This window comes from Lygodium microphyllum, chromosome 12 (genome assembly GCF_053477565.2).
Source record: "Lygodium microphyllum isolate KBCC chromosome 12, Lygodium_microphyllum_v1.1.10, whole genome shotgun sequence".
Classification (NCBI taxonomy): domain Eukaryota; kingdom Viridiplantae; phylum Streptophyta; class Polypodiopsida; order Schizaeales; family Lygodiaceae; genus Lygodium; species Lygodium microphyllum.
This window is the reverse complement of record NC_141146.1, coordinates 5,335,729-5,458,572: the sequence shown is the minus strand read 5'-3', so window position 1 is coordinate 5,458,572 and position 122,844 is coordinate 5,335,729. Positions and strand designations below refer to the sequence as shown.

Genomic DNA, 122,844 nt, shown 5'->3' with positions numbered 1-122,844 from the left:
ACTCTCATTTCCTGGTCCTAGTCTTGGCCATTGGATCCATGGTCTGTGGGGCTAAATATTTTATCTTTTATTTGTTCTTTAGTTATTTTTCTTCCTATCTAGTATAATTTTATGTTTTGTGTTGTGTTGGCAGGTTTGGTTCATGGATTCGACAAGTTGGGTCATCCAATCTCGTGGTCACCAATGAGAGATGGATTTCAAGGGGCGCATTGTGATATTTTAGAGCATTTGAAAATGGATCCACTAGGCATTTTTAGTGAAAATTAAAGATTTAAAGCTTCAAAGTGGCCATTTGTGCAAAGTGTTTGAGGTGCATGATGTGGGTCATTTTAAATCTAGAGGCAAAGCAGAGCGCAAAGTCGAGTCTATAAACAAGGAAAAAGTGTCCAGCTATCATTTCGACATTAATTTCGTATATTTGAGGTGGAATTTCATGCCAAGAGACCTTCATTTACGAAGGAGTGGGGTTTGGATAGCCAAGGAGGCCAGAAAAGGGCCAATATTTGAAGAGGTGGACCAAAATTTGAGTGGGCATGGGCCAAAGGCTGAAGGGACATTAACTAAACATGAGAAAAAAGAAATCATGGAGAGAGAGAGAGAGAGAGAGAGAGAGAGAGAGAGAGAGAGAGAGGAGAGGAGAAGATATAGGAAAACATGACACAAATATTTCACGCTTTTCTTCAATCCCTATGTGCGATGTATGTACTGTTTGTCGTGCGGAATATGAGAAATGGATCTTATTGTTCATCCTCTTTGCCATGATACTAATCTTGTAAGTCGAATCGAAGAAACAAGAATGTTGGTTTTGAGTTTGTGTAGCAACGTCTCATATCGCTAGAGCATATTTATGAGAAAATATTAAAGACTATTTGTTGCATACACACAACGGTTTCCACACTAATAATGTGTGTGCACGTTTCATTCACTTTATGCATGCAAGCATTAGTTTGCACACACCGACGCAAAGCACTTGTTTTCATATTAACCCAATGTGTGAGGAAACTTAAGCTGTCTAGATACAAGGTTGACAAGGGTTAAGTGGTGAGAAAGAGTAGAGTTAGTGTATCGATATCTGATTTAAGATGAGGATGGGCGGGCCAATCCCTAATTGGGTCAATACAATTGTGATTAGAGGCCACGACAATCAGCCGAGGAGGAGCTTATGTTACGTTTATGTAATGTGCTAGACACCTTATGTTGGGTACTCCTACTCTGGAGTTTGGGATAAGCAGTTAGTTGATTGGACTATAATGTAGTATATTAGTGTTTAAAGAGAGTTCTTCTAGCTAGAGCCAATTGCTCATGGCTGTAGGGTTGTGGGGGTTGGTTGTGTGAGGTCTGCTAGTGAGCTTAGAGTGTGGGAGAGCCACTATTGGGCCCATTTTAGGTCCTGACATGCATGTTAGCAAATGGTAATAAAATGCATGTAGAATCTATATCTATGGAGAGATTTTTGACCATTGACTTCCATGACATCCCCATTAATATGTTGCCTCCATCTTGGGGATGTTCTTTTTATCCCATATGCTTTGATGCATTTAGGGCTAACTTTTCTTTCTTAATATGAGTAGTCCCAAATATTAAAATTTAAAATTTTATCCAAAGAAATAAGTAATATGTAACACCCTTACTTTCTACGTAGTGATGAGGAATCTCCAAATGCAACTTAGTTAATAATGGGCCGAGAGCATGGCAAAATTTAAAGATTTGTGTATCTTTTAGAGAGAGAGAGAGAGAGAGAGAGAGAGAGAGAGAGAGAGAGAGAGAGAGAGAGAGAGAGAGAGAGAGAGAGAGAGAGAGAGAGAGAGAGAGAGAGAGAGAGAGAGAGAGAGAGAGAGAGAGAGAGAGAGAGAGAGAGAGAGCTTACCATATGTGTATTTGTTATTATATATGTCCTTCATGTACATGAGGGCTAGAGAGAATAAACACCTTGAAAGTGTCTTAGAAGTGCAATATATCCATGATCTATTCCTTTTGCAATTAGGATAATTTACTAAGGGCGAATACGCAAGAAAGTAGCTTGGTGGTTGACATTCGAATCATAAATTTCATCACCTTAGATTTACATTATTTATGCAATTGATTCCTCTTGAGATTGCTTATTAAAATAACTATCTAAACCTATGCCACTTAGTATTGATTATAGTTTTGAGGCACAAGTAAGATATAGCCTATTCTAAACCCTTTCCACCAAATAAATTCAAAAAATAAAACTAAAACCCATGGTTATGTGCTCAAGTTTGACATTACCGTTGATAAATGTACTTTAAAGCTAACATCTGTATAGAGATGCATAGTAAGTATGTGTGTTCAAGATCTTTTATGGGTGCACCTACATCTTTATGCACACATAGATATATCAATAAAAAACTTAATCTTAACCTAAGTTGCTAAATATCTATACATCTGGCCTAAGCATGTATGCAAAGCAAGATGTCAAGCGCACCCCACTTCATGTTGTGCCATCAAAGGAAAGAATCTTTGTTACCCAAATAAGTGAAGCTATTGTGGCATAACTAGCTTGGTAAAGACACATTACTGCATAGAGTTTAATTGACAATGAGGGAAAAATAGAGTGATAAGAAAGGATGCATTCCTTGGAGGTTTTATAAAATTGAAGGTGCAAAAGTTATAGTATTTGGAGTCACACAAACTTACATTTAACATTTGGAAGTTTATATTGTAACTTCAAGACCTACATTAAATATCTAGAAGTTTTTATTGTAACTTTAAGTAATTACATTCCTGACATTTCACACATTAAGCGCGAAGCGCCTTGTGTTTTGTGTGCGAAGCACGCGATTTCTTCTTTTGCGAGTAAAGAGAAGCGGTTTTCATTTGCTCACAAAAGTGCACTTTGCTGGAAACTGCGTGTCTTATGTGAATTAAAATATGTTAGAGGATCAAATACATGTATTGTTATTTTTATAACTGATTTTTTAAAATATTAATTTTGAACAACGCCGTTCAGGCAGCAGGAGAGAGGAGAGTGGCAATGATAATCGGCAAACAGCAGCTCATTTTGGCAGTAGCACTCGCAGGGCCAGCAGCGTTTCTGCCATCGCGTCATCTTGGAAGGATAGGCTGGAGAGCGAGGGCAGCGTCGGCCATGGCGCAGCAGCCCCACCCATCACAGCCCCGCTGCGCCATCATCACCGGAGTCGCCCGACATTCGGGCATCGGTCGCTGCCTCGTTCACACCTTTCTGCGGCACGTATGCATCCAACAGCTCATATCTCATTCTCTCGACTGTAATTTTCGTTGTCGCTTAGAGATTTTGAGGCTAGCAAATTTCATTTTTAAAAAAATCTATCTTGCAGCTCTGAATTCCTCATACAAAAAGTCAGCTGGCACAAGACATAAAAACCAACAGCTTATCGAATTCAGAGTTCTGCATATGTGCATTGTAGATATGAAGGTTAGCAAACACGCGTTTGGTTGAGTATTGATGCCCTTATCCCCGGGTTCAGGGAGGTGCTACAAATGGGTGGCTGGAGGCATATGGGCTCTATATGGCACCATGAACAAGCATATTTGGAAGTGGGTAGCTATATAGAAGAGGTTGAACAATGTAGAAAGGGTGGTGCAAAAGAGGATCTTCTTCAAGCGTTTCAGGGTAACCGTTTCCAATGAGATGAGATGCTCTTAGCAGAGGCTAGGATGTTGCAAGTAGAGGTTGGCTCTATGTGTCATACTTTTGATTACCTTACATAGATTTGATTATCTTACATGGAGTGTTGTGATGAAGGTTTGGTTTATACAGAAGCGGTTATGGTACATGGTTTGTGAAGCTATTGAACGTCCTCAGGTTTTCTCTTGTTCCAATTGATTTTGATGAAGACAACCATGAGGAAGCGGTGCTTACATGGGATTCGAACGATGCACATGCTTACTCAGCCTTGCTTCGGTGTATTTCCAAAGAAGTCCTACCGGCGGTTATCTCTTGCAGGACATCTTTTGAAGTATGGACGAAGTTGCAGCTGTTGTATGCAGCACCTTCCATCATGAGGGCAATTACTCTTAATGGACAGCTCCAACAAATTTCTTTTGAGACCAAAGATACTATTCAGTCTTTTTACTTCGTGTGATTCAAATCCAAGACTAGCTTCAGCAAATGCAGTCTGTCCTTCCAAAGGCTCATCTTATTGGACTCGTAATCTTGAAACTCCCTCCGGTGTTCGATGGAGTGGGGAATGCTTTGAGGGCGCAGACATCATCAACTCCTGTTAGTTTTACCACATGACCTCCATGTTGCTTGAGCATGAGGCATCATTGTGGTTACAGGGGAGGCTTTTATCAGGTTCTAGTGAGGCTCTTGCAGCTTCAGAGAGGGGTTCGAAGAAGAAGTCGAAGACCCAGTGTTACCACTATGGGAAGAAAGGTCATTTACGGAAGAACTGCAAAGAGTTAGCGGCTTCTAAAAAAAAGGAGGAGAAGAAGATGAAGCGGGATGTGGACTCCGATGATGCGTCATCATTTGCCTCAGACTGAGATTCCGATCCTTCGACCAAGGTGAAGTCCAAGGCGTGGAAGAGATCCTCTTCTTTAGATCGTGGGAAGGGCTTGGTGGCCCCTTCCTCAGTTGCTTTCTAGTGGTGGTGATGAGGTCATCCCTCATGACTTTCTAGTGCCAGAGAGGGAGTGTGAGAGGGTGGTGGGATGGGGCAGCCGTGGCTCATCTATATTTCTATACAGATTCACAAGATCTAGAGAAGGACTTCCCTGATGCATCGATTGAAGTCTGATAGGTTTAAATCCTGGAGTTGGGATTGACATCCAGGTTCATGATGGGCTGGTTCTTTGACAAAGAGGGGGTGGCTTTTGTCTGGAGCTCACATGAGGGGAGACTTTGGCGGTCTGGCCAAAGGTGAGGGATCCATGGTCATTTATGCGCTGTGGCATTGGTGACAGGATGGTCGCGTGTGCTACATCAGAGGCATTGTTGACAGACATTGAGAGCTACTATGATCTTCTCTATCATCAGGAGTTGGTACGATCGACATCGACATCAAGTTCTCTTCGAGGTACCTTGGCGGTGGCTTGATCACCCACTACTTGGGTATCCATGGTTCTACTTGGTGGTTCTTTGTTGTATGGACTATGATGAGTCATTTATCATTGTATCATTGTATTGTATCAGATCACCCATGATTTGAGAGAGCGTGTTAGCATATTATGTCAGCTCATGTGTGAGTTTGAGCATGTATTGTGGGCTGGGCACATTATGTAGATATTTTAGGCATTTTTATTGTGTAGCATTTTATGCTTTATAGCATTTATTGTTGTCAGTCGGCCAGCATTAATGCTGGCTGACTTGACATATTCTATGGCATTATTCATGCCTATATATTCTGGGCTCCTCCTCCTCAGTTAGTGATTAGTTTGAGATGCCAGCCACCCATGACATTGGCAATCTATTTGAGGGTCTTTTGCCACTTTGTTTGGAGTCCATGCTTGCTGTAAATGGCCAGACAGACATAATACAACAAGTTGTTGTTGCACCACATGCTCCCGAACAGCAGGTTTATGATGATGGTTTGCCTCATGCAATGGAAGATGCAGTATAATATGAAAGAGCTGTTGTAAATGCAGCAAAAGTCTATGCACAGAAGAAGGGCATAGATTATGAGGAACCCTTTTGCATCTCATATGAGTACACTGTTTGCATCTCATATGAGTACACTGAGATGTGTGATTGCTATGGTTGCAAATTATGGCTGGGAAGTACATTAGTTGGACATTAAGATTGCACTTTTAAATGGCGATCTACATGAAGATATTTATGTGTCACAACTTCCAGGGTTTGTGATTAAGGGAAAAGAGCATGTGGTTTGCAAGTTGCATAAGACTCTTTATGGTCTCAAACAAGCTCCTAGTACATGGTACTCTAAAATTGATGCTTATTTGGCCAAAACAGGGTTCAATAATAATGAAATTACTCCCACTCTATACATTAAGAATGAAGGGGGAGCTTGTTGATTATCATTCTTCATGTGGATGACATGTTGCTCACTGGGCCTAAAGAGGATAAAATTGTAGGTTTCAGGGCTGAATTGAAACATGCGTTTGCTATGTTAGATATGGGCTGTCTACACTACTATTTGGGGGTTGAGTTCAGCCAAAATCAGCATGGAATCATCATGTCACAATCATAGTATATAGACAAGCTTTTACATAGGTTCAACATGTAAGATTGCAAACCTATGTGCATTTCCATGGAGCCAGGCTCAAAGCTGTCTATGCATGATGGTGAAGAGATGTCTGATGTTGCAATTTACATCCAAGCTGTTGGCTGCCTTATTTATCTTTGCAACACATGCCTTGATATTCGGTATGTAGTATCTCAAGTGAACATGTATATGCACAACACACAGACTATACATTGGAAAGCTATTAAGCGGATCTTCAAATATTTGCAAGGTACTTAGTCATGCATTATTATTTCCTAGGGGAGGAGACTTGCATCTTGTCCAAAGATGATGTACCAGCGAGACAGTAGGGTTTGTGGGGAGAAACACGGAGTGAACTCGGCAAACATGGAGAAGAGAAGAAAAGAGAGAAGAAACTCTGATGAATGGAATGATGAAGTTCTGAATCATGGAGTGAATGTGATACAAGGGAACAAGGGTGGCGTAGAACAAGGAAGATGATGAAGACAGCCACGAACCTCGAACCACAATGTTCTCTTCAAGGGGTGTGAGGGCAGTGGAGAGGTTGGAGAGAAGAGGTGACAAATTGAATGAATCAACTGTAAAGAATGAGTGAGAGTGGCCTATAAATAGGCATTGTTAGTCTAGGGTGGCGCCCCTATTTGGGGCTGCAAACCCTAAACGCAAAATGTAGAAACGGAAAAACGCAAATTGCGGGTGAAGGGTTTTTCAACACCCCTCTTAGGCCCAAAAAGGGGAAGAAGAGAAGAGTGAGGTGGAGATGGAATGCTATATGTTGAAGAATGCTCATGCAGTAGGTGCCCACTTGGACAGTGTCCCTCCTGGGAAAATTGTTTACTAGCCCAAGCACCCTATATTGGAGCTCAGTTGGAGGGGTGAGCAGTAGTTCAAGGAGTGAGAGTGACGGAGAGAGAGAGAGAGTATATTAACGTCTCTAAAAGGCCAATGTGGCCTATGAGACTAAAGCAGTACATACAATGATGGTGTGTTTCTCATCTGGAACGAGAAAAAGATGAAAAACATGCCTATAAGACTGAAAAAGAATGAGATAGTGTCCTATAAAAGGGAAACATGTCAGTGATCTAAAAGTGAGAGTAGAGAAAGGAAAACTCTCCATCAATGATATGTCTGTTCTCTAGGGAGGTGTATCTCTGCATGGCTGAGGCGTCTCGGCATCTGTCTCTTGTGGCGCTCAATGATGGCTTTAATTTGTACGTGGTGTGGATGTCTAGGCCTTCGTCCGGGTGGACGTGGGCGCCTAGACTGGCTAAGTGTCACAGCTCTATCCAAAGGGACACCTACAGAAGATGAGGTCCAATGATGATGTATCCCTGTAGGCTGTGTGGCAGTAGTAGAGGTATCTGCTATACTCTGTCGTGTATCAGTGAAAAAGTCCGTGATTGCTCTTTGTCTATGTGAGCTGAGTTGTGGGGGCCTTCTGTTGAGAATCAGCAATCACACTCAAACAGCCTCTTTGTATGGAGTCTCAGGGTCAAGGACATGCAGGCTAACTTATCCCATATGCACAGTGGTGCCTACTGCAGTTTCCTACTTTCCTATAAAGCATTGTACTTGCTTTCTTTCTTAATGCAATGATAGTACTCTTTTCATTTCAGTAAAGTGTCAATGTCATTGTCCACATACACAAGATTGTGTTTATGAGTCCAAGTCTCAATCTTGGAACCTAATTCACTTGTGTAACAAACAGTGTCCATTCCATCATGAGTCTACACTTCTCCTTCCATCCTTCATAGCTTCCGGTTATGTCATGCTCTAGATCTCGCATTTCTAACATGGTATCAGAGCCCAGTTGGGCATGGCATTGCTTGTCTAGCCTCTCTTGATTCTTCTGAACCTCCATCCAGCTCAATGTCAGCTCATGACTTCATCTCCCAACTCTACTCTCACTGAAGCTTCCATGGCAGCCATAGCCAGCAGCACCTTGTCAGATTGAACTGCTTATATCTCACTCCACAGGTCAAATCTCTTGGAGCTTCCTTCTGGAAAAGTATTCCTCAACTCATAAAGCTTCCCTGTATCACATCAATCCAGGACATTGGACCATCTGGAGCTCAGCATTGTGAAAATCCCCAATCTCTGTTCTGTGTCTGCCATAGCCAGACAGGACCTACCTTGCTTGGAGCTTCCATAACTCTTCAACCAGGCAAAATTTCAACACGATTTCTTCTGGAGAAATGTTCCTTGGCTCAGGGCGCAGCTCCCTGTCACTTTAAACACCAACATTGATGATCTACAGCTCCAGCATTGCTCAAATTCGACCTCGCTGTCCAGATCTGCGCCGATTCTGTTCGCGGCACCTGCGCGCTGCATACTGACCACGATGTTGACAATCTCCATGGGGCTTTGGTAGCCCATGACATAAGCTTCCTAGATATGTAAAAAGTTTTGAAAATGATGCACTGTAGCTCCTGCAATCAGCAAAAAACCAGGCCCCTGTCTCAGAAACCCTAATTCCACCATAGCCAAAAGTTTCAAAATCTTGACATTTTTCACTGTTTCTCTCACTGAAGTTATCAACAGTGATTTTAATCACTGAGCAATACTCTCTGAAGTTCGTTAAAGTACTGTCACTCAGATCTGAAGGCATCAGCATCAAATCAAGAAGGGGAAGATCACTTGGAGTAAAAGACTTTTGCAGATTTGGTATTCATTGACACTCAGTTAGTGCTTTTTAGCACTTGTGTCTCTCAATCAATTCTTCTGTTGCTCAAATCTAATAAAGTCTGAAGTTGATTTGCTACTGTTCCCGTAAATCTAACATGGGCAAAGACTCGCCAAATGCTCGATTCAAAGGAGTCGGATTCCACACTTGGCAAACCCGCATCAAGCTCATCCTGATGAAGAAGGGTCTCTGGGCCATCACAAATGGCAAAGAGAAGAAACCTCGGGACGCGGACCTTGCAACTACTTGGCAAAAGAACGATGACAGAGCCCAGGCCATTATCAAATTGGAGCTAGACGACAGTTATATCCATCATGTGGATAACTGTGAGACCTCACAGGATACATGGAAAAGACTTGACACCCTGTTCGGTGCACAATCTAAATCATCAAAGTATGGTCTCCTGATTGAATTCTTCAGGCTTGAAATGAAGTCCAGCACATCACTTGCCACACATCTCAATTACATGGAAGGACTCCTAACCCAACTTGCAGGAATAAACATTAAAATGGATGAAGATGTTTGCATCGGTGTTCTACTTAAGAGCTTGCCTCCTGAATATAATAACGTATCAACAACTTTAATCAACATGCCAAATCCTGAACTTGTTGATATCCAGGCATCACTGTTAGAAGAAGAAAAGAAGCTAAAAACTAAAGAAGAACCAAGTACCTCTAGAGATGAGCATGCATTATATGTTGGCAACAGGTACAAAGGCAAGAAAGATCAGCTCTTTTGTGACTTCTGCAAAAGGACCGGACACACCGAGAAGTTCTGCCACGCAAGAAAGAGATCCCAAAAGGCCTATCTAGTCGCAGTCAAAGAAGAAGAAGAAAATGAAGCAAAGGAAGAAGAAGATGAAGATCACCAGGATCGGAAGGACAAGACTCATCAGTCCTTGTACTCTCATAATTCTGATAGACTGTTTTAATAGCCTTGTATTTTTTTCCTTGCCCTAATGCTTCCTGCCATAAGCTATGTAAACTCCTTATGTAACTTGGCATTACAGTCCCTGTACACTTTGTGAGGCCCCTGTTACAGCCTCTGGATGTCCACCATGTTTATGGTACCCACACTTAGCTTTTTTTGCAACAGCCTCTGGTGTTTTGCCATGTCTGTGGTATGCCCACACTTTGCAGGTGGTTCTCATTACAGCCTCTACACACTTTGTGCCTTTCCTAGTTGTGATTGAGGAGGGGTGTTGAGAATCAGCAATCACACTCAAACAGCCTCTTTGTATGGAGTCTCAGGGTCAAGGACATGCAGGCTAACTTATCCCATATGCACAGTGGTGCCTACTGCAGTTTCCTACTTTCCTATAAAGCATTGTACTTGCTTTCTTTCTTAATGCAATGATAGTGCTCTTTTCATTTCAGTAAAGTGTCAATGTCATTGTCCACATACACAAGATTGTGTTTATGAGTCCAAGTCTCAATCTTGGAACCTAATTCACTTGTGTAACAAACAGTGTCCATTCCATCATGAGTCTACACTTCTCCTTCCATCCTCCATAGCTTCCGGTTATGTCATGCTCTAGATCCCGCATTTCTAACACCTTCTACTCCGTAGAATTGTTGCTCTGTGCCTCTGGAGCTCCAAGAGGAAAAATCCCAAGCATCTTTGATCCTCAAACTGTACGATCCGTCTCAGGGGTCCAAAACCCTCTCGAAACAGACAGTGGTATCTACCTCGTATGTCATAATATATAGTGCATCGGCAGATGTAGTGTTCCTCCGTCTCTGGCTCTCTGTCGCATAGTGGGCATATGCGTTCTTCTGTCTGTATAACCTCCCATCTGCCTGTCTCAATCCTCAGGTTGTGGGATGAGGTGCGGATCTGACCAATAACTGTGCGTAGTCCATGAGGCAGCTGTGTGTCCATGTAATTGGGTCGGGTGATAAAACCATCCTCAGATACCTGAAGGAAGTGGGTCTGGTAGTGTGCCATCCTCGTGCCATGGGGGGAGGGGGGTCGGATCCAGGTCTTCTCCGTATCTAACTTCAGTATGTTTGCTCTGATCACATGGTTTAGCTATGATCGGCTTAGGTCAAGTGTAAGGCAATCCAGGCTATAGTCAAAGGGGGGTAGTCTGTCAATCTGCAGCCCATGTAGACTCATCCATGTACTCATCTGAGTATACCAACAGTGTCTGTCACCGTCTGCTGCTAGTTGTCTAGAAGAGGCCAGGGCTAGCCATGGGTATCTATCTTGGGGGAGCTCCCATAGTCTATGTATGAAAGTCACTGCCTGGACCAAGGCCTCAGCCACCATGGGAGAGAGAGAGATAGAGAGTGAAAGTACGATTAGATTTAAGTGTACTAACAATGTATTGGTACACAAAGAATAAAATGTATTTATACTTAGGGCATATAAGGGTGCATTCACATGTATAATTGACTAATGTGCGTGTACTATACACGGAGGTGAAAAAGGGCCTTTATCCCAACAACCTCCCGCTTAAAGGTCTGAAGCAAACCTCTAACCAACCCCCACTAGTCGTATGCAATGCTCATGCTGAGCTTTGCTTAGACTTTTAGTGAGAACATGTGCAGGGTTGTCTTGTGTTTTGACTTTGGTCAATGTGATTAGATCATATTCTAGAATCTGTCTAATAAAGTGATATTGCACATCTATATGCTTTGTGTGTGAATGATACATGGCATTCTTAGCAAGATACAAAGCACTCAGGCTATCACATCCCAATACTACAAGACCCATAGGTCTACCAAGACTATAGAGGCGATTGTTATTTTACCAAGGAAGCCCAAGTGATCACCCCAGAGAGGCTAGGGCATCGGACCAAGGGTGCTCGGCGGCTGCCCAAGGGCCTACCAAGTCCTACAAAGGCAGATGGAATCAAAGGCCAATTATGTGACAGATAGGAAAAGATAAAGAGAGTTTTAAACCCAAGTCAAGCACAAAACTAGCAAGCCAATCCCTTGCATTGACTAGGATAAGTGCCTAAGGATGATAAAAGTGAGTGTATGTGCCAATCATATTGTGAATATGTGGAAAGGCAAAAAAGAGGATGGTGGGCTTAGCAAGACAAGCAAAACAAGCAGGCAAGCAAGGGTAGGGAAACTGCCGTTAGGAGAACTGCCATGTGTTATGCTACGAATATGGTGGATCCTAGAGTCGACCACTCCAAAAGACCGAAAAGGGATAAATGTTCACTGATGCATGTTTACATGAATAGAATGCCAATGCATGGGGTAATGCAAAGGGAGATGCAAGATGTCATGCTCATGCAATATGTTATGCAATGGTGCCACTAGGATAGTGCCCTCGCAGGGGAATTGTTCACTTGTCCAAGTGCCCTTTTACAATCAGGTCATCCTGACAGTGCGGATAAAGTTACAAATACCCATAATGCAATACAAAAGAATGAGTGAATGTAACGTCTAAAAACTGTAAGCATCATCATTGTCACGATCAAGAGTAGAAACTGCCCCCTCTCAAACTAGAAGGGAAAGCAAGAGAGAAACACCCTCTCCCCGTCAAGCTGAAGAAGTAGGGGAGGGTGTATCCAAGCCGATCTTGGGTAGCAGGTACTGAAGAACCGACCGGTTGACTGCTTTGGTTAAGATATCTACAAAATTATCTGATGAAGGCACAAACTCTAGGCGAATAGTGCCTAGCTCAACTTGCTCTCTGGAAAAGTGGAAGTGGACTCCCACATGCCGTGTTCGTAGTGTGATGATCGGATTGCCCACAAGGGCAATGGCACTTTGGTTGTCATTATAGACAACTGTGGAAGAGTCATATGGAAAATGAAGCGCCGCCAGTAAACTCCTCAGATAGATGGCCTTGGTGGTGCCATCGAAGAGAGCCCGGTACTCAGCCCCGGCCATGGAAGCCGCCACCGTCTCTTGCTTACGGCTGGACCAAGAAATGGGAGCCGTGCCCAAGGTAAAGAGGTAGCTGCCATGGGAACGTCGGGTGTCATGATTTCCTTCCCAATTAGAATCAGTGTACCCCTGCAAACATAAACTAGAACCATATGTCAAGCCATAAGAAAAAGTACACCGCAAATAACGCAACACACGAAGACATGCAATTCAATGTGACATCCTAAGTGATGTGAAATACTGATTGAGTATGCTAACTGAGTAAGCTAAATCTGGCCTAGTGTGAATTAACCAAAGAAGTTTTCCTACAACAGAATGATAGGTGTGTGCATCGAAGGGCTGTCCTAGGGTTATTTTTCGACAAGTAGACAGTAGGATCAAGAGGTGTGGCCACTGGCCGTGTTTGATCCGAAGTGTACTGTTCCACAAGCTGAAGTGCGTACTTTTGCTGTGACACACAAATACATCCTCCAGAACGAACTACCTCCATTCCCAAAAAATGGGACAGCAAACCAAGGTCTGTTATTTCAAATGTAGCTTTAAGCTTAGCCTTAATTTCTGCTATGGCAGCAGAATCTGAACCCGTGATGAGTAAGTCATCAACGTATAGCAGGATATAGCTAACCCCCTCTGGTGTGGATCAAACATATAAGTTCGGGTCATAAGGGGTAGAATGAAATCCATGAGTCTGTAAGAACTCATCCATTCTATGGAACCAAGACCGTGGCGCTTGCTTCAGCCCATAAAGAGCTTTCTGCAAGTGGAATACCTTATCCCTAGGGTTCCCTGAAGGAAAGCCCGGTGGTTGCTTCACATATACTTCTTCCTCCAAGTATCCGTTCAGGAAGGCACTCTTGACATCCATCTGATGTATCGGCCAGCCGTGGTGAGCGGCGAGCGCAAGTAGCAATGGAAAGAAAGTCAACCGTGCAGCAGGGGCAAAGGTCTCTTCATAATCAATGCCGTGCTTTTGTCGAAACCCTTGCACTACAAGGCGAGCCTTGTACTTGTCTAAAGTCCCATCAACTTTTAGCTTTGTCCTAAAAATCCACTTTGTCCCGATGAATTTCTTGTGGCTCGGACGATCTACCAATGTCCAAGTCTTATTTCGGTCAATACTCTCTAGCTTCTTTTTCATGGCCTCTCGCCATTGAAGATGCTAAAGAGCCTCCTGCCATGTATCCGGCTTAGAATGCGCTATGTAATCGGCTATAAACAGCGTTGCAAATGATGCCTGAGGAGCAAGCCGCGTAGATTTTCTAGGTCCCTCCGGAGAGGAATTCGGGTGGTAGAATCCTCGAATCTCGCATGGTCTACTGGTACCAGTGAGGTAATGGGTTTCGCGAAGGGGGCCTGGGAGCTGAAGAAATTGCAGGAATATCAGGAGCGGGAAGTAGACCAGGCTCAGTAGGCATGATCTCGGATGATGTGGAAGAAGGAAACGGATTAGAATCCGGTGCAGAAAACTTCATAATATCCCTCTCGTAAAAAACATCCCGTGTAACGATCACCTTGTTTGTTCGAGGATTGAACAAACGATAGGCTTTCGCTTTAGAGAAATATCCCACGAAAATAAGGAGATCAGCTCAGGGAGTAAGCTTACCTATCTTGTTATCAGGCGTGTGTGTGTACGCATGACACTCCAAGACTCTGAAATGGGAAATAACAGGCCGAGAGCTAAAAAATGCCTCATATGGGGTCTTTTGAGGAAGAGCCGCAGTCGGGCACCGGTTGAGGATGTACACCGAAGTGTTAATAGCCTCGACCAAAGGCGCTCAAGAAGCTCTGCTGCGAACAGCATAGAGCATGCCATTTCTATGACTGTGCGGTTCCTACGCTCTACAACTCCATTCTGAGAGGGGGAGTTGGTAGAGGTGAGCTGCGAGAAATGCCATGCTTCTGTATAAACTCAAAAAACTCGTGGGAGATAAACTCACCACCGCTATCACTCCTCATGCACCCGACATGACGACTAGTCTGGTTATGAACCAGCAGCACCCAAGCAGAAAAATATGTGAAAGCTGAAGGAATCGATCAGGCATGGAGATAGAGGTAGATAGACCTTATGCTCTGAGAGAGAGAGACAGAGAGAGTGCGAGTAAGCAGAGTAGAGAGTGAACACGTTTTTGGGTACAATGAAGAGTGTACCACTTTAGGTTTTAGATAGATATATGTATGAAATTACAATGTGCTAAGGGTTTGTTCACACCCGTGCACATATAAAAGGCACGATGGCCCTTTATTCCCAACAACCTCCCATCTAAAGGCAATGTGCCTTAAGAGAAGAAAAGAATCAGCTAAGTCTAAGTATGTACAAAGCTGAAATAAATATATCTATCCAACTCCCATCATCTGTTGGCAAACCGCTCTGCTGGAAGACCCTTCGTGAGAAGGTCTGCAGGATTATCATTTGTCGGCAATGAGCAAACCGCTCTGCTGGAAGACCCTTCGTGAGAAGGTCTGCAGGATTATCATCTGTATGCACTTTGACAAGCTCAATGCTCTTGCTGTTAAGTACATCTCTAATGAAGTGATATTTCACCTGTATGTGCTTTGTCTTTGCATGAAAGACAGGATTCCGTGCTAGTATGATAGCACTCTGACTATCACAATGGAGAATAGGTAATTCTGTGATGCCAAGCTCTCCCACCAGACATGAAAGCCATAAAGCCTCCTTGCATGCCTCAGTGGCAGCTACATACTTTGCCTCTGTAGTAGACAATGCAACACACTTTTGTAGCCTGGAGATCCAAGAGACCGCTCCTCCTGTGAAAGTAAACATATACCCAGTGGACTTCTTGCAGTCCGCATGACCAGCATAGTCTGCATCCGTAAAGCCAACAACAGATGCCTTATGCTTTCCAAAGCAGATGCATAACTTCTTTGTGCCTTTGAGGTATCTCATAATACCTTTCACTGCATCCCAATGCTTCTTGCCAGGGGTTGCCATGTATCTGCTAACCACTCCCTCTGCAAAAGCAATGTCAGGACACGTGTAGCAACCATAGCATACATCAAACTGCCAAGAGCTGAAGCATATGGTATCTTGGCCATTTCAGCCTTCTCATCATCAGATGTAGGGCTGTCCTCTGCACTGAGTTTCATATATGGAGGCAATGGAACCCCAATTGTTTCCCCCCCTCCATTTGAAACGCAGCAAAACTTTGGAGATATACTCCTGCTGAGATAGATAGAGTAAACCTTTAGATCTATCTTTGAGTATTCGCATGCTAAGAATGTGATTTGCATCACCCAGATCCTTCATGTCAAAGCTGCCATGAAGACTTTGCTTCAATGAATCCAAGGCATGAGTATCCCTGCTAGCAATCAGCATGTCATCAACATACAAAACCAAGATAATCAGGTTGCCATCTGCTGCCTTCTTGGTGTACAGACAGTGATCCACTTGACTTCTATGAAAGCCTTGGGACTGCATGAATGTATCAAGCTTATGATACCATTCTCTTGGTGCTTGTTTCAACCCATACAAACTCCTTTTGAGTTTGTATCCCAACTCTCTGGTAGAGTGCAAAGCAAGAAAGTAGCCTTAAATTCCTCATCAATCATGAACTTCAAGGCAACCAGCTGGCTGAAAATGGAGTTACACTCACTCAAGTGAGTAGACATTGCTGTACCTTCTTTCATACTGAATCCATAAGCTTTTTCAGCCAATACACTTTACTTGCAGCGCTCTTCTGTGCATACAGTTCTTCTAGTCTAGTCCATATAGCATATGCAGAATCCAAACCTTCAATGTTGAAGAGCAAGGCATCAGAAATCGATAGCTTTATGGTTGAGCGTGCAAGCTCATTCAACTCATCCCAATCGTCCTGATCCATGTCCACTGGCTTTGCCTGCTTCCTGTGTAACAGGATATTGTAGCATTGTTTTTGCCACACTGCAAAATTATGTGGGCCTTCAAGCTTCTTTATATGCATCAAATTACTGCTTTCATTGCTGCCAGCCATGGTTTTCAGCTCAAAAGTGACCAGAAAACTAGTAAATGCAGGCCCAAATTGTAACCTAGGTGACCAAAGTATAAACAAGTAACAATCAGCCATAAATGACCACGCAGAAGTACAGATTTCAGATCTGTAATTCAGTTTTCAGAAGCACCAAACCAAGTGCTACAGCATTATCCAATTGATTACAGCTGTTCCAAAGGGCACCCCAAAATTTCAGCTGCAATTTCTGTTGTACGTGTACCCACGGGCATAAAATTTGACACGAACGGTCAAAAGCCCCAAAATTTTGTGCTCAAAAGCGTCAAACACACATCTGCATTTCCTCTGTCATGCATAGGGCTCTCCAATTTTGCCAAAATGAAGCAATTTCAGCAAAACCCCCAAATTTCACCAAGTGTTGATGTCCAAATTGTGCGGAATTCAACTTGCATGTACATAAAATGACCAAATGCTGCACAAATTTTGCCCAAATTGCAAAAGCCCCAAATTACACGGGGTCCAATGTGCCTCAATGTCGAGAAATTGGGTTAATTTCGGCCCAATTTGTGCATGTACATGAAAAGCTCCAAATGTTGGGGACAAAATGTCACAAATTCCTGCAATTTCTGAGACAAATTTGCTTGTCATGCATCAAATTTTTCAAATCTGGGAAAAGCCCCAAATTTTTGGGCTACATGATGAGAAATTTCACTCAGATGAGCAAAATTTCAGCAATTTTGGCGAAATCCCCAATTTAAATGCGCAGAATGTCTTCAATTCCGACGCAGATGCCTCAATTTTTCACGAACAATGCTCAGTCTGGCAAAGCCCTAGATTTATGGGCCAAAATTGCACAAAGTTGATGTTTTGTGCTTACACGCGTGAACCCCAGTTAGGGGAAGGAGTTTGAGAAAAAGATTTTTTTGAAAAAAAAAGTTTCGAATGATGGGTCTGTTGACCTGTCAGGCCTCCCCATCGCACGCTCGCCCGCTGGTTCCGTCACACGTTGCGCGCTCCGTCAGGTCTTCTTGCCCACTGGCTCCGTTACGCATTGCCTGCTGCCCACTATCGCCCGTCAGTTGCAATCGCCTTGGTCCACGCTGAACCCCGACTAGTCGCAGCCTGTCATGCTACTGCCCATTCTGTCCAACTATTGCCCGCTAGCAACCTGCCAGCTATTCCTGCTCGCACTGCCTCTTGCCGGCTCCTCAACAGTCCACAAGACTGTTACACGAGACTCTGCGTGTCGCTTGTACCTCTCAACAGCTTGAGTGAGTCATTGGCTCTGATACCAGTTTGAAGGAATCGATCAGGCACGGAGATAGAGGTAGACAGACCTTACGTTTTGAGAGAGTGCGAGTAAGCAGAGTAGAGAGTGAACACGTTTTTCGGTACAATGAAGAGTGTACCACTTTGGGTTTTAGATAGATATATGTATGAAATTACAATGTGCTAAGGGTGTGTTCACACTCGTGTACATATAAAAGGCATGATGGCCCTTTATTCCCAACAAAAGCATCTGATTTATGCTTGAGGAAGTATACCCATATGTATCGAGAATGATCATCCACTATAAAAAAGAAGTACAATGCGCCGTTCAAAGCGGCAGTGGATGCCGGCCCGCAAAGATCAACTTGAATCAATCAGCTCGAGCTAGCTTCAGGCGTGGAAGGCCCTCAACCAGCTCACGGTGTGACAACTCATAAAGTGAGTCATAACCAAGATGCCCTAAGCGAAAATGCCAAAGACGCTCATTGTGCATAGGCTCCCGAGATGTAGCTAAGGCCTGGAAGCTATGGAACACGGAGCCCTCGGCAGTCGGCTTGGTGAGAAAATGAATCATGTGGTATAGGCCATTAGGCTGTGCCTCACTGCGAGCAATCATTAAACCAGTCTGAGAGTCAAGGACCTCGACTGTGGTCGATGTAAAGAAAACTGCTCGCCCCAACCGGCAAAGTTGCTGAACAGATAACAAGTTCACCCCAAGCTAAGGGACATGATATACATTGTTTAGCGAAGCCAGATCTGGACCCTTGTTAGTGGCAAGACTGATGCAACCTTGAGCGTGAATCTTGACTGAGGAGTTGTTTCCTACACGGACACGCCCGGTTGTAGGGGCTCGGGTACAGAAAATGTCCTCTATAGGAGTCATGTGATGTGTAGCTCCACTGTCCACAATCCAAATTGGAGCTGAAGTGCTCGACTGTGATGAGTGGGCCTCTGCAGTAACCTCGTCAGGAGGCAACTCACAGATGGAACGAGACTTGCATCGGATGTCTCTACGGAGACGATGTGGGCCTCTGCAGACCAGTCAGACAAGCCCTCTGGAGTTGAGAATGTTGTCGACTGAGATGGCTGTGCGGTGGCAGTGTGAGTCTAACCTTTAAACTGCCCCTTGCCATCACCTTGCCTCCCCTGTTGGGGGTTGCCCGACTGAGGGGCGGGGTTTTGAGACTTAGGTTTTCGTGGTGTGGCTCGTGCCTTTGATCAACATTTGTTGTCAAAATGGCCAGCCTTTTGACAATGTTGACAATACCTATTCTTTTTAGGTACATTATGCCACCCTTGCTTAAGTTGTGACTGGGAGTTTTCTTGAGAATCCCCAGATTGATTTAGCTTTTGAGTTTGATTTTGATTTTGAGTGGAGGTTTGGTTTGGTTTGCCCTTTCCTTGTTGCCCTTTCTGAGAATGAGCAAGAAGAGCTCCCTTTGAAGAGGAATTCATATGAAATTGATCAAATAACTGTGCGTAATGCAACAACTGACACTCAAATTCATAGAACGTAGGCATGGTAGAATTCCTTTCACAAAACGGAAGTATTTCTTTGGGGAGTTTACTTAGGAACAATGTGACCTAATCGTCAGAGGACTTGGGAGTCCCCGTAGTGGAGAATTTAGCGAGAAGACACCGATACTCAGCCAACTTGACTTTCAAGTCATCCCGATCAGTGATTTTGAAAAGCTGAAGCTCATAGTCAAGATTAATACGACGGGTCCTATCCCGAGCCGCATAGCGGTCAGTCAAGTGTGCCCATTGCTCTGATGCTAAGTCAAAATGCTGAAGCTGAGAATGAAACTCAGGAAATAAGCCCAGCATCAGCTCAACAATAGCGGAGGCATTCCTAGCCTTCCATGAGCAGATGACCTCGTATGGAACAAATGCAGGAACGGGTTGGGGTTCCAACTCCTACACAAGATCCCATAGGTTCTGTGAGTCAAGGATATGCCTCATCAAATTCAACCAAGTAGTAAAGTTTGACCTGTTAAAACGAGTATTGTCATTAAATACATTCTTGGCAGAAGATGAGCTAGAACCATGAGCTGTCGGGTAGGTGGTGTAAGATGATGGTGGGAAAGATGATGGAGGTGGGTGTGTTTGATAAGAGAAAGAGGGAGGGGGAAGAGGTGGGTAGACAGAAGGAGGCTGTGAGTGTCCACCAATGAGTGCCGATTTATACGGAGGCACTAGAACATGAATGTTTCCATAAGATGCCGGTGTAGGTGGAGACACTAGGACATAGTAGCCTTGTCCAAAGTGAGGCTAGGACACAGTAGGATGACCAAAAGGTCCACAAGGCAATGCCATGGAGGCAAACTGTGGAGGCAACTGATCCACACTTGGGAGAGACTGAGTGGGATACCCAGGCTGCAATGATCCCAAAAGTGTGTATGAGGTAGGTGCAATACCACCCGGCTGAGGGAAGGATGGTCCTAAAGGATGTGCCTATGTTTCCATAACCCCCCGGTGTGATGTGCGGTGCGACATGAGGTGTCTAAAATGGAAATGTAAATGGTGTAAATAGAAGTGGTGAAGTAGCGAAAGAATGTGGTGGGATGGGTGGGTTTTGAAAGTGAGATGTATGAGGTGCAGATTCTTTTTGTTCATTTTTATCATTTAAAGATTGAAAATGAAACTATGAAGATGATGATGCACCATGTAATGAAGTGAAAGGAACACCAAATTCATTCTGATTATGTGAAGTAGACGGAAAAGAAGGAAGGACAGAAGAAGAGGTACCTGGCTTTTTCTTATAATCCTTGCGATGTGTGTTAACATACAAGAATTGGTCCTCAAGAGGATCTTTTCCGTAGTCAACAGACTGGACTCTTTCTTCCACATGATCTCTACTAGTATATTGCAAAACAGAAGAGGCGAAAGAATAAGGCACAAAAGACGAACAAAGTACATTGCACCGGAGAGGACGGAAAAGTCTCAAAAAATGGAAAATACTCCGGATTTTACTCTCCAAGAGAGGGCCCCATCCCTGATGGAGGTCTCGACAGCCATGCAACATCATCAGACTTATGCGCAACATCTGAAGAGTGAAAATCATGCATACCTTCATTCAGAAGCTTGTCTTGAAGGGGAATCCTTCGGTCGAGCTCCTCAATCTTCTTTCGTCGATAGGCTATGATCGATTTATATTCTTTAGAGGTCAACTTGTCTATCTTTTCTTCCATGTACTCAGATGTGTCTTCCACCATGTTGGAACTTTGTGGAGCAAGCTGATCGGCCCACTCTTGCTCGGTTCTCGGCATAGGTTGTTCTGGAGACAAAATCGGTGTTGATGTGTTCGAAGTCACTTGAACCTATTGTTGTTCTTGCTTCTTGCGAAGAGCTCTCAGATCAAAGGCCTAGGTTTCTCAGAGAGTAATAGGCTCTGATACCATGTAAAGAAAGTATCCTAACACAGAAGCATAAACAAAAACCGTACGACAAAGCACAGATTGATAAAAGAACATAGTTAGGGTTAGGGTTAGGGTAACTCAGAGACAATGAATACAGTTAATAAATGAAATGATATGACTACTAATAATACGATGCTCATGCAACAAACACACTATGCAATGAATGAATACTGAACCTCGAACTTCTGTATCTGAAGAATCAGGGCAGGGGTAATGAGCAGGAGAGTGTATCGTATTCTGAACGGATTCTGAATCGCAGCAAGGCAGCCTCCGGATGTCGAACACTAGCAAACACAGTAGTGAGAAGTTGGATCTGATGCAGACAGCATTGAGGAGAGAGAAATACTAAAAACGTAGGCAACAGGTGAGAGAAAGACTAAAAACGTATGTAGGACAGCCTGTAGGACAGAGAAAGACTAAAAACGCAAGCAGCAGGTGAGAGACTAAAAACGCAGGCAGGACAGCTTGCAGGAGAGAGAAAGACTAAAAACATAGGCAAGATAGCCTGCAGGAGAGAGAAAAACGGCAGTGACTGCAGTAGGAGAGAGAAAACTGTCAAGGCGACAGCTAGGGCCTGCAAACACAGCAGTTTGCTAACTTGGCAGGCTGTACGACAGCAGTGCAAATGATCAGCAGTTAGTCGCCAGGCAGAAACAACAACAATCAGCGTGTGGAGGGCTGGAAATAGGCGCCAGACTGTAGGGAACAGTGATGGACGTCAAGGGCTGAGATGTCCTCCGCGAACGGGGTGTGGGCAACAAGCTGATAACACTTGAAACCTGCAAAAATGAGATTAGGGGAAGAGTGGAGGGCTGGCTGTCAATTTATAGAAAATTAGGGTTCTAGATCCTCTCCTACTTAACTCTCTCGATCCGCTCCCCGGTTTAGGGCTTTGGCTAAAATAAGCCTAAAATAAGCATGTTTTGGGGTTGTTTAAGTGGCTAAGAGCAATTCTTAGCACAACACAAATGACTTCGAACACATCAATACCAATTCAGTCTCTAGAATAACCTATGTTGAGAACCGAGCGAGAGTGGGTAGAACAGCTTGCTCCATAAAGTTCTGACATGGTGGAAGATACTTCTGACAACACGGAAGAAAGGCTATACAAGCTTCCCACTGAAGAATATCATGTGATCATGGACTTTAGACGAAAGAAGATTGAGGAGCTTGATCGAAGGATTGCCCTTTAAGAGAAGCTACTCAATGAAGGTATGCATGAATTTCTCTCTTCAGATGTTGCGCATAAATCTGATGATATTGCAGGACTGTCGAGACCTCCCTTAGGGATGGGCCCCCCTATTGGAGAAAGAGATCCGGAGTATGTTCCATTCTTTCATCCTCTTCCGTCCACTCCGGTGCAAGGTACTTTAGATTCGTCTTTTGTTCCTTCGTCTTTTATCTCTTCTGTTTTGCAATATACTGGTAGAAATCATGAGGAAGATAGAGTACAATCAGTTGACTACGGAAAAGATTCTCTTGAGGACCAATTCTTGTATGTTAACACATATCGTAGGGAATATAATAAAGAATTAGGTACCTCTTTTTCTACCCTTCTTTTTTAGTTTACTTCTCAAAATTAGAATAAATTTGGTGTTTTTATTTCTACAGTGCACAGCGCATCATCATCATCATCATTTCATTTTCAATCATTAAATGATAAAAATGAACAAAATGCATCTGCACCTTTCACACCACAAATTCAAAACCCACCCATCCCACCACATTCTTCTGTTGCTTCTCCACTTCTCTTCACATCATTTTACATTCCCCTATCAAACACCTCATGTTGCACATCACACCGCACTGCAGGGTTATGGAAATATAGGCACTGTCTTTAGGACCTCATCCTTTTCTCCATCTCGTGGTGTTCCACCTACTTCTCACACACTTTCGGGATCATTGCATCTTGGGTATCCCCCCCAGTCTCTCGAGTGTGGATCAGTTGGTATCACAGCTTGCCTCTATAGCATTACCTAGTGGACCTCGTGATCATTTTGCTGTGCCCCAACCAAGCTTTGGACAGGGCTTTCGTGTCCCAGTGCCTCCACCTCCATCGGCACCTTATGGAAACATTCACGTTTCAATGCCTCCGCATCAATCAGTACTCATTGGACACTCCTAGCCTATTTCTACCTACCTACCTTCTTCCCCTCATTCTTCCTATCAGACACCCACCACCACCATCTTATCCTCCACCTCCATCTTATCCCACTTTCCCGACACCTCATGGTTTCGGCTCATCTTTGCCAAGCATGCTTTCAATGATAAGATTCGTTTTAACGGGTCAAACTTTACTACTTGGTCAAACTTGAAGAGACATGTCCTTGACTCCCAGAATCTATGGGATCTTGTGCAGGGGTTGGAACCCCAATCCGATCTCGTACTTGTTCCATACGAGGTTATCCATTCATGAAAGGCTAGGAATGCCTCCGTTATTGTCGAGCTGATGCAGGGCCTATTACTTGAGTTTCATTCTCAGCTTCAACATTTTGACTTAGCATTAGAACGATGGGCATACTTGATTGACTGCAATGCGGCTGGGGATAGGACCCGTTGTATAAATCTTGACCGTAAGCTCCAACTCTTTAAAATCACTGACGAGGATGACTTGAAAGTCAAGTTGGTTGAGTATCGGCGACTTCTTGCCAAATTCTCCACTACAGGGACTCCCAAGTCCTCTGACGATCAAGTCACATTGTTTCTGAACAAACTCCCTCGGAAATACTTCAATTTTGTGAAAGGTATAGTTTCAAAGCCTACCATGCCTACTTTCTATGAATTTGAGTGTCAAATGTTGCGTTACGTACGGTTGTTTGATCAATTTCATATGAACTCCTCCTCAGAGGGGGTTCTTGTTGCTCATTCTCAGAAGGGGCAACAAGGCAAGGACAAACAAAATCAAACCTCCACTCAAAAACAAAATCAATCCGGGGAATCACAAGAAAACTCCCAGTCACAACTCAAACAAGGGTGGTAGAATGTATCTAAAAAGAATATGTATTGTCAACATTGTCAAAAGGCTGGTCATTTTGACGACGAGTGTCGCTCAAAGGCCAGAGGTACAACACCAAATCTAAGTCTCAGACCTCCGCCCCTCAATCGAGCAATCCCTAGCAGGGGAGGTAGGGTGATGGCAAGGGGCAGTTTAAAGGTCGGACTCATACTGCCACTGCTTAGCCATCTCAGTCGACAACGTTCTCAACTTCAGAGGGCTTGTCTGATTGGGGTGCAGAGGCCTATCTCGTCTCCATAGAGACAACAGATGCAAGTCTTGTCCACATCTGTGAGTTGCCTCCCGACGAGGTTACCGAGAGGCCCACTCATCACAGCCGAGAACTTTAGCTATTGCTTGGATAGCCAATAGCTGAGGGCTCTGTGTTCCACAGCTTCCAGGCATTAGCCACATCTTGAGAGCCTACGAACAATGAGCGTCTTTGACACTTTCGCTTAGGGCATGTTGGTTTTGACTCTCTTTATGAGTTATTCCGCCGTGAGTTGTTGAGGGCCTTGCCCGTCTAAAACCAGCTCGCGATGTTTGTAAAGCTTGTTAGCTCGGAAAGCAACACTGTATCCCATTCCCTCAGCAGTCCACACATCGTGCTGAGGAGCCTCTTAAATTGATTCATGTTGATCTTTGTGGGCCGACATCCAGTGCCGCCTTGAATGGCGTGCTGTATTTCCTTCTAATAGTGGATGATCATTCTAGATACATGTGGATGTACTTCCTTAAGTATAAGTCTGATGCTTTTATACATTTTTCTACTTGGGTGCTGCTGGTTCATAACTAGATTGGATGTCGTGTTGGTTGCATGAGGAGTGATAGCGGTGGTGAGTTTATCTCCCATGAGTTTTCCGAGTTTCTACTGAAGCATGGCATCTCTTACCAACTCACCTCTACTAACTCTCTCTCTCAAAATGGAGTCATAGAGCGTAGGAACCGGATAGTCATGGAAATGGCACGCTCTATGCTGTTTGTAGCAGAGCTTCTTGAGCGCTTTGGGTCGAGGTTGTTAACACTTCGGTGTACATCCTCAACCGGTGCCCGACTGCGGCTCTTCTTGAGAAGACCCCGTATGAGGCATTTTTTGGCTCTCGGCCTGTCATATCTCACTTCAGAGTCTTTGGGTGTCGTGTCCACACACACAGACGCCTGATGATAAGATAGAAAAGCTCACTCCCCGAGCTGATCTCCTTATTTTTGTCGGATATTCCTCTGAAGCGAAAGCCTATCGTTTGTTCGATTCTTGGACAAACAAGGTTATCGTTAGGAGGGACGTCGTTTTTTACGAGAGGGATATCGTGCAGTTCTCTGCACTGGATTTAGGTTCTATTCCTCCTTCCACATCATCAAAGATCGTGCCTCTTGAGCCTGGGCTACTTCTCGCTTTTGACATTCGTGTAGATTCTTAATCTTCTAGGCCCCCTTCGTGAGACCTGTTACCTCGTTGGTACCAGCAGACCATGCGGGATTCGGGGATCCTACCACCGGATTTCACTCCAGAGGGACCTAGAAGATCTGTCCGGTTTGCTCCTCAGGCTTAATTTGCATTGCTGTTTACAACCGATTACATAGCGCATTCTGAGCCGGATACATGGTAGGAGGGTCTTCAGCACCCTCAATGGCGAGAGGCCATGGAGAAGGAGCTAGAGAGTATTGATCGAAATGAGACTTGGACATTGGTGGATCATCCAAGCCACAAGAAAGTCATCGGGACAAAGGATTTTCAGGACTAAGCTAAAAGTTGATGGAACTTTAGATAAGTACAAGGCTCACCTTGTCGTGCATCGGAGTCTATGTGGAGCAGCCACTAGGCTTTCCTTCAGGGAAATTTGAGGGATAAGGTATTCCGCTTATAGAAAGCTCTTTATGGGTTGAAGCAAGCACCGCGATCTTGGTTCCATAGAATGGATGAGTTTTTACGGACTCATGGATACCATTCTACCCCTTATGACTTGAACTTATATGTTCGATCTTCTACAGAGGGGGTCAGCTATATCCTGCTATATGTTGACGACTTACTCATCACAGGCTCAGATTCTGTTGCCATAGTAGACATCAAGGCAAAGCTTAGTGCTACTTTTGAGATGACAGACCTTGGTTTGTTGCCTTATTTTTTGGGGATAGAGGTTGTTCGTTTTGAGGGATGTATTTTTGTGTCATAGCAGAAGTATGCATGTCAGCTAGTGGAATAACACACTTCGAATCAGACACGGCTAGTGGCCACGTCTCTTGATCCTAATGTCCACTTGTCGAAGGATACTCTAGGACAGCCCTTCGATGCACATACCTATCGCTCTGTTGTATGAAAACTTCTTTGGTCAATTCACACTAGACCAAATTTAGCTTACTCAGTCAGCATACTTAGTCAGTATTTCACAGCACCTAGAATGTCACATTGGATTGCATGTCTTCATGTGTTGCATTATTTACAGTGCACTTATTCTTATGGCCTGACATATGGTTCTGGTTTATATTTGCAAGGGTACACTGGTTCTAATTGGGTAGGAGATCTCGATACTCGTCGTTCTCATGGCGGCTACCTCTTTACCTTGGGCGCGGCTCCCATTTCTTAGTCAAGCCATAAGTAGGAGACAACGGTGGCTTCCACGGCCGAGGTTGAGTACCGGGCTCTCTTCAATGGCACCACTGAGGCCATCTACCTAAGGAGTTTACTAGTGACACTTCATTTCCCATGCGACTCTCCCACCGTTGTCTACTGTGACAACTAGAGTGCCATTGCCCTTGTGGGCAATCCGATCATTACACCACGGATGTGATATGTGGGAGTCCACTTTCATTTTTCCATAGAGCAGGTTGAGCTAGGCACTATCCATCTAGAGTTTGTGTCTATATCCGACAATTTTGCAGATATTTTGACCAAAGTGGTCAACCGGCCAGTTCTTCAGTACCTGTTACCCAGGATCGGTTTGGGTACAACGTCCCCTACTTTTTCAATTTGACGGGGAGAGGGTGTTTCCCTCTTGCTTTCCCTTCCAATTTGAGAGGGGGCGGCTTCTACTCTTGATAGTGATAGTGATGATGCTTATAGTTTTTGGATATTCATTCATTTATTTTTCTGTATTGTATTATAGACATTTGTAACTTCATCCGTACTGTTAGGATGATATGATTGTAAAAGGGCACTTGGACAAGTGAACAATTCCCCTTTTGAGGGCACTATCCAAGTGGCACGGTTGCATTGTATCTTGCGTAAGCATGAAATCTTGCATTGCCCTTTGCATTACCCCATGCATTGGCATTCTGTTCATGTAAACATGCATCTGTGCGCATTTATCCCTTTTTGGTCTTTTGGAGTAGTTGACTCCGGATCCACCATATTCGTAGCATTTTCCATGGCAGTCTCCAAGGCAGTTTTTTTTCCTTAGCTTGCTTGCTTGCTTTGCTTGTCTTGCTTGCTTCACATATTTGCTATATCCACAACCATTTTTTTTCTTCATCGACACCCAGTAATGGTAGGGATAGTATGCTTATTTTGGGAAGGTCTTGGGTGTGGCCATGACAAGACCATCATCCAAGACCTGTCGAATAAAGTGATACCGAACATCTATGTGTTTGGTACGTGCATGAAACATGGCATTCTTAGCCAGACATACTGCACTGTGGCTATCACAACCAAGCATTGGAGTACGTGAAGAAAGACCAAAATCCTTGATCAGACGGCTAAGCCAAATAGCTTCCTTAGAAGCTTCTGTGGTTGAAATATATTCAGCCTCTGTAGTACTCAATGCCACAATTTTCTGCAATCTTGAACACCAAGAGATAGCCCCACTAGCCAAAGTAAAAACATACCCATTGGTAGATTTCCTAGTGTCAAGATCTCCTGCCATGTCTGAATCACAAAGTCCCTGCAACTCTAGTGTACCCTTTCCATAGCACATACACTTTTCTTGTGTACCTTTCAAGTATTTGAAGATACATTTTACTGCTTCCCAATGTGGCTTGCCAGGGTTAGACATAAATCTGCTAACAACTCCCACTTCATGAGCAATGTCAGGGCGAGTTGCAACCATGGCATACATCAAAGGTCCACAAGCTAGCATAAGGTATACCCATAATGGCACTAACAGTTGCATCATCCTTAGGGCAATCAGCTTTGCTAAGCTTTGTATGTGGTGGTAAAGGCACATGTTAGAGGCTCACCCTCATCAGTCAACAAAATGCAATCCAAAGATGGCTGAAACCTCTATGGCTGCCTTCTGACACGTGTAGACCGTCTTACCCAATGATCTGTATTATGAGGCAGTGGGCCTACATCCTGAGGAATGTGCATACCATCACTAGGTGGCTGATTTTCAGCGTTTTCTTGCTGCTGTAATCTGTTTTCAACATGTTCTTCTTGTTGTCCTATTTCATACTGTGCATCTATTTTCTGTCCATGATCTTCTGGCTGTAGCACAATAGGTTGCTGCTTATTTTCAGCATCAAAAGGGATAGAATTTTCAGCTAATGGCTGCTGCATGGCTGGCTGTTCATGCTGAAATTTGACCTTCTTTTTATCAAGATCACCATGTGTAGCATTTTTCAACAACTTTGCCTCATTAAATACTACATCTTGGTTGCGTATTATCTTCCTGCCTTGAAGAAGCCAAACTCTATAACCCATCTCTCCCTCATCTCGATATCGAATGTTGATGTCGCCTGCGACTATTTTCCCTTGCTTGCGACTGCTTCCTCTCTTCTGTAGCTGTAGCTATCACCTACACTTGCTTGCACTTGTCTTGTCTACGAGCTTGGATTGCCGCGCTCTGATACCAGTTTGAAGGGGTGAGTGCGTAATGGCGTGCAAGGTCAAAGCGTTAGCTGAAGAGCAGAGATGAGCTGAGAGTTAGAGAGAGTGAACTCAGAGATAGGTGTACCGATGTGACGGTACACAAAGAATAAAAAGAATGTATTTATATGTTAGGGTACATTAAGGGTGTGTTCACACCCATAAGTCTATTTACACGGAGATGAAGGGACTTTACACCCAACAAAACAACCCCAAAACTTGCTTAATTAATGAAGAAACCTTGTTTATTTAAAAGATACGCGATCCTAGAGAGTTTCTGTGTCCCATAAGCACAAACCTACTTGGGAGGGCCCAAACTTTCTATAAATACGTATGTTGCCCTCTATTCAATCCTCAATCTTGTATTTTGCAGATTTTAGGTGTTTCAGCTTGCTCCCCACACCCTGTTCACGGAGGGCATCTCAGCCGAAGCTGTCCATTGTTGTCTACATCAGTTGGTGCTTGATTTCCAGCCCTCTTCTCACAGTTTGGAGCTGATCCCAGACAGGCAACTATTGTTTCTGCACAAGCTGCTGCCGTACTGCTTGCCATGTCATCTACAGCTTGCGTTTGGCAGTTTTCTCTCTCCTCTAGTTGTCGCCCAGCTTTACAGGCTGTCACCAGGCTGTATAGCTTGTGTTTGGCAGTTTTCTCTCTCCTGCAAAGTGTCTTGCCTGCTTTTTTAGTTTTTCTCTCTCCTGTAGGCTGTCTTGCCTGTGTTTTTAGTCTCTTTCTCCTCACTGTTGTTTACATCAGATCTAGCTTCTCACTGCAGCATTTGCTGGTGTTCGACATCCGGAGGCTGTCTTGCTGCGATTCGGGATCTGTTCAGAGTACGACACACTCTCCAGCTCATTACCCCTGCCCTAATCCTTGAGATACAAGAGTTCGAGGTTCAGTATTCATTTACTGCATAGTGTGTTTGCTACATGAGCATTGTAAATTCAGCAATTATATCACTTTAGTTATTTTCTGTGTTCATTGTCTCTGAGTTACCCTAACCCTAATTGAGTTCTTTTATCAGTTTGTGCTTTGTTGTACGATTGTTATTTGTGTTTCTATGTCAGAGTATTTCTTTACAACATATTCTCATGCATTTGCTTGAGATTGTGAATACCTATGTTGTTTCTTGGGAATATCTTTGATAGTCTTTCAAGACAAAGTACTTTGTTTTATGTGTGCTTTCTTGTCTTTAGCAATGACGAGTAGTGTAATCCAATAGGTCAACATCTGTGATGTAGGGCTACAAAGTTGTTGGCACAGACATCAAGGATTTAGAGCTTCAACAACGTTCAAATCAAACAATGGATATTGCTGAGCTTCCTACAGATTCCTTTCATTTTGTTCAAGGTGATATTGGTGACATCAATCAAGCAAAGGTCATTATGGAGCAAGCTGTACAATGGCTTGGCAACAAAATCCATGTGCTCATTAACAATGCCGGTATGAACTTCTAAGTATTTGATAGTCCTGAAATGTGTGAAGCTTATAGTGTTCACTATTATTCTTCATGACCTTTTGTTCCACGTTGTAAAAAATAATTAATCACTTTTTTCAACTTTCTCTTAGCAGGTTAGCCATCTCTTGGTTTTGAGATCTACATTTGATTCAGTGGGGAAGTTCCCAGGTTTGTCTATTTAGGCCATAGTTTTGGGCATTGCCCATGTTTTGGTTAGATTGCAACTACTTTTGTCTTTACCACCAGTCCAAAGTCGTTTTTGACTATATATGGCAGCTTGCCTTATGGCAACATCACCTCATACTTAAGTTAGCCATCCTTTGAGTCTTCAACCTAACCCTCATTACTAGTGCACGTGGCACCTCGTGGAGGCAGAGGGGCTGCCATATCAGTTAGGCAGCTGTATTGTTTGAGGTGTTGCCATCGTAGTCAGGCAGTTTTATTGTCGCAATCATCTTTGCGTGTTCTTTTCAACATTCTTTTCACTTCACCTAACTTCCACATGCACTTTTACATGGTATCTTGGCCAATCTATACATAAAGATCTGCACTACCACCACGAACCTTGGAGGTGGATCAATTCTCCACCAAAGTCTTCTCCAATTTGAGCTTGAGGAATCAAGCCCAGACATACCTCGAGAAATCATCCACAGTTCAATGTCAAATAGAGAGCCTTGCCCATGGAATTGGTCTGCATGGTGCCACAAAAATCTCAAGGAAACAAGGGTGCAACAATCAGCCCCCCAAAAAACACAGCTCCAAGCGTCAGTGTGGGCGCCAGACAAAGGCAGGAGGATGAGACTGAACAATGAGGAGGGCTGGATGAATGATTAGGTGATGTATTGGAGTGAGAGCTAATATAGGTCTGACTAGTCAAAAGTGATATGAGGGCCAGAATATGGCTGTCTAGGTCAGCCTGCCTAGTGCCCACACTCTATGTGTCTGCCATGCCAGAAAAGGAAATGCAAGTGTAGGACCTCCACTTAAAGTGTCTAGAGTAGAAGAAATGATGGACAAATACAATGTCAGAGCTCCTAATGTCCTTGTCTAACTCAGCCTAAGGCTCATAGGCAAGAAATGACTGTACATGGCACACATCACTGCTAACAAAATCTTCCTCTAAGGCTTTGGGCAGCATGAATCACAAAAGGGAGAGGTGACACATCCTCAAAATGCTCTTAATACTATGAATGAACAAATGCAGATGCTGCCATTGGGCAAAGTCAATAGTCGCATGGTTATCTTGGAAATGCTAAAATTATGCCTTGTGGATAGCAAGGCGTGTATTTGAATGTTGGGGATTGGGGGTACTTTGAAGGCAATTTAGTGTCCCATGCAATGGCTGGTCATGGTATTGTATCATTTGGTATGCATGGTCCAAATGCTTTTGGTATATGGCAAGGTATGCATGGAATGCATGGTTGAATGTATCTAGGGATAATTGGTGGAATGCAAAATGTGATGTGCGGCCATATTGGTATGATACCTAGTGCATGAATGGGCATGTTTGGCAATGATTTGCTACTTTTGGCATGTTTGGGTACATGGCGTTGGTGTTGGTCTAGTGAATGTGATGTTTAATGCTGATCACAATGGAAAGACAGCAAATGCACCCTTTTTGCAGCCACCCATTTATGACAATATGACACCTAAAGGCAAGGCAAAGGGCTTCAATGAAGGTGGCAAGGCTGTGAAGTTGATACTTTCAGTGTTGCACAAGATAAATTGAAAGCTTCGACTGTTATTCATGAGGTAATTTTATGGAATCTTCAAAAGTGCTAAGGCTAGTGTCTTTCTAAAAGGCAATGATTTGCAGTGGTGGCCTTCTCTTTTAATGCAAGCTAGAGTGTCACCTACTTGGGTACAATTTAAGCAAGTGTTTACTTCAGCATGGTTGACAAGTACATTTGAAGTGGATGTAATGATTGGATGGCATAAGTTGGATGCTTCTATTTGGAACTATACAATAAAAAGTTTTGGGAAGCATTGTTGCCTATCACTTCATATCATGCAAATCAAAGCAAATAGAGAAGTATTGTTGTGGGCTGCCAAAGGAAATACAAGATTTTTACATTAAGACAATAGTGACCAGCATGTCTCAACTGATTGAGAGGGAACATACAACTGATGCATTGCTGCTTGAAAGTCTTTTGACTTCAAAAGTGACGAGATCAAGTTAAAAAGGAGAGCAACAGACGCTAAGAAGTGTGTAAAGTCTTCTTCTAATGTAAGAAGAAGCAAAGACAACAAAATAGTACTAAAAAATGTGGGGACAAACATAGAGAGTTGTATGCTGCCAACAAATGCTATTTATGTGAATAGGAGGGACACATTGCTAAGAATTGTTTGAATAGGCAGCAAGCTCGTAATGCTAAAAGTAAGGGTGATCCAAAGGGTAAAATGCCCAAGGCTACTGCTGGTTTGGTCCTTCATGTCCTCAGTGAGCAGCTGAATGATGATGCTACAAAGTTATGTAGAGCATGGGGCAAAGTTAGGGATCAACATGTTTTGATATTCTTTGATCTGAGTGCTCGTGCCAACTTTATCTCCATAGATATGTTTTCTAGGCTTGGAATTAGAGAGGATGAGATGAGACTAATGGGAAAAGTTGGAATGGCACGTCATGGTCACATTGAGCTGGTCGCACCCATCGTTGGGAAACTTTGCATACATATTCAGAGTTATGCAGACAACAAAGAGTTTTTCATTGTACTATTGGAAGGATGGAAGGTATTGCTTGGTATACGATAGTGTCATTGAGTGCATGCATTGATTGACATTCATGCAAAGAAAGTCACCCTCCATCATAAAGGCAAGGTCCATACTTTGGTTGTAAAATTGAAAGGGGAATCTTTCCTTGTAACGGATTCGGCCATTTTCAAAGTAATGAAACATCACCTTTAGCTTGTTTAGTGTTCACTAAAAGTCACGATGATAATGAATTACAGGGTAATTTGTCTAAATTGGGTAAAGAGCACATAGTATTTTTGAAACAATATGAATATTGTTTCTCACAATCTTTGACTAGAAGCTACCACTTGAAAGGCCAAAGGATCATGCCATAGGTCTAATACCTAGTAGTTGTCCAGTGAATAAGACACCATATAGAGTAAATACAACCTAATAAGAGGAGATTATTAGTTAGGTACAAAAGCTGCTAGAAAAGGGGCTGAGGCAGCCCAATTCATCTCCATACTACTTCCTTGTGTTGTTGGTGTAGAAAGAGAATGGGTCATGGCACATGTGCATTGAATGCCACACATTAAATAAATGGGTCATGGCACATGTGCATTGAATGCCACTCTCTAAATAAGATCATGATCAAGAATCACTTCTAGATTCCTTGGATTGATGATGTGATGGATTGATTTGCAAGGTCTACCAGTGTCAACTATATTGATTTGAAGAGTGGGTATCATCAATTCACATAAGGGTTGAGAATGTGCATAAGATAGGCTTCATTACTTCATTTGGGTTGTATGAGTTCTTGGTAATGCCATTTGGCCTTACTAATGCTCTAGCCATGTTTAAGCAAATGATGGATAGAATTTCTTGGTCACATAGGGTATTTGTGGACATATTCATTGATGACATGATTATGCATTCAAAGAATGAAGAGGAGCATTGTAAGAACTTGGCCTATTCTGCTTAATGAACTCAAGAAACATTAGCTTGTCGTAAAGGATAAGCATAGTGAAATCTTCTTGCGTGAGGTTCGATTTTTTGGGGCATTTAGTTTAAGATGAGGCTGTTGGTATGGACCCTACAAAGGTTGATCCTATTTGTACATGGCTGCATTTGAGATTGGACACGAGGTTTGCAAGTTGTTGAGGCTATGTTCATATTATCGTCAGTTTATTTGACATTTGACTGAAATTGCATCTCCGTTACATGCTTTGTAGAAAAAGGATATACCTTTTTTGGTGGGCTAAGGTGGAATGTTGAAACTTCAGCATTTGAAGAGCTGAAAGAAAAGTTGACTTCAGATCCTTTGCTTATATTACTAGATCTTAGAAAGTCATTCATGGTATAGTGTCATGCTTGTGGTGATTGTTGGGAAAATGCATTACATGCTGGTTAACCTCCTAAACAACCCCAAAACATGCTCAATTAATTAAATTACCGAAGCTTTCATTAAAAGAAACATGATCTTAGAGAGTGTATGTGTCCCATAAGCCAAACTCTAATTTAAAAGAAACACGATCCTAGAGAGTGTATGCGTCCCATAAGCCAAACTGTAATTTGGGAAGGCCCAGCCCCCTAGAAATAGACAAGCTACCCACCACTCAGCCTTAATCTTGTTTTCCTGGCTTGTAGGTGCCTTCTTTATGCTGTCCACACCCTGTTTACGGAGGATATCTCAGCTGGAGTTGCTGCCCATTGCTATCTACTTTTTAGCACCTGCTAATCAGCCTTTTGCAATTGTCCATCATCCCTACCAGCTAGTGACTGCTGTTTGAGGCTGGAATAGCATGCACTACTGCTTCTACACCTCTTGGAGCTGTGGTACAGCCTGTCAGCCTGCCACCTTGCTGTCCACATCAGTAGCACTGCTGCATTTACATGTTTTCTGCACTGGCTGCTTGCCACTCCAGCAACAGTGCTGCACTCTATAGTCTGCAGGTTGCATACAGCTGCCATCTTATCACTGCTGCCTGCGTTTGCAGATTTCTAGCATCTGAATATCAATCTGAGAGTGATCTGGCTTCACACAGCTGCGTTTGCTACCCCTAGACACCTTGGGATCCGTCGGAGTACAATACTCTCTTCCGCTCATACTCTTTGCCCCGGTCCTTGAGACGAGTTCATGTGAGAGTGCACAATGGAAGAAGAAGCACGAACACACACACACACAGAGCAGAGCAGAAAATGAAGGAAGAAATACTACAAGAAGAATGCTGAATACAATGATGAGGACTGATCAGTCCCTGCACACACAACCCCGGAGAGTCATTGAGGGCACTGGATCAGGCTGAGATGACGACGGTAGCACCACCCAATGTTGGAGAGTGTTAGAGAGGAGAGTGCTGAAGATAATCTGAAGAAGTGAATATGAGCCATTAGTGAGGTGGCTATAAATAGCCAACACCCTTCAAATCTGGCTGACTGCTGGGCAGGAGGCCCTAAATCTGGCGGACTTAAATGCACAAAGATGGCTGCAATAAATGCAGTCCGATTGTTGAAAAGAATGGAGAAAATGATGATAAAAATATCTAGCAGTCGTGGAGCAATTTGGCATTGACCAAAGGGCAAAATCTACTGACAAACTAGGGAAATACACAAGAAATCCTAAAATGGGAGAATCGCACACTAAACTGTTGCAGCTCCCATGTCCTTGTTAGACTCTGATAGGAGCTCACGAGTCACAACTAGGAGATGACAGATTGACATGACTAAATTAGGTAGACTAACACCCACTCTTAGATCCTGGGAGTGTTTGAAGACCCAATAACCTTATGTGATGAAGCATAGAAGCTTGAGACAAAGGCTTTGTGAAGAGATCCATGGCATTGTCTGCTGTGGGACAGTAGGTCCCCTCCAACTTGAAATCCACGATCCACTCTCAAACATATTGATATTGAACCTCAATGTGCTTCGTGTGAGCATGAAACACTGGGTTCTTTGCCAAAGCAAGGGCACTTTGGTTGTCCACATGCAGCTCCATGGGTCTTGTTGGGTCTTGTTTGAGGAAAGCCAATCTCTGCCAACAGATGATGGAGCCAAACTACCTCCATGGCTGTAGAACAAAGGACATGGTGCTCAGCCTCTGTAGAAGAAAGAGCCATGGTAGGCTGCTTCTTACTGCTCCAAGAGATAGCTCTCGATCGAAGGGAGAAAGTGTAACTTGTAGTGGGCCATCTCCAATCCATATCACTTGCCCAATTAGAGTCACTCCATCCAGAAAGAGTAACCTCCTCTCTATACATAATCTCGTAGGACCAAGTCTCTTGTAAATATCAAAGAACGTGCCAGACTGCTCTCAAGTGATCATGTGTAGGAATCTTCATAAAAGAAGATAGCAAAGCCACCATAAAAGAGATGTTTAGCTGAGTATGAATAAGCCAGATCAAAGAGCCAACGAGGCATCTGTAACGGGTAACATCTTTAAGGGGATCTCCTACTGCCATAAGCTTGGACTCAGGGTCTATGGGACACGAAATAGGCTGACACTTGGCCATATCAGACTCCGAAAGAAGCTCAGAGATGTACTTGTGTTGGGACATAAAAATGCCTTATGCCATCTGATAGATCTCCAGTCTAAGGAAGAAGTGAAGGATCCCAAGATCTGTCATGTGAAACTCTTGTCTCAAAATCTACTGAGTTTGATCAACCTCCTGTGTAGAGCTCTAAGTGATGATAAGATCATCCATATACAAAATAATCAGAACACAGATGTCACCTGCAACCTTGTAGTAAAGGTTGGGTCATGTATTGATCGATGGAAGTCACTCCGTAAGAAGAATCGATCAATCCTCTGGTACCAAGCCCTGGTAGCTTGCTTCATGCCATAAAGGGCCTTCTACAACTTGTAGACATGGTCCTCCTTCCCTTGCACAGGAAAATTTGGAGGCTGGGAAACATAAATGTCTTCCTCTAGGATGCCATTCAAGAAAGTAGACTTGACGTCCGATGCAAGCTTGCTCCACAACTTTTGCCGCAGTCTTCAACTTGTAAACATGTACGAGAACAGATTCTTGTAAACTCATAAAGAGAAAAGATATGGCTCGAGAGTTGAGCCGATCTCATAAGGAAGCACAGTCTATAGAGGACCCATTAGCTGGATCCTCTTGGGGATGGGGAATAGGTGAAGAAACGAGCTCCCAAAGATCAAGGGTGTCGAGTATACACTCCACCTTGGAGGACCTCAAGGAGTAGTTGGAACCATCCAATTTGTCTTCTTTGGGCATAGAAGGGAGAACAAGCACTTGAATAGAGGGTATCAAGGGAGACATCTTCACTTAAGATGGGGCCTTCACTTCAGATGGGGTCCGCTTTGATAGATGAGTAGAAGAAGGATGGGTTTGAAGAGAACCCTCCCGTTGTTGGTAATCACGAAACTCCCAATAATCATGTCTCCGCTCTCAGATGAATGGTGTGAGATAAGCTCCTTGTTTGAGTCATCAAAGCTTTGAAATTGGTAAGACATCTTCCAAATCTGTAATCACTCGGAAAGCTGCAACACAAGATAGGAATCAAGTAACAGAATGTGCTTCTTTTGTTGCTTGCATCAAAAGATGCTGTCACCTGAGGAAGAGAGAGAGAAAAAAGTTGACTCCTAGGGAAGAAAAGCTGCTGCCACCCCACCAGATGATGCTGCCTCCTCCTGAGATGATGTTGCCTCCTCTTGGATGGTTGCATTTGCAGCAAAACGTAGATTGTACTGCCAAAAAGTTGATGCCTCCTTTACAAAATGCTGTGTTTGCAGCAAACGCAAGGGCTGAAAGCTGCATTTGATGGTTTGGGCTCCTTTGCAAGAGATCTCACCTCTGTGCTCTCAGTTAGGTTCTAATAACATGTGAGAATGCGCGAAGGAAGAAGAAACATGAACATATATATATATATATATATATATATATATATATATATATATATATATATATATATATATAGAGAGAGAGAGAGAGAGAGAGAGAGAGAGAGAGAGAGAGAGAGAGAGAGAGAGAGAGAGAGAGAGAGAGAGAGAGAGAGAGAGAGAGAGAGAGAGAGAGAGAGATGGCGCCGCCTGCTCATACCGCCCTGCCGACAGTCGTCTGACCTGTCGGCCCTGCCCGTCACTCTTGGTCGTTTCGCACTCCGACTCTTCCTGCGCCCGTCTGGCCCGTCGGGCGACTTGTCGTCAGTCGTCTGACCCGTTCCACTGTCGCCCGCTTCAATTGCGGGCTCTGCGCCTGGTTCGCGCCCGTCCGCCCTGTGCGTCAGGGTTTCGGCCCACGCCTAATACCTGCCCTGGGCCGCCGCCGACTCTCCAGTCCTGCCGTCGGACCTGGGCCCTGTTGAACGTCGCCTCCCCTGCCTTGGTTCGTCGACTGTCCAGCCCTGCCGTCCTCTGCCCCCCCTGTGGTTCGCCCTCTTGCACGTGCACTGTCAGGGTTGTGCCCTGTCACTCGCGTGATTGGGACAGGCTACGACTGAAGCCGCTTGTCCAGTGCATGTCCTGTTTTCCCTGAGAGAGAGAGAGAGAGAGAGAGAGAGAGAGAGAGAGAGAGAGAGAGAGACGCTGCCCTCGCCAGTCAGCCACCGTGGTCGGCGCCCCAGACTTTTAACGCCTGCAACCTGTTCGTGTGATGTCCTGAGGGTCGTCCTCCGCCGTGTGCGAAACCAGCTTACAGGGGTGCAGATTTCTAACTCAGCCGACAGTGATCTGCACTGTGCGTCAGTCCTCCTTCGAGATCAGCTCGTCATACAAGATGGCTGGTTTGGATCTGGATTTCATAGACCAAACGGTGGCAGCACTTGGCCCGGATTCTGATGCTGAGGAACCGGAGGATATGGTTCCGTGCACTGACGAGATGCCCCCGGTTCCTGACATCCAGCCTGCGGGTAAACGTACCAAGCATACCTCGGAAGAGATAGGTGTTATTCAGGATCGTTCCATGCGCAGGTTGCTTCGGATTCTGTGGACTCTCAGGAGGTGGACTGGGAGCATCTGCTGGAATTTGCCAACACTCTGCTTGGCGAATATGTTCAACATAATCAGGAAGCCTTCTCTGACTCTGCACCTGACGATGTTCTGGAAGCTACCGTTGACCCAAAAACTGTCCTACGCTCCTTTTCGGTGTTTTATGATCGCGCTGTGATACTCTTCTTCACTGGTCGAATCCCGCTGCTTTCCCGTATTCGCCAATGGCTGCAGAGTCTGCTACAAGGGGAATGTGTTGAAGAGATTTTTGTTGGGTCCCGAGGTTTTTTTGAGGTCCTCTTGAAAACTGAGACGCACCGTGCTGCTCTCCTGTCTAAACTGCCTTTGTTTTTTGATCGTCGGTTGGTTCATGTGGTTCCATGGCGCCCGATGGAAGATTTTCAGCGCCTCCTGCAACGTGAATGCCCTGTGTGGGTAGAAGTGGAAAATTGTCCGGCTGTTTATTGGCCGCTATTGAAGGATGCTATGGCCGCTGTGGGCACGGTTCTGGTCCCTCCTAGTCTCAGGGCTGTGAATCGCAACCGCTTGTGCATGTTATGGGATACTGCAAGGAAAAGGCCTGCTTGGTTACGTCTCAATTGCTCTGGCATGCATCCCTTACACTTTCGTTTGAAATGGGGCAATTTTGCAGGCCATTGCTTTTCCTGTGGACAGTTGGGGCACTTTATGGCCGAATGCCCAGAGCAGCAACACATTTCAGATGCGGGCCATGTTGCTCCACCCATGGAAGATATGGTGTGTGATGCTCCGTCGCTGGATACTATCCACCCGCCCCAAGTTCTGGCCAAAGGTAAACAACAGGTTTCGGATTTGGATTCCCGTGCCACTGATTGGGTTGAAGTACGTGCAAAAAAAGACAACAGGATTGTTGCTGGCATGGAGAGTACTGTGCCTACTACCTCACAAGATTCCATGCGTACATATATGCGCAGGAAGGAAATGTTGTCTTCCGAGCGCTCTGCTCCTGCTATGGTTTCCTCAACCCCCCGCCGTCCTCAGCCCGCCAGGAAAATGTATTCGGATCGTCTAAAGGGTCCACCTGCAAAGCTGGCTTTTGATACCAGAGGCAACGTCATTACCCCGTGGGACCGTCGTTATCCACGTTCCAACCCCAAGCAAGCAGATATGCCGTCTACTTCCAAATCTGGTCCTCAGAACTCTTTTGCGGTGTTGGCGGATTTCTTGGATGAGGGAGTCCTGGACATTCTCGCCGACAAAGTCAAATCGAGGCAAGCTGTGCCTCGTACCTGATTGTGTTTTGCATACACATGAAAATAGCCACGTGGAATGTGCGAGGAATTTGTTCTCGACACAAGCAACATGCCATGTGGACTGCATTGTATGAGAATCAGTGGGATGTCCTGTGCGCTGTTGAGCACAAGAGTCACGGTGACGCCGGAAAAGTTGTGGATTGCCATGGCTTTCGTTTGTTCTATGCAGGAACACAGGCCATGCATTATTCGGGTGTGCTCATGATTGTACATGCCAAATATCAGCCTGTTCTTATTAAAAATGATGTTCATGGCCGCTTTTTGGTGGTTGAAATTTTATTCGAAGGGAAAATCTTATGGTTACTTGGTCTCTATGCTCCGAATGATTCGTTATCTCGCCGGGAGCTTTGCCAGACTTTGCAGACTTCCTTGTCACTTGGCAGACGGGGCTTCTTCATGGGGGATTTCAATATGTGTGTTGATTCTTCCCAGTCCACATCGGAGCACTCGGTAATGGATGCGCCGGAAAGTCGTATGTGGCATGAGTTGGCTCTTGCTGTCCTTAAGCAAGATCTCTGGTCCTGGCTACACCCGTCTTCTACAGGATTTACTTTCCATTCGGCCCAGTATGCAACAACATGGTCGCGGTTGGACCGTATATATATCATGCAGAATGATGATTTTCTGCCTGAGATGCTCGAAATAAAAGTGTTGCAGCAATATGCCTTGTCGGACCATTTCTCTCTGCAGTTCGAGTTGCTTGCACAACCCATTGCACCTTTCAAGCAATTTCTGGAGAGACTCCCTTTGCGTTTCAATTCGTCCTACTTGAAGCATGCAATTTTTTAGGGCTATATGCAGCAATTGCTTGACAGATTCTTCTTGGACTTTTCCTCTCAGGGCACTGCGTCATTTGAAAGATTGCTCTCTAATGTGCAGCGGGTTGCTCGGCAGTATGGGATCTATCATGCCTCTCTTTGTCGGCGCCGTCGACAGGCAGCGGAGGACCTGTTGGTTTTGGTTCGCTCCCTGCTGGTGGACACTCCGGATGATGCATTTCTGCTTGCACTGGCCATGTGGGTGGCCGATCTTATTAAAGAATTCCAGTTAAAATCGTATCAGCAGGCCAAATTGCAATATCTGACAGAGACTTTGCAAGATAGTGCATGTCAGACCCATAAGTTCTTTCGAGCTCTCCATGCCTCTCCTGCTTGAGAGAATATGACCAGACTCGAGGATGCAGAAGGCCACCTTATCCTGGATCCACAGACTATTGTGCATATGTGCAGGAATTATTTCCGTGACCTTCTCGGTTCCGCTTCTCCACCTTCAGCCCAAATTACTCAGGCCCGTTCGGTTTTTTATGACCTGGTCCGCAATGAGCTTCCGCAGGACATGCAAGCTACTATGGAGTCAGATATTGGTGAGGCAGAGGTTATGGACGTCTTGTTACACTTGCCCAAAGATAAAAGTTTGGGTTGGGATGGTCTCACCAATGAGTTCTTTGAAGCTTTCGCTACCCAACTGGCGAAACCATTGCAGGCTTTGTTTCAGCAGGTGTGGGAAACGGGGATCATGCCTCCCTCATGGAAACAAGGACTTATTAAACTGCTTCCAAAAGTTCCTTCGCCATCTAAGTTGATATAGTGGCGCCCAATTTCTTTGATGGGTTCAATGTACAAAATCTTTTCCAAAGTAATGGCGAATCGGCTCCATAACCATCTCCCTGCCCTTGTGCACCCTCTCCAGTATGGTTTCATTAAGGGCCGAAATATTCTACACAATGTTTTGAATGCCCAATTGGCCATTGATTATGCCAGGCATTCTAATCAGGAGGTAGTACTGATTCAACTGGACCTGGAAAAGGCTTTTGACTATCTGGACTGGTCTTTCGTTGCTGAACTTATGTCTGCTATGGGCTTTGGTGCTCAGATGTCTCGTCTAATCTACACCATTAGTGCTGCGGCGTCTTCGCGAGTCATGCTAAACGGAGGTGTTACTGAGCCATTTGTCCTTGCCCGTTCTGTCAGACAGGGGTGCCCTTTGAGCCCTTTATTCTTTGCCCTTGCGACACATCCAGTTCTTTCCATGTTATCACATATGGCCGCCTCTTCTCAGTTGGCCGGACTGTCGCTTCCTACAGGACAGCACTTCATTAGCCAATCCCTGGCGGATGATACCTTTATGATTTTGCGTGCGGACAAGGATAACCTTCGAAAAGCATTGGATGTTTGGGGTCTCTTTGGTCAGGCGTCAGGCCTTCGTATCAATGCGCTCAAATCAACCATTCTAAGCTGCACGGAGTCGGATTTGCAGTCCTTGGACTGTCAGGGTCTGGTTGTTCCTCGTGGCTCCATTGTCAGGCATCTTGGATACCCTTTGGGTGTTGATGTTCCCCCAAAGCAGCTTCTGCAGTGGATTTCTCAGAAAATGGTGGCTAAGTTTATGTATTGGAAGTCTCAGGCCTGGCCCTTCCATGTTCGCCTCAAAGTAGCCCAGATAATTATGTTGCCAATGCTCACATATTTCTTGCCATTGTTGCCCTGGACTACTACGACTCTGAATGCTCTTACTCAGTCTATTCGCTTCATGCTATGGAAGAAGGACTCATTGCATGCAGGTATTTCCTAGATCTCGTGGTCGCATGCGTGCACCCCCAAACGCATGGGTGGCGGAGCTATTTTAGATGCCCAAACTCACATGCAGGCACTTCGTTGGTCTCTTTTCCGCGCCATGTGCTCGGATCATCATCCGTGGGTCGCTATAGCCCGTTATTTCCTTGAGGGCCATGGGCTTCTGCATGGCAATACCCAAATCCGGAGTTCTTGGTGGCATGTTCTTAATGCTGATTCGTGGTTCTCCAGTTCTTCTTCATCGCTGCTTACTCATTTGGTATGTTCCTGGAAACACGTCCTTCAAAAGGCTCAGTGGCATCCAACGGAGGATCGCTTGGCTACTAACTCTTTTCAATTGGAATTACTGGCAGTCTCGCGTTTACTTTCGTGGGAAGGTAAACATGAGCTTAGACCACAATTCAACCGGATGGCACGTTTGGGCTTGTCTTCGGTTGCGGATGCCACCCTTGCCAGTCGCAATGTGCTTATATCGTTTCGTACAGCTAGGAGGCTTTTCAGGATCCCTCGTGGATATAGGCCTTTATGGGAACAGCTTTTGACGGTGCTCCAGAGCAGACAACCCTTTCCTGCTCTTGCATCGGATCATCCCTGGCAGGATTGGGACCTACAAGGCCGGCTGAATTTGAGCAAAGCTTCTGCTAACCAAGTGTATCATCTTCTGATTAAAGATCATCAATGGCTAGTTACTAAAGCGAATGCTTTATGGGGATTGCGTAAATCCCGGTCATGGTGGAGGGCAACTGTGATGGAGGGCTGGTTGAACAAGACACCCTTTAAATATAAAGTCTTTCTTTGGAGAGTGATGATTGGGGGTCTTCCGCTTGCTTCGGCTCTTTCCAAGCGACGAATCTCCAATGGCACCTGTTTCTTTTGCACCACTACTATGGAATCCGCCCGCCACTGATTTATTTCTTGCCCCGTCGCTAAGAAAGTCTGGTTATTTTTGTCGGCTGTTTGGCGAGGGGTGGTTGGTATCACCCTGTGCCCCTTTGATTGGGTTTTTGGCCAGCCCAAATACTCTACTCCTGCACAGCCACATATGAAGCTCATGTATCACTTTCTTCGATACTGGGGCTGTTGGCATAACTGGACCATTCGGAATGCTTTTCTGTTTGACTCCGCCTATAATGTTCAGCGGCATATTGTGAGGCTTAAGGGCCTCTTGTATTGGCAGTTAGCTCTTCTCCATCGTTCTGATTTGCTCTCTACGGAGGACTTCCGTCCCTGGCATATGGCAATTTCCTCCGCATCCTTGCCATGACATTGTAACTTGTAGTACTTAGAACCTCTTCACATGATGGCTTGGATTGTCGTCATGTATCTTGTAATCAAGTAATCTTGTATTTTTTTCGTAATTAATACAATTACCTTTTACGAAAAAAAAGAGAGAGAGAGAGAGAGAGAGAGCACTAGATCAGGCTGAGATGATGAAGGCAGCACCCAATGTTGGAGAGTGTTGGAGAGGAGTGTGTTGAAGATAACCTGCAGAAGTGAACATGAGCCATCAATGAGGTGCTATAAATAGCCAGCACCCTCCAAATCTGGTTGACTGCTGCTGCAAGAGGCCCTAAATCTGGCCGACTGCAGCAAATGCACAAAAATGGCTGCAATAAATGTAGTCCGATTACTGAAAAAAATGGAAAAAATTATGACAAAAATATCCAGCAGCCGTGGAGCAATTTGGCATTGACTAGAGGGGAAAGCCTCATGATAGACTAGGGAAATACACAAGAAATGTACCTAAAATGGGAGAAATGCACATTAAACTGCCAGAGCTGCCATGTCTCCATCAAACTCTGATAGGAGCTCACAACCAAGAGATGACAATGACATGACTAAATCAGGTAGACTAACAATTCAAGGGCTAGTCTTCACCTTTCATAGTGTGTCCGCTGCATTGAGCATTGTTTCTATTCATTTGTTATTCATCTTTGTAGTCATTGTTTTTGTCTTAACAGTAACCCTAACGAGGTTTCTTTATCACTTTGTGCGTTTGTTATACGATTACGTTTGTATTTTGTAGATGAGCATTTCTTGACATGATATTAGGGCTAGGTGCTTACCGAAGAGACCTAGGTCCTTGATTTGAAAACTGTGTCTTTAGAAACAAGAACTATAGAGGGAGGATGGCATCAAACACTTCTGCAATGGCTTAGTCTCCAAAGTAGCCATTGCTGAGAATTGAGCAGGAGTGGGCTCCACATCCTACTTTATAAGGTTCCAAGACAAGTGGAGATACTTCGGGTTATCTTGAAGCTATCAAGGAGCTGTAGCTGATCATGGCTCACAGAACCAAGAAGATCAAAGAGCTTGATGAAAGAGTAGCCTTTTGACAATATATACTCAATGAAGGTATAATTAATTCTTTCTTGTCAAATATTACACATAAATTTGATGATGCTACAGGGCTGTTGAGACCTTCGTTAGGGATTCTCTTCTCTTGGAGAAAGAGATTCAGAGTATGTCTATCACTTTCAGATTATTCCTACTACTCCGATCCAAGGCATACAAGTTTCCACTTTTGTTCCTTCCTCCTCTTTTACTTCACTGCCTTTATAGCATTTTGGTAAAAATAAAGCTGAAGCTAGAGTGCCATATACTGATCATGGTAAAAGTCCTCTTGAAGATCCATTTTTGTGTGTTAATACACAAAGAGTTGATTATAAGAATAAGATTGGTAACTCTTCTTCTCCTTCCTCCCCTTCGAATTATGCTTTTGAAAGTTAGAATGAGTATGGTGTTTCATCTTCTATGCATTCCACATCATCATCTTTATTTCAATTTCCTTTATTAAATCAACAAAATCAAATTAATGCATTTTGATAATCATTTATACCATAGTTTCAAAACGCACCCATCCCATCCATTTCTATCATTGCATCGCCTTTACCATTCATACCATTTACATTTCCATTTTAGACTCTGCATGCCATTGCACACACAACACCGGAGGTTTCTTCAAACATAGGCACAACCTTTAGGACATCTACATTTTCAATTCTTGGTGGTGCTCATACACCTTTGGGGGAGGCTTAGCCTCTACCTTACACACCTTTGGGATACTCATAGCATGGTTACCTTCTACTGCTTATCCAATTGTGGACCAGTTGATACGACAGTTTGCTACCATGGCAATTCCTAGTGGACCATCTAGTTATGCTACTGTGCCTTAGTTGACAGTTGGGCAAGGTTTGAGAGTCCCCGTGCTTGCTCCACAAGTAATTGTGGGTTCCTCTTCACCTATTCTTGTCTATCCACAATATCCCCCTCCCTACCCTTACTATCCACCTTACCCTCAAACACCTCATAGTTCTTCATCCTTATTAGACATGTATGCTTTCATTGACAAGACTTGCTCTAATGGGTCTAACTATACCACTTGGTCCAAATCTAATGAGATATGTTCTTCACTCTTAGAACTTGTGGGACCTTGTCCAAGGTTTGAAACCCCAACTAGACCCATGCCTTGTTTCACCAAAGCTTGTTTGCTCATGGAAGGTTAGAAATGCCTCCGCTATCATCGAGTTGATGCAAAGTCTCTTAGTTAAATTCCAATCATAGATACCACACTTTGACCTAGCTTCAAAGTGGTGGAAACACTTGACTGATGGCTATGTGGCTCGTGATAGAACTTGTTGTATAAACCTCGACCATGAGCTCAAAAAATTCAAAATCATTGATTGGGATGACCTTACGGTCAAGTTGGTTGAGTATTGATGACTTCTTGCTGAATTCTCCACTGTAGGGGCTCCTAAGTCCCTTGATGATGAGGTTGCTTTGTTCCTAAACAAGCTGCCTAAAAAATACTTACATTTTGTGTAGCAAGTGATCTCATAGCCTACTACACCTATGTTCTATGAACTTGAATGTTAGCTATTGAATTATGCTTGGTTGTTTGACTAGTTTCATAGTACTTCCTTTGTAGAGGGGGTTCTTGTTGTCTCTTCTCAGAAGGGACACACACATGTAGAGCATACATATAGCTAAGAAGACACAAGGACAACATTCAATGTTTGTGTGAGATGTTAATTTCTTGACTTGGGTATAAAATTTATAATGATATATTTGTAGGTGTAGAGATAAAAAGGAAAGGGACACAGGAACCAATAATGTTAATTCCTTGACTTGGGTATACAATTTATAATGATATATTTGTAGGTGTAGAGATAAAAAAGAAAGAGACAGAAGAACCAATAATGATCCACAAAAAAGTGGCTGACCAAATAGATAAGCATCTATTATTTTGTAAGTCTTGTGGGAACAATTGTCATGGCACCATCACCATTTTTTCCATTACAAACAGTAATGTCAAATTTGTTTGCACCATACCCTACTGTCAATAATGTGGAGATGGCACACTCCGAGGTCTGTATGTCCCCTTGTCCAGCAATTACAAGGATGGAATGGTGCACTATCCTCTATAGCCCATTTGAAGCAAGGACTACATTTAAGACATATCAATGTAGTGCATCCTTCTCTTAATTGCTAGAGGTACACTATAGCAAAATGTTGTAGGTTGATAAAGAGAGCACATATGTGGAATATGATGTCTTGATGGTTTAGTTACCTAGCACCAATGCAATACTTGGGTTTCATCCTATATTCTCTTGTAGAGTAGTCACATAGATGGAAACTCTTCCAATGTAATATACCTTGCAGATCGCCTGCTTAGGTGAGGGAAATATTACCTACAGCTTTGCCTCCATATCATCCATGGCAGAGCTCATTGAGTAGGCTGTGGAGGATAGTAGTGTGCTCAAGGCTGAAAGGTTGGAGTTTGTGTGTGACACAAGTAGTACAATAGCAAGACAGCAATGTGTGTTCTCAAAGACAAAGAGCTAGGGTAAATATGACTAATTTCTACATATAATTATAAGAAACTGAAAGTAATAGCTATGCTCTTACCATTTATTTGTTAGTTATGCTTAAAAGCCTTAAGCCAGGAAAAGTCAAACAACTGCAAGGGTCAGCTGGTAGATCACTCAAAAATATGTAAGTGTGTCATGTGGAAGGGATCTTTAAATCTTATCCAAGAATAAGTAAACCAAGGCTCCCTCCAAGGCATCTCCCTTTCCAATGAGTCATTGATTCTCAACCGATATACAAATCACTTGCTTAAGGAGAACTTCAAATTACACCCTTGGTTTTGGGCCTTGGCCTTGGGTCCCTTACAACAAGGTAGGGATCGAAGGCCTAATTGATCAGGAAGTTTTGAGATGGCTGCTAGATCAAGGCTATAAAGTGATCCCCAAAGGATATATATTCTAGCTATTAGGAATTCCTATGGTATTAAATGTCACCGTCAATAAAAGATGGACAATCAATAAAGTTGTGTCAAAATATGGATATGATAAATGGGCTTCGACTTAATATGTTTGGTAGAGTTGTAGTAATAAAATATTTAACGGTCCCCTATGCAGTTCACTTACTGTCCATGGGAATGGCGTGTTTAACCAATTGGTAGTTATATTCAAATGGAATTTCTGCTTGGAAAGCGAAAGATCCAAAGAGACAAAATCATGAAAGAAAAGTTGTCATAATTTCTTACGTGTTTATAGTTGTAAATAAGCAATTGTGAAGTTGTTAGCTAACAAGATTTACCTGTTTCAGCAAGAACTGCACCAAAAGATGGAGATCGGTTGGTGAATTTTGCAAATACTATTGCAACAAATCTGAATGGCGCATTTTACATGTCCGAATATGCCCTTCCTTATTTGGTACCTGGTGAATCAAGTATCATCCATATTTCTAGCACTCGTGCTTTGCAAAGCGAACCTGGTACAGCTGCATATAGTGCCTCTAAGGCCGGTCTATGTGGATTAACGCATTCACAGGTACATAGCTTATATGGAGTGTGGTTGTAGTTAAATTTAAAATAATTTATTTGCAGTTCCATAGTTTTGGGGTTAGCAGTAAGAGGTAGAATATTTATGTGTCAACAACAGTTCTGGTGGTCAAACATAGTTATATACAATCTGACATGATGTTTCAAACTGCTGTTTAATTTTGTAACTTATATGATGCATATACACCAAGCATGTCAAAGACCACCGCAGAGGCCACCCAACTGTTAGTACTGTGTAATAGTTGCCTGCCTACTGCAGCTCGATCAATGAGTAATATCTTCCCCAAATCAGTCAGATGATTATCTGCATTAGCTAGTTGATCAGTCTTAGTCTGCAAACTACATTAGTAGGGATACAAAATAACAACAGATTACAGCCCCAATAGCCCATGTAGAGGTGGATAATTTGTCGGCAATGACCTTCCAGGTAGTATTAAAGAGTAAGAAGGCTGGGTATAACTGAATTGGGACTACTTGAAAAGGGTGTTTCCTAACTCTTCCATTATCCTCCTCTCACCAGCAGTCTTGCCCTCCCCCTCCCCACACAGCCACCAGCTCATCTGTCCCTACAGCCCGTCACACTTTCCCGAGACAGGCACAGCTATTACCACAGGAGTTCTTCCACGGTGGCCCGTGGTCCTACCTGAGAGTTGCGGAGCGCAGAGAGTTCCCACTACCTTTGGAGGTGGGGATCTTCGTGGTACGCAAGTCAAGGAGTGGCAAGGTCCATCTACTAGCACCTCTGGATGGACCAAACTACGTCTTCTTCCTTCAGTCCTCTCACTCAGGGGAACGGACGACGACACAGATAGAGGAGGAGGTGAAGAGTCAGGTGGTGGACCACATCTCCCAGTGGATGGGAGAAGGAGGACTAGCACTGTTTGCACAGCAATGGCCAGGTTGCATGATGGACATTAACTGGTGGGCTGGTGCCGAGGTCCCACACTTGAGCATTATCTTTCGAGCCCCTCCATAGTGGAGAGCTCCGATGGATGTGATTGAGTGGCCTCTAGCACAGGCGGCCCGTTTTTACCAGTGTACAGAGTCACGACTCTTAGCTTGGCTGATAGATGCATTGGTGGTACCACCTAGAGTATCTATCACCACCATGGTCCGCACCATGGGGGACTGGAGTTCGCCGTCGAGGCGTGCGGCAAAGCATATTCGCATGTCCCATAGTTCTTCCTCTTCATCAGTAGTTTCTACACCGAATAGATGCCTATTCGGTCAGTGACAGGTTTCCCCATGAGCTTACACCTTGCATCCTGGAATGTGAATAGTCTCCACTACAGTGGGGCACGTGGTTCCAGGGAAGTTGATTTTTCGGCAAGAGTTGTAGTCGGCCCTTGCTAGATGGATAGATATCCTACTTTTGTAGGAGCACAAGCTCACCCCCGCCCAGGCCCATCGGGTAGGGAAGGTTCTCCCAGGAAGGTCACACACTTACTGGGAGTATGCCATTGGTGCCCATGGCAGAAGTGGAGGCGTATACACCTCTATTGGCTCGAGCCTTACCGCCTGTGTACGAGATTATGGAGCGATTGTGGCAGGGAGGGTTCTATGGATTAGGTTGGATATTGGGGACTCGTGCCTCGAAGTCCTCAGTGTCTATGTCTCTACGGAGGTTAGGGCACGCAATAGGTTCTGGGTGGAGATCGTAGCAAGGCTCCCAAAGGTGGACTCTTGGATTGTTGGAGGAGACTTCAACAACCTGGAGACCCTAGAGGACCACTAGGGCAGAGACAGAAACTACCAAGGTATGGTAGGGGAGGAGGCATGGGAGGTCTTCATCCTCGCAGTAGGAGCACGCGATACTTGGAGGGATCCAGCTTTCCACAGGAGGGAGAGGTCGCAGGATTTCTCTTGGGGATACAGGCGGTTGGGCGGAGTTTTGTTGAAGTGGTGGACAGGTTCTATATGGGAGAGTGGGGGTGTTCTCGCGGAGGCCAGGTAGGGCAGTTAGTCGGTACCACTCTGTTTGATCACTGCCCGGTTCTCTTGGCACTTGACCGCTCAATGTCAGCCTTGGGTATACGATCTTGTCGGATATCTGACTCAATTTACAGGAGGGAGGAGGTGAAGAGGCAGATTGAGCAGCTTTGATCTAGGGAGTAGGGCAGAAGGGACAGGATCACAGAGGATGTAATGTGCCCGCTCCTCAAATCGCGGGACACGTCTTAGCAGTCCATCGAGAGATATATCTAGAAGACGCCGCCCGGCACTCCCAAGGAATGACACGGGGTTTACCAGCTAGGGTCTCTCGAGTCTGCCCCGCAACGGAACTTATCCGGCCGTTCCCACTAGGATCGACCTAAAGTCCAGGTTCCTAGTCAACATTATCTAAGGTCATAGACTGATTTTTTTCTAACCTTTCTCGTTAACATTTCCTTTGAGGAAAGCTCTCAGCTAACCGAGACCACCCTTCCGTAGGGTAGACCCATCGGTCCATCCACCACGCTTCCCTCGGGGGTTGTTTTAGTTATCTAATTACCTACCACATTATGTTTGACATATAAAGGCAGCTTCCTTAATTAATCCGTTAATCACAGGTTCCTTTACGTTATTTAGGCCACAGACACGAAGACAAGATAAAACAAGATCAAGCACTTCCTTAACTTATCTTCAGATTAATGTGTGTCTCCTGCCCATACAGGAGAATTAAGTGATTCTTTCTGCCTCCACAGAAAAATCCTTCCGTCTCTCGGCAACAACCCCGAGGGTTTACCTACCAAGATTCCGCCTTGTAACTAGTATCAAGGCCTTGAGATCCCATCTCGAGTCACGTAGAACACTTGTGTAGGGCCCGGAGGTATTGGGATTTACGGCCAAAGCTCCCACTGGCACCCAAGCGTCCTCCTACGTCAAGTAATTTCCACGGAGAGACCTCTCGCGACGGGTTCGGTCCACATTCCCGGCGCGGATTCACAACCCCCTTGATTAGGGTTTGGCGGTTCGCGGGGGGTAGCTAGCGCCATCCTCCCTTAATTATCCCTTTAGGAAATCAACCACAGCTGAAGCAACCAACTTAATAACAATTACTAGGAAAAACATCCCTTTTATTTCCACGGCAATCAGTCATCTCAGACCCGGCCATTCAATCATCAATCACAAACAACTTGGATTAGCACAAAACCACATCAACAAACAGTTGAATGCACAACCTCTTACTTCAAGGCGTCGCAATCCCATTGTATGCACAACCAGAATTTTAACTTGGATGTAACAAAACACTTGCTTAAGGGATTTACAACCTTGGGTCAACCGTCCATTTAGGGTTAGGTCATCAGCTTCAATTAAACTAGGAGCATATCCATTTGTGATAGTCCACAGCAAGATCGATAAAACAATTCGCAGGCAATTATACTTATTCCTAATGCACCGGATCCCGTGAAGATCTAGGTTTCTATCCATTGGAAACTATCATTTCATGTGTTTCATCTAGTCATGATCGCGAAACGTGAATTCTAAATGACTATTCATGCACTGAACTGGTTAAAAAAGCTATCATTTTATGTGAAATAAGGCGATAATCTTATCATTTTATGTGTGTAAAAGCTATCATTTCATGCATAAAATCTTGTGCGAATTCCAAACTCTACCGTTTCGCGCATGCAACTTAGTACTTAGAGTAAACAGAACCCTAAGACTCGTTCTTGTTCCTTGTACGTCCCCAATCCTTTCATCTCTAATACCTAATTAAAATCTGGGTTTGATTCGTGTTTGTTGCGTTGGTTGCTCCACTCGCCTCTCCAGCATTACCGGTGGCTTTGGCTCCTACGCTTACCGCGACCTTCTTCTTGGGACCCATTTGCCTCGCGGAGATTTGACAGTCCGGACCTTAACGGTTTTCGGGTCGACAGGTTCGGGTAGGAAAGACCACTGGATGGGGTCCTTCGCCGAGAGGGTGGTTTGGGTGTGGCTCCTTGCAACTTCTCACCAAATCTCACTCCCTCTCTCTCTCTCTCTCTCTCTCTCTCTCTCTCCCTCTTCTTTTCTCTTATTCCCCTACTCTTTCTCTCTCCTCCACTTCTTCTTTTCTCTTATTCCCCTACTCTTTCTCTCTCCTCCACTTCTTCTTTTCTCTTATTCTCCTACTCTCTCTCTCTCTCTCCTTCTCTTCTTTTTCTCTCCTTCCCTTCTTCTCTCCCTCTCCTCTTTCTCTCTTCTTCTTCTCCTTCTCCTTCTCTCTCTCCCTCTTCTTCTCCTTCTACTTCTCTTCTCTCTCCTTCCCTTCTTCTCTCCCTCTTCTCTTTCTCTCTTCCTATTCTTCTTCTTCTTCTCCTTCTCCTCTCTCTCCCTCTTCTTCTCCTTCTACTTCTCTTTTCTCTCCTTCCCTTACTTCTCTTCTCTCTCCTTCCCTTCTTTTCTCCCTCTCCTTTTTCTCTCTTCCTATTATTCTTCTTCTTCTCCTTCTCCTTCTCTCTCTCCCTCTTCTTCTCCTTCTACTTCTCTTTTCTCTCCTTCCCTTCTTCTCTCTCTCCTCTTTCTCTCTTCCTATTCTTCTTCTTCTTCCCCTTCTCCTTCTCTCTCTCCCTCTTCTTCTCCTTCTACTTCTCCTCTCTCCTTCCCTTCTCTCCCTCTCCTCTTTCTCTCTCTTCTTTTTCTTCTTCTCTCCTTTTTCTCCTTCTCCTCTTCTTCTTCTTCTTCTTCTTCTCCTTCTCTTCTTCTCTCCCTCTCCTCCTTCTACCTCTTCTTCTTCTTTTCCTTCCTACTCTCCCTCTTTTACAACGATCGTTGGAGGGGGCTGCTGGACAGGGTGACGTGCAGGGGGGTGGCATCTGTAGCAACCGGGGGAGGGGGGAGAGAGGGGAACCTGTATCTGACGAGCGGGAGGGGGGAGAGGGGAACGTGTATCTGACGAGCGGGAGGGGGGGTGGTCTTTATAGAGGGGGGGCGTAGTGGTCCGCCGCCACTTGGGCTGCATGCCCCTCCCCTTCTCCCACTTCACTCCCTCTCTCTCTCTCCCCGACGTACTGTCGGGGGGGAGGGAGAGGGAAAAAAATTTGAAAAAAAAAAGAAAAAGGGGGGGGGGGTGTTTTCCTATGGGGCACGGGGATATTACATCCTCTCCCCCTTAGAGGAATTGAGATGTCCTCATCTCGAATGCACTTAGGATTTATTGATAACTAGTTATCATTGGGTTTTAAAACTTGTGGGTTAGGACCCATCACGCTTCCGCTGTGCAACTCTGATTACTCAAATTCTCATCTTAAATAAACAACTTGCCATAACTCATAGGGTTCAATAGGATTTATTCCAAGTACAAGACTTATTACCTCAAGAGAATCTTTCTAGGATATCTAGTCATCCTCAAAGGTTACAACAAGCTCCAGGCCTTCATCATCATATGGTTCATGATATGAGCCAAAAGTAGAGTTTAGACGGCTTCGTTTGACCGCACGTTCCTGATTCTCAGGGTCCAACTCAGGACAATCTGTTTGGATGTGTCCTAGTTCATTGTAGTGGAAACATCGGTGGTTGGGGCATCTCTTACGGATGTGTCCTATCTCTCCGCACTTGTGACACCTCTTGTTTTGATCCCGTGAGTCATCTTCATCATAGTTGCCTGATTTAAGTTCTTGGATGATTGGATTTGCTCGGAGTAATGTGTCTTGCAAGTCCGTTGGGCACATTGATTCCAATCGAGTATTATGGGTGGATTCAACCCAGCACAGAACTTTGACACCTATTGTGTCATATCCATTGGGAGTGCATACTTTAGGAGTGAAACGAACTTTGAATAATATGCTTCAAGGGATAATCCTAGCTGCTTCAAGTCATAAAATTCATTCATCTTTTGTGTGCGGTAGGCAGGTGGCAGATACCTCCCTCGCATAGCTTCCTTAAGCTTATCCCAAGTGACTGTCCTCTCCGAGATCACTTGGTCTCTACACTACTGTTTCCACCAAAGTATTGCTTTGCCTGTAAGCTTAAGTTTGGCGAGCGTGGCTTGGTTAGCAGGTGTAGTTCCTGCTGCCTGAAAATAGTCCTCCATGGACTCAATCCAGATCTCGGCGTCAGCTTGAACAGTCCTTCCCTTGCCATAAAACTCGGGTGGCTTAATTTGCTTGAGAAGGAACTTCTTCTCTTGCATGTCAGCATTCGTGGGTGCAGAAGGTGCCTGACAATCAAGCCATACCACTTAGGTTATTTCTGTTTAGGATATGTCTATGAACCAAACATTAATCAATCATGTATCATTATGAGCTTTTGCTCTGATACCAACTGTAACGTGCCAGCTCCTAAAATCGCGGGACACGTCTTAGCAGTCCATCGAGAGATATATCTAGAAGACGCCGCCCGGCACTCCCAAGGAATGACACGGGGTTTACCAGCTAGGGTCTCTCGAGTTTGCCCCGTAACGGAACTTATCCAGCCGTCCCACTAGGATCGACCTAAAGTCCGGGTTCCTAGTCAACATTGTCTAAGGTCATAGACTGACTTTTTCCTAATATTTCTCGTTAACATTTCCTTTGAGGAAAGCTCTCGGCTAACCGAGACCACCCTTCCGTAGGGTAGACCCATCGGTCCATCCACCATACTTCCCTCGGGGGTTGTTTTAGTTATTTAATTATCTACCACATTATGTTTGACATATAAAGGCAGCTTCCTTAATTAACCCGTTAATCACAGGTCCCTTTACGTAATTTAGGCCACAGACACGAAGATAAGATAAAACAAGATCAAGCACTTCCTTAACTTATCTTCAGATTAATGTGTGTCTCCTGCCCATATAGGAGAATTAAGTGCTTCTTTCTGCCTCCGCAGAAAAATCATTCCGTCTTCCGGCAACAACCCCGAGGGTTTATCCTACCAAGATTCCGCCTTGTAACTAGTATCAAGGCCTCGAGATCCCATCTCGAGTCACGTAGAATACTTGTGTAGGGACCGGAGGCACTGGGATTTACAGCCAGAGCCCCCATTGGCACCCAAGCGTCCTCCTACGTCAAGTAATTTCCACGGAGAGACCTCTCGTGACGGTTCGGTCCACATTCCCGGTGCGGATTCACAACCCCCTTGATTAGGGTTTGGCGGTTCGCGGGGGGTAGCTAGCTCCATCCTCCCTTAATTATCCCTTTAGGAAATCAATCACAGCTGAAGCAACCAGCTTAATAACAAGTACTAGGGAAAACATCCCTTTTATTTCCATGGCAATCAGTCATCTTAGACCCGGCCATGCAATCATCAATCACAAATAACTTGGATTAGCATCCAAAACCACATCAACAAACAGTTGAATGCACAACCTCTTACTTCAAGGCGTCGCAATCCCATTGCATGCACAACCAGAATTTTAACTTGGATGTAACAAAACACTTGCTTAAGGGATTTACAACCTTGGGTCAACCGTCCATTTAGGGTTAGGTCATCAGCTTCAATTAAACTAGGAGCATATCCATTTGTGATAGTCCACAGCAAGATCGATAAAGCAATTCGCAGGCAATTATACTTATTCCTAATGCACTGGATCCCATGAAGATCTAGGTTTCTATCCATCGAAAACTATCATTTCATGTGTTTCATCTAGTCATGATCGCGAAACGTGAATTTTAAATGACTATTCATGCACTGAACTGGTTAAAAAAGCTATCATTTTATGTGAAGTAAGGTTATAACCTTATCATTTTATGTGTGTAAAAGCTATCATTTCATGCATAAAATCTTGTGCTAATTCCAAACTCTACCATTTCGCGCATGCAACTTAGTACTTAGAGTAAACAGAACCCTAAGACTCGTTCTTGTTCCATGCACGTCCCCAATCCTTTCATCTCTAATACCTAATTAATTTTAAAGCTTAAAACCTGGGTTTGATTCGTGTTTGTTGCATTGGTCGCTCCACTCGCCTCTCCAGCATTACCCCTGGTTTTGGCTCCTACACTTACCGCAATCTTCTTCTTGGGACCCATTTGCCTCGCGGAGATTTGATAGTCCGGACCTTAACGGTTTTCGGGTCGACAGGTTCGGGTAGGAAAGACCGCTGGATGGGGTCCTTCATCGAGAGGGTGGTTTGGGTGTGGCTCCTTGCAGCTTCTCACCAAATCTCACTCCCTCTCCTTCTTTCTCTCTCTCTCTCTCTCTTCCTCTTCTTTTCTCTTATCCCCCAACTCTTTCTCTCTCTCCTCCACTTCTTCTTCTTTTCTCTTATTCTCCTACTCTCTCTCGCTCTCTCTCTCTCTCTCTCTCTCTCTCCTTCTCTTCTTTTCCTCTCCTTCCCTTCTTCTCTCCCTCTCCTCTTTCTCTCTTCCTACTCTTCTTCTTCTCCTTCTCCTTCTCTCTCTCCCTCTTCTTCTCCTTCTACTTCTCTTCTCTCTCCTTCCCTTCTTCTCTCCCTCTCCTCTTTCTCTCTTCCTATTCTTCTTCTTCTTCTCCTTCTCCTCTCTCTCCCTCTTCTTCTCCTTCTACTTCTCTTTTCTCTCCTTCCCTTACTTCTCTTCTCTCTCCTTCCCTTCTTCTCTCCCTCTCCTCTTTCTCTCTTCCTATTCTTCTTCTTCTTCTCCTTCTGCTTCTCTCTCTCCCTCTTCTTCTCCTTCTACTTCTCTTTTCTCTCCTTCCCTTCTTCTCTCTCTCCTCTTTCTCTCTTCCTATTCTTCTTCTTCTTCCCCTTCTCCTTCTCTCTCTCCCTCTTCTTCTCCTTCTCTTCTCTCTCCTTCCCTTCTCTCCCTCTCCTCTTTCTCTCTCTTCTTTTTCTCCTTCTCTCCTTTTTCTCCTTCTCCTCCTCTTCTTCTTCTTCTCCTTCTCTTCTTCTCTCACTCTCCTCCCTCTACCTCTTCTTCTTCTTTTCCTTTTCACTCTCTCTCTTTCACAACGATCGTTGGAGGGGGGCTGCTGGACAGGGTGACGCGCAGGGGGTGGCGTCTGTAGCAACCGGGGGGGGGGGGGGAAACCTATGTCTGACGAGTGGGAGGGGGGGTGGTCTTTATAGAGGGGGGGCACAGTGGTTCGCCGCCACCTGGGCTGCATGCCCCTCCCCTTCTCCCACTTCACTCCCTCTCTCTCTCTCCCTGACGTATTGTCGGTGGGGGAGGGAGAGGGAAAAAAAATTGAAAAAAAAAAAGAAAAAGGGGGGATGGGGTTCCTATGGGGCACGGGGATATTACAGAGGAGGTTGCAGAGGTCCTAGCAGAGTCGAGCAAGATTTGCCAGGAGGTAGCTCTACAGGCCAGCCAACAGAGCTGGGAGGAGGAGAGAGCACTCCGATGAGACCTAGCAGCCATGTAGAGACTTCTTTAGGAGGCATCAAGGGACTCCACTCTCCACGCACAAGAGGTGCGCGCACGGATTGCTCTCACTTGCATCAAGGACAGGCACTCGGAGTTCTCTTTCCTCAACAACTTTTTGGACAGGGAAGGAGGACACGATGTGCATGGAGTTTTTCCAGGTGCATCAGCCTCGCATTTCAGGAGATTAGATTCACAACCTCCGGGATCAGTATGAGAGGATTCGCTCTAGTCCAGATGAGGTGATGGAGATTGCCATAGACTACTACAGATACCTTTTTCAGTAGGAGGCAATCTCAGTCAGAGGACATGGTTGTAGACAGCATGTTTGGAACCACATCCTGTCCCTCGTCAGAGAGGAGATGGGTCGTTTCGTCCTAGACCCCTTCACAGAGAAGGAATTAGGGGAGGCTTTCCATGCAGAGGACGGGCAGAAATGCGCAGGAGAGGATGGTCTTTCTAAGGCCTTCTTCACTACCTACTGGGAGGTGGTGAAGAACCCCCTACTGCTGGCCTTTCAGGAGATTTTCAGCTCAGGACGGATGCCAGGGAGTCTATCGGCAAGTCTTATTAGTCTCCTCCCCAAAGGGGGAAACCGGTTGGAGCTATCCTAGTGGAGATTGATCACCCTGTTGTCAGTAGCCTATAAGGCACTAGCTAAGATGATCGGTAGGTGACTCTGCCTCGTGTTTCTAGACATCATTCATGATACACAAACAGGTTTTGTCTGGGATAGGAGCATCCTTGACAATGTCTTCACCTTCTTCGAGGTGACTGAGTGGGCCCAGCACAGTGGTTAGGGGTTGGCCATACTTCTCCTGAACTTCGAGAAAGCCTATGATCGGGCGGACTGGGACTTCTTAGAGGGCCCCATGGTGAGGTTGGACTTCCACTAGGCATGGATCCGAGGGGTCTCTGCATTTTATAGCTTAGCTACCAGCAGGGTTCTCATAGGTGGCAGGAGGAGGCAGGAGTTTAGGTTGGAGAGATCGGTCTGGCAAGGTTGTTCTCTAGCCCCGTATCTGTACCTATTCTTTGTAGAGGCGATGTCTAACTTTCTCCGGTCACATGTGAGTGGGCTACGCGGCCTTCGACTTTTGATGAGGGAGGAGATGGAACTATTAGATTTAGAGTATGCAGATGATACCGCACTATATATAGAGGATGATGAGCTGATGCTGGAGAGAGTGAGACTAGCTCTGGAGGTGTTTTGTGCTGCAGCGGGAGCGAAAATCAAGTGGCAAAAGTCGGTTGGTTTTCTTACGGACCCGGACTCTGGTATGGAGTGGGGCGTCCACTTGGGATTTAGGTGGGTGTGCTGAGGGCAGATCGTCCGATATCTGGGGTTTTAAGTGGGAATCGACATCACCCCCGCTAAACAGTTCTTGTACTCGGGCGGAAGCTGACATATTGGAGTACCGCCCGCCTTTCCTTAGCAGGTCGAGCCTTGGTGGTCAACCAGGTCATCCTAGTGACGGCATGGTATATCGCCTTGTGTTGGTGTTTTTCCTCGTCTTGTGTAGCACAACTCCGCCGCCTAGTGCGGAATTTTCTCTGGGACGGTTCAGACGGTTCTAGGGATTCTAGGGCCAAGGTGGCATGGGTGACCGTCATTCGGCATCGGTTTGAGGGAGGGCTTGGGATCATAGACCCAGAGTTTCAGAGCTTGGCTCTGTTGGGCAAGCTAGTAATTTGCGGGTTTACGCTAGGAGGGTAGACCTGGAAGGTCCTATTGCAGGAGGGTCTCCAGGAGTGCAGGCCGAGGCTTGGTGGTGATTGGAGGCCATCCTTGAGATGGATCTTCACGGAGGCCCAAATCACGCCTCCCAGATCCTCTTTCCTCCGCAGCCTACTTCGTGTGTGGAAGGGCCTCCGTAAGGCCCTAATTCAGAGCCCTCCAAGGTGCCAGGAGGAGATAGACCGCCAGCTGGTGGTTTGGAACTTCTAGATCAGAGATAGGGATGGGATACAGATTGGCGAATGCCCCCACATCTAGTGGGCTGGTTGGGAGGCTGGCCCCGCTCGCACTATCAGGACATGGCGGGAGGTATACAGGATGGTGGACCAGGAGGTACTGCAGCAGGCATTAGGGTGTTAGACAGGAGCGAGGTTGAGGAGAAGGGAGATTGATGCAGCGATACCATAGGAGTGGCTTGACCCCCCAATCTGAGAGCCGGTAGAGCCTGGCAAGGTATGGGCCGCTAGATTTTCATCGGCAGGTATCCCCCTACAGGTGATGGGCAGAGTAGGTGGAGCCCCCTATGGGATTCTCTTCACTGTGCACGAGGAGGGGCGTTTGGTCCTAGACAGAGGGGAGCAGGATGAGGAGAGCACTGTCCTTCCATGGAGGAGGATTCGTGTAGTTGGTCTTCAAGGGAAGACTTGGCGTCTGGACCCTTATGTGTTTTGGGAGGAGTTCCGGGAGTGGCGCCTCTGGATATAGGGAGCAGGCCACTTGATGACCTAGAATGGGACCCTGGAGAGTGGCTATGGCCGGCCACTGCGGTTGCCAAGAAGCCACTGAGGTTCTTGGAGTACACAACCAGGATTGCCAGACATGTACTGATGTAGGAGGACTTGGATTGGGCGCCTTTGCGTAGCTGATATTGGGCAGAGCACAGCATCATGGATGCCTTCCACCAGATTTTCTGGCGCCGTCTATGGGACAACTGGAGGCTAAGGAGGGTATCGTATTTCCTATGGCTTTTGGCACACGGAGGACTAGCGGTGGGGAGTTGGCTTGCCCAGATGCAGCAGGATGGAGGGTGTAAACGATGCCCACAGCAGCTTTTGGAAACTCCAAAGCACTGCCTTTGCTCATGCGAGGCGGCATAGCTCGTGTAGAGAGGAGCATGCTGCATTCCCCGCCGTCTGGCACCTAGCCTTGGATGCATCTCGTGGGGAGCTTTTTGTTGGCAGGCAGTCAGCCAGGGCCGTCACCTTCTGTATGAGGCCGGGATGCAGGATACAATCTTCATCATTGAGGCTGGGTCTTGTGCAGTGGTTGGCCTAGAAGCTTTACCTAGCGGCAAGGTACTGGAGTCCATAGTAGACCCCTGGCAGTCAGCCCTGGCCGTCACCTTCTGTATGAGGCCCTGGCAGTCAGCCAGGGCCGTCACCTTCTGTATGAGGCCGGGATGCAGGATACAATCTGTATGAGGCCGGGATGCCAGGGCCGTCACCTTCTGTATGAGGCCGGGATACAGAAGGTGACGGCCCTGGCAGTCAGCCAGGGCCGTCACCTTCTGTATGAGGCCGGGATGCAGGATACAATCTTCATCATTGAGGCTGGGTCTTGTGCAGTGGTTGGCCTAGAAGCTTTACCTAGCGGCAAGGTACTGGAGTCCATAGTAGACCCCTTTGAGGTATGGGAGATCGTAGGGAGTCTTACTGGATGGCACATTTGGAAGGCACGTTGTCGGGAGGTTTTCGGTAGGGAGAACCTTTCAGCATAGGCAACTTTGGCTGAGCTCTGGACCTCCATCCACTCCCTTTGTGGCCAGTGGGAACAAGTGCAAGGCGAGTCTCGAGCTCGTTAGGAGCTCCGTTTTTCATTTCTTGCGTACCGGGGGCAGCTAGGACCTGTTCTTCATGATGCAGGCAGGCAGCCCCAGATGACGATACATCCCCCCTCCATGGCTTCTTGCTCCCATCCCCCCTAGACTGCCTTGAGAGGCTTGTACACTTGATATATTTGTGACTCTGCATCAGCTCCAGCTAGTTTGTTGAGCATGAGCACTTCTTTGTATTCAGGTTTTTTCTGAAGTAATATAATTAGCCACACTTTATTTGCAAAAAAAAAACTCTTCCATTATGCATTGTGTGGGCTGTTCCTTCATAGAAGAGTTGACTCGGGCCTGATTGTGCAAATAAAGTGTGTGGTTGTGCTAATACTATGATTGTTAGCTGGGTGGATACTGGTGGATACTGAGCACTTAGAAGGGGTTTCTGAAATACAGGAATTGACAGAGGAAGTTATCAGTTGTTCATCAAAATACTTGCTCGTATACTGGGCCTTTCATTAATAGGGGACTACTGTGTCTTGAGAACAAATCCCAATAATAAAAATAGATGCAAATATGCCTCTGATCATGGAAAAACATACAAAAGAAACTGTTATAATGCAGCGAGTGCATGAGGAAAACCTTATGCCATATGTAAGGCTCAAATGTGCAAGTAGTAGGTTTTGTCCCGAAACTACTTCTCAGTGTACTGGTTGTACCAAGACAATTGATATTTTGGGTTAAGGTCTTAACTTCGGAAAATTCATGTCCTGTGCTATAAACCATTGTCGTGCTATTCCCACCTTTGTCTTGGAAATACATTATGAATTAATATTGCTAGTCTTTACACAACATAACTGCTTCACGTTGTAAAGAGATGGCTTCCAGAATATGTAGTAATTCATTTTTCTTTCTTCAAAATAGGCATAGAGTAAATGAATTATTTACAATTATGCAGGGATTCTTCATGGTTCTTGCAAATTTCTCCAGGCTATGGACACAGCAGCATTAAAATTTTTCTATGGCTCAAAGATATTGTTGTGCCACTGAATTAGTGAGGCTTGGTGATATGATAATAGTTAGATTGGAATACCGGAAGCTCCACTATGTGTAGTAGCAAATTCAAAAAAGGATAGAAGAACTATGTTACCTTTAACGATAATGGAAGTTTTTTGCAATTATGTGGAAAAGTGACCCGGCTTGGGCACTGATCATGCTGCTTGATCTTACTGGAAGCTCACTACATATAGTGGCAAATTCAAAAAAGGATAGAAGAACTATTTTACCTTTAAACGATAATGGAAGCTGTTTGAAATTATGTGGAAAATTGACCCGGCCTGGGCACTGATCATGCTGCTTGATCTTACAATTCACAATCATTGGGAGTAGGAAGGGGATGGTGGTGACGAGCTTCCCAAGGTCAGAGGTGTTGAATATAGCCTGAGCCTTCAGGTTCCAAATCGAGTAGTCTGAATCATCCAGCTCCTAACATCAAGTAGGTTGGGTATAATAGTCGCTCAAAAGTAGGAGAAGGCAACCACTTGGTAGGCTGGCTAGGTTGTATTGATTATCAGCAATCTAGCCTGCCAAGCAGTAGATCATTGGCCTATGATGTCATTTGCAATATAATTGACAGCTCATCCCTGTGTGTGGTGACCTGTTGCTATCTGCTGAGCTCGATTCAACTCCATCCGACCATGTTCAACTACTCCATGATCCTTTATGGATACCCAACCACTTGTGGATGCTGGTAGAACCTTATCACAATGCTACCATCTCTCTGTCTACATACCTTGTGTCTAGGTGGGTTACACCATCTCTCTGTGTCTACATACCTTGTGTCTAGGTGGGTTACACCCTCCTCCATTATTAGATTTCAATATCTCAGTTGCACTCCTCTTGCTTGAACTCACAAACATGAAATGAGGTTCTTGGTTACTCACAAAATTGTATATTTTCTTATGCATGCTACAATCTACTCCACCAATGCGAACTTGTGCACTACTACATAAAACCTTGGTTGCTGAATATTAAACTAATTGTGTTTATAACTCAAAAGCTGTGTTTTGGCAGGCAATTAGTCTAGCAGGAAAAGCACGGGTGAATGCAGTCCTTCCTGGCTGGATAAATACTGATCCCAGGGGGGAAGAAGTTTTGAGACCTGAAGACCATAAATGGCATCCTGTGGGAAGAGTGGGAATTCCTAAAGATGTTGCAGAGATGTGTTTGTTTCTGTGTGACGACGAGCGTGCAGGTTTCATTACTGGGCAACAGTTTGTGGTGGATGGTGGAGTTACTAAGAAAATGGTCTATCCAGAAGACTGATTTAGCTAAGGGCTTAACAAATGAACCCTTGCAACATAGATTCATGTTATCTTCTATGAAAAGTTGAAATTGGAATGTAATAACAATATTACATAAAATTTCTGCTCACAATCATTTTACCTGCAGTTGGCTTTGTTCTCTTATGGCAGTTTAAAGCTGCATTTTGTAGCTAAAGATCTCTCAGAAAATGCTCCATTTAGGGGTCAATTCATTTTGACAGCAACTCATGTGTCTAGAATGTTCGCTGAGGAAGATGTAGTAGTCTATGTCTGCAACATGCATTATCACGAGCTAAAAGCTTATTTTCTTTGCTTATGAGAAAATAAACAGTTATATACTTTGTTGGATGACTTTTTCGGAACTCATGGATAGATGCATCCAAGATGTGCTTTCAGTACAAATGGTGTGTCAATTATGGTGGGAAGGGAAGATGGCCTAGCAGCTCTCACGAATAAAAGTAGCTTACTACTCACCTAGATTTATTGTGTGGCCCATTACATTAATGGAGATTTGGCGTAGAATTGTGAGTGTAACTGTACATTGAATGTCATGGGCTCATCTCTTAAAGCTAGTCCTCCAATTGAAGTTGCAAAATTTTCCTGCTTACACTCAAAGAGTGTAACTGTACATTGATGAAGATTTGGCATAGAATTGTGAGTGTAACTGTACATTGAATGTCTCGAACCGGCTAAGGCACCTCTAGTGGATTTATAATCTGTTCCTCAGTCTTGAACGTGTTCAACGTGCATTTATAACCATCTAATAGCCAAAGCTTTTCCTTTAGTAGGTACGACTTCACAGGATTCCAATAAGTCAGTCCACCACTACACCTTTGGATTCCGTTACAACATGGGAGTCACCTCACATCTCATGGAGTACTCAGTAGACAGTGGATTTCTGTCTCTCTCACCTAACTTACCTCAAGAATTGTATGCTCACCATGAATTCCTCAAGATAGAAACTACAGTCCTTTTAGAAGGATGTGCACCATTGAGGTCAACTAAAGCTTGCATTATCTTTTATGAACTATCAGAGCGAACAACATTAAGCAGCAAAGATCTACAGTTGTGATTGTAGCTGTTTCTCATCGAAACCCACCTTTGGTATCATGGAGATGGCCATACACCGAAATGCGTATTCTGGGTCTGTCATGATCTTTGAAAATGTCACCAAATAGCCTCACGAAGTTAATGGTGATGGGAATGACAAACTTCCAAGTTAGGGACTTGGATGATGGTATTACGTACCTACGTACGACCATGAAAATACGTGAGTAAGCTATCACGCTGTCAGGCATTGAAAGGTCTTATAATTACAACGCTGTGGACACTATTTGTTCTTTGTACCTATCTTATACAAAGTGATGCTCTCTCGGATGTTTGTTGCTATAGCCAAAAAGTATTTTCTGATTATGATATTGCTTCTGCTTTCTAGTTACATTTGCATGTATATAAATGTACATATAAAAAAATAAATAGGCACGTGTGTGTAGAGAGAGAGAGAGAGAGAGAGAGAGAGAGAGAGAGAGAGAGTGTGTGAAATAATGTATTTACGAATCCAAGAGGCCAAAATGACCTATGAGACCAAGTGTTTACAATAAGATAAGTCTAAATCTAAATGCTAATGATAGAAAAACCTAGTGGGTGGTGTTGTGAGTGATAAAGTGGACCTAGGTGGGCCATGAAGGTACACCATTTCAAGTAATGCATCATTGGTTCATTGACACAACCTTAATCTCTTCCTATGCAGATAACTTCGGTAGTCTAGCTCTAGCCCGAGCAATGATATGTTGTATTGTCTTGTGCATTGTTGTCAACAAATCTATCGGGCTTTAGAATGCTTAGATCGACCAAGTTGAATTGCTCAATCAATCAATACGGTTGGGTAGATGTAACCTGAGGCTCCATAAGTATTGTGGGGTGTAGATTTAGTCTAGTTTGAGGTTGTTTAAGAAAGATAGAGGCAGGAATAAAATGAAATGAAATGGTTTGTTAATATGTATAGAGGCCAAAATGACCTATTAGACCATAAGCGAACAATTATGTAAAATGATATAATTGTGTAGAAAATATGTACTAAAGAAAACGAAACCTAAATCTAAATGTTGATAATAAAAACCTAGTATCGTAAGTGATGAAGTGGATCCAACAGGGCCACAAGGCTAAATATCATCTAAGGAATTCCTCATGGATTGTTGATACTAGCCTTAATCTCAACTCATGTAGAAAAGATCATAGGGGCTTGGCTCTAGCTCGAGCCATGATACAATGTATCCTCTTGTGCATGTGTTGTCAATGTTTTCGTTGGGATCTAGGACACCTCGATCTACCAAGCTAGATCGCTCAACCAATTATGTTTGGGACCCCTCAATACTCTTCAGATGTAGCTTGAGACTTGTTTTAGGTTGTCTTTCGGGGCTCTCCACAAAGAAGGTTGCGAGTTACGGGCTCTTGACAAATTGGTCCTCTGAGGATTGTCTCTCTCAATCCATGTATCTCTAGGAGAAAAGGAATAAGGCATCTTTGATCAATGAAGTCCATGACTCTCAAGAGTGCCCAAAACCATCCCTCAAGAGACAATGAAGCACCCTTGGATCTCCTAGCAAGCTAAGAAATGGCAATTATAATGCTCCTCTATCTCTAGCTTTCACTAGCAAATCTAACATATATGTTCCTCCAGAGGTGTGGATGTATGTCTACTAATGTCAATCTCTAGTTGGTGTGAAGAGGTGCATGTTTGACAAATAAAAATTCTAATCCCTTGTGATAAAATGGGTATCCATGTATCATGGGTATACAATGAATCCATTTTCAATGGTGCTCAAGGAGGGCAAAAAGCCATCTTCATCCCTATCTAATGTACTGGTGCTAACAATACCTTCTTAGTTTCTAGTTGAATAAGGTCTTGATTGACACTCCTCGATCTTGATAAATCATAGTAAGAGACGATGTTTCAAGGGAGAACTAAAAGGGAGGTAGCTTGTCCATGCTAAAACCATGTAACTCAAACCATGATGTATCTAGGCCTAATATGAAGTATCACCCTTTGTAGCAAGCTATCATAAGGACTCAATGGCTAGTCGCAGATACTTGCATTTGGGGATCTCCCATAGGTTGGTATGAATGATATCAATCTAGTAAGAGCCTCCACAACAATTGGAGTTGCCCCCAACTTAGCTCTAACAATCTCATGTAGGAACCAAGCCTTACATTTGATTATCATGGAAATCATGGATACAAATGTCCTTTCCATTTGCCTCCCCTGTACTGTATCTATTGTAGTGATCAAGGCTAGGGCCCCATATTTGTACTCCACATAGAGTATTGTGGTTGTTACCAAAGTGTTAAATAGTCATAGCTTAGTATGTTGCTCTGGAACTGTATATGTGAGCAAATCCTCTCCAACCCTCCCAATGTTGTATACCCTGTGTTATTCTAGTCTTTGTTGCCTCTCATAGAGAAAGTGCACCCTATAAATAAGACACCCAAATATCCATAAGAATATGTATACTCATCGTCTTGCTACCTATCTAGCTTAGTGTTAATCTCCTAACCCATTGTGATGGGTATTAAAGACCATAACCTTGATTTTACCAAGGTTAAGTGAGAGTCCCATTGTCATGTGCATAAGAGTAGTGTGCATCCAAATGCCTCTATATTCATGTGGGGAATCAACTATCAACATAATATAATCTACATATAGCTAGAGAAGTATCCAAGTAGTTGCCAATGGGACCACTCTATCTCCTCCCTTGGAGATATTTGAGATCTCGTCAATGTATGGTCCAAAAAGTATTGGTGAGAGGACATCCTTGCTTCACTCCAATGGTGGAGTGAATGAGTTGAAAGACCCTCATGTATCTATACTTTGCCAACCATCGAGAAATGAAAGACCTTGAAGTGTTTCTACTCTGCCAGCCACCTACTCATACAATGCTAAAATACCATAGGGAAGCTCTCTAGCTACTCCCATAGTATATCACATTTGCATCAGTTAGGCCCTTGGCACTATGTTAAAAGCTTTGCTAGAATCCACAAAACAACTATAGATCTGTCTTCCATGGGCTCTACCCTCCTTAATGGCTTTGCATGCGAAGACATGAATGGTGCAACATATACAAGTCTCTCATGAATCGAGCCTTTGGCCATGTGCTCTAACATCCACTCTCTTTGCCCATTGAATCAACTCTTGCTTAGGATGGAGGCATATAACTTGGCCAATGTGTGGTCAAACCTGATGGCCTAATAATTACAAGGAAATGTGGGATACCTGTAATGAGAATGGGCATTATCCTAATATCTCTAGCATATTTTAGGTGCTTAGCTACTAGGACATCTTTAAGCTATGGTTTATTTGTGCAAAGCCAGTTAATGGCCTCTAGCTTCATGCTCTATGTGAAGAAAGTAAGTGTCTATAAATAGGGTGTCGGTGGATTAGGAAGAGAGTGATTGTGGGAGCTCTCGCTCGACCGCCAAGACCCATGGAGGACTACTTATTGCTTCAAGCATTTCAAGCTGAATACTATGGCTACCTCTTACATAGCCGTACGCACTCTCAACCCTATGAGTAGTGAGCTTACCTTGATGCACGATTGAGTAGCCTCCTCCCTGAGCTCCACAATCCGAGATGTGAGCTCAAGCAAGCTCAATCCTCTACCTGCAAGCTCCATCCTCCATAGCCATGTTCGCAAAAAGAGAAGAGAAGAGAAGAAGAGAGGAGAAGATGGAGAGCTTCTCCACTACGGTCCCTCACCCTCATACACTCACTCCCTCACACTCTCACACTCCCTCTCTCAAACACAAGCACAAGCACAAGCAAGGAGAAGAGAAGAAGAGAGCCACTTTAGTCACATATCAAGAATGAGCTTCTCTATTCACTTTTTGACTTTTATACGTGCCCTCATCCCTTTGGGCATCCATCCCCTTTTTTACATGACCATTAGTTTTAGCCAAGGTTTTCTTTCCTCATGTCATAGTTCTTTTGCTCTTGCCCTTGCACGTTTACAATTTTCACAGGAGGGAGTCTGGCGCTCTTTTATAAAATGAATTACATTGCGCCCTGCGCTTTCCTTGCTAGAATGTTTGATGCACTCCTACATTTTTTCTGAGCTTGCCTTCTTTTTTGCTTCTCTCGCCTTTGGGCTGTCTTCCATTTTTGACTTGGGCTTCCTTGATCTTCTCTGCTTCTTTTTGGGTTGTATGGTTTGTAACAGGGATGGTCTAATCTTGTGTAGAGGATGGCTCCAGATTATCCCCATGTGTTAGGAGATGTGACGAACATGGCCAAGCAATGATCTATGGAAAGTCTCCAAGGATCTCTAGAATTGTTGGTAGAAGGGTAATTGGTATATGTCTCCAAATGAGCTAGGAACTATGTTGCATCTATATGCCCATATTCATTAGAAATACGTTTTCTATGTTCAATATGGTCATATAATCTATGTAATACCTTAATTAACACATAATTGCTAATATTTCCCAGGAAAGAATTATTTTGTATGACACAATATTTTGTATGAAATAATAGTATTTTGTACGTTACACTATTTAGTACGAATTTTGTTCTTTATATTGGTGCCCTTAGCTCTAGTTTTGTTTGTAGTGGCACTCCCCACCTCAACCTTTCCTGGTTTTCCTAGCCATGCATCGTGTGTGATAGATTGCATATGCTTCTTATATGGTGACTATGAATCCTCTAGGAATACCATTCTATGTATATCAATGGTCTTTATGGGTTGGTTATGCATCTTCTCCTAATTGAAGATTATGTCGTGATTGTGCACTATCTTTTTAGCCTTAGGATCCCATAATTAGTGCCCCATCTCTTATAGGTCTCCATATCCGAGAAAAATGCATTTCCTTGACCCAGGATCAAGCTTTTACTCTACTAGTTCTTTGAAATATGCATATAAGCTTCATGGTCAAACACACTTATGTGGTCATAAGAGGATTTTTTGCAAAGCACACCTCTTTAGGAAATTTTACATCCAATGTCTTGGTAGGTGATTCATTGATCAAATGAACATATGTCTTACTAGCTTTAACCCAAAATCCATAAATAAGACCTACATTTGATATCATAATCCGAATGCTTTCTTGTATGCTCCTATTCATGTTTTTTGTGACCCCATTTTGAGTCGGGGCTTTTGAGGAGTCAAGTCTCTTTTGATACCATGCATCTCACAAAAATTTTGGAATACACGTGAGGTATTCTCCCCACCATTATGAGTCCTCAAGCATTAGCCTTCTTTCTTGACTAATTCTCTACATAAGTCAATAACTTTTGGAATACAAGAAATGTACCACCCTTTTTGCAAATAGGATAAGCCCATGAATGTAAGAAAATAAGATGATCTTCCTAATAACAATGTAGGACTACACACATCACTATGCACTGATTCTAGTGGTGTAGATTTCCTTGTACACCAAGACTCTTCTTATGTGACGTTTGGTTTGTTTCCCATACAACTAGAGCTCACACATCTTGAATTTTGAAAAATTGAGAGAAGAAAGTTATTGCAAGTGGAAAGAACTTTCATTCTAGTTACTAACGCATGACCCAAACAATCATGCCAAAAAGATAGAGATGGTTACTCAGTCATAGCTACAATGTGATTCTTTACACTTGACGCACACAAAGTCTATAAAGTACTACACTTTGTTTCTCTAGCAACAACAAGTGACCCTTTGTATATCTTCCAAGAGTGACTAATGAGACAGCATGGTAACCACAATGATCTAACTATCTAGTACTGATCAATAATTTCTTTAAATCTAGTACATGATAGAAAATTTTGAGCAGAAAAGAGGAACCATTGGTAAGTGATAAATATCCATCTCCCACTCCAACAATGCTACATGCAAAGTCATTGCCTACATGAGCACATTCATTTCTACAAGTTGCATCATAAGTAGCAAACCACTCCCTATCAGGCGTAACAGGAAAGGATGCCCTTGAATCAAGGATCGAGTCATGTGACATGCCATCGTCCATAGCAACATGCAATGCATCACCAAGGGTAGATATATACAATACATCACCATCACTATTGCTATATATGGTATTTACTTTATAAATTCCTTCAAAATTTCCTCCCTTTTGCTATCTTCATCACTTTGATTCTTATCTTTTTCTTGGTCTTTCACTTAAAGTGGTCCTTTTAAAGTGACCCTTTTTGTTGCAATAAAGAAACCACATCTTTCCTTTGGATGATACTTTCTTCTAGAGTTCCCTTTATCATGGTAATTACCCCCTTGACGTTTGACCTCTCTCTCTTCATAAGTGCACTAAATCTCTTGGAACTTGCATTATTCTTTCTATTGAACTCTTCTATAAGTAAAAATTTCTCAACATTAGAATTATTTAATCCACCAATAGGTGTTGAATTACTAATTGTAGTCCTAAAATAAGATTAGTGGGGTTTAGCTTGGACAACTTGGCATCTACTTCCTCCTCCGAGACTCTCTATGCGGAGCAACCATCCTTTGCTCCTCGATACCATGGTGTTTTGTGAGAAGCCAAGGCAGCCCATCGGCTCTATGTATCCTATGCAAGCCAAGAGAATCCAAGAGATTGAGACAAGGCATGGAGCTAGGGAGAGGAGTCGTGAGAGTCGGGATGGTCCATAATGCTTCATGCTCTAAGTAGATGATGTGTGCCAATGAGCATGGCATGGTGAACTATAGAATGATGAGGTATCTTGAGGTGACAAGGAAACATTCTGTTATGAGGAAACCTTAGGGAGTCATGTGCCAAGAGTAAGCTATGATGTGGGGTTGATACTTGGGTCCAAGGGACCATGACGTATTAAGGCATGCTATGTGTAAGGCTATGTGTTGAGGTGGAAGGCATTGTTCATGTGAGAGGTCACCCCATGAAGGATGAAGCTCGAGAGACTAGACCCATGAGGTCAAGTGTTAGGATATAGGGAGAAACCCTGCTCAACATACCTTGAGACCATGAAGCTTCTATTGTGCAACCAAGGTATGTGGATGTACCAAGGCTTGAGAGAGGAACCGATGTGACCTCTTGATATGATGCACGACCTTTAAGATCATATGTAACTACCAGTGTACTTGAACCCTTGTAGGTTTGTCACACTTATTCCAACTTTCAAACATTATCATAACCAAAATTAGCTTCGACTCAATCTTGAAAAGTGATATTTTGAGTAGAAAATGGCAAAAAATAGTGTTTAAACCATTCATGTGGTTGGACATGGATGTCCTCTCTTCCATATAGAGGTCTATGAGATTCTTTACCCTATGATGCAATAATTTGATTTTTTAGAGGTTGCATAACTTCTTTCAAACTTCCATATGCACTACCATCCAGTCCAATGGCATTGGAAAAAGTTCTTGGAAGTTGTGTGGAATAGTGGTTGGAAGGGTAGGAGGTCACACAATGCCGAGGGAAGGGTGGTGATTGATGGTACTTCTCAATACTTCAAGGTACATGTAAGGAAATAGTGCATGCTATGTGTGGAAAGCGTGAGCAGGTGATTTATGCAATTCAGAGATGGGCCTACATTAAGAGAGACAAGACTCCATAGGACTATGCCACACTTGAGGGCCCTATATTGGGGTTATTGGTGTAGTGAGGTGGTTTTCAAAGAGATAGGTTTGCCAATTTCTTGGGATATCCTGCTATTGAGGACCCTAATAATTTGTGGGGAAAGGGGCTAGGGGGTTGAGAATAGAGCCAACTGATTGAAGTCATTGGATACCCTCAACTTGAGGACCCCTAAGTGTATGTGTGCATGCTTTTTTTCATTTTTTTGTGTGGGTGTGATATAAGCACTATTTCTTCTCCTTTCCCTTGTCTTGAGGTGTTGGAAGTAAGGGCTTTAGTGAATGCTCAAGACAAGCCTTGCTCATTAGGTATCCCTTTGATGGAGATATGAGTGCTCATTGGGGTAGATGGCAAGAAGGGGTGATCAGAATTGGTAAAGCGACATTCATTCATAACTTCCAAGGACTTGAGATAGAATGTTGGCAACATGGTAGCTCGAAGGATCAATTTGGCCATGGACATACTTGTCAATTCTTGTGTTAATATTTAAAAACAAGAGATGTATCCTTTCTACCACCTTTGTTTGTTTGTTTGTTTGTTTTTTTTTTTGGTTTAGTAGAACCATGAGCAACTTAAGATAATTGCATGTAGTTCCAAAGGCTAGGTTAGGACAATTCTGAAACGTGCCCACAAACTTGTAGAAGGAAGGGACTAGATCCTACCTTTGGAACCTCAAGCTATCTTCAAGATTGTTGGTGTTAATGTTGAGGATGAGAGGATAGTCATATCTGCCATGGAGATCAGGGTTGAAGTCAACCCCAAGCCTCCATGGATAGGGTAGGTAGGTGGGGTTTTCTCTCTGTGTAGAAATAGCTCTATAGAATGGTCATCCATGAAGCTAGTTGTGGCTAAACCCTTGCGCCTTCCTAGGTGTTCCTAGTGGCTTCCTCCAAGCTAGTTGTGCCTCAAACCCTTGCACCTTCCTAAGTGTTCCCAGTGTCTTCCTCCAAGCTAGTTGACCCTCAATTCCTTGCACCTTCCTAGATGATCGCAATGTCTTGTTTTCCTAGGGGCCTTCCTACTCCTGTTGCTGCTATAAGTTGGGGTTTTGGATTTTATGCTCAATCCATTACTTCCTCAATGCCTTAGCCACTTCAATCACTTGGTTTGTAATGCTAGCTAGAAGCAGTAACTTTATCTTTTCTATCATGGTGAAGGTGAAGGTCATTGGTACATCCATTGGATCTCTTCTCTCTAGTTTTCTAATCTCCTCTTCCCATTGAATGGTGAGAACCTTTGGTTCTTTCAATGATGGTACATCTAGTACTTGTTGAAGTGTTGTCTTAAATTTAAGCCCAACTTCATCCAATTGCTTCTTCCACTATTGTTTTGGATCCTTAGGTGCATTCGAAGAAGTAGATTGATTAGGAGACTACTCAATGTTTGTTTGCTTAAGATGGAATCTTAGATCCTCTGCCACATCCCAATCTCGTGTCAATTGGGGGTGGTGATAGTGCAAGCTCCTTTTCAATAATGAAGCATAGTCTTGTCAGTTGCTCCTCAGTAAGCTCTTTTTACTTCAGTTTGGTGTGCCACTTCATCTCTTGTGGGCTCATACTCGGGTGGTTGGGGTAGCTTTAAGCCCTTTCATTGTGTCCTCCTCAATTAGCTTAGTGATTTCGATTAGCTTTGGTGAAGCTCATTTGTTGAACCCTCATTATGTTCTTTGCCATTTCATCCCTATCCTTGGCCACTTCCTTGTCATGCCTTGCTTTTGCGAGACTAAAAGAAAGCTCTCCTGTATAGGTCTTGTGCTTCTCCCTTCTATCTACTCAGCATTTTTCTTGCTTCCTCTAGTCCCCTGTTCTACCAGGTTAAATATATTGTATGGTAGTTTGCTCCTGTTTGCTTTGCTAAAGATCTTCCTTTTTCTTTGGTTAACTTCTCCACTTTTTTCTCAAGGAATTCTTAGTTCTTAGGGACTTCTTTCTATTGCTCTACCAATGTGAGCAACCTGTCCTTCATATCTACACTATTTCCTCTTCATCGTGTTGCAATTGGTTGATTTTGTCTATCTATTGTTTTAGCTTGCCTTCTAATTGGGCTATGATGGTTGTGTCTTCCTTATGGCACACCTCCCATTTTCCTTGTTCTCATTTTCCTACTCATGTTGGCAAATCACTTCCTAATACTTTTTGTTTTCCACCCCTTTCCTTTCCAAGGTTTCCATTTCCATCTTAATGGCATAGATGTCTCTTGTATACTGCCCTTGAAGGGTGAGATAGGCTTCTTTTCCTTCTCCAATGCAAGAACTACTTGCTTTCTTTCTCCCTCCTTGTGGTATCTTTGTTCTTCCTAGGTCTTGAGGAGGTCATCAAAATCCTGTCTAGGCCCTTGGTGATGAGGGGCATATGTGAGGATGTTCTTTCTATTCTTGTTACCTTTTCTCCCCACCATTCTAATTTTGCCTCTTCCACATCCAATCTTTTTGATCTTGTGACAATTGGTCACTCTAACTTGCTTTTGGAGACCAGTGAGTAGATGGCATCTAACCATTGCAACTATATTGCCAAGGTCACATGGCTACCTCCTTCACTTTTGCAAGGGGTGGTGCGCTTGATGGTAAGGTGGCTTTTTCTACTAGTTGGCCTAGTTGGGGTAGTAGTGGTAAAGGTTGTACTAGTTCCTTTTCCTTACCTTCTATTGTCTTAGGCTTCTCCCCACTTGTGGTGCTCCCCACTTTCCCTATACTTTTTCTTGAACCTATTCCAAGTTTGAATTGGTTACGTGGAATTTGAGTATTTGTACATCTTTCCCTTCCAGTCTCTTCTACTGAATTCCTTATAACATGATGATAATCTTCCCTCTCCTTCCATTTTCAACTCCTCTGTCTTCCTCTGAAGTTTAGCATGGCACTTTGTCTTTGTCCTTCACGACTCCTCTAGGGCTATCCTTCATGAGTCCTCTAGGGTCGTCTCTTTTCCTTGGTGGAACCTTTGTGCTTGCTCTTCTCATGGTCATCCTTCTATGTATTGTCTCCTACTTTTTGTTTTTTGTTTTTTGGTTTTGAATGGTCTCTAAGTTGGCCTCATGTGCTTCTTCAATCCTTTTTCTTCTCTCCTCTTTAGTCTTCCTTTCCTTTTGATATTGCAACCTTTTATTGGTTTGTGATGTCTAAGAGCCCTCTACTTCTTGTGTCTGTCTTTGTTTTCTATATATTGGACCTTGTCTTGCTAGTCTACCTTTCTTTTGAAGTTACCTTTTGCAGTAAAGATGTTGTAGTGTCTTCTTGGGTATTACCAACTCCCTAGTTATGTCGGGGTCATTCAATGCTTCCTTGATTATGGCAATTAGTATACCTCCAAAGCCAACCATGGTTGACTTACTTATAGCCTTTTCCCTTGTAGGTTTCCTACTTCCCATTGTGACCTCCTCAGACTCAATAATATCATTGAGAACTTTGGCCACCACATGGATTGTGCTTCTTGTATAAACATGAAGATCCATCTTTCTTAGGTATCCTATAACCAAATCTTCAAACATGCCTAAGTGGATTGTGTTCATTATTGAGTTGTGGTGAGTGCTAGAGAACACTGTGTGTATCAATTTGGCTTGCAATTTCAAGTTTGGGTTGGGGATTGCCTAAAGCTTCAATCCTACTGTTACCCATTTCCCACTTTTGTGAAACTAAAATTTTCCATAACGTTAGTTTTCTCTTGAGTTTCTCTCTACGAGTGCTTTTGTATGTCAAGAGCATAGTGCACCAGCTGTATGGAAAAGGGAATCTCCACTCTCTGTATGCCTTCTCCTATTTTCATAGTGATTGTCTCGGTCCTCTTGTCAGGATTGTAGTTAGTCAAGATTTCTATATACTTGGGATGGTTTACTCTGACTCTAAACTTTTCCACCTATTTTTCCATGGAGCACATTTCCACTAGTTTTTAGTTTTTTTGCTCTCCATCTACAACGTATCTAAGGTTTTGGATTTGCCTATACCTTAGATTTCCATTCCTTAGAATGTCTATGTTCATATTGTACTTTGCTAGGTCTTCTTCTATGAATGGAATATGAGGCTTCACTTGCCTTTCACAGAGATGACCTTCTCATCGACTCTTCCAATTTCCCAATGTATTTAGAAGAAAAAAGAAGTCATGTGATGAGAGAGTAAGTTCAGAGTACATAAGATAGCATATTTTATTTGTTAAAAATTTATTCATGAACTAATTTTGACAATACTTCTTAGCTTGTAGGAGAGGTGAATTGTGGAGGTGTGATTTTTCATGGCTCAAGAACGCTTATTAAATAATGAAAAAATGAAAAAAAAGGAAATGAATGAAGTGCGTTTACAATGTGAATACAATATATGTACAAGTAAATTTAGACAAATGGATGATATAGGACATTGCTGTAGAAGCCAATCATAAAAGTTACTATTGTATTCCAAGGTAGCATAATGGCCCATATCACTTGACTTGATGCCCACATGGGTGATGTATGTGAGGACATCTGTGAGGAAATCCCTTGTGCCCATACAATTGGCAATATGAAGTTTCTCCTCACCGAGTATTCAATCCAAGTATGGATGTAGTAGAACATGGTCCTTTAATGGTTGCTTCAGTGTGATGGCTAACACATGGAATACCGTTGGCAGCATAAGTGGGGTCATACTTAGTTGTTTTGATGATGTGATGTTGTTTAGATTTTGTCATTATCTGACAACCGAGTCATTTCTACAATGCATAGAGAGTGAACCACTTTTGTAGAAATGGGTATTCAAATTTGGCCAAGTTTTATAAGTCTGTTATTTCTTCCCTTATGGTTTATATGTGGCTATGCTTAAAGGCTATAATCAAGTGGCCATTGATAGCTTGTTCTCTACTTGTGTGGAAATTGGCGCTTTGACTACAGAAGCATGCTTGGTGAAGATGAATTTGAATTCTTCCTAAGAACAAGAAAGGCTTCTAACTACCATTGCTTTGTCTTTATCTAACAAACCTAGGTCAAGGGGGTCATAGTTGCTATGAATAAACAAGGTGAAAGTATTATCAAGATGGAAAATCCTATTGACTATACTATCACTCATGTTGATAGCCATGTTTTTAAGCGAGTTCTACTATTGGAGGGTTTAAAGTATATGGACAGTAATTTCCAATGTGGTTTTGGCTTAGTGTGACATATTTGTCATAACCTTGCTAAAGGATTTGCTTGGTTGTTACTCAATGTTACAACAATAGGCTCTATGTGTGGGCATGATGGTAGCATTGGGTGGGGATTGATGGGAACAAATTCAAATTGTGTTGAGATAGTAAGTTCAATATGTGAGGACATTGTTGATAGATTGCTTGATTAGATTGGTCCACACGTCTACACTTAGTATGTCGATGGTCATTATGAGCCTCACATGGAAATTGACTTATCACTTATTATATTTAGTTTGTTGTACCTACCTACAGCTAGTATAGTTATAGCACTAGTTGATTATTATAGTTAGTTATGTACTATTTGAGTTAGTAGGCCACTTTTATTTATGTTAAATCATATCTATACTTTTTGTGTACAATGTATTATGTGTGAAAGAAGAAAAAATTAGCAAGAAAATGTTTTGGTCTCCATCTTTTTTCTTGTGTCCTTGAGTGAGCTTACTCTTGTTCGTATGGTGTGCGATTGGCGTAGTAGCTCAAGCAAGTCTCCCCACCACACGAGCAAGAAAGAAACGTGTAATAATCTCTCCCATTCTTCTACTCTTTCTCTTGGATAGAGTCTGTGGAGGCACTAGAAGCAGGGTATGTAAAAATCTCAGATTGTTGTGAGATTTGGTATGCGAGTAGAGTACTGCTTTCTTAGACATTTGAGGTCATTTTGGGCCCTTTTTAGACTCGCAAGGTTGGGAACAACAATGTCAAGGTATACTACAAATTTGGCTGTGTTAAGTGAAAGTGGGTGCATAGGTTATATATTTCAAACCTGTAAGTTTTGAGGTGTTTGCTAGGAGGTCAACACAAGTTTTATATGCAAACATGTTGTAGACTACATGTATTATTGATCAATTAGAGAAAAAGGCTATTTGGTGTGTTGCTATACACTTGTTGTAAAAGATTACAAAAGACTTGCTTGTTGTTTTGTACCAATTTTGTGGAAATGATAGAGAATAGTAAAAACCCCATCATTGAGGATCTAGATAAGAATAATTATCCATCATGGAAGTTTTGTATGATGAACTTTCTTATTAGAAAAGGCCTTTATGAGTTGTGGGACTTATTAGCTAGTTTATGTAGAAACCATGCAAGTCACATTTGGATGTAGTGAGGATGGTATCTAAAGTACCAAGTCTATCTCTCTATCCATATTCTTCTCTTTGATGAATTGATATTACACTTAAATATGCTTCGTCCTTACATGATAGACTTTGTTCTTTGCCAACATATTGTTGGCTATGTTATTAGAATTCATGATAACTCCACCATCTTTCTCTATTCCTATATTATATAATAGTAATCTCGGCCATGTCTCCTCACATGCTGTCAATGTAGTACCTATATACTCTGTTTCTTTACTAGATAAAGTAACTCTAGGTTACTTCTTGCTGTTCCAACTCACCATGTTTGAACCAAATGAAAATGCATAGCCATTGGTAGATCTCATATCCATGATACTTTGTGCCTAGTTTGCATCTGTGTACCCAAATAATGTAGGCTTAATCTCTTTCTCATAGAATAAGCCAAAGCTAACTATCTTCTTCACATATATCAAGATCCTCCTCACTGCATCCAAATATAACTTGCATGGTTTCTACATGAACTAGCTAATAAGTCCTACCGAGTAACACGAGTCAGGCTTTACAATGGTTAGATAGATTAGGCTACCAACCATCTTTTTGAACATGGTAATATCCTCTACATAATATTAATTGTCCATCTTAATGTTTTAATCCAATGGTGTATCTAGTGGCTTACATGTTGTCATTCCATGCTTCTCTAACATCTCCATAGAATCTTACCTCAACATAACCCGTTTCTATTCAATCTGTAAATAACCCCTTTGTATTACGCCCTTCTGTATGTAAAAAATGTATACAAATTATATTGAACCCACGTGATGCACACATATATTCATGAGTAACCTATCCGAGATGCCAAGAAAGTATCTCAATAAACCAAGTTCCTTGATGTTAAACTCCTTATGCAACCCATGCTTTACTTCAATAATCCCTCTCTCTAGAGTATTTGTAAAGATGAGATCATCAACATAGATAACCACAACAACCATTCCATCTTTTGTATATTTGACATAAAGTGAATAATCAGCCATGCTTTGCTAAAATACCATGTTACATAAGAACTTACTAATCCTCTCACATGAAGCACTTGGTGCTTACTTCAATCCATACAATGCCTGTAGTGCATATATTTATGCAGTACATACCCTTCTGGCTGATCCATGTATACTTCCTCTTCGAATATACCATTCAAGAAGGAATTCTTCACATCCATTTGGTATAATGTCTAGCCATAGATAGAAGCTAATGCAACGACCAATCTCAGTGTAGTCATCCTAGCTATTGGACTAAATGTCTCTTCATAATCCAAACCATAATTTTGAGTATAAATTTTGCAACTAACCTTGCCTTGTATCCTTTCAGTGAGCCATCTAATTTGCACGTGACTTTATATACCCACTTGTAGCCAATTGCCTTCTTTCTCATAAGGCAACTCAACTAGATCCCATGTCTTGTTCTTTTTTAGTGCGTCCATTTCTCATCCATAGCATTCTTCCAATCTTTGTTTTCAACTACCTTTTCAAAACAAGTGGGCTCTACATGATGAAGATACAATACCATGTATGCATAATGCATCTTTATGAAGCCATTATATAGTAATCTATCTATTGGATGCCTCACTCTATCTAATCTCCTAAATTGAGATACACTAGATAGTGTCTCAAACATAGGCTTACATGTGGTGGAACATATTTTCTTGCACTTTTTATCCCTAGAGTTCTTACATATGGTATGCCAAACTCATAATCCATAGACTCATCCTTAGAGATTTCACTCATAGTCTTCTTTCCTTATCTAATTTTGCTCTTTTGTGTGCACTCCTCAATCTACACTCCATGGACTACAGTTGCCACTACTTTCTTCATGGACCTGAGGTCCATATATATCCTTAACATGCTAATTTATTCGACCATTATTTGCTATAATTTTCTTTACATACCCATCACCATAGTTGCTTTCATAGATATCCATCTCAACTATAGGTTTTGGTCGATACCAAGACTTATACTCATTGAATCTCATATCCCTACTTATGTGAATCTCTTCGATAAAATCGTAACATTTGTAGCCCTTCTTCTCATCTAGATACCCAAGAAAAATGCATTTAATATCTTTTGGTTTCATCATTTTTCTCAAATCATCAAGGATATATGCACAACATATATATCCAAAAACCCTAAGGTATGCAAGTATAGGTGTCCTTCCATGCATATTCTCAATGGAGACATGTGATGCATCAAAGCTATAGGTGTCGTGTTCATGATATGGACTGCACTGTGTACTACCTCAGTCTAATTAGTCAAGGGCTTGTGCATCTTATTCATCATTACCCTTGCTACTTCTACAATAATCATATTCTTCCTTTCTACCACACCATTTTGTTGTGGCATATACCTACAAGTAACTTGTCATTTAATCCCATGGTCTCTCAAATAGTAAGAGAATTCGTTTGATATATATTCTCCACCATTATCCAATCTCAAGCATTTATGTAGCCCTTGAATGGCTTTTTTCCCATGGCCTTAAACTCCGAAAACTTTTCAAATGCTTCACTTTTATGTTGCAAAAAGTACACCCAAGTCATCCTACTAAAATCATCCATAGAAGTGATATAGAATTTGCATTTTGCACTCAAAGAGACATTCTGACATGGACCCCAAATATTGAAATGTACCATTTCTAAAGGATAGCTACTCCCTCTCCCCCTTTGGAAATGGAAGTCTAGATTGCTTGCCAAATTGACAAGCCTCACATACATTACTATAATTTACATATCCAAACTATGGAAGCCCACAAACCACTTGTCTAGACTACATCTATTTAAGTCTTTGCAAATTCACTGACTAATTCTTTTATGCCAGATTTCTATATCTTTGTATTATCCATACCTTGTCTCACCATAGATAGAGCTCTAAATGATGGGAGTTCCTACATCCAAAGCAAATAACTTTCTTTTGACCAGAAGTGATAAGCCTATCACGTCTTCCATTCTTGAACTCCTCAATGAAAAAAACATACTTGTTGAACCTCACTTGCAATGCTTGGTTAGCTGCTTTACCAATAGAAGCTCAATTTTTAGTGATAGTAGGCACATATAAGACATCCCTAAGCTCATTTCATGCTCCATCTCTAGTACCCAAAAAAGGCTCACCTTCAATATAAGTTATCTTATGCAATGCGTCATCTCTTGTAGCCACATACTCTTCAGTTTGCATTTGTTGTTTTCTATCATACCATTTTGCATGGTGAGTCATATAGTTTGTAGCACCTGAATCCAAGAACCAACCATCCTCTCTAGGAGGGTGCGACATACAGCCAAGTATATACTCCATGGTGAAGAGATGACCTCTAGGTGATAAACTAGCTCTAGAACCATAGCCACCACCAATGTATCTACCTGCATAGTGCCAAAAATTGGGTCCTTTCTTGAGCCTCAAACATAGCATTTTTCTTATGAAAGTGCTCTCTCTCTCAAAGTGACGAAACTTCCCATAATAATGACATGCATCATCCTCAAGGAGGTCAGTCACATAAATATGTGTATATATCACATGGATTCAATGTAAGGGATTTTTAAAATATCATTTTTATACATTTTTTAAACATGCAAAAGGATCCCATATAAGAGGGTTACCTATAGATTGAATAAAAAAGGGTTATGTTTTATTAAGGAAAAATTTACAGATAAGGATATTTATAAATAGGCCTTGAACGCATGTGATATAGAGGGTATATATATAGTGAATTACATGGGGCACCATCTCTTTGTGGATAGAGCATCCTCTATCTCTAGAGTAGAATCTTCCCCTACCTCTAGGCATAATATTACCATGTCCAAATGTACTACAACCTTGTGCAAAAGTTTCTCCACGGTCATAAGATATTCTTCTAGCTCTAGATGAGCTACCACGACTTTGCTAGTGATAAAAAAAATTATGCTGATTTTCATTCTTTCTACTACTAGATGCATTGAGGCCCAACTTAATCTCTTTTATAAACAACAAAGCAATTGAATCTTCAAAATTAGGCTTATAGCCTCCTCTAATATAAATGGCGGTATTAAGGAACATGTATCTAGGCCCAAGTCCATTTAGAGTGATTCATACCAAATCATCATCATCAACTAGTTCATTTATTGAAGCAAGATCTTCTACATCAACCTATTTTATTTTTACCACATAGTCATTAATTCTTCTATTTCCTTGCCATGCACCATGCAATCTCTTCTTTTTCTATATCTTCCTAGTCTCTATACAAGTGTCATACATCTTCTCAATGATTTTCCAAGCATCTTTGCATGTATTTTCCTTTTTAATGTACAAAATCATTGTCTATGAGATACATATAGATATCTAATGCAATAATTTTCTATTTTTTCCAGTCCAACATCTTTTTTTGATCTTCAATGGTCTCATCAAGTAGTTTTGGGCATGCATCTTTACCTGTAATGAGGTCCCATAGACCTCTTGTCATCAAGAAATTCTCCATATGGTAGGACCATATACCATAATTGTGCTTAGCCAATTTGTCATCCACAATTTGCATAATTTGTGTGGTTTTGACATTATGATGAATGAAAATTCAACAAAACCACCTATATGTAATGTGCCAAATCAATATCCAAGCATGTGAACAAGTATGAGCATCAATAGCTCAACATTGAGATCATAAAGAATTCAAAATACCCAAGAAAATGCATGTAAATTGAGTTTCACTACAATGAGTGCAATACATGTGTCCAATCGTTTCACTACAATGGTTGCAATACATGTGTCCAATCACTATCACATGTATCTATATATTATTTCCATATGTCAAACCTTGGCTATTCAACATGAAATAGTGAAAATGGGACTCCAATATACCTATATGACCCAAAAAGCATCAAAACACGTGTAAAATTGACCAATTTCCATGTTGCCAACAAGAATGAAGTCCCAAACAAGATCAATCCATAATAATTTTCTGGAAATTTTTAATACTTTTTCCCTTTCGAATCGGCACCCAAAAATGACATAAGAATGGCCTTTAAGCCTTGAACCAAGGTAGTTCAACTTTTGCAATGTGAACAATCCAACAGTGAACCCGTTTGCAAAATAACTAATTCAAAATCTTGCAGCATGAACACAGATCTTCAAAATAACTAGTTCACCTCTTCTCTCTATGTGAACTTAGAGATTGGAACTAGTTTACAGCCTTATAGTGTGAAAAGTAATAATGGGGGGGTTAAATTAAAATTAGGATAAGCTTTAAAAAAAAAACTTAGAACCAATGGCATTTGGAAAATTATGCTATTTCTAGCTAGCACTGAAACGATTGAGCCTTTTACTGCACTGATCAAAACCGATCTGGTGCCAACATACTAGTGTACCACTTGATGAGATATGGAGCTTCAAGCTCTTTATTGAGCTATCGTTGATCGCCTCTTTTTCTTCTCTATCACTATTCATAAACCCTCTACTTACAAAGCATGCCCTTTTTCTACTTCTCAATGATGTTATGGTGGTATACTTGCACAACAAGCTCATGCAACCTCACACAATGAGTTTTTTCTCTTCATGGTTAGTGACCAAGTAACATGTTTTTTTTAATAATCTTGTATGACATGCTGAGAGGGGGCTTAGGGATGCTAAGCTTGCATGATGTGGTAGTCTTGAAGTGAGATGATGGTTATCATTCACAGATGGGCTCCATCTCATAGTAGCAAGAGGATGGACCCCTAAATTGGGGTTACCCTAGGCTAATTGGAAATAGAGATGTGATCAAGGGTCTAGAGCCATGGATGCAAAAAGAAGAGCTCAAACTAGTGTGGTAGGTGGTAAAATCTGGAATCAACTTAGTAGTATTGAAACAGCGATATCGAAATAGATAATGGCAACAAAGTAGGTGAAGAGCTTGAAAGAAAAGACAAGTTCAACAATTTCATTAGAATGGATATTGGAGGAAGTTGGAAATGCATGAGCAAAAGGGGGCAAAAGTTATACATGTAGAGTTTGAGGTCATTGTTGGATGCAATAAAGAGGTTAACTTATAACCAATCATCTAGAATTTTAAATTTAATACCATACATGTACACTTTTTTGTTAACAAATCTACTTTTGCAAAATTAAGTTCAAATATTTGACAACATGTGGGCCTATGGACAACATCTCTACATGAAAATGATAGATTATCTTTGCATTAATGAAGATTATTGTATTGTTGCATCATTTTAATAACTCTCTTCTGCAAGAACTCATGACATAAATGTAGTTGATGAACTATATGGGAAACTAATGAGCATCTAGGAAGTGAGCTACCACATTATGAAATAGGTTATTAAGTTTTACTTCAAAATAGTAGTTCTTGATCAGATTAAATAGCATTTCTAACTCAACACCCATAGATTGTAACATGGGTCTATCCCTCTCATGGTCTATTTTATTAATTAAGTCGATTTCCTTATTAGACAATTATGCATGAATTTAACCATAAATTTGAGTGAAACCTTATCTATGTTGGGGGTAAAGGCACATCCGCCTAGTTGCCCGTGTATTACTACACTGATAGTGCCTGCACCGCTTGCACTTTTTTGCAAGCGGTGGGTGCCCATCACTATTACTTCATTCTTTATTCTTTCAATGACATTTGAATAAAGGGAAGGCTAGTCACACATTGTGACTGTTGGAGTTTCCACATTTGGAGTTTCTCTCTCTCTTGCTCCTGCTTCTTCCACCATAGCTCTTGCTCCCGCTCATGCTTCCACTTTAGGACTCACCTCCCTTCAACTGGTATCAGAACCTTCTTCTTTGTGAACTTCAGCTTAGTTCAGCACACTCTCAACTTCCATTCAAATGCCTACAGCAATCATCTCTTTGTTGGTAGCCATAGCCACTCAGTGCGAGCTTCCTATCGGTTGCATTCTTCTTGGGCACTCTTTGAGCCTTCTCAAGCAAGTCTTGGAGTAGTCCCCCATAGTACTCACCCTACTAATGTAGCATCATGTTGCATGGAACACACCCCTTTTTTTAGCAGCAGCTCACGTTTTTCATCTTCTACAATATATCTTCTTCATTGGGCAGTTATACAAGCACTTATACACTTGGTTTTGATGCTTGGCATTGATCCTTCCACTCTTGGCATTTGATTCGAGAATTAAGTTTAAGTTTTGGATTGTTATAATAGTCCATAGACTATCATGAAATAGGGCAGCACCTTATTTGATGCTTCTATTGTTAGCTTTGTTGGTCTTATGATGCCCGATTATGCTTGAGTGATGTCTAAATGTACGGGAATGCTATGCCAGTGTTATGGGTTAGATTTGGAGCTAATTTTGGTATTGAAATAGTTTGGTTTGATAGTGTTTACTATTGTAATAACTAGGGCTACAACCTATTTGGTCAATGTATGCTCTACTTGTTTCTTAGAAGTGCTTCCCGGGTGATTCATTTGACCATATGGATGTATATGGAGGTTGAAAAATGCTTTGTTTGGTTTCAAAATACTTTTGAGTAGTGATTAAGCTTTATTTTGGTCTACACTAACTGGCATTGGACTACAGTTGGCATTCTTTGTGACAGTTTATACCTATTGTCTATGCTTGACATCTAGGCTTTATGCTTTGATGCTTATGTCAAAAATGAGTGCTACTTGGAATGCCTATGCCTGACTAATATTTGCAACTTCATTTTTGATTGCATTTTAGCATTTTGGAGAACTTGGATAGTCTTTTTAGTTGCCAACTACTTGCCTTTAGAAGCTTCAGTGCTTTATGCTTTACGGGCTTGAGCTACTTTGGGATTTATGCTTCAGATGTATCCTACTTGGATGTTAGATGTTAGATGATATGTACTTGATGTATTTGAGCAGTGCTTGCTCCGTTTGCATCTGACTTTCCTTCCAGTGGGAGTTTTTGGCCTATTTGGATGTACATAGAGCTTTGACTTTGTAGTTGAGCTTGAGATCATGGGACATTGACATGTATTTGCTCTCTCTATGCTTCATGTATGTAGTTCATGCTTAGTGGGCTGATCTGACCCTGCTCTTGCGACCTATATTTTTCATGGTGTTGTCAATTATGTATGCATCTTGAATGGCCATGTATTGAGCTTTACTAATACTACTCTATCAATTGTGCCTATGCTTGGTCTCTTTTGTTACCCCGAGACTTGTTACACGCATGATTTTTATGTCTATGAGATGTATCTTGTCTGACACCCTGCTTGGTTGACAGTTCTTGGTGCCCATTTCTCTTTTTCACTCACTATTGGATGTATTTGCTTCCTAGCAGTTGCAGTTGGTCGTGTATCAGTGATAGCTCCACTTTTGGCTTCTTTTACCTACTGTTGTGATTTATTACAACAAGATATAAATTGCAGACCGTGGTCATTTATTGAGGAAAATCATTACTTTTTGACACCCTTTTGGTCATATGTGCTAGACAGCTGGTCATTTTAGTAGTTTTTGTTATTTTTAGCTTGTTTTGGCAGTTGATTTGGCTTGTTTCATGCTAATTATAACATCCTATTTTTTGCATCATCTGCCTCTGTTTGACTAATTATGGCTAGTCATCTCAAAGATACGACTTTTTTAAACATTGCCAAGTTGGATGGCACCAACTGTGGCTTTTGGAACTCTCAAATATGCAAGGTTTTGGCGCAAAGATTGTAGATTAAGCCACCAAGAAACAAGGGTATTAAACCCGAGAACACAGACGATGATGATTGGGCTGATTTAGGTACACTATGCAAGTCCGCTATAATTTTATCACTCTCTAAAGAGGTCCACAATAATGTTGTTGAAGATAAAGATCACCAGAGTGCATGGAATCTATGGGAAAAGATTCATGAAATTTATGCAAAGCAAATCCCTACTTTGTAGATGTATTGGCTTAAATAGTTGATGGATCTCCACATGAAGGAGGGGATCCCATTGTCTATTCACTTTAGCCACTTTCATTCTATCATGAAGAATCTACTTCAATAGGGTATTGAGTTTCACGATAATTTATATCCTTTGTTTCTACTTGGCACTTTACCTAAGTCTTGGGATGTATTTTGCACTGCGATCTATGTACCAACAAACTTGATGGGCTGAAATTAAAAGATGTAGAGAGTGCTCTTTTGACCAAAGAAATTAATAGGAAAAACAATGATGCTTCCCAGAGTTCACATGATTTATTCATTAGAGGTGGAAAAAGTGGCAAGATAGATAATGATTGTCATGGGAAGGACTCTCAGAAGTCTCGGTCTAAGTCACGTGGATGTAGCAAGTCCCATGGATATAAGTTTGATCTTACATGCCATTATTGTGGGAAAGTAGGACACATATGGCTGCAATGCCATAAGATGTGCAATGACAAGCACAAAGAAAAAGGAAAAGAGAAAGTGTAAGAGAAATCTAATGATCATAGTAGTATACCTGCAAAATTCTGTGTAAACATTGAGGAGATAAATGTCATACAGTCTAAGGAGTACGATGGTGACTACATATTAACAACCTCTTCATGTGATGCCTCTCACCTAACCGAGGCTCAGTCTGTGCATGCACAGTGTTGGCTCTTGGATTTAGGTGTGTTTTTTCATGTGACACCCTACCATGAGTGGTTTTATACCTATCGTAGTGTATCCAGTTTTGCACACTTGGGTGATGATTGATCTCTTGCTATTGTTGGTATTGGTGATGTCACTCTATAGTTTTCCTCTAGTAGCACTTTTGTTATGCATAATGTATGTCATGTACCTGCACTAACTAAAAGCCTTATATTTTTTGGTGGGTAGCTTGATGATGTAAATTATCATATATGCTTTGGTGATTCTCCATGGAAGATAACTCGTGGTAGGCTTATTCTTGCAAAAGATGCCAAGTCTGGCAACCTCTACCCCTTGGTTGTATCTAGTACTATTGACCATGTTTTATTAGTGGGTTCTATCCCACATGTTTCTCTTTGGCATGCTCATCTTGGGCATATGTCACTTAAGGAAATTAGTATGCTTGGTGCTTTGCAGTATCTTCCACCTTTTGACTATTTGCATTTTGAGTCGTGTTATCATAATTTATATGGTAGCCAGACTAGGAATTTGCATAAAAATTCTAGTATTCTACGCATGGGTGAGCCTTTGTCTCTTTGTGCATTTAGATGTCTATGGACCCATTCCCGGTTAGTCATTAGGGGGTGCGAAGTACTTTGTCACATCTATTGATTATTATTCATGTAAGGTTTGGGCTTATCCCATAATGTAGAAATCTAATGTCTTAGTTGTCTTTCAGCATTGGCTTGCTCTCACAGAGAATCAGTCTGGCATAGGTTGAAATGCCTAAGGACAAATAATGGGGGTGAATACGTCTCATGTGCCTTTGAGCAGTTTTGTGAGATAAGGAGGGTATCAAGCATCAATTGATCGCCCCTTACACCCCTCCCTAGAATGATATGGTTGAGCACATGAGTAGGACTATCTAGGAGAGGGTTTGTAGTATGCTTAGCCAAGTAGGCTAACCATAACATTTTTGGGCTAAGAGAGTCTCTACTTCCATGCATCTCATTAATAGGTCACCTTGTAGTGGTCTCGCGGAAGTTACTATATGTATATCCTCTACATCATGCGTGTTCAAGATTTATTTATAAATATCCTTATTTGTAAATTTTTCTTGAATAAAACATAACCCTTTTCTATTCAATATATAAATAATCCTTTTATATTATACCCTTCTTGTGTAAAAAATGTATAAAAATGGTATTTAAAAAATACCTTATTTTGAACCCATGTGATGCACACATATATTCATGAGTAACTTACCCAAGGTAGTGGTATTGATTTCCAAGTTGTAGAGGAGGTATAGATAGAAAAGCCTCTCTCATATGCTCATTTGCGTGTCTTTGGATGTGAGGCCTTCTATACCATGTGCACAAGGACCAACGCAATAAGTTAGATTTGAAAAGTATAAAATGTATTTTCCTTGGCTATGGAGATGTAGGTGAGATGGGGTACTATTTTTGGGATATGCAGATGCAAAAAGTCATCTCTCTGCAGCCATGATGTAGTCTTCCATGAAGACAAGATACATAGGCAGTCTAAAAAAGTGGTTGAGATATGCATGGTTATATTTCAGGATGATCATGGCCAGGATGTTAGATAGGATGTTGGACATGTAGCATAGCCTACCTTGAGTTGTTCTACTAGAGATAGATGACCTCCTGACCGTTATATGCCCTCCACAGATTATGTCTTGGTTACAGATGCAAGTGAGCCTCTCACCTATGATGAGGCAATGTGCAGGGGTGACTGTTACTCTTGGGAGAGGGCTATGCAGTCTAAGATTGACTCATTGTATAAGAATCATACGTGGGACCTAGTTTCCTTTCCTACTAGTGGCAAAAAGGTTTTGCCTTGTAAGTGGGTGTACAAGTTGAAAAGTATCCCTGGCCACCCCAAGCCGGCATACAAGGCCACATTGGTTGCTAAGGGCTTTAAGCAGGAACATGGTGTTGACTTTGATGAAGTATTTTCTCCTATGGTCAAGATGACTACCATGTGCTTAATTGTGGCTTTGATTGCCCAACTTGACTTGGATCTTTATCAATTGGATGTCAAGATGGCTTTCTTACATGGGGACTTGCATGATGAGTTATACATGGAGCAGCCTAAGGATTTTGTAGAGCTTGGTAAGGAACACCTAGTGTGCAGATTGAGAAAGAGTATTTATGGTCTAAAGCAGGCACCTAGGGAATGGTACTGCAAGTTTAATGTGTTTATGCAATCACAAGGCTACAGTCATAGTGCTATGGATTCATGCTTATACATGAAGAAAGCCTATGATGGTTCATTATTGATTTTGGTATTCTATGTGGATGACATGCTTTTGGCAAGAAAATCTCATGATGAGCTAGATGCTCTTAAGACTCAGCTCAAAAATATATTTGAGATGAAAGATCTAGGACAAGCCTCTCATATACTTGGTATGCACATTACACGTGATAGGTCTAACTGACTACTCTATCTATCACAAAAGGAGTATATCCATAAAGTCCTTGACCGCTTCCGTATGCGTGATGTGAAGCCTATTAGCAGTCCATTGCCTTATCATCTAAAGGTGTCACATGTTGATTTTCCACAAACAAATGAGAAAAAGGTCGAGATGTCCAAGATTACATATGCATCCGCAATGGGCAGTCTTATGTATGCCATGATAGCCACCTATCCAAATATTGCTTTTGCAGCTAGTGTTGTCGTGCTACACCTAGAAAGAGGCATTGGGATACCATGAAAGGTATTATGAGGTACCTGAAGGGCACTACTGATATGCGCATTTTTTATGGCAGCCAGGATACAGAAGTCATGAGGTACACTAACTCTAACTATGTAGGATATGCAGACAGTAGGAAGTCCACTTCTGGCTATGTGTTCACTTTTGCTGGAGGTGCTATTTCATGGATTTCTAGGGTTCGAAAATGCATGGCGCTCTCCATTAAGGCTTGCAAGGAGGTCATTTGGTTAGGCCGTTTGGTTATTGGCCTTAGTATGACAGATGCTATCCCTACACTGCATTCAGATTCTATGAGTGCTATCCAATTAGCCAAGAATTTGGTCTTCCATGTGAAAATAAAACACTTTAGGTGAGATATCACTTCATTCATGAGGTCATTGAGGAACAACTGACCAAAATCCTGTAGAATTGCTCACAAAAAGTCTCTTAGTAGAGTGTTTTTGCTCCTTGGGAAGATGATGGGCGAAGGATGAGATGACATTTTTTCTCATCTTGTTGTACCTATACACACTTGTACTTTTTTCTTTTTTCCCTCCTCATTGAGGTAGATTCACCTTTAAGTGGGAGGTTGTTAGGGGTAAAGGTGCCTTTGCCTAGCTACCCGTGTATTACTACACTGATGATACCCGCGCTTGCGCATTGCAAGTGGTGGGTGCCCATCACTATTATTTCATTCTTTGTTCTTTCAATGACATTTGAATAAAGGCCCAGACCCATCACACATTATGACTATTTGAGTTTCCACATTTGGACTCTCTCTCTCTCTTTCTCTCTCTCTCTCTCTCTCTCTCTCTCTCTCGCTCCTGCTCCTGCCTTGCTCCTACTCCTGCTCCTACTCCTTCCACCATAGCTCTTGTTCCCGCTTATACTTCCACTTTTAGGGCTCACCTTTCTTCAATCTCTACAAGGGCTTGAATATGGCTTCCCTTAGCTTGCTCATGGCAACTCTTCCCCTCCTATGGTGATTTCTTCTCCTCACTCTCACTGGCTCCTCTTTCTTCTCAGTTGCTCCTCCTCGAATGAGTTCTTTAACTTAAGATAGCTAGGAATGAGCCCGAAGACATATTACTCAAAGTTTATCTCACTGCTTAAATATGAACCTTCCATGACTATTGCTCAGCAAGTGTCTAAGTTTTGTCAAGGATTGAATGCTCCTCTAAACACACACCTTGAATCTATGCGCCCAACTGATCTGCAAGATGCTTTGATTTGCACAGCACCACTTGTTCAAGAGATTCGGTCAAAGCCAAGGGATAATAGGCTTTGGAATCAAAATAAAGGGACTTCATGGGGCTATGTTAGGCGAGCCCAAGATCAGTGTCTGCTTGGTCAAGGAAAGAGGGCAAAAAAAAAATGTAGTAAAAAACTTCATACCTACAAGAAGTAGTTCAGGAGTACCTAGGTGTTTCCACTGTAATGAGCCAGGCCAGTTTAAAAGACAGTGCCCAAAGCTTGGCAAAATTCCTGGCTAAGGATAGTACAGAGGTCAGAACAACAGCAACAAGTGTTTTTAGCATAAGAAGTGGCCCCACCCAAATCTAGGGTTTCTCTTTTAAGGTCCCACCTTATTCTTAGGGTTTTGCTTCCTACTTATAATTCTCTTTTGGGATCCGCAAGTTATTTCGCAAATCTGAAGTCTATTTTATCCTTGTGATAAATTTGGTATTTTTGCCCTAAAAGATAATATCAGCATTTATATCTATAGCAGGCAATTCATATGCTACCCTACCCTAATCCGTACTTAGCAGGATTTCAAATGCTTTTCCAAGTCTATTTAGACTTTATAATTTGTATCAACAAATTCTTATCAATGTCTAATACGTCCTACAGACTTTAGATATTTATTTAATTTTTTGATATTGATAGTTTCAAGGTTGTCCGATATTTCATAATTGTTTTTGCTTTAATATTCTCGATATTTTAGGTTAGGTTTTCTCGCTGATTCGTATGTGGGTCAACTCATGATATTGATGCTCTCGCTAATATAATAATTAATATTAGCATTTCATGTATTTTTAGCAAGAAAATAATATTTATTTTATTCTACTCATATTCTATGGTTTAATCAACGATGTTTGACTATTTGCCGAACTTTCAACGTTATCTAGAAAGAGCAAATTTCATTTAGCTATGTCTTAAGTGTAATGCTTATTGTTTTTCTGAAAACTTTATTCTAGGCAATGAAAAAATCATAAGCGTAATTTTTATTTTATCTTTGAGACATCGAATTGTATTACTATGCACCTAATTCATGTGCATCTAGTATATACTTTCCTATATAATTTTTTGTTGATTTAATGTATTCATTATTTCATGATATTATCCAAATTCTTTTCTATAAAGTATTATAAAATGAATATGGGTCTATTTATCATTAGCAAAATGAAATAGAAATAGTCACTTTTAGAAAAAAAATTATAAAATATTCCCTTCCTTAACACTGTCTATCTTTTTTCTGTTATTATGATCATATGTGTCATTAATGAAACAACAATAAATATCACGAAATAAACCATAATTGCAAATTTTTTTAATGAAAGGTACAAAATCTTTTTTCAAGTGAAAGAAAATTTTATCTGAATAGTTAATTATAATATTACTTAGATTATTTTTCTAAGTGGCGGCAGTTCATATGCATTTTCTTTAGAATGCGTTTATAATCATTTAAAGCCAAATATAGCGATAAGCTTATAAAATATTAATTTTTGCCAAACCGACGAGATGCTATCTCTATTAGGTTTGCAGTAACGGGGGTTTTGCCAATTCCTACCACGTCATTTTCTCCATGAGTCGCATTCCTTGCTTCCCTTGTTTCAAATGGGCTTTTTGAATTTTTGGGAGTATGCGGAGCCATGGATGTCAGGTGAAATTGACATGGTAGTAACAAGGGGTGGAGAAAATGAAAATGAGGTAGAAGAGGGGTATTTTCCTCTTTCAGGCTCAAAACTTCAATGGATAAGAGAAGTAGAGAAATTTTTCCATCATTAGGAGGTCTTCATTCTTTCTTTCTTTGTGAATGAGAGGGTGTATTTATAGGCATAAGGGGGAGCATGCAGTGAACTCATTCTTTTAACTACTTGTCAAGAGCCAAGTGAGCTCTATTAAAAGTATATTTTTATTTCCTACCTGTTAGATGGTGGCATGGGGATGATTATTCTATGCTTTCTCTCCCTCCAAGAGTCAAAAAGGTCATAAATTTTGGCCTATTTTTTCAAATACGTCTTTTTCTCTTCAAAACGACTTCATCTGGTGGTTTTTGGCCAAGTTACCTCATAACTTATCTAGTTAATAAAGTCATGCCATACTCTTTGATACTTAACTCACTCAACATCATGCTCGTTCTTGTGCATTCTTCGTTTATCGATTAAGGCTTTTGAGATTTGTCTTGCAATTATGAAATCAATGCGATCTTTGATGCATTAAATGGAATCGAGAATGTTAAATCAAATATAATGTGGAAAAAATTATGATCAAGCTGTCGTAATATTATTTACAAGGCATCTTTTCTTTTTGTTGGCTGGGAATATTAAGGTGTCTTCTCGTGTCAGATTGCGGAATTGATTTGATGTAAGACTTTATATTTAGAAAATTACGTGCCATGACTTATGTGATAGCTTGACGAGTAATTTTTTAAAATGCATCAAGCCTGAATTCGTTTCTTGATATGAAGTGCTATGGTGGAAATATTACATCCTCTCCTCCTTAGAGGAATCAAGATGTCCTCATCTCAAAAAAGAACTAGGAAAACTGTTTTTCTAGAGCTATCTCTTCTATCCAGGTGGCATCCTTCTCAGGATAGTCTTTCCACTAGATAAGATACTCTCTAATGGTTCTGTTTCTCTGAGGTTTCTCTTTTACATCTAGAATCTTATTAGGCTGGAGTCCAAGGGCTCCTTGACTAGGCATTACAATTTGCTAATAATCAAGACTTAATGCATCAGCAATCACATTCTCTTTTCTAGGTCTGAACTTGATTTCAAAATCAAATTCTTGCAAGACTTCAATCCATCGATGTTGCCTCATATTGAGGTCTAGTTGAGAAAAGATCCATTTGAAACTTTTGTGGTCAGTGACCAAAGTAAACTTGCTTCCAAGCAGATAGTGTCACCACAATTTGAGAGCATGGATCATAGCTAACAACTTGAGATCATGGGTGGCATAATTTCTCTCATAGATTTTTAGTTTCCTTAAGGAGTAGGATATCAGATGACCTTGCTGCATAAGCACACATCCCAGTCTAAGAGAACTTGCATCTGTTACGACCTCAAACTCTTGACTTAGGTCAGGTAGCTTTAAAATGGGTGTTGTTACCAAACTTTTCTTTAGTTACTCAAAACTGACTTGCTCAATGGGTGTCCACACAATAGCAGTTTTCTTTTTTAGCAAATTAGTGAGAGGTGTAGCTATTAGGGCATAAGTTTTTATGAAATTTCTATACCATCTAGTCATCCCTAAAAAACTTCTCACTTTCTTAACTATTGTTGGAGGTTGCTACCCTTGAACATCTCTGCTAGATCTATAGAGATTCCTTCAATAGATACTATGAATCCGAGATATTCCATCTTTCTTTTGAGAAAGGCACACTTCTTTTTCTTTGCATAGAGCTTGTGCATCCTCATTGTGTCTAGCACAATACGCAATTGCAGCTCACGGTCTTCGTCTCTCTTGGAGTAGGTTAGGATGTCATCGAAGAAGACTAGGATAAACTCATCAAGATAAGGTCAAAAAATATCCTGCATTAATCCCTTAAATGTAGCAGGGGCATTACTTAGACTGAAAGACATTAGAAGGAATTCAAAATGACCATATCTAAGTATTGAAGGCAGTTTTGGGGATAACTTCTTTGTTGATCCTTATTTGGTAATAACTTGATCGAAGATCAATCTCTTGGAAAAGATTTTGGCCCCTTGCAGCTTATCAAGTAGCTCATCTATTCTTGGGGTCGGATACTTATTCTTGATTGTTACTTGGTTTAGACCTCGGTAATGAATGCAAAGGCGGAGAGTTCCGTCCTTTTTCTTTTGAAATAATACTGGGGCTCCCCATAGCGAATTACTGGGTCTGATATATCCGTGATCCAGTAACTGCTTGAGTTTCTCTTTCATCTCAATTGCTTCAGAGATAGACATTCTATATGGACTCTTAGCGATTGGAGTAGCTCTTGGTTCAAGTCTGATCTCATGATTGACTTCTCTTTGAGGTGGTAATTCAGTTAGCTCTTTTGGGAAGATGTCATCATATTCCTTCAACCAACAGCCTTTCGTAGAGAGTTTTCCCCTGAGAGGGTGGACAGTATTGGTTGCATGTCTTGAATGTAACATGCCAGGAGCCAAATGAGAATGCCCAGGACTATGCTAAGAAACTAAAGCAAGTTCTTCTCAAACTTGATACTTATATTCCCATTCCACCGGTTGCACAATTGCAATATTTCGTACATGGATTAGATTTCAACATCTAGGTGTAGCTTAGTAGTGTTGCTTTGACTAACATTGACACTACTATTACCCAAGCAGAAGGAGTAGAGTCGCGCTTGCAAGCGGCTTATGCAGCAAGGGTAAATTGAAATGGCAATAATTTGGCACTAACCAACGGGAGTCAAGGGGATCCCATGTCAAATGAGAATGGAAGAGGGAGTATTATGCCAAATTTGCCTATGTTACCAGCTCCTCCCAGTGTGACTATGCCTATGGCTAGTCAGATGGCCCCACTGAATGGTGGATGCCAAACAAAAAACTTGAATGTTGTCCCAGTAAGTCAACAGCTGGTTGATTCCCAATCAAGTGATTAGGTCAATGGGACGACAGATGGACGATTGTGACCATGAGTCAAGTGCCTCAAATGTCCTTGGTAAAGTTAAGGATATTATGAAGCACTACACTGACATGATTACCAAGCAGTATAAACAAATAGATGTTGATATCAGTTTCCTTAAGAAGCAGTAGAATTTGATAGGGAGTCAATGCCTTGAAGAGGATGCCCCCTCAAGATTCAGCTATAAGTGGTGTGGTGGTCAACATTTCCCTAGGAATTATCCAAATGTCAAATGCGATATTTGCAGAAAGTTTCGCCATTTAGCTGCTACCTGTTGGAGTAAGATTAGTTATCTCCAACAAGGAAGTAAACATCCAGGTCCAATCAATCATCGCACACAAGGGAATAATCTCTAGCAAGATGATGGACCAAGACAAATACTGCAAAGAGGAAAGGTTACCATAGAGGAGTTGCCTCATGGCAGTGGAGTGAGTCTTATTGAGGTTGTACATGTCAATGACGTTGAAACTTCTAATCTACGAGCCGTAACAAGAGGTCAAAAGATAAGAGAGGGTGACAAAGGAAATGTAAAACTTGTCGAGGGATACCCTAAGTAAGATGCTAGGGGAAAGTAAGTCCTGAATACTAATATGGAAGGTTGACCTCTAAGGCCTATTGATAGTAAAGTTGATCTCGAGAAGAATCAAGGATTCCAAGAAAGAAGTCAAAAGTTTAAAAAGAGGCACCAAAGTCGGTCCAGATACCAAAGGAGAGACTGGTTTGGCAAGAGAAGAGAACTTTGGCTAACTACCACGACTTTGATTTAGCAAGTTCTCTTTGCTAAGTTAAACCAGATGTGAATCTCCTGCAATTGATTAAACTGTCTCCAGGAGTACACAAGAAATTCAAGAAAATCTTTCGTATTGGGTATATTGTAGAACCTTTGGGCATCGCATGAGTAGGAGAAGATTGGTTTGATTATGCTGAAAAGTATTTTCCTATGTGGATGGAATACTAGTGGAGCATACCATCGTGGATACTGGATCTTCCGTAAATATCATGAGTTTAGACTTGATGGAGAGGCTAGGTCTAGAAATCCAAAAAGACATCTCCACACTTCTTAGGATGGCTCATGACAGTCTAAGGCAACCAGAAGGTTGCATCACTAAAGTCCACATTACCGTTGCAAGTGTGGAATGTTATATAGACTTTAGGGTAATAAGGTTTGTAGGATGTCCTAGCTATCGAGTTTTGCTAGGCATGCCATGGATTTTACAAACAGACTATTAAGTTGATATACCTGCTGGTCGAGTGACTCTAGGTAGAGGTGCCAATCGTGTAATAGTGGATGCTTACCTTGAGTCTCCTCAGAAGTGAGAGAGCTCCTTTATCCTCTACTGAACTAGAAACAGTAGATGATCCATCTTGTAGTGAGACGTCATCGAGCGATGGATCCAAAGAAGGATCCACTACAGAGGACATTTATCAGATAACTTTGAATGAGCCAATAAAGCCATAGGATAGGATAAGAGACACGGATGTAATTGAGTTGGACCTTGGTACGCCAAATGATTCGTGGCCAATCAAATTATGTTCCATGCTTAGTTTAGAAGAAAGTGATGACTATGTGTCCTTAGTTCAAGAGTTCCGCGACATCTTTGCTTGGAGTTATGACGAACTTAGAGGCATTTCTCCCAGCCTGGCTATGCATACCATTCCTCTAAAGGAAGGAAGTCAACATGTACATTAGAAAGTAAGACTATGCCTTTTGAACTAAGGGACGGGCTATTTGAGGAGCTACAAAAGTTGCGGAGAGCAGGTTTGATCTTCCCTACTCAGCAGCATACTGAATGGTGTTCACTAATTGTAATCAGAAAGAAGAAAAATAATCAAATCTGGCTTTGTGTAGATTTTAGAGAGCTGAATAAATAGACTGTTAAAGACTACTACCCATTGCTGTTTATTGACCAAATTTTGGATCAACTAGAGAGTAGGGAAATATATTCGTTTATGGATTGCTTTGTGGGGTATAACCAAATGGCGATTGTTGAGCAAGACAAGCTAAAAACGACATTTATTACGGTCTTCGGTACCTTTGTGTACCATGTGATGGCATTTGGTTTATGTAATGCACCTAGTTCGTGGGAAAGAACAGCCAACAAGACCTTTAGTGACATCTCCCCAGAGGAGTTGAAAGTATTTATTGCTGGGGACATCCACCATAAGAGAAAGAAAGTTGATCATTTTGTGGAAGTGTTTTAAGCATTGCAGATAATTTTGCATAGCTCTTAACCCACATAAGTGCGTCTTTGGGATACCTTATGGGATATTATTAGGCCATGTGGCTAGTTCAGCATGGATCGCAATTGAACTTGAAAAGATCAAGGTCATAGTCGCCATGAGTCCGCCTGTCATCAATAAGGTATTATCAAAGGTTTATAAATGCCCTCGCAGAAAGAACATTGCACACTGACGAAGCTATTGTCCTTTAATTGTCTATTTACATGGAGTGATGCTTGCAAAGTATCTTTTGATTATGTGAAGCAAGAGCTTGCTAAAGCACCTGTTTTAAAAGCACCTAAAAGGGGCGATATGCTTTATATATTTTCAGCAACAACAATGCATAGTATTAGCTGCTATTTGTCCCAAATCTAAGAGGAAAAGTGGTACCATCCGATAGCCTTTGGTAGTCGGAAGTTGGGTGTATCGAAAATTAACTACACCTATATGGAGAAGTTGTCCCTTGCGATGGTAATTGCGACCAAAAAGTCAAGGGCTTGGTAGGTTCTTGGATACTGAGATAGAACGTGAGGCCAATGCCTTGTTCTCATTGTGTCACTACGCTCAGCTCCCTCCTTTTAACACGCCTAAGTATGGAAAAATAAAGGCCTAAATGGAACATGTGCTAAAAGACAATATTTCTTGATTAGGCTACAAGAGTCCTCGCCTAGTAGGAGCTCCTGGTTGAATTTTCCTCAGTTAGGAAGGTAGTTTAAACCACCACTTAGGATGACTTCTTTGATAGTTCTTTTTAGCTTGGCTGTGTTGGAATAGTTGGTTAGTGACTAGCTTTAGGCTCTCTGTCAGATTATGCTAAACCTACTCCTCGTGGATTTCATGCCTTGGTTTTGACAGGGGGTTGGGTGAGTAATGTGATGTGTCTTATTGTGTATCTATTCTGTATCAGCTTGATACTCCTTGTGGTTGTATTGATGTGCAGATTTGTTCATGGGATTCGACGGGCTGAGTCGCCCTACCTCGTGGTTGCCAATGAGTGGTGGATTTTTGCCTCGGGAAGGTGCTCAAAAATTGCCAAAAAATTCAAATTTCAAGGGGAAAATAAACTCATCGAAGGCGGCATGGCAATTGGGTCGATTTTAAGCAGCAAGTAGTCGACAAGTGCCAAAAGTGCTTTAAAGACCCACCAAGTGACGGTTGGGGAATTTTCATAATTTCTCAGAATGTCAAATGAGACTTTTGAAAGTGGCTGGCAATGGGGAACTTTGAGTCGATCAGGTAGAAATTTCTAGAGCATTAAATGGAGGTTGGACGCAAGAATGGGAGTGCCGGAAGGCCAAGACCAAAAGAAGGTAAGTGTGAAGTGCCTTTTTGGATAAAACGGGGTGCCTTTTGGTAGCACCCCCACCAATTTTTTTTGTGGGGGACAAGGAGGGCCATTTTTTATGATCACATAAAGAAAAATGGAGGCCCCAAAACGATGATTGATGGAGAGAGAGGGAGAGGGGGTTATGCCAATTCAATGTAACCCCCTGATCTGATCTTAGCAACAAGATAAGAAGATTTTCGCTCCATATCACTGCCCTTCGCTCCTCCAATGGCTACCTGATTGTTGCTGAGTTCTAGTTTTAGTATTTCTTTCTCCTCCCTCTCTCTCTTCTCCAAGAGGTTATTCATGCGTATGAAATTAAGAAGAAAAGAGGAGCTGAAGGATGCTTGTCCGGCGACGATCGACGAATTACTCCAAGAAGAAGAGGAGACTGAGGAAAGGTGTTCAACACTGAAGAATGATCATCCAGTGGTCCATTGGCAGTCTATATCAATTATTAAAAAACTCGCAACACACGCATAAGCGGCATGCCTCATTTTTACAAAGGAATTTTGCTTCTTTTTTATGTTTGATGGTTTAAATGAAATTCATATGGAATGAAAATTTGTTTGGGTCTTTTTTTGCATCATGATTGAGGGTTGTGCATAAAAGAAATGCAGACCTCTAATGATAAATAGTCACAATAATTAAATTACATCTCAAAAATTGCCTTTTTAGAGTAAAAAATAAGATTTTGTTGATTTTGATACACATGGAATAAAATTTTGATTAAAAACATTTCTCAGCTATCATAAGCAATCACTAAGCATAGATTAAAAAATAACCTATTTTTATGCATAAATAAATAGTGAAAAAATAGGAAAAAATAGGTTTTTGTGCTTTAGAAAATAAAGAAAAATACGATTAATGTCCATGCATGTTTGGCAAGGTTGAGGCATGAGGTATATCCTCAACTCATCCTTGTTTGTATGTTTTAGTGCAATTTTTATTGCTTTATACATTAAAAATGACAAAAGATAAAACCCTACACCTATGCAACGATGCAACACATAAATGATAGGGGAAAAAGAAGGGTTGTGAAAGCGTTTTAGTGTTGAAAATGAAGTAAAGTTAGATCTTTTGTTTGTGCATGTCATATAGGACGATCTTTTATTTAAGTTTTAAGAGGCTAGTAGCACGAGGTAACTCGGTACTAGTCTCTAGCAATACAACAATAACGAATAGATTGGAAATCATTGAAGGGCTAATTTTTACACTCCACTATGCTGATTTTTAATTATAAATATTTGTGCACAATAAGCATTCACTTTTGCATTTTGCATGCCACGTGGTATAATCTCCTGGATACATAGCACATGTATGCCGAACATTGATCAACGCTGAGAGTGTGAGGAAGTTCTTTGCTGTACGTGAGACGAGTGGTTCTTTGGGATAAGTTCAGTGAGGAAACATCAACTCCTGGATCATTCGATAAATCAAAGAGTGGACTATGTATCGTGTGTCTTATATGTTGAGGTAGTGCATCTTGGGGCCAATCCCCTTGATGTAGGAGAGCTGTAGTGGGGCTGCGGTGTTTCAACCGAGGGGTTGCCTCCTGTGTATGTGATACGAGATATTATACCTATATGTTATGGGATCTCCCTCTAAGGAGAAGGGAATGTAATTATTGGACTATGTCCTATTACAAACGCAAAATCGATATTAGAGTTTAGTGTAGTGTGAGTCTTAGACGCTCCTAGCCGCGAGGTTGTGTTGGGTGTCTTGTGTGTCTTAGAGGTTTGGCTAGTGCTAGAGAGCCATTGTCAAGCCCACTTTAGGTTCCGACAATGTAGTTACTATTACAATTTATTTGGTTAATAGATCCCTATGCACTGCTCTTGGTAATAGTACTTGTGGGTCTTTGGATGCAAGCCTTTTTGTTGTATTCCCAAAGACAAATGCAACAAGTTTGACATGAAGTCTATTAAATGCATCTTCCTTGGATATAGTAATGCAAGGTGAGATGAGCTATCACCTTTGTGATCCACATGCTCAAAATGTTATTCATAATCATGATGATGTGTTCCATGATGATAAGATGCATAAGATAATAGAGTAGAAGGATGAGATACATAGGATGCTCTTACAAGAGGATTCCCCTATTACAATAATACAGCTAGCCCAAGTTAGATAGCCTCAACTTTGCTAATGATATAATAGTTGAGGATCCACTTGTTATGTTGGATTATGATGGTAGACAAAGAGGATGGGCAATATACTGGATTTTGAGATGCTCTACTAATGCCTCGCATATTCCTGATTTTTTTGAGCTCTCTATGCATTATGTCTTGGTGATAGATTCTAATGAGCCCCTTATGAGAAGGCTATGCGTAGAGGTAAAGATCACTCTTGGGAGAGGGCTATATAGTCTAATTCTAATTCACTATAGAGAACTCATAAGTGGGACTTAGTTTTATTGCCATACAGTAAACATACACTACCATGCAAGTGGGTCTATAAGTTGAAGAGCACCCCTGGTTGCTATTGAGTAAAATGCACAACAATTGAGACATTGGATAGACTTTTATTTTTTCAAAATTTGTGATGTCATTTCACCGACAATCTGTTACCTTATCTCTTAACATTTTTCTCTAACTAACCATGCATCCTTCTCACTATCCTAAGGAAGCAAGAACACAAGACTAGCTTTGATGTGTAGTAAACTCAACAACTTACCTTCCTACATTGTAGTCCAAAAGCTATGAAGACTCGAATATGGTTCCATGTACCAAGAATAGATTATTTAGGAATTTTTATAGTTCACACCCTTTTTATATGCATTCATCTCATAGTTATTACTATTCGATTAACCTAGTTTCTCTAAATTTAGTTTTACAATATTTCTATTTTATCTCAACCTCATTTCTCATCAATACCTTAGTATTTGTCTTCCATGGCTTCTTCTTCTAGTGCTTCTTCAAGATAGGTATCTAACTCCATATAGACATCTATGTACTACAATATAATAGAGACTTATCTATAGTATCCATCAACATACAAGCTACAAGATTGGATAACAATGCTTCCATCATGTAAAGATCCTCACAAGAGTAATAAATGAAAAAGAGAAAGTGTGATATTTCACTAAAAAGGATGAATTATAGGGTCCAAAATATAGGATTAAAAATGGTATGCAAGGATCTAACATGAGTATACTACAAAGGATCTTCACTTGGCACCTTCTATGCGGTAACAGTTCCTAGCTCATTGTAAGGTAATGAGATTTGCTTTCCATAACATTATCTTCTCGGAGGACTTTTTACTTTAGTTATTATGGTGTTTTTAGAGATTGGAGGGTGAATTTTAGTATGTGCAAATGCATTTCCATCAACAAGCATAGAATGGCAACCATTGGAGTCCTTAACAAGTACATTCAATGTAATATATATATAACAAAATCAAAAACCTTATTTTCTTGGTCTCTCATCCTTTTTTTCATTGAAAAACTTATATTTTTGGTATTTGGATCCTATGTTGTTCCACAAAACACACAAGAATTTGGAAGATTGAAAAGCCTCCTTCACCAAAACTCGATGAACTATCAATTTGAGATAATTTGAGATAATCCCAATAATGAAACCATCCAAGGCTTCAGATTAAAAATTATTGAGTATATTCAAAATTTGATGAATATTGGTAGGATATCAAGGGGAGTTGACTTATCTTGACTCATCCCAATTCATGTTTTTGGATAAATATTTCAAGGAACAAGTTTATATAAGATAAAAATCATGTGGTTGGCTAGGAGAATATCATCAAATATAATAATTAAAACCTTTGGAGAAAATTCATTGTTAGTTGAAAAAGAAGACAAGGATGATTTGTTTCTTAGCAAATGTCTCGAGGAACTTGGTACCTTGTCATACAACATTCCAAAGAAAACACTACATCTTTCTTTCTAGCATAACAGATGATAAAGGTGCATGGATACCTTTGGATTCTAAGGAAATCAATGATAACTTTACATTGATTGTATACTTGGAGGATGAGGATTGAATGTGTTTGTCAATAAACAAGAAATGAACATTGGTAGATGTTAGAGAAGTACTACAAAGTTTATTGGCATCTCAAATTGAGATAAATGGTGAATTGATTGAAACTCTAATTAGCAAAAATTGGAAACATAAGGACATTAATGATCAGGACTCAATCACATGCATGGGATGAATCCAAAGTGGACACATGGACTGTTTGTGTACTGTAGGATTCATGTGTCTTGAAGATCTGGACTCAAGGATGTGCATGTGGCAATTCCAAAGTGAAGAAAGAGTCTTTTTGTGTGCCATTAGGTTGGGGTATCTTGAAGACCGGAATTCAACGACATGCATGTGGCAGTTCCAAAGTGGACCGGGGGTCTTTTTACATGGCAATGTAAGGCTTCACTATGATCCAATGGTATGCAAGTCTAGCAAGGTCAAATATCCTATTAAAATACTTGGTTTTGAAGGTATATAGCTCACCATTATGCTTATATGGTAAAGGTGGTTGAGAATGTTGCACCCACTTGGTTTGAGGATACTGTTGGTCATGCTCATTGGGATGCAGCCAATGGATGAGGAGATGGCTACATTAGAGGCCAATAAGACTTGGGATCTAGTACCATTGGCTAAGGGCAAGAAAGCTATTGGTTGTAACTGGTTCTACAAAATCAAGCATAATACCAATGGTGCTGTTAGTAGGTATAAGGCTAGGCTGGTTGGAAAAGGCTATGCTCAAACATATGGTATAGATTATGAAGAGACATTTAGTCCAAGTACAAGGATGGAAAATGTTAGATGTGTGATTGCTTTTGCAATAGCCAAAGGTTGGGGTTTGCAACAAATGGATATAAAAAATACCTTCTTATATGGTGAATTGCAAGAAGAGATGTATATGGAGTAGCGGGTAGGTTATGAGGATTTAGATCATCCCACGTATGTGTGCAAGTTAAAGAAGGTTCTTTATGGAATAAAGCAAGTACCTAGATCATGGTTTGATAAGATCATAGAGTGTCGGGATAAAAAATGGGCCCAACACTGCTCTAGGACTGTAGCGGGCCTCCTATACTCACCCAAGCAACCCCATAGCCTCGTAATTAGGAGTGCATAGACACTAGGAACTAATTTATCAAAAGAATGCATTTGTAGATACAATCTCTAAATTCTAATCTAACATGATACCCTTCCTTGACTCCAAGCAAAGCGAGTACCCAAACCTATAGGTGGCTAACATCTTGTAATACAAAAAAGGGAGCACCCCCAACTTATCATTGTGGCCCCACTATGGCTTTCTTAGATCCTAGGGATTGGCTCCAGGATGCACTGTCTCAACATATAACGCATACGCACAAAGTTCACTCTTTACAATATTCATTCCACAAGATAGTATATGCCTCACACTCATCATGGATCAATAGTTTGAAATCAAGTGCTATGCATCCAAGAGATAGTTCTCTTTATACCATGTTGGTATAATGCAATGCTGAGTGGATAACTTTGAGTGCACAAATATTTTACTTAAACAAAATCAGCATTGTGAATGTACTTAACCATTCTTTCTATTATTTTCTTCCACTAACCACTTTGCTGCGATAATAAGGCAGTATCAGACTACTCCATGCCATTGCACCTCTTAATACTTAAAATAAGATCAAATATTATATAAAAATACAGTAAACAAATCACATTTTAAATCATATTCAACACATAAAACCCCCTCTCTTCCTACAGCTTAGAATTTTTCTTGCAATGTGTAGGTTAAGAGGTGTTTCTATGTATGTTTCTTCATAATGTAAGCAATAAATACACACTAAAACGTAGAAATGGAAGTAAATTGAGGCAAGTCCTCATGCCTTATCTCCATTATACTTGCACAAATATAGCCCTATTTTTTGTACTTTTCCATGCATGATATCTACTTTTTTCAATTAAAACTTTTTTTCTCTCTATTTTTTGTAATTCTTTGTAGTTAAAATTCTAGTTGTTTACATTTTTAAATGTAAAATAATTAAGAATGTTAAGATTCATTATTACTCTCCATTTTTCTCCATGGGAATATACTTTGCCATGATGGAACTCATAAAATTGATGATTTAGTATAAAACTACACTTTTGCATATTTTGTGTTTTAGGTAATGAGTATAAATGATTAAGACTTGTTGGTCATGCCATTTCTAATACAATGAATCATTTTTAAACACTAGAAACCAATCTCAACCATAGGAAATCAATATACATCATAAAACCAAGAGGAAGCCCACTTATTTATAAAATCACATAGGCACATTTCGTAATTCAAGAATAGGAAGCCGTTAACACTCATCTACAACCTCTAATGCTTCCTTGGTGCTTCTCTGATACATCCCTCGCATTCCATCGCAAACTTGCATCCATTCCCCCTCATTCTCTTAGCCCATATGAAACCCGTTTTATGGTGAGAGAGAAAGAGGAGAGAGAAAGACTGATTTTGGATATTTTCATTCCCTCCATCAAATCATGCATAGTCCAGAGTGAAATAGAGCAAATAATTTTAGGATCTCACCCCTTGGAGAAGGGAGATTGATGCCAACAATCATAAATCTCCATTTTTTTAGGAATTGGGGGGCGCAAAAAAAAATGGCATCCCCTCCCCCCATTCATCATCATGTTTCTTGTTAGTTAGATGCTTCTTTAAACCATGGTTAGTCATAAACTCAAAAAAAACTAGTTCCACTTTGTCATATTCAGACTATACAAAAGTGTTCTTGGGCCAGACGGAGGAGCAAACGGTCTCAAAATGGTGATTTGACTGGATGGGCATCTTTCTAGCATCAAAATCTATCAACTTGACCTTTGTCACATGCTTTCCAACTTACAAATCTAATAGGTGCTTCATAATGCCAAAACCTTATGGCCATTAAATGGGGGTCAAATACACTCGGATTGACAAACGAACACTTACGTTGGATTCCTGGTGTCAAAATGCATCTAGGAAAACTATAGCTCCTTGATTTGCAACTATTTTATTTTCTATGAAAATTTGCTCTTTTATGTCTGTTGAACCACTTTTGTGCTTTAAATCAACTCCAAAAATTTGCTCTCATTGACAACCACTCAATGATAGGGCAACTCAACTCCTCAAATCCATGAACTGATTTGCACATACATGAATCATAAAGAGCAACAAGTTGCTACAAATAAAATAGACAACAAAAACACAAAACAACTCTCACCCTATCCTCGACACAAAATCAAGGCATGAATATCCACAAGGGATATGCTAAGCATAATCAAATAAAAAATCAAAGCTAGTCACTAACCAATAGTTTCTAGCTCAAGGATTTCAATTTTTTTGTCTAGTAAAGGAGGGTTTTCATAGACAGGGTGTACATGTAGTTGTCCTCTAAAAGGTCATAATAAACTGATATGAAAGGTGTTGTGGTTTTTCCAATGTTGTGGTAATTCTAGTTTAAATGCATTGTCGTTGATTTTGTGTATGATCTTGAATGGGCCATAAAATCTAGGTGCTAATTTGACAACGGGGTGTTTATCTATGCTTTGTCATCTTCGTTTTTCAATTCGTAACCAAACATAATCATCAACTTTAAAACTCATAGCTTTTCTTTTCTTGTTTGCTTGTTTTGTGTATGATTGCTGGGCTTTGGCAATCATATCTTTAACTTCATCAAAAATAGTAGCATGCATGTTAGCAATACCATCAGCAGTCTGAATTTTGTTTGATAATGATGTAACAGGTGTAGGCAATCGATATCCATAAATAATTTCAAATGGTGCTTTCTTTGTAGCTGTATGTGGTGTGTTATTATATGCAAACTGAAGTAAATGTAAATATGTATCCCATGTGTGTGGTTTTGAAATTGTGTAGGCACGCAAAAGATCTAAAATGGTACTGTTGGTAGCTTCTGTTTGACCATTTGTTTCAGGATGAAATGCAGATGAAAAATCAATCTTTGTTCCTAAATTAGCAAACAAAGTAATCCAAAAATTATTGCAGAATCTAGAATCACGATAAAAAATAATGACTTTTGGTAAACCATGGTTAGTGAAAACAGTTTTCAAAAACAATTGAGCAGCTTGAGATGCAGTTAAGGTTTTCTTGCATGGAATAAAGTATGCTTGTTTGCTAAACCTATCTATAATAGTCCAAATCATATCATGATTAGTTTTAGTGTTAGGTAGACCAGTGATAAAATCCATTGAAATCTGTTCCCATGGTCGTGATGGGATGGATAATGGCATTAGTAAACCATATTGTTTACCATGGTGTCTTTTAACTCATTGACAAATTAGGCATTCAGATACAAAATTAGATACATCAGTGTTCATGTGTGGCCAATAAAAATCTTCAATCAATGTACGCAAAGTAGATATAATTTCTCTATGACCTTGATATGGGGGACAATGAATTTCATGCAAAACAAATGATCGAAATGGAACAATCACACATAATCTTTTTTCATAAAACATAAATCCATTAGTGTAAGACAATGAATCAATAGGAATCCAATTATTTGCAACTAATTTATTCCAATCAGCTTGAAAAGTAGGATCTTGGTGATAAGTATCTTTCATAGGAATAAGGGAATCAAATGATATCATAGAAATATTTTGAATTGTCGGTCTTCTACTCAAAGCATCAGCAACAACATTCTCTTTTCCAGGTTGATATTGTATAAGGGGATGAAAACTTTGAATAAAAGCAGCCCATTTAATGTACCGGTCAGATATTTGTGGTTGACTAAGGAGATGTCTAATACTTTGTTGGTCAGTTTTGATCATGAATTCAGATCCCATTAAATAATGTTTCCATTGACGTAAGGCTTATACTATGGCTAGCATTCCTTGTTATAGGTAGAATATTTAAGTTCAATTGGTTTGAGTTTGCAGCTAGAGTAAGCTATGGGATGAGAATATTGCATAAGGACTGCTCCTATTCCAGATCCACTAGCGTCAGTAACTACTAAAAAGAATGGTCTATTGAAGTCAGGTAATTGTAATACAAGAGCATGAGTTAAAGCATGTTTCAGCAAATCAAAGGACTTTTGTTGATTGTCAGACCAATTATACACGATACCCTTCTTTAAGAGTTTTTTTAAAGGTAATGCAAGTAATGAAAAATTCCTCACAAATTTTTGTAGAAACTAGCAAGACCTAGAAAAGAATGTAATTCATGCACATTTTTGGATATCGGCCAATTTAAAATTGCTTTTATTTTTTTAGAGTCGATTTTAATACATTCTGATGAAATAATATGTCATAAATATTCAATTTCTATTTGAAAGAATTCACTCTTTTCTGGATTAGCATATAATTAATTGTCTTTTAATAACTTAAAAACTAAAGACAAATGTTCATAATGCTCATTCTCATTTTTACTGAAAACTAATATGTCATCAAAGAAAACAATGACACAATGCTGATGTTTCAAAAATATGCGATTCATCATATGACTGAATGTGGCTGGTGCATTAGTTAAACCGAAAGGCATAACTAGGAATTCATAGTGTCCAAATTGTGTTCTAAATGCAGTTTTGAATATATCAGATTTGTCCAATCTTACTTGATGATATCCAGATTTAAGATCTATCTTACTGAATATGGCAGATCCTTGTAGCTTGTCCATAAGATCATCTACCTTAGGAATCGGGTATCTATTCTTAACAATAATTTTATTTAGGGCACGATAATCAATGCACATGCGATATGTATTATTTTTCTTCTTCACTAATAAGACAAGTGCACCAAATGGAGAACTACTAGGTCTAATTAATCCTCTGTTAAGCAATTTGTCTATTTGGTTTTGAATTTCTTTCTATTCAATTTGGTTATGTCTATATGGTGCTTTACATGGTGGTTGTGTTCCAGGAATTAAATCTATCTTATGATCTTCAGGACGTGAAGGTGGTAATCCAGGTGGTAAATCAATAGCAAAACAATCTTGGAATTGGGAAAGAAATTGTGTATGCCTAGGATGCATCTAGTTTTCTTTAGCTTGAATTTCATTCACCCATATTAAATAGGATTTGCTACTTTTACGTAATGCACGTTTAGCCTGAGTATGAGTAAGCAATGGAAAATTATTGAAAGTGTGCATACCATGCAGTGTGATTTGTTTTCCTTGAAAATAAATTTTAATTGAATGCATAGAATAATCTATATTAGGATTGTATTGATGACGCCAGGGCATTCCTAAGATAATGTCACTAGACTGCAAAGGTACAACTAAGAAATTTCTACATTTAGTATAATCACCAATTTTAATTTCTAAATTATGCACATCTTGTGTTCCATTAGATCTCATACCTAGGAATGCAGCCTTGATGCGATAATGCGTAGAAACAATATGTAAATTCAATTCTTTGACTAGTTTTGCAAAAATAAAATCGTGTGTGCTCCCATCATCATGTAAAATAGTATTTTCTTTACCATGCACAAAACATTTCATTGCTAGTAAGGAATGGGGAGTTGGCATACCTGGCAAAGTATCAGAAGTAGTACCAATGTCGCCATCTTCTTCTGTAAAATTCGGCATCTCTTCACATTCTTCATCTTCTATTGCTCCCAGATAATTGGTATGAACAGATGGATTTTTGGATTGACAATTGGCTGCTAGATGTCCAGGTTGATGACATTTATAACAAACTATGGGTTTTGCTTTGGATACACTATTGGTAATGGCAGGAAGTTTAGGAATGTTGGGATTTAACTGTAGGGATGGCTTAGGGTTTGGATTTGTGTTTGATGGCAAGGCAGGTGGTCGTGTCCAAGATTTACGGAATGAATATGGAAGAAAAAGACTTTGATTGAATCTTCGAAAATTTGAATTGAATTGTTTGGAACCAAAGTTACCATTAGTTGGAAATTGTTGTGGTCGCTTATCTCGTCTGCGAATTTTGTCTTCAGTGTCATGGGCCAAGGAAATTGCATCTTCAAGGGTTGTTGGCCTGAACGTATTGGCCTTTGCATAAAAATGTCCAAGTAGGCTAGACATAAACTTGCATTTATGAGTTGCTTCAGGTATATCTTTGAGCATTCGTAGTTGCAATAGAGCATTCCAGAAACGCTCAGTATATTGTGAAATAGGTTTGCGATCCCTTTGTTATAGAAGATCCCATTGTTTGATTGCTTTTTCATGGAATTGAGGTCGAAGGAAATTTTGCAAAATTTTCTTTTGGAAAGTCTCCCAGGTAGTGGGACAATCAACGCTTTTGCGGACCACAGTCCACCATAAGGATGCTCGGTCAACTAAATGGTTAGTGACACATTTAATTTTGTCTTTCTCAGCATATGATTCTTCATGGAAATAATCATCAAATTGACTGATAAAAGCAAGTACAGTCTTTCCATCACGTGATCCATTGAAAGTACGAAATTTGAAGTTTCTTTTACTTATCGTTGTTTCTTTCCGAATAGATTGGGCTTCAAGTGTTGCATTGATGGTACATCGTATAAGATCTTCAGGTTGTGATCCATCTTGGTCGGTGGTAGATCGTTGCAGATTGGCCAATTGAGCTTGCAAAGTTTGTCATACTCTTCGTTCTTCTTGAAGCTGCATCATAATCAAATCCAACTTTTGCTCCATTGTTGGTTCGAGTAGATCACCTTCAGCCATAAAATCTTCCATGGTTTGATCAGTCATCCTGCAAAATTCCAAAAGACCTCACACACTCGAAACCTTGTTAGCGGGATGAGCGTAGCTCAAAAGCGGGTTTACAAGGCTTGTATATATTTTTTTAGTTTGGCTTTTGTAATATTTCTCCTTTACGATTGCGAAATTCGATGTCATAATCGTCTTCCAAGAAAATAATTTTGTGTATAGACTGCGTATTGCCGATTGATCGCTGTAATATGCTTCTGTCAGTTCACAGGTGTGAACAGGGGCTTCTAGAGGGTAGTAAACTGATTCGTGAGTTGCTAAATATGAACTGCCTCTATAGTAGTTGTTGAAGATTGAAGTTAGGACCTTAGTGACTTGGAGTACTTGGAGTTTTAGTCTTTTAGACTAATCGTGGATTTTTAGGACCTGGGTATGTTGTCGCCCGATTCGGCGAGACGGGCAGTACATGCTGCTGCCGACGGGTTAAAATGGGTTGTGAAGCTTTTTAATAAGCTTCTTTTGAAGCCTAATAAGCTTATCTTTAAAGCTTGAAAAACTATGGAAGAAATTTATTATCTGTTCTCAACGACTTCATGAAGAATCTTCATGCGTGGTCCTCCGCCTGCAGAGGCTAGTCCCTTGCGAATATGAGTGTACAGTAGGGGGTTCTTGACTGCCAGGAACACGCTGGTATCGACCGTTTGCCACGAGACTGATTGTAGAGCTTGATTGTTCTAGGAGCTCCGCCTTCGCGCGAAATGGTAAGCGATTGAAAGCTCTCGATCTCAGCTTCGCTCTAATACCACTGGTGCACAGATCGGACCTGTATGCGCGTGTAGTGAGCGTCAGAAGGTCCCCAAGAACAAAAGAACTTTACTTTTGCACAAAAAACAAGGAAGAAAGCTTGCACGACATGAAGCGAGAGACTAATTGGGTGCAATCTCCCCCCATGCCTTATGTGAGTGCTCCACAAAGCATGTATTTTATATATTATTCATCTTCAAGCTCAAGAAAAATAGCCCAATTTACAATTAGCACGCTTTAGCTTTTGTGTTTGCTTTTGTACCACTAAAGAATTAAAGCTATTGGGCGCCCAAGGAGTCAGGCGGTACCAAAATACAATGTCCAATACAAATATTTAAATCGTGCATCCATGCACATACAAAAATAATAAATAAATATCAAGCGCTTTAATAAATAAGTGTGTCAAAATTATGGACGCCATGCCTAAGATACGCGCCCATCAAAAATTGATGATAATTTGAATACACGCTATCCTCCAATGCTTCCCAATGCCACCGCTGTTAGCTCTACACATCAACTGAAGCATTCACAATTGTTAGAAAAATAATACAATTAAACCGACAAAAGTTAATACCTAGCAGTCTTCAGCTACAAAAATAAATTGGTTAGAACTCAATCCTAACCTTAATTTATTACGAGTGTGCACTTTAAACTCATAAACATTTATTAATTTAAATATGTATTTTGCGGAATCACCCGCTATGGAATCACCCACTTACACATTAAATTAACAAAACGCCCGAAAAGGATAGGCGTCCCCATCGACTTTTCGTACAAAGAATCCACCTTGTGTATGAGCCCCGGTAATAAAATTTTACGAAATCCACCGCAAAACCTCACGGAATCCACCGTGGAATATGCCTCCTGGCATCATTATCTCTCTAACAGACATCACAACACTTAATATATGCAAAAGCATCTTGGAAAACCATCAGCCAATAATAGCCATGATGTAAAGCTTTTTGGGTGGTAAGCCATCCAATAAAATAGCCTCCAGATGCTAAATCATGACATTCCTCTAGAATGAAGGGTAACTCATCAAGCACCACACAACAATGATAAATCTCATCCACACATTTCCTATATAAGATACCAACTATTATGGAAAAATTAAGTGCTTGTTGCTTAATCCTCCTCTTCTTAGATTTAGAAAGAGTTTTTATTGAGTTACCTGTTGATAAATTATGCAAGATAGATGATTGTGAGACTAATGATTGGTCCTTGCAAGAACATCTACAGATATTTGATTATGAATGAGCAAGATTAATCTATAATGTTGTATGAAATAGGATCTTCATTACAGCTCGAACCACCCAGTGAAACTCCCTCATTTAGAAAAGGATGTGAAATTTTAACTCTAAATCCAAGGTTAGCTCTGATAGTGATCCTTAGATACCATGATTCTCAAAGACTTGACACACTAGAGGAGACCTTTCAGTCCACCTAAGGTGCAAAAGGTTGGAGGAGAAAAAGAAACATCCCAGTGACTTAGAAGTAGAACAATAGAAAAACCCCATGATCTACCAAAATGATTCACAAAGTTTAAAAGGTGACCAAATAGTGGTGTTAGTGGAAGCCAAAAGGAAAGGCCATGCCAATGAATCCATCGATGGACCTGCCAAGGTAAAAAAATTCAACTTAGCAAGGGAAGGGAAAAAGCCCCAACAATGTAACTAAGGAGGAAGAGACCAATCTCATTCATCTCTTAAAAGAGTTCTTTGATGTGCTCACACGGTCCATGGAAGAGCTGAAAAGCATTGACCCAAGTATTATGACTCATAACATCCCTATGGTGTTTAATTCCACACTCATTAGACAAAGACCATATGCCATGAGTACTAAGTATGCTCATGTGGTACAAGAGGATATCAATAAGATCTTGAGTGTTTTATTCATTTACAGATTGAGTGTATAGATTGGGTATCACCCATCATGATTGTTTTAAAAAACAATGAAAGGATCTAAGAGTATATTAACTACAAGAAAGTCAATGCAATGATAAAAAGAGACAATTATCCTTTGCCTTACATCAAGTACATGCTTAAAATAGTAGCACGAAAGGAAGCATACAACTTCCTAGCTAGGTTGTTAGGATATAACCAAGTGCAAGTCCACACTCGAATGACAAGTATAAAATAGTAGTGGCTATGAATATGGGGAGTGTTTGCTTACATAGTCAAGCCATTTGGGCATACTAATACCCTTGCTACCTTCCAACACCTCATATGTGTGATCTTCAAAGGTATGCTCATGAAGCGGTTTGAAGTCTTTGTCGTTGACAACCTATGTATTCATGCCACCTGGGAGGAACACATGGAAAAACTTTGTATCATCTTTGAGCAATGTAGACATGGTCTCTCATTGAATCCCTAGAATTGCCAGTTTTGGGTTAAATATGTTAGCATACTAGGGAAAGTAGTGTTGCAAAATGGGATTGCCACCAACTTCTCAAAAGTTGAATATGTTAGCATACTAGGGCACGTAGTGTTGCAAAATGGGATTGCCACCAACTTCTCAAACGTTGAAGTGATTATGGATCTCCCACCTCCAATCAACTAAAAATGAGTTTAGTGCTTGCTTGGCCATACTTGATACAATTGGTGGTTTGTGTTGAACTATGCAGTAATTGATAAACCACTATTCAAATTGTTGATTGTGTTTAAGTGGACAAAGGAATGTTAATAAGCCTATGAGAGGCTTAAACAGGCTCTAACTTCAACACCCATTTTAAGAGCCCCAAATTGGTCTATCACTTTTCACATGCATATTAATGCTTAAAAATTTTCCATGGGAGTAGTATTGTTTCAACAACATAGTATGGATTTCCTAGTGAGTTTTGCAAGCAAGAAACTCACTAATGCTTAGAAGAATTACTCAATGACAAAGTAGAAAGGGGTAGCTATGGTGTTTATAGTTAAGAAATTTAGGCATTACCTTTTAGATATACCATTCACCTTCTTTGTAGATCATCACACATTGCTTTATCTTGTGAACAAGTCATGTGCAATAGGGCACATTACTAGATAGCTAGTGCTTTTATTGGAGTTTGACTTATCAGTGGTAGTATGTAAAAGCAAACAACACTATATAGTTGATTGCATGTCCCCATTGGAGGTGCAATTGAACAAGGCATCATGGATTATCTACATGATACTTATCTCTTCAAAATATCTATAAAAGAAGAGTTTTACAAAGTAGATCTTACATCTTATTGGGTAGATGATAGTTTAGATAATCTTCAAGAAATGGATCCCACATCACCTGATTGAGAAGACTAGAATACAATAACTCATTCTGAAGGTTTAACCTTATCAATTAATTACCATTTAGCTTCATTAGTTTAGGGAAAGATGGTTTATTGAGAAGATATCTTTGCAAAATGAGGTGCATGATGTACTCACTGAGGCACATGGGGGTATTGTAGGACGACACTTCAATGGAGATACTATTGTATGCAAAGTTCTTCAATCTCAATTGTGGTGGCCTATGCTCCTTTGTGATGTTGTTAAGTTTGTCAAGCATTTTGATTGATGAGTGCCAACATATAAAAATACCTATATGTAAGGAAAAAATGGAGCTAACACTAGTGATAGTACGCCATCCATTTGAAAAATGGGACATTGACTTCATTGGAATCATTATCTATATAACCCAGTACTAACAAGCCAAATACATAATTGTAGCCATAGACTATCTTACAAAATGGGCTAAAGCAAGAGTGATTATGAAAATTGATGCAAGGACTACATCCAAGTTCCTTTTGGAGAAAGTGGTCTCTAGGTTTAGTTGCCCCATTGATTTAGTTAGCAATCAAGGCACACATTTTACTAATGAAATTATCACCTATCTATTTTCTGCCTTCCCAGTAATCCATCAAAAATTGTCACCATATTATCCCTAGGCCACTGGTCAAGTTGAAGCAAGAAACAAAATTTTAGTGAGTGTATTGATGAAAACTATCGAAGTCTCATAGAGTGCATGGGACAACAAGTCAATGGTAGCCTTATGGGCCTATCAAAGTGCCTATGACATGGCTACCAAACAAAGACCATTCAAGCTAACCTATGGGACAAAAGTGATCTTGTCATTTGAGTTATTTGTTCCAAGCTTGAGGATAGTTATGCAAGAAAGATGGGAAGGAAAAGAGGCATGGAGTGACCACCTAGCAGAGTTGGAATGGCTATTTAAAACTCAATTCATAGTTATACATGCACTAATGTACAAAAAAAGCGTAATGAAGGGCTTGATTTGACAAACAGGTCAAACAACACAATTTCAAAAGGGTGACATGGTGTTGCTTTATTCAATTAAGGGCCACAAATGGAAAATGAAATTCAGAGAACTTGGACTCTTTTGAGTTCATCATATCATTAGGACCAATAATGTGGAGCTTGAAACTTTAGACAACAAGGGCATAGGCTCCTTCAACGGAAGTCACATTAAGATATACTACTTGCCAATGCACCCACTACGTGAGCCTCCTATCCTATTACAAACTATAATTATATAGGTAATGTACATCACTAAGATTGACCTTGAAGATGAAGAACCCATTACACTAGCCTATTTGAGGCATTGATTCCTATCACTACTAAAGTCAACCTTACAAGAGAAAACCCTACTCCTTACTAGGAAAATGAGAATTCATGATTACCATCGAAACTTAGAGCCTCCCAATCATTTTTTACGTACTAGTAAACATTGAGGGGGCAGGAAAGGAAATGTTGTTGGGACAAGCCTTCAAAAAACAAGCTCAATGTATTGTTGATTATGAGATCCAATGCATTCACCTCACCCTAATAAAGTTCAAGTTCATGATTGATTTCAACAAAGGCACTCAAGATTCTATTGTGCATGTAACACCATTGATGTCCACATCTTGCACCAACTCTAGTGACGGGGGTACAAAACCAATAAATGATATAAAACATGCTAAGAAGAGTAAATAGGAACCAATGAGTAAGTTTTCCACCACTCAAAAGCATCAAACCAAATGGGTCCCCAATGACAATTCTGATCCCTTCGAAGCTCAATCTACAAGGAGATCCAAACCTCGAACCTCCTACAATAAACCTAAACAAAAGAGTTGGTGTTATGGTAAACAAGCACATGCAATGCTCTTATGTGTCTCCAAAGCCCTATTGTGAGCATAGGGATTCTACGAAGGTAACTATTGGATTTACCTTCCCAAGAGCCCCACAACACTCATTGTTGGCAAGACCACACGCATCATAGCAATCATCCCAAGACCATCCAATCAACAAGAGCATAGACCAACCCACTCTATGACCCCTATTAAATCTAGTATTCAACTCACTACTATACTCTCCTCTAGTAGAAGAAAACATGGCATAGTAGCCAATATAGCACCATCTTAATGTGTTTCAACACCATCACAATCAAGCACACGAGTATCTCAACACCATCAACTGCAACTACCTACTTAAAAATAGGAGCTTAAGCACTAGGAACCTACAACCTCCACAATGAACTCAACTCAAGCCACCCAAGAAGTTGCTTAGAATCAAGTCTTAGACTTCACTTCATCTCAAATCCTAGGGGACTAGTGCACCATCTCCAATTTGTCAAGAATCACATGGTGGGGAGACTTGCTTGAGCTATTGTGCTAAACACCACACACTATACACACAAGAGGAAGCTAACTCAAGAACACAAGAAGAGAGATAGAGGCTTAAAAAATTTATTGTTGGTTTCTTATTCTTCTTTCACACAAAATACAATGTACACAAAGTATAGATATGATACAATATAAAGAAAAGTTGCCTACTAAGTCAAATAGTATATAACCGAACTATACTAATCGACTCATGCTATACAATGCTAGAGCTGTAGGTAGGTACAACAAACTAAATATAATAAGTGATAAGTTAGTGACCATGTGAGGATCATAATGACCACCGACACGCTAAATGTAGATGTGTAGACCCATCTAACCAAGAGGTCCATCATCAATATCTACACGTGTTCAACTTGCTATCTCAATACTCCTCAAGCTCAACTATATCTCTGCAACTCCAAGTAAGCTTCAAAAAATTTTAAGCTTCTTTGCACCCAATGCCTTTGTGAAAATGTCAGCTATTTGATATTATGTGCTATTATAAATCAAGTCAACCTCTCCTACAAGTACCTTCTCTCTCACAAAGTGGTAATACACCTCAATGTGTTTTGTCCTAGAGTAGAACACTAGGTTCCTAGCTAACTGTATGCTACTCATGTTGTCACAGTGAATGACAACTGGACCATCTCCTTGCATTTACAAATCACCCAATAACTTTTATATCCATACCACCTCACATGCTGCGATTGCAACACTTCTATACTTAGCCTCTGTACTCAATAAAGCAACCATATGTTACTTTTTACTACTACACCACATAAATACTACACTATTAGGGAAAACATGAATTTGCTCGTAGATCTTCTATCAGACCTGATATTAGCACAATCTGCAATTTTGTATCCAAACACATGTACATCCTTACCTACCTCATAAAAAATTCCATCATGCAAAGTGGACTTCACATATCTCAATATTTATCTAACTACATCCAAATGAGGCTTTTTAGGCATCTACATAAACTGAATAACAAGGCCAATAGCATAACTCAAGTGTGTCCTTGTGATAGCCATGTAAATCACACTCCCTGCTCCTTAACATAGTAGGATCTTGTATCTCGTCCCCAATATCAGCACTCAACTTCACATTTTGCTCCAATGGCACTAAAAGAGGCTTACATATTGACATACCATACCTGGACAATATATCCAAACCATACTACATTTGGGATAGCCATATACCATCATCACATTTGATCACATGAATACCAAGAAAGTACCTTAGCTCACTCAAATCCTTCATATCAAAACTTCTTGTTCAAATGGTTCTTAACGTCTAGGATGCCACTATCACTTGTGATGATCAAGACATCCACATAGACGACTATGATAACCAAACCTACATCTCCCTTTCTCACATAAAGTGAGTGATCAGTATCAGAAATATAAAAGATAATGTTGACAAGATACTCTCCAAACCATACTCTAGGTAGTTGTTTTAGCCCATAGAGCACCTTCTTTAACCTGCACACATATGTGGGATGCTCTAAATCCTCATAACCTACTGGCGGCTCCATATATACCACTTCTTGCAATTCACTATGCAAGAAGGCATTCTTTACATCCATTTGTTGCAAACTCCAATCTTTGTCTCCTACCAAAGCAATCACACATATAACAGTTGCCATCCTAACAATTGGATTGAATATCTCTTCATAATCTATGACACATGTTTGAGCAATAGCAACTAGCATTGCCTTATACCTGCTATTAGAACCATCTACATTATGTCTAATTTTGTAGACCCATTTACAGCCAATATCTTTCTTTCCCTTAGGAAATTGTACTAGATCCCAAGTCTTATTGGCTTCTAATGTAGCCATTTCCTCATCCATTGCTCCATCCCAATGGGTATGACCAACAACATTCTCAAAAAAAGTAGGCTCAACATCCTCAACCACCTTTACCATAAAAGTATAATAGTGAGATACATAACCTTCAAAGCCAAATCTTTTAATAGGGCATCTAACCTTGCTAGACCTATATACAACTCAATCACTCAATGGAGCCTTTACATTGTCATATGCTCTCTATATATATCATCTCATCCAATGCATCACCACTAGATGCATACCAACTGCTCATCTCATAAAAAATAACATCCCTACTTACTCTAAACTCTCACTTGTGACAGGGTTATAACAATGATACCCTTTTTTCTCTAAAGAGTATCCAATAAAATTATATTTTTCATCCTTTGAATCAAGCTTCCTTTGCATCTCATCTGGAACATGAACAAATGCAAGACAACCAAACACTTTGAAGTGTGATACATTGGGCTTCTTGCCTATAAAGCATTCTTTGGGGGTCATCCCATAAACTACAATTGTGGGAGTTCTGTTCATAATATAGATAGTAGTATATACAACTACATACCAAAAATATTTTGGCATATTCTTTTCATCCATCAATGCCCATGAAACTTCTGCAATATGCCACGTCGAGATCAACTTCGCCCTATACCGGTCATCACAATTATGGCACGAGGAGTTGTTTTTCTAACCTGTGCTTAAACATAGTCGCGCCGTATTAATCACTGCAAATGCGGCGTGAGCAGGTGCTTTTTAAACATGCGCTTCATTGTTTTCGTGCCGTATCCAACACTGCAAATCCGCGCTTCACTGTTTTCGCTGTCTTCGCATCGTATCGTTCACCACAAATACGGCGCCAGAGGTTGCTTTTCAAAACTTTGTTTCACTATATTCGCGTTGTATCAATTAACCTGTGCTGGCCTATTGCAAGTACGACGCGAGGAACTACATTTTTGACCCACGGTTTTTCCCTATCACGCCGTATCGGTCATCCACAAATACGGCGCGAGGAGCTTCACTTCAAACCCGTGCTTTTTCTCCTATCGCACCATATTTGTTATTTCTATTGGGTTACTTGTGGTTTTTTAATATTCTAACTAGTCTCATTTTTTACTCATGGTTTTTAAATGTTCTAACAAGTCTCATTTTTCTACAGGTTCATGGCTAGGACAAAGCAGACTGCAAGGAAGGTGTATATAGACAGCAAAGAGAGTGAGGAGGAGACAAGGCTTTCAGCTTCTCAATCTTTCCATCCTGAGATCCCACCTACCCTTGGTGGCCCTCAGATCCCACCTACCCTTGGTTGCCTTTAGTCTCCTACCATGGAATCTAAAAAATCTAGTGCAAAGACAATGTCTTCTCCTACCTAGAGTAAGCTTCATCATTTACAGTCCTACCCTACAACATCTGCTAAGTTTCCAACCTCCCTTAGAGCCCCTATTCAACAGATAGAGCAACCTGGACCCTCTTATGCCCAAGGAGAAGAAGACCCTTCCAAGCCGAAGAGAAAGAGAAAGTTAATATTTTTTTATGTTCAGAAATGTTTTAGTGAGATAAGGAAGGCACAAAGAGCTACACAACATGTGATTCCAAAGACAACATTTATTAGGGTTGTCAAAGATATTTCTTTTAGATTATCAAGGGTGTCCATTGAAGTTGGCATGCAAAAAAAATGGTAGCTTGCAACCATTCTTTGCCTTCAGGAGGCTGCTGGAGACTTCGTTATTGATTTTATGAACGATGCTTACATTGCTGCTACCCACGCTCATAGAATGACTTTGATGAACAAAGACTTTAGTATTGTTAGCAAAATCAGGTATAGGTTCAGGTATAGGTTCGACAAGGTATTGAGGCCTTTGCCCACTACTGATAAAAAAGCATTTGAGATCCTTAACGTTCCTCCAAAATTGTCTAGGAGAGCGAAACGGCCAGTGATTGAGGACGTGACACATTTACACCCTACAAAGACCACCTCCGAACAAGTGTCTGCCTATCAAGAACCTAAAGAAGTCGCCCATCAAGTAGAGTCAGAGGATGAAGTTTGCAAGAGAAAATTTGATGTCCTTGGTCCTGTCAATCTGAAGAGAATGGATGAGGTATACAGGAAAATAGTTGTGAATGTCTCTTGCACTTCGTTAGAAGACTATCTTAGTATTTCCCCTGAGGACAAAGGAATGTTTGTTAAGAAAGATATTCAGTTGTCAGATTCAGTAGTCTTTTGTTGCATAAGGTAAGGATTTTTGGCTCAAATTTTTTTAATTGAATGATAGTGTTGTTTTGTTCATTGCAATTGACATTCATTTGGTTTTTCTTTTGGTTTTAGGGCATTGATTTCTTCTCTTAGCCAAGAAATCTCTAAAACTATATTTATCGTTGATCCACTGCTATCAGTGGAATTGTTTTCAAAATCTCGTTCAAACATAGAATTATTTTTCAGATCGTTCGATCCAATTACAAATTACCATATTTTTTTTCCTTACATTGAAAGGCATGCAATTTTGCAAAGGGTTTAATGTATACTTCTTTATAGTATGCATTTCTTACTAACATTTTACTTTGCAGAGGACATTGGAGCTTAATGTATTGATATTTTCACTCCAAAAATTATCCTTACGAACTCTCTTAGGGGTATCCACGGTCAAGCAAAAATGTGCGTTGAATACAA

General features: G+C 41.4%; 1 protein-coding gene across 1 annotated transcript; it reads left to right on the top strand.

The window, feature by feature from the left end:
• Positions 1-2,777: 2,777 nt before the first annotated feature.
• On the top strand, positions 2,778-64,187 carry LOC148027419 (uncharacterized). The gene is made up of 5 exons (XM_087689105.1): positions 2,778-2,817; positions 2,972-3,214; positions 30,368-30,569; positions 48,684-48,907; positions 63,713-64,187. Exons 2-5 carry the CDS (start codon positions 2,996-2,998, stop codon positions 63,962-63,964), a joined length of 897 nt encoding a protein of 298 aa, XP_087545231.1. The 5' UTR covers positions 2,778-2,817; positions 2,972-2,995; the 3' UTR covers positions 63,965-64,187.
• Positions 64,188-122,844: the final 58,657 nt, after the last annotated feature.

Coding starts and splice junctions, on each gene's coding strand:
- LOC148027419 (XM_087689105.1), top strand. CDS start 2,996: ATGATAATCGGCAAACAGCAGCTCATTTTGGCAGTAGCACTCGCAGGG. Junction 3,215..30,367: donor TTCACACCTTTCTGCGGCAC/GTATGCATCCAA, acceptor TCTGTGATGTAG/GGCTACAAAGTTGTTGGCAC. Junction 48,908..63,712: donor GTGGATTAACGCATTCACAG/GTACATAGCTTA, acceptor GTGTTTTGGCAG/GCAATTAGTCTAGCAGGAAA.